This window comes from Myotis daubentonii, chromosome 17 (assembly GCF_963259705.1).
Source record: "Myotis daubentonii chromosome 17, mMyoDau2.1, whole genome shotgun sequence".
In the NCBI taxonomy this organism is placed as follows: domain Eukaryota; kingdom Metazoa; phylum Chordata; class Mammalia; order Chiroptera; family Vespertilionidae; genus Myotis; species Myotis daubentonii.
Genome location: NC_081856.1, coordinates 29,366,448 through 29,492,556, shown reverse-complemented (window position 1 = coordinate 29,492,556; position 126,109 = coordinate 29,366,448). Strand labels below are relative to the sequence as shown.

Sequence of the window (126,109 nt, the reverse complement as noted above, 5' to 3'; positions counted from 1 at the left end):
TGGATCAGCCAATCTGGAGAACTATCCTCTCCCTTGATGTTATCTGTTAACCGTCTCTGTTTCCATCATATAATTTCTCCCCTGTTGTAATGAGAGACCCCTCTGTTGGCTTCCTTCCTATTTTCTGTTGCTTCTGCCAGTCGGAACCTTCATGCGGTCTGGGACTCTTGTTACTCGCTGCCCAGGGTATACCTAGTAGGCTCTCAGAAGACATTTGTTGATTGTAAATTCCCAAGTGCTGGGAACATCTTTGCTTTAATCCTTTTTTCCCCCCCATCTTCATCATACAGCTTGCTAGTTTTCTATATTGACTATGAAGAGAATTGCCCCCAGGAACTTTGAAAAATCCTGATGCCCAAATCACCCTCAGGCAAGTTGTCTGTGGAGTGAGACTGAGGTATCAGTTTTTGTAAGCTTTCCAGGCAATTCTAAAAGCCAAGCTTAAGACCCCTGACCTAATCTGACACACAGGAGATGCAGGGATGAGTGCATGAATGAATGATTCAAGGCGGGAAGTCATTTAGCTCCTGCTTACCTTCCAATCCTTCTCTTTGTGGTCCTTCCACATGTGATCCATCATCCAGGCATGCAAACCCTAAACAAGCCAAGCAACTCTCATTTCTTCATATTTTACTCGCTCTACCAAAACCCCCGGACCCCATCTTGGCTACCTAAGGAGTCTCCTGTTGGACTGCCTAGTGAAATCTGGGTGTGGGCTTAATACCATCTCCTCTGCCAGATCTTTCCCGGGTCCCAAGGGCTCTCGGCCTCCTCTCTCCTTGCACATGTCCCTGTTAAGAGTACTCCTGCTGCCACCTGCTGCTGTGTCATGACCATTCCTGTCTGTTTGTACCCCCATGTGCTGCAGACTGCCAGGCCAGAGATGGCATTCTGCAGATGCTGTGGAATGAACTCACAGATTAATGGATGAATACATTGAATGAATTATTTTTATTGATTTCAGAGAGGAAGGGAGAAGGAGAGAGAAACATCAATGATGAGAGAAAATCATTGATTGGCTGCCTCCTGCATGCCCCCTACTGGGGATTGAGCCCTGACCAGGAATTGAACCAGTGACCTCTTGGTTCCTGGGTCTACACTCAACCACGGAGCCATATGGGTCAGGCGAATGAATTTTTTAAACTGACTTCCAGAGAAAGAGGGAGGGAGGGAGGGAGGGAGAGAGGGAGAGAGGGAGAGAGGGAGAGAGGGAGAGAGGGAGAGAGGGAGAGAGGGAGAGAGGGAGAGAGAGGGAGAGAGAGAGAGATCGATCAATGTGAGAGAAACACTGACTGGCCACCTCCTGTATATGCCCTAACCAGGGATAGGACCAGTAACCCCCTAGTGCACAGGACAACGCTCAACCGATTGAATCACACCACCAGGGCATACATTGAATAAATTTTTAAAGATATACTCTACAGCTTCTTTGTTTTGTTTGTTTGGTTGGTTGGTTTGGGATTTTTTTCTTTTAACAGCTTTATGGAGCTATAAATCACATAACATACAATTTCTCTATTTAAATTGTACAATTCAATAGTTTATATGATATTCACAGTTAATCATCACCACAATCAATTCTAGAACATTTTCATCACTCCAAAAAGAAATCCATTAACAGTCACTCCCCATGTCTCCCCAGGCTCCCAGCCTAGGTAACCACTAATCTACTTTCTGTCCCTATATATTTGCTTACTCTGAGCATTTAATATAAGTGGAATCATATAATAACTGTGTGTTTTGTGTGATTGGCATCTAGGTTCACTTTTGAAGACTCATTTGGCTATGAGCACCCGTTTCACACTGAGTCAGTGTGACAGAGCGTGGGCTCTAGCAGAGATCTTGGAGGACAAACCAAGGCAGTATTTCTTAGACAATATTTACACAGAAACCTGGTAAATTATCTAAATTCTTGAGCTAGGGGGAGGGGGATAGAAAAGCTTAGCTACACTTGCTACCACAGAATCAGGGGAGAGGAGATGGATTCCAGGATGGCTCAGCTCTGCCTCATTGCAGTAGGGCTGTTGGGGCAGGACCTCCTATGCCATAAGGAACCCCCACTGAGGGGAAACTAGCTGGGTCAGACTCCAGGTTTGCCACATATTAGCTGTAACTGGTTATTCCTGGCTTCCTCGTCTCTAAAAAGTGTATAAAAATAATTCCTGCCTTTCAAGCACCACATTTTCGCATTATTATAAAGATTAAATAAAGAGGGGATGTTCGTCAAATACGTAGTACAACACCTGGGTAAAAGCCTGGTAAATATTTATGCTGTTGTTAATGCTGAAGTTTGACCACAGCTGCTTATATATTATTATTCTAGGTAAAATGTAATATGGAAAGGGAGTTCCAGTGCTTTAAAAAAAATAAGACAAGCAGTTATAGAAAAATGTCACACACCATGCTGGTATCTACTGACAGAGGGTCATCTGTGTTCTGCTTGACAGTAATGGCGGTGGCAAGATTTAGCAGAAGCTGAAGAGCACTCATTAATGAGAAGTGTGGGGAGGATCTGGGTTAATATGATTCTTGGCATAAAAGCTGATGGAAAGCACCTAGTTTCCCACCCAGTGCTCATCACTGCCGCCCTAGCCGGTTTGGCTCAGAGAATAGAGCGTCGACCTGTGGACTGAAGGGTCCCAGGTTCAATTATGGTCAAGGGCACATGCCCAGATTGCAGGCTTGATCCCCAGTGGGGGAGGCATGCAGGAGGCAGACAATCGATGATTCTCTCATCGTTGATGTTTCTCTCTCTCCCTATCCCTTGCTCTCTGAAATCAATAAAAATATTCATATATTTTTAAAATGCTCATCAGTGTCACTAATAGGAAGAAAATGTTGGCTCTATGGACCTTGGGTCTCATCTGTTTGCCTGCACTTCTCTCCAGCAATTTCTTTCTTTTCCTTCTACTATTCTTATCTGGCAGACCTGCCTGGAGAATCCTCTGATAAGTCCACCTGTGGTGTCTCTTAAGCACATCTGAATTCAAAACTTGGGAAGACAATTCAATGATCAGACACACCATTGCTAGCAAGTGGCCACAGGAAATACCGATTTTGCTACCAACTGATCAGACAGTCATCCTGCCGGTTCTAGGGGAGCTGTTCTTGCATGGAAGCATGGAGTGTCTATTTTGAGTAATGGGGGGTAATTAGTGAGCCCGCATCTGATTTCCACTGCTTTGAAAGGACTTTCCTGCACATCCGGCAAAACCCGGTTTAGAGTTAGCTCAGCTTCCTCACTTCTGCAATCCCACAGTTCCCTGTATATTTCTGGGAGACAGTGTCCAGTTGTCACCTGAATATGTGACCAGCTCCTCTGCCAGACTGTGAACAAGTCAAACATAAGGGCCTCCTTCATTTACTTTTGTGTCTCCCAGTAATAGCCCTGGGCTAGCACACAATGCTCATTGCTCCAATTTTACAGACATATATTGAGAGCCTACTGTGTGCTTACACTTCAGAAGCATGGGATTTTTATGTCTGAAATGAATTTTTTTAAAATATATTTTATTGATTTTTTACAGAAAGGAAGTTAGAAAGATAGAGAGTTAGAAACATCAATGAGAGAGAAACATCGATGAGCTGCCTCCTGCACAACCCCTACTGGGGATGTGCCCGTAACCAAGGTACATGCCCTTGACTGGAATCGAACCTGGGACCTTTCAGTTCACAGGCCGACGCTCTATCCACTCAGCCAAACCAGTTAGAGCTGAAATGAATTTTGAGAGAGGAAATGAGGCCCAGAGAAGATTTATTATCAAGTTCCACAAGGCCTGAGAAGGGAAAATATTGGGGTTAGAATCCAACTCTCCTGACATCTTATTCCTTTATGGCAGGGGTTTTTCTTTTGGTTGAAAGAACAGATTTTTTTTAACATGGCTAGAAAACTAGAGAAACTGTGAACAAGTATTTTTTTCATTAATGGTTTTCCAGCTCAAGCTCTAGCCCTTGAAGGCTCCCTAAGTTGGTGACTGAAGATATAAATACAGACCAACCCAAATCTGCAATGTGGCTAATTCCACTGTTGTCTGACTGTCTGTACTAATTACATCCCCGTGCGCTGGCTCACATCTTGCCCACGCCAGGTCAAGCAAGGGCCTGTAAAAAATTAACTTGGTGCAATTGCACAACCATGGAAAGCTTGAGTTGCTTCTTGGGGGAATGAATGAGATTCTTCAATTGCCTTGTGAGAACATTTCCAGTGGGAGGGAAAACAGAACAAGTTGTCACAAACATGGATGTTCCCATCAGGCTCAGGTGAGGTTATGATACAAATAAAGGACCTATGGGACACTTATTTGGGCCAGGTTGGGGCACAAACAAAATCTTGTTCCATTTTTGTCCTTACTCCTTTGTTGAATATCTATTATTAAAAACCTTTTGGAGGTGATGGATATTTGTTACATTGATTGGTATATGCATGTGCCCACTTCATCAAATTAGATACATCAGATGTGTGTGACTTTTTAAAATCTTAATTATACCTCAATATGTGTGGGGGGTTTTTAAAAAAAAGAAATAGTTTCACTCAGCTGGTGTGGCTCAGTGGTTGAGTATCAACCCATGAACCAGGAGATCGAGGTTTGATTCCCCATCAGGGCACATACCAGGTTGCAGGCTCAATCCCCAGTAGGGGGAGTGCAGGACATAGCTGATCGATGTTTCTCTCTCATCATTAATGTTTCTATCTCTCTCTCCCTCTCCCTTCCTCTATATGAAATCAATGCAAATGTGTGTGTGTGTGTGTGTGTGTGTGTTTAAAAAAAAACACACAGTTTCCTCATTGAGTCAAAACTACAGTCCAGCAAGCCTCAGTGTTCTGTGTCTCTCACAAAGGCAGACTTTTGGTAAGAAAGAGCAAGACTATGATTCCTGCCTAGCTCCTTGAAGACTACTGCTGAGTTTCTCTTAATTCCTCATGATGGCACTAATGCCAACAAATGCCACAGGTCAGGCCAACATCATCTCTCATCTGGATCACTGAGAAAGTCACCCAACCATCCTTCTTGACTCCAATTTGAAGTCTTCTAACACATTTTCCATACTTCAACCACAGAGATTGTCCAAAAATACTAACCTGACCATCCACTTCATCTGCTTAATACCCTGCAGGGTTTCCCGACTGTCCAGAAGATAAAGCATTAACTCCTTCAAATAGTTTAGCATTAACCTGGTCAAGACAAAGGTCCACAGCTAAGGAGTTGCATGAGCTGGAACCCAGTCCATGTTCCACATGCCAAGCCATGAAAACCTAGTGTGGGTCCACTTCTGCCTCAGACCCCAAAAAGGCTACCGGTATATCCTGGAGGGCCTATCACTTCCTGCTGTAGGCTCATATCTAATCCCTCTACACCTGCTTCCATCCTAACCTAAGCACTACAATCCCACCGTATTGGCATCTCAAAATTCTCCCTCTGTCCTGCTTCCAATGCTTGACCCACGTTCTACTCCACTTGAACTTCTTTTCATTCCCCTCTTCCCCCCAGCATATCCAGGCTGTATACCCTTTCCACCCACTAGTAACTTAGTAGCCATGCAGGTTATCAGATCTACTGTTGAAGCATCCCAGTACTTGTGTCCAAGTCACCCTTATTTGACTTAATAATGGCCCCAAAGTGCAAGACGAGTGGTGCATTTGTTTAAATATGGTTGTAAAGGAGGAAGAAGAAATCAGGGATGATTCCAGGGTTTCTGGCATCAGCAACTGGATTGCTGATGGTGCCATCATCTGAGCTCAGGGCTATAAAGATAGTAAGTTCACTTTAAGACATGTCCAGTTTAAGTTAAAGACTTTAAGAAATAAAGGCAGAGACCATCTCTGTATGCCCAGTCTCTGGCATCCCTATAGTAGGTGCTCAAAATGTTTCTTGAACTGAACTGAATTCTATAGGTACATCCTACCTATAGAATTTTCAGTATCTAATTTCAACGGTGTCTTCTGTCAAATTCCATGCAAAGACCCATACAAGCTATACTGCTCTAGTATTAACATACGATTTATCCGTACGACAAGCTAAGAAATTTCAACCCCCTGGAAAGTATGACTAAGTAATTTTACTGCAATAATAATTTTCACTACGCGGTGGAAGGAGTCAGGAAAGGGGCTAGTTATTAGAGCAACCACAAATTGGTCCAGGGCAACACTTGGCTTTCAATTTCACTATAAATTTCAGAGGAGCCATAAAAGATTCAAGTGCAATCTGGTTCATTGATTAGAAACATTTGAAGGAACCCCAGGCAGGCACGTGTTTCACATTTCCTGCCCCAAAGTTTGCCAAGGATTAATCCTCCTCCTCCCTCTGTTATTCCAGAAAACAGAATCACTCCAGCTGGCCTTTGAAAGGACAGGACCTGGGTCAGGAGAACATCTGCAAATCCAGGACTTCCATAGCCGGAGAGTTAGCAAGTCAGTGCCATGCAGAGGAGGGTCTGCCACACCCAACTTTCCCCATCTTCCCCAACCCTCCATGCCCCCACCCTCAGCCCAGTCCATGTCCAACTCCACATCCCAAAAGAAGAGAGTTAGGGGATGAGCCTCTCAAGTGAGAACACTGTTGCTTCACTCAGAACCTCCCTCTCTCCCTCCCTTCCCAGAACACAGATTTCAGAATGGAATAGGCACAGGCTTTCGTGCCAGAAAGTCCCAAATTGGAAACCAAACTCCACCACTTACTTTGAGTAATTTATTTCACCTCTTGAAGCCTCAGATGTCTTCATTTACAAAACAGAAGATATAAACAAGAATAAGACCTACTTTGAAGGGTGAAGACCAGATGAGGTAATGTGTAGAAACACATACATGTGTGTGATGTTAGCAGACATGCATGGGCCCTTCTTGCCCCCTTCCTTCTGTAGGATGACCTGCCTGAGCTAGCGTGAAGCCCAAACCGTCACTGCACACAATCCTCACTCTCAGGAGTTCCAAGGGAATGGGTCTGATTCACCCACAACTGGAGACCTGATCAGGGTGCTCTGTGAAGGGCTCAGATAGAGTCACCTCACCCTCCTGTCACTGGGTAGGTGAGATCACAACAAATCTGGCCTCCCTCAGATTACAGTGCTACAAGAGCAGGGATGGAAGAGCTAATTCTGCCCGAACAGTCGTGTTAGATCTCATAGATGAGGCATCATTTGAACTGCCCTTAATGGATACATAACATTTTCTAGGAGGGAGTCAGGGATATTTCATGCAAAAGGGGTAAGTGAATAAAGACACTGAGGCCAGGATGTACTCAAGAAACAATAATTGGTTAGGCATGACTAAAGGAAAGGCAAATGAGAGAAACGCTGGGAGACGGCTGGCCAGGTCAACTGGGTTAGTCTCCCAAGAGTTTGCCATGCGAGGCAGAGCTCTGGATTTAATCCTATAAATTACAGGTTCATTAAAGCAATTTGAAAATTCCTCTTTTGTATTTTATTGTACAAATACTCCTAGGCTTATGATGAGGTCACATCTAATAAACCCACTGTAAGTTGAAAATATCCTAAGTTGAAAGTGCATTTAATATACCTAACCTACTTAAACTTGCTCAGAACACAATATCCAAAATATGTTGGCAACATGGTGCACTGTAGACAGTGGTGGTTTACCCTCAAGGCCTCGTGGCTGGCTGGGAGCTGGGGCTCTCCACCGCTACCCGGCATCATGATAGAGTATCAGCCTACAGCTAGCTTGGGAAAAGATCAAAAATCAAAATTTGAAGTACAGTTTCTACTGGAGTTTGTTTCCAATTGGGGACTTTCTAGTTTCTATTCCTTTTGCACCATCATAAAGTAAAAGAAAATTTTTAAGTTGGGGACCATCTGTATTCTGTTTTTAGTGTTTTCTATTGTTATTATGAAAACCACACACATAGTAAAAAAAATATTCAAACAGTACAAAAGGGTATAACAAAACCATGCATCCCTTTCCTTATCCTAGACCTAGACTACTGGGTCTACTCCTCAGTAGTAAACCTTTATCCCCTTTTCCTCCAGTAATTTTACATATGAATGTTCTTATAAATCTTCCTGTTATAGAATATTTATACACTCAATTGTAAGTGCTTCTTTCTTGCTTTACAATGCGTCTCAGAGACCTTTCCACTTCAGCAAATATAAAGTCACCTCAGTATTTTAAATAGTATATGGCATACCACACGTTAGATTGTTGCATCATCCTTTAAATTCTTAATTATTAGTTGATACATATTTAAATCATTCCCAATTGTTTATTATTACAAACAAGGCTTCATGCCATCCTTGGAGTCATATCTTTGCAAATATATGATAACATTCCTATAGAAAAAGAAAGACTAAAAGCGGAATTGCTGAATCAAAGGATATGTGCTTTTAAAATCCGAGAGCTATTTTCAACTTGTCCATTAAAAAAAAAGTGCCTATATACTCCCAGCACCAAAGCATGACTATATCTGTTTCCACATACCCATGACATTACTCTGTTATCAAACTAAGATCTTAGCCAATATAAGTTAACCTTTTAAAATTCCCTTGTCTTGACTTACATTCCTATAACTAAGTGAAGAAAAGTGACTATTAATAAACCATTTGTACTTCTTTCTCTGAGAACAGCTTTATTATTTTCCTCGCCAACTTTTCTATTAGTTTCGGTCTTTTCCTTGCTCATTTATAAGAGCTCTTTATATATTAAGAAAATAGGTGAGTCGACCACGATTCCATTTATGACTTCTGGGCCCTGGCCAGTTGTTAGAGATGTCTCTTCCACTCCAATGTTATTTTTAAATGAACCCATGCTTTCTCTCATACTTTCAAGACTTCCTATTTTATGTTTACATTTTCAATCAATAATGAGCTTATTTTGCTATAAGGTATCAGATGTGGATTTCATTTTATTATTCATTCTTTGTGTCTTTTAACAGGTCATTTGAACCCAATTTAAATCTATTAACATGACAGATGTGTTTTTAGTTCCCTTCTCTTAGTTATGTGAAGGGTTCCAGTTCCTGGCTCTTTCTTCAATTTCCTGTGACCTCAGCAGACTGTCTCACATTTGTGAGCTGCAAAGTTCTTAATAAGTAATAATAATAATAATAAATTAACTAACTAATTACTTAAGTATAACAAGAGAGTTGGATTCAACATCCTCTAAGGTCCTATTTAGCACAAATGCTCTGTGACTCTATGGCTAGAATAAGCCCTAAATAGAAAATTGGAGAATGTTGAATTCATTTGTGTTGATGACCACAAGAGAGATACACACGGGCTAACCTCAGGTTCTTCACCTATAAGATAAGGGAGTTGAAATAGATGCCTTATAATATCTCATAGAACTCAACTATTTTATGTATGCCTTATGCAAAATTATTCTTTCTTGATGGAAACAAATCAAGTTAATAACATTATTAGATTTTAAATCTATAGATTGTACTATTCAAAACAGCCCCAATCTAGCCCTAGCCATTTTGGTTCAGTGGATAGAGCGTTGGCCTGTGGACCAAAGAGTCCCAGGTTCCGTTCCAGTCAAGAGCATGTACCTTGGTTGCAGGCTTGTCCTCAGCCAGGCCCTAGTCAGGGCACCTGCAGGAGGCAACCAATCAATGTGTTTCTCTCACATCAATGTTTCTCTCTGTCTTTCCCTCTCGCTAAAAGATCAATGGAAAAATATCTTTGGGTGAAGGATTAACAAATAATAACAATAATAAATAAAAATGAAACTATAAAAAGGAAAAAAAAACAAAAACAGAATAGCCCCATTCTAGTGTTCCATGCATAGAATAAGGATAGTTAAAAGAAAAAAAGTTACCACCTTGTGGTAATAATAGTATTGGCTCAGAGATGGAATTTTGCATTAGCTTTCATTATTTCACATAGGCTCTTATCGGTCATGATTATGGTCATAAATGAAAATGTCCTCTATGGAAACAGAGGTATCTTTAAAAAGCTCAGAGTTTCTTGTTGATAAGTATAACCAACAATCTTAATATCATGTTATTTCCCTTGATGCCAAGTCAATTTTTTTTCTCTTATCCACATCTAAATAATTCATCTCTGTCCTTTGGAATAAAGTTGTTCAGCATCATCTATCCCCTCTTTTGACACCCTTGCAATCCTTCTTTATACTAAAACTCAGCTGATGCCAGCACAGTATCATGTTTTTTCCTTTTAGAGCTTGTACAACGTGTACACATTTCCAGAGGAAGACATTCTACGTCAACTCCAGGCTGTAACTAAGGACTTAATAAACTTAACAGTCAGGGGTGGTTAACAGAGATTAGTGCCAAAAATGGGAAAAGCACCGTCTTTATCAAACAATGAAATCCTGAGTGAATGGAAAATTGTAATGCTTTGCCTTTTTCAGGCTGATTTTCAATTTGCCAGCAGAACATATGCTTATTTACCTACCAAAGGTAAACTTTAATAAAAGAAACACCCCTAAGCCTCTCCCCTTCCTGAATTGAGGATGATGGGGTGAGGCCTCATGCTATGGGATGATTTGTGTCCCCTCAAAATTCATATGTTGAAGTTCCCTACTACCTCAAGATGTGACTATATTTAGAGATAGAGCCTTTAAAGAGGTAATTAAGCCTGGCTGGTGTTGCTCAGTGGTTGAGCATCGACCTATGAACCAGGAGGTCATGGTTTGATACCCGGTCAGGACACATGCCTACATTTTGGGCTCAATCCCCAGTGTGGGGAGTGTAGGAGGCAGCCAATCAATGATTCTCTCTCATTATTGATGTTTCTGTTTTTCTGTCCCTCTCCCTTCCTCTTAAATCAATTTTTAAAAATCCACCACATTTAAACAAAAAACATTTTCACGTAAAAGAAAGGTGGACGTCCAAGGCAATCATGAGCATTTCAGCAGGAGGAGAAGGCAGGCAACTGGGAGCTGAGCTCAATAGCTAGGGAGACACATGTGCATAAATCCTGCGGGTGCAGTCCCATCAAGTGGAACAGGTGAACACAGAGCCCACACCTGGTCTCTCAGTGGAGCCAGGCGCTGTGATCATTCCAAACAGTCTGGGCCCCAGGAACACTGCGGGAGCCACTGTGCCTGGCCCTTTGGCCTGTCTTTCTATCTGTCCAGGAATCTCAAATGTCCCTTTCTTAACTCTCTGTTCCTCAGGAGACTTAGCCCACCCAGAGGTTGTCTCCTATCCCATGTTCTACCCACTAAAGGTGAGACTCAAGCTTGATTTGTTTGGCGTCTGGTTATTGATTTCCTTTGTTGCTGTTTTCTATTTTGCATTTTCCCAATACAGAATAGCACCGATCACTGGAAAGCCATGGGGAGTGAAAAAGGCGATACCCTCAGTTCTCTGCAGGATTGCCCCCCAGCACTTGCCATGTGATGGGAAAGCTACCTAAGATGCCTCCTTCTGAACTGAAGATTTCTAACGTGTGCCATTGCTGATTAGGGCTGGACCATGTGATTCATTCCTTTTGCTCAAGACCATTAAGAGAGCAGAGGATGGCGATCTGTGTTTGGAGCATCTGCTGATTTCCAGACACTGAGCTAAGTTAAGTATTCAACACCCACTATGCAGTTTAAATCTCCTACCAGGCCTGCCCTCAGTAGAACATGTTACTACACCTATTTAACAGATGAAGAAAGAAAGGTTCCAGGGGTTTAAGTGACTTGCTGAAGTCACACACCTGGGATGCAGAGGACTGAAATGTGTCCTTCCAACTTCATCATCCATCTTACCATTACACACCATGCTGCCTCCCACCTTAAGCACATCAAAAATTTGTTCATTATACATGACTGATTTGCAAGTACCAAGTCCTGAAATGATGGAGTGGACACTCTATAAAAGCATGACTTCCCGGCTGGTGTGGGTCAGTGGTTGAGCATCGACCTATGAACCAGGAGGTCACGGTTCAATTCCTGGTCAGGTTACATGCCTGGATTGTGGCCCAGATCCCCAGTGGGGGGTGTACAGGAGGCAGCCAATCAATGATTCTCTCTCATTAATGTTTCTGTCTCTCTCTCCCTCTCCCTTCTTCTCTGAAATCAATAAAAAAAAACCATATTTTTTCAAAAAATAAAATAAAAGCATGACCCTTTAGGTACCAAAAGCCCACACTTTGTGGCTATATCAGGGGCCACATTTCCCCCTGAATTGTAAATATCGTTTAAACAAACCATACTGGAGCCAACAGATATTCATAAAGTGTTTGACACTCTAAAGGAGGGTATAATGCAACATAATACCCTCCTGAGCAACATGCTTAAAACTGCATTTACAAACATCATTCCCTATTCAACTAGAGACAGGATGGCTTTTTAATCCCAGGGCATTAGTTCAAATCTGTTCTAGATTTGAACTGACTGGAAATTGTTCCCTCCTGATAGCCGTTCAGTGGTCCATGATCATTCTCGCTAAATTGGTGCTCTCAGGAGGCAGAGCTGCTTGTGCACAGACTCCAAAAGCCACGGGCCTCCACCAAACCACATGGCAGGGAGCGGGGACCTGAGGAAAAGGTCAACCTCCTTTAAAAACATTCCCTAAAGGGACCCTATGCTTAAGGCAAAACAGATGCTCCTGAGAAACAACATCAGGCTAAAGGGAAGCATGTGCCCTGCCACAAACCATCCCTTCATTCAAATCATCTCCTTGCCCAGGTCTCCCGCTTTTCTCTTCTTCTTTATGTCTTAGAAGCAGTGTATACACACACACTGCCTGGTACTGGCACAAGAATAGGCATATAGATCAATGGAATAGAATAGAGAGCCCAGAAATCGGCCTGAACCAATATGCTCAATTAATATTTGACAAAGGAGGCAAGAACATACAATGGAGCCAAGATAGTCTCTTCAATAAATGGTGTTGGGAAAATTGGACAGATATATGCAAGAAAATGAAACTAGACCACCAACTCACACCATACACAAAAATAAACTCAAAATGGATAAAGGACTTAAATGTACGACAGGAAACCATAAAAATTCTAGAAGAATCCAAAGGCAACAAAATCTCAGACATATGCCGAAGCAATTTCTTCACTGATACAGCTCCTAGGGCACTTGAAACTAAAGAAAAAATGAACAAATGGGACTACATCAAAATAAAAAGCTTCTGCACAGCAAAAGAAACCATCAACAAAACAACGAGAAAACCCACTGTGTGGGAAAACATACTTGCCAATGTCATATCTGATAAGGGCCTAATCTCCAAAATTTATAGGGAACTCATACAACTTAACAAAAGGAAGATAAACAATCCAATCAAAAAATGGGCAAAGGACCTAAATAGATACCTTTCAAAAGAGGACATTCAGAAAGCCAAGAGACATATGAGAACATGCTCAAAGTCACTAATCATCCGAGAGATGCAAATCAAAACAACAATGAGCTACCATCTCACACCTGTCAGGCTGGCTATCATCAACAAATCAACAAACGACAAGTGCTGGAGAAGATGTGGAGAAAAAGGAACACTTGTGCACTGCTGGTGGGAATGCAGACTGGTGCAGCCACTATGGAAGACAGTATGGAGTTTTCTCAAAAAACTAAAAATGGAACTTCCATTTGACCCCGTGATCCCACTTCTAGGAATATATCCCAAGAAAACAGAAACACCAATCAGAAAGGTATATGCACCCCTATGTTCATAGCAGCACAATTCACCATAGCTAAGATCTGGAAACAGCCTAAGTGCCCATCAGTAGATGAATGGATTAGAAAACTGTGGTACATCTACACAATGGAATACTATGCTGCTGTAAAAAAAAGAAGGAATTCTTACCATTTGCAACAGCATGGATGGATCTGGAGAGCATTATGCTAAGTGAAATAAGCCAGTCAATGAAGGAAAAATACCACATGATCTCACTCATTCATGGATAATAGAGACCATTGTAGACTTTTGAAAAATAATAGATACAGAGGCAGAGCTGCCTCAAACAGATTGTCAAACTGCAGCGGGAAGGCCGGGGAGGGTTGGGGGGCAGGAGGTAGGGGGGTAAGAGATCAACTAAAGGACTTGTATGCATGCATATAAGCATAACCAATGGACATAAGACACTGGGGGATAGGGGAGGCTAGGGGACTGTCTAGGGCGGGGGGAAAAAATGGACACATATGTAATACCCTTTGTAATACTTTAAGCAATAAATTTAAAAAAATTTAAAAAAAAGAAGCGGTGTATACACACACACACACACACACACACACACACAGACCAGAAGCCCAGTGGAAGACATCCTCAGGATGATGGGGAGTTTTCCAGCTTTGCACCAAACTAGTTGTGAGTGACCCAATCCAATAGCAACACAAACACTAAACGCACTAAATGTTAAGCACTAAATGCACCAGGCCCTAGGGCAGCGGTTCTCAACCTGTGGGTCGCGACCCCTTTGGGGGTCGAATGACCCTTTCACAGGGGTCGCCTAAGACCATCGGAAAACACATATATAATTACATATTGTTTTTGTGATTAATCACTATGCTTTAATTATGTTCAATTTGTAACAATGAAAATACATCCTGCATATCAGATATTTACATTATGATTCATAATAGTAGCAAAATTACAGTTATGAAGTAGTAACGAAAATAATTTTATGGTTGGGGGTCACCACAACATGAGGAACTATGTTAAAGGGCCATGGCATTAGGAAGGTTGAGAACCACAGCCCTAGGGCAAGTACTTCCTGTGGATGGATGTGTACATAAAGACATGGAGGCTTACAGAGTTATATGTCCAAGATCATACATCTAGCAACGGTGGTCCTAGGACACAGGTCAGTCTGACCATTCATCTGACAAGCCAGACCACCTCCCTCATGCCTTCTGCGGTCCAAGCTGCCATCATCTCTCACCTGGATTATTGCAACCACCTCCTGGATGACCTGTCTCCTTCACCTTCATCCTCCACAGTCCATATATAGAGAGAGTGGACCTTTCAAATGTTAGACCAATTCATTTCTCCACTCAAAATCCTACAATGTCTTCTCATTTCACTCAGAATAAATTTCCAAGTCTTCTTCACAACCTGCAAGTTCCTACATACACTTCTTCATCCATTCTTTCCTCACTTATTCGGAAGCAATGGTTCTCAAAGTGTGGTCTCTGACATGCTTTCAGGAGTCTAAAGATCAAAATTAATTTTATTCTAATATTCTAATTATGCTAATGTTCTAATGTTTTCATGCCCATTTTCTCATGAGAGTACAGAGAATACTTTATTGATATAGTTTCTGACTCTACATTGCAACTACCCTTTAAAATACTCCCAGTTGGTGAGTTTTGATGTAATATCAAAGAATAACGACTGCAAATGTCTGAAAAGGCTATTAAAACACTCTTCCATTTTCAACCATGCATCTGAGTAAGGCCAGATTTTCTTCATATACTAAAACCAAAACATACTATAATGGATTGAATGCAGAAGCAGCTATGAGAATCCAGCCGACCTCTAGCAAGCCAGACATTGAAGAAATTTGTAAAAATGCAAAATAATGTTACCCTTCTCATTAAATTTGTTTTGTTTTGTTTTGGAAAATATAGTTATTTTTCATAAAAATATTATTTTTATTAATATGCAATGTGCTTATTATTATACTTTTTAATGAATCAATACATATTTTTAAAAATTTCAATTTATAACTTTTAATGTGACAGATATCGATAGAATCCTTATAACCAAGGCTCTTGGGGATCATCAATAATTTTTTTAGGAGTGCAAAGGGGCCCTGAGACCAAACAGTTTGAGAACCACTGCTTGCCTTCCCATGCCCAAAAGAGAGTTACTCTAAGGAATTGGCTCACGTGATTATGGAGGCTGAGAAGTCCAGGATCCACAGTGGGCAAGCCAGAGACTCAGGAAAGCTGATGGCGTCATTCCAGGCCAAGTCCACAGCTGAGAAAAAACCGAGGTTCCCACTAGAAGAAAACCAGGCAGAGAGAGAATTCTTTTCTTACTCAGGCTTTTGTTGGATTCAGGCCTTCAATGAATTGGATGGAGCCTGCCCACATTGGGGCAGGCAATCTGCTCTACTCAGTCTACTGATTCAAATGTGAATCCCCTCCAGAAACACCCTCACAGACACACACATAATGATTAACCAAACATCTGGGCATTCTGTGGCCCAGCCCAACTGACATAAAATGAACCATCACACCTTCCAGTCATTCACGTCCCTGCTCAAATATTTTATCAAAGAAGGTTTCCTCTATCACCCCATATAAAATCATACTAACAATCCCATATCTGTATCTCCTGAACCATGCATGCATTACCCTTTATAAATGATATATCTCTTCTTTTATTCTTCTTGTCCCACTAAAATGTAAGCTTTGACTATTGAACAGTTGAGTTCACTGTTGCAGTCCCAGTGCCTAGAACTGGCACATGGTAAGTCTCAATAAGTATTTGTTGACTAAATGAATAAATACATTCCACTATGTATATAGGCTCACAGACATAAGTAAGGTTTGAAGAAGCAAAGTTACTAGAAGAAAGCAGTGAATTTCCCAGAAGTGGACTGTGATGTGTATGTCAAAATGGTGCTTTTAGCAAGGTAGGTATTTATTTCTCTTTCTTTTTTTTTTTATTATTAGTTAAGGTATTACAAATGTGTCCTCATCCCCCCCATTAACCCTCAACCTCCCCCACACACACAAACTTATTTATTTCTCTTTCACAGAAAAGTTTGGAACTAGGCAGTCCAGGGAGGTATGGCAGCTCGACTTTACAAAGTCCTCAGGGACTCTCTGGTGTGGCCTTTGCTTCTTGGTCCAATATGGCAGGTACAAAGCCAGCCATCATCTCTTCACTTTCAAAAAAAGCGAGGAAAAAACTAAGAAGTGATGCAAAGGGTGCATACCAGCTTGTTTTAAAGAGAGATTTTCAGAAACTGTCACACAGCAATCCTACATGAATTCATTTACTGATTTAGTCAAATGGCCACATCTGGTTGCAAGTGAGCCTGAAATATATATATGCCTTTGTCCTTGGTGGACACATACATAGCTAAGATACTGGGGGTGGTTACTTAAAAGGAAAAAATAGAGAGGGACCACTGGCATTCTCTGCTGTAGGTAGCTATTGTTTTAGTCTGCCCTTTTCCTCTGGCAATGAAACCCAAGGCGGGTGGGGAAGTGGGAGGGGTGGGGAGGGTGGGGTTGGGTGGGAAAAGATCAACAGAAGAACTTGTATGCATATATGCATAACCCATGGACACAAACAATAGGGGTTGTGGAGGCCTGGAGGGGGGCAGGGGAAGGCTAGAAGGGGTCAATGGGAGAAAAGAAAGGGATATGTAATTCTTTCAACAATAAAGATGTTTTTTTAAAGATTAGGGGGGGGGGGGGGGAGACTCCTCCTCAACCTACACCATCACTTGTGGTGCTGGTGATGTGGTCTACACAGTACTTCCTCTACAAGATGTGGGATGTGACTTGGGCTGGGTAAATCATCATATTCTATGCTCTTGGCCTATTGCTTGGTCCAAAGATGAGCACACAGCCAAGCAAGTCCCAGAATGGGTAAGCATGGCCAGAGGAAACTTCCTTTGAGACTTACATATAAACGGTAGAAGAGAAAAGCTTCCTTACTAAGCTGAGAGTTAGTGCATCAGGGCTATGCTATCCATTTCTCTGCAGCTGCAGATAGTAAGTTCTACTTGCAATAGGAGCAAAGGAGGCCAACATACAAAGACAAGCAAACCCTGAGGGTGGAGCGGTGACATCACTGGAGTTCTCTAATGCAAGTCTGCCTGAAGCCTGATGTCTCAGTAAATTCTCTCTTTCGCTTACATTGGTTTTCATTGGATCTCTGTCCCTTGAATTTGAAATTCCTGAATAAAATGTGCATCATCAGCATGTTTTCTTTAAAAATTGTTCTCAAATGCTCTTTACTGTTTAGTAAAGATCAATTTAGGATGTAAAAAGCACACAAAGTTTGTATGCTTCTGCCTCAAACACACATTTTTGAAGTCTGTGTTGCCTCCTCCGAGAAGCTCTCCCTGACTGAGATCTCCTGCCATGCTCCCTGCCCACGTTGCCTGTGCGGTGCCCTCCTCCTCATCACAGAATGCCCAGGCTTCCATCTAATACAATACTCAATACACTGCATCGAAATTCCTTGTTTCTAGGACAACCTGTCACTTGAAATGACAATTTCCTTGAGGACAAGGGACTGTCCTCTCTTAATCACGCTTACATCTTCCTATCTCTGGGTGTATAGTAATGATTAAATTAAACCTCGTCTTGCAAATATATACACACAACTTTTTATCACCATCTCATGGTAGAGGGTCTAAATTACTCTTCCATTTTCTTTGGGATATATCACTCAAGTAAATGAAGTCCCCTTGGAAATGGAAACCATAAAACTAAAGTAATAAATGGAAGTACAACTACTGCTCAGCTGACTCAATTAGAATAAAATTCTCAAAAACAGTAAGTGCTGAAAGGTTTCTAAGAAAAAAAGCACCCCTAAATAGCAAACCAATGTCTTCAATTTTAAATCAGTTGCAACAAAGATCAAATCACTGGAATATGCTTTAGTAGATAAAGCTTGATTTATAATGATAAAATTTATATTGTATCAAAGGATTTTTTTTAAAAAAATTCTGGTTCATGTTTACATAAAAATGGTTTGTGGTTGCAAACTTCCAGCAGTCAACTTTCTCTCCTTGAGGTGAAAAGCAACGTCAGGTACAATAGCAGTCTAAGCCAGCAATGATTCCAAATGGCTGCATTTCGGCATCAAAAATAAGAGACCTGGGGAGGGACAGTAGCCCCTGGCCTTCTCAGCTTGCCTCTCCTGGTTGAAATCTTCAGCCGCTGAGTCAGCTGGGGAGAGGGGGGTCAGGGCCCGTTACTCTCAGACTGCCATGCGTGGGGCAGAGCCTCCACCCTATGAGGGGGCCGGATGGAGGAGAGAATACCCAAGCTCTAGGCTGCACTCGCTAGGGCCTTCCCCTCTGCCACTTAAAGTTGGAGGGGATTAGGAATGTTGTTGACCTGTTTTTTTAAAATATATTTTTATTGATTTCAGAGAGGAACGGAGAGGGAGAGAGAGAGATCGATCAATGATGAGAGAGAATCATTGATTAGCTGCCTCCTGCATTTTTCCAAAAATCACAAGGTAACTGGTAATGAACTCAGGCTCAAAGTCAGCCTTGTGGGGTCTGAATTCCAGTTCCACCGATAGCTAGCTGTGTAAATCAGGCAAATTATTTAACATCTCTGGCCCTCAGTTTCCTCATCTGGCGACTGGAGATAACTATGATATTTCCTGTAGCAGTCAGGAAGGTATAACAACTGCAAGTATATCTGACCCCGGTGGCTTTAAACTAAGGGTTTTTTCTTCTACATAATGGAAAGTCTCATAAATGTATCCACACATGTTGGTTTAGCATTTCAACAATGCCAGGGCTGGTATCTGTGATTCTTTCAGCATTTTCTTCAGGAGCACAAGATGGCTGCTGCAGTTCCAGATATCACATCAGTGTTTCGGGTAAAAAGACAACAGAAGAGGGTTATCAGCCACAGGGGTCCTCTTGATCAGGAAAGATGAGGCAGAACCCCAGAAGATTCCTGCCTATGTCCCCATAGTCAGAGCTCTGTCATATGTGGCCACTTGAGCTACAAGGAAGCTTGAAAATATGTAGGGGACACATTTTTGTCCACACAAAATTGAGATTTATAAGCAAGGGAGGGGAAAGTGAATGTTAGAGGGTGAGCACCTAAGCTGTCCTTACCACACTGGAAGAATTGAGAGAATCCGTGCTAAGCTCTTAACACAGTCTGGATGCCCACTGTTTTCTTGTTCACTGGAGAGATTAAACAGTTTACCCCAACTCACACCATTTCTATACAAGAGATGAGGTTCAGGGGCAGCCTTGGACTCTAACGCCCAAGCAGTAACAATGTAAAGGGTCTAGAGGACAACTGGGTAGATAAGGGGTCCCACTGGTCCCGAATCGCTTTTTGTATTCTATGTAAGATTCACACTTCCCCTTTCATAGACATGCTGAGGTACGCCTCAGCAGGACCCCTGCGGGGAGCAGTGGAAAAAGAAGTGAGAAGCAGCCAGCTCTTCTGTTCAGGCTTCGGATCACCTGGCAATCACCTAAGAGGCAGCACAAGGATATCTGTATTTAACAGAAGACTCCGTATTTCCTGGAAAAGTAGCTGTGAAACTCGACTGTTTGACTAAGCATGGAAACCAAATGATGGTCTCCTCAGATAATGGTTGGCTCTTCTCGGAATGGACAACAACCGCAGGAGAGTCAAAACCTGATGTGTGAAGGGACCCCTCAAAGAGAGACAGTCAATTGATGTTAGGAGCTTCTGCCAGGAAAACAGACATCTCTATTTTGCAGTTGAAAACCTTTACCATTGCTAATTAAAACCACAACACGTAAAGGATAATGTCTCCCCTCCCGCATGAAAGGACTTGGCTCCATATTTGCAAGGTGGAAGGAACATGTAAGATCTGGTGACCTCATACATAATAACTCTATGCATGTAATTACTGTGCACAGGGGGTCTGGGGAGCAGATTTTTAATCAATGCCAGGACCAGCCTGTAGTACATTAATGGAAAATGTAGAACACATGGTTCCAAGTCTGGTTGCTCAACCATAAAATGAGCAGAGGATTACCGCCTTGAGTTCCCCCCACAGGGTGAGAGAGCAGAAGACACATTCCATGAAGACACCAGCTATGCTGACAAAGGACTGATGGCAGTGCCTGCCAGACCTGGGGAATTCAAGACTTACCAACTTTGACCCTGCCAAGTAGGAACATTAAAATGACAGTCACAACAATAACCAACCAACCAACCAACCAACCAACCAACCACCTACCAATGTCATTATTTCAAAACAGGACTTTTGAACACCAAGCTACCATAGTAGCCATATATGTTCTCAAAGTAAAAGGAATGAGCTTTAAATGGAATGAGCTTTTTTAAACTCCTCTCCTTTATCCGAATTGTGTTTGTTTGCTATGCAGAGATTAACATTCAGGAGTCAGTGTCAATCCTAGCCTCGCTCTATCGGTCCTGGATAGACTTCTTGGACATTGGACCTCAAGGACAGGGGGCTCTTCTATAGCATTACAGGCAGGACCCAGGAGTTTCAGAATGTGGGCAACTACCAATCTCCACTAGAAATTTTTAGAGTGTATCTGTACATAATTGGAGCAGAGAAGTTGGCAAGCTGTCCCCACTCACCTCATGGCCTGCCTTAAAGTATCTCTTTAGATTCAAGTTGCTATTATTGCTATTCATGTATTCATTTTAAGTCTACTACTGGAACTTAAACACCTTGAAGGCAGGGGCCTTAAACTGTCCTTGGACTCTTGCACTAGGGATATCTCCTGTCTCAGTGAGAGCTTGAAGAGTGTGCAGTCTGTCAAAACTCTAAAAGCCAAGCCTAGTGGCTGATGAACATCACTGTGAGCTGGTCTGGGAAGGAGATGGGTCTATCCAAAGAGATCAGAAAAAATAGTGTACAGTCCATTGAAAATTTTCACCCTCATATATCTAACTTCATAATGTCTTATGCACATGCTCTGAGCATACATGGATGGTCTGAGACTGAAGTATACGTTCTTTTTAGAAAATGCAAATAAACCAATCAAGGCTGTCTATATTTAAAAGCTGAAATAAAGAGTTTATAACCTAGATTTTCTTCCACAAAGTGCAACCTTCTCTACGTATTTACTGTGTAGTGGTAACAGAATAATCACAGGAGTCTGGAAACTGGCAAGAAAACTTTGAGATAATCTTATCCAGTCTTCTCATTTTTCAAAGAAATAGCCCCAGTGAGGTTGGGTGATTGATTCACTAGACACCCGTGAAATTGGGACAGAGAACCCAGGTTTACTGATTCCCAGAACTGTGATCTCTCCACAATATTATTTATTCTGTGGCTGATAAAATCACCTTCTGCTTTTATATTCAATTCAATAAAAACAGAGCCTGTAAGTGCCAACAGTGACTTGCAATGACACTAGATGGTTAACGGAGAATAAGCATCATAAACAGGATAACAGGATGACCTCCACCCTCACTCAGTGACTCATAATCAAATGGGAAGGACTTCTCACACCCAAGCAACATGTTTTTGGGGTAAAAGTTTATCTTGAGGAATCATAAAAATTTTCTACCTTTTCAACCCACTCAATTTGCCGAGTCCTTTCCTCCTGTACTATACTTGGAATATCTAACATTACACAGAATATCTGGTACAGGCAGCTAGATATACCTGTTGAAAAAGCAAAGTGCTCTAGAGCCTGGTCCTTGATGTCTGAGAGTAGGAAAATGAAATACTATACTTTGTGCAATTCTCCTTTGTACAAACTCCTGCACATTAGTCTATACCAGCCGTGGGCAAACTACGGCCCACGGGCTGGATCCGGCCCGTTTGAAATGAATAAAACTAAAAAAAAAAAAAAAAAAAAACCGTACCCTTTTATGTAATGATATTTACTTAGAATTTATATTAGTTCACACAAACACTCCACCCATGCTTTTGTTCCGGCCCTCTGGTCCAGTTTAAGAACCCATTGTGGCCCTCGAGTCAAAAAGTTTGCCCACCCCTGGTCTATACGCTGGCATGCAAACGTGTAACTGTTACACCATCCAATTATGTCACTTAATGACAAGCTCACAGATAGAGGGCAGGCTAACAGTTGTTGGCAGGGGCTGGGGTAGCTGGGTGAGATGGGGAAGGGAGAGGGATTAAATAAAAAAGAAAAAACTCATGGACAGACAACAGCATGGTGATTGCGGGAGGTGAAGGGGGGTAGGATAAAAGGTGATGGACAGAGACTTGACTTGGGGTGCGAACACACAGTACAGTGTACAGATGATGTGTTGTAGAATTGTGCATCTGAAACCTGTATAATTCTGTTAACAGTGTCACCCCAATAAATTCAATAAAAAGGGAAGAAAAAAAGAATGTCACTTAAGTGAATGCACATCAGTATTACTCTAATCAATGTTCCAAGCAAAGGCCATCATAGTAAAACACTGAAGGACAACCACCTGATGAATCCCGTGAGCACTGTGAATGAGACATGAGAAAAGAGAAAGCACCAGTTCTCAGTGGTGTGACTTTGAGGACAGGGACTGCCTATCTTATTGACAATATTATCATAGTAATAATTTAGGCTACAACAATGATCAAAATATACTCATAGCTGAGAAGGATTACAATTCTATTAGCATATTTCCTTCTCAGCAAGTATGTCCTACACCCAGTTTTCCCTACTGTTAACATGTTACATTCTCACAGGACATGAACAGACCTAAGAAAACATTGGTCCATTAACTAAGCTCCAGCATGGATCTGGATTTCCCTAGTTTTTTCACTAATGTCCTTTTTCGGTTGCTGGATTAAATCCAGGAAAGCCCATGTTTCCTTCATCTCCTCTGGCCTGTGATGGTCCCTGTCATTCCTTAATTTTCATCAATTTAATAGTATTGAGGAATATTTTGCAGACTATCCCTCAGTTTGGGTCTGCCTGGTGTTTTTTCTCATCATTAGACTGGGTAGGCTGGGATTGTGGTTATTTATAACTACAGAGGTGCCCTTTGCATCTTGTCATATGGAGGAGGACATGATATTAACAGAACTTCTCACTGGTGATGTTTCCCATGGTCACTTGGTTAAGGCAGTGTCTGTCTTCCTTAACTGTGAAGTTACTATTTCCCCCTTCCCATACTCTCTTCTTTATAAGTCATTTAGTCCAGCCCACACTCAAAGGCAGGGATGCCAGAGGTCAAGAGCTTTGAGAGACAATTCTGCTTGGGCTGCAGCACACTTGATAGGGAGAAAGTTCACTTGTTTACAGTAAAAGTTGGAACAGTAGTGATGGGTTAGAACAGTGATGGCGAACCTATGACACATGTGTCAGAGGTGACACGCGAACTCATTTTTTTGGTTGATTTTTCTTTGTTAAATGGTATTTAAATATATAAAATAAATATCAAAAATATGTCTTTGTTTTACTATGGTTGCAAATATAAAAAAATTTCTATATGTGACACGGACCAGAGTTAAGGTTTTTCAAAATGCTGACACACCGAGCTCAAAAGGTTCGCCATCACTGGGTTAGCAGATGGGAAAACTAAGTTGCTTTCTAGCTATTTACCACACAAAGATTTCAATGTAAGAATGGTACTTCAATCAAAGGATCTTTTTACATTTACAAGACATGGGTAATAAATTCTCTCTTTAAGAATTGTCCAAAAGAAATAAGGAGAACAAGAAACAAAAATTGTAAACTTCAAATTCTAAGAAATTTGAAACTCAAACCCTCAGCACACATGGAAGGGTTGCCAAGTGCAGAGAGGAGAGGTGCAGGAAGATGTTGAGAGGAGATGCCATCCCTGCAGCTCCCCGGCACACTCAGCAAGAGAAGGAAGTCAGACAAAAGACGAAATTAGAAAATTAAATGTACAAAAATTAGGAAAGAGGTAATAAAATTACCATCGTTAGCAGATGTGATTATTTTCAAGTAAAACCCAAGAAATGCATTAACTATATTGTAAGCAATGAGAATTGAGTCATGTAGCTGTAATGGTTAATTTTAGATATCAGCTTGGCTGGTCAAGAGATGCCCAGATAACTGGTTAGACTTTATTTCTGGGTGTGTCTGTGGGGGTGTTCCAAGGAAGACATTAGCATTTGGACTGGTGAACTCAGTAAAACCAGATGGCCCTCCCCATGCCTGAATAGAAAAACATGGAGGAAGGCTAAATTCCCTCTGTACCTGACTGTAGGAGAGCTGGGACATCAATCTTCTGCCTCAGTCTTGGTTCTCAGACCTGCAGAACCAGACTGAAATCCATTCTGTGGGCTCTTGCCCTCAGGCCTTTGGATTACACCACTAGCTTTCCTGGGTCTCTAGCTTGTAGACAGCAGATTGTAGACCTTTTCAGCCATCATAATCATGTGAATCAATACTCTGTAACAAAGATGTGTGTTTCTGTTTCTCTGGGAACCCTCATTAATGGAGTAGCTAAGTACAAAATCAGCTTAAAGGAATATACATAATATTATAATGAAAAAAAACACCATTTACAGAATGCCAAACCAAAAAATAAATCACCTTATAATGTAACTAAAAAGAAATACTATATTGATAGTAACATCAACAACACATTAGCCATTGATTTAACACACAACCAATACCTACTACAAAAACAACTTCAAGAAGGTAGAAAAACTAATTCTAATATTTATATAAAAAAATAAACCCAGAAAAATGAAAAGTTATAGGGATGGGAAACTGATCAGTGAAAGTCAGGAACTGGGTGGTGAGAGAGTTGACTACATGGAGGGAATTCTGGAGTGGTGGTTGGATATACAAGTCCAAGTATTTGTCAAAACCCATAGAAATGTACAGCATAAGAAATGAGTATTACTGTATATAAATCAATAAGTCAACCAGAAAAAGAAAATAACCCACAAGAATAACCAAAAAAATTGACAAAGAGATTAGGGGAAGCTAACTCTACCGTATCTGGTAGTTACAGTAATCTAAATAGTGTGGCATTGGCAGTTGAGCACACAGATCCATGAAACCAGCTACAAAGTCCAGAAATGGACCCAACTATATTGGAAAATTTAGTACATAACATTAGAAATCTAGAGAAAAAAGATGTTGTTTTAAATACATAGTATTGGGTTATTGGGTAGCATTCTAGAAGGGGGGAAGAAAGTACTCTACCATCTGTCAAAATAAACTCCATACGAATTCCAGTTGAATAAAGGATATAAACCTAAAACATAAAACTTTTAAAATAGAAAAAATGGGAGAATTCTTTTATAATTATGCATTGAGGAAGACATTGTTAGCATACTGACACAAAATGTGGTAGTCATAAAAGATAAGCTGTACAAAAATAAAAAATTTCTCCAAGTATCATTTGCTTTAAAAATGTATATATCATATAGACTTACTCTGGAAAGATGTGTGTAATACCGGCAACAGTGACTGCCTCTGGGAAATGACAGTAGAGAGACTGACACCAGAACTTTGATTATGCATAATTACCTATTTCAAAAATATTGTTTGCTCCTAGTCATAAACATAACTGAAAGCTCACAATAAAAAAAAGTTGCTCATAAGAAACATACAATATGCTATTTAGAAATAACATAGTGCCCAATACAGTACTCAATACATAAGAGGTGCTTAAATTATGTAGGTAGCTATTATTTGTCACTGTCTTCCTACAATACAAATTATTTTGAAATTTATCATTACTATTTTCAAAGTTGGGAATTCCATATATGGTATCACTGCACACTGTAATATTCCATTTTTCCAAGAATAATTTCAATAGTCAACAAGTAATTAATTGGAATCTTTAAATCACTGCCATTTAGGTCCTTCGATGCCTGATCACATTCCCTTTTACTTAACACTCCTGGCCAACTTGTGCTGGTTTTCAATTCCTGAGCATGCCCTTGCTTTCTTCCATACTTTTGAAAATACTGTTTCTTCTGTTCAGAGAACTGTACCCCATCTCTGCCTACCAAAACCATTCTTCCTAAAAGGGCCAGTGCAAATTCCACCTATCCACGAAGCTCTACACAAACTTTGTGGGCAGGTATTCTATGTACACAGACAGAAAGGAAACAAAAGATATAAAAAGATACAAAGGCAGAATGATCCATTTAAAAAGTCATTTATTAAACAAGTTAAATACAAATAAAAGTATATTGAAACATCTAACTATTGGATCCCTTTGAAATATCTATTCTGGGAAGAAGTATCTTCCAAACTTCTTAAAGGAAAGGATAAAAATATAACCCACATTAAAAATTTTTAAACAATAAAGTACATGGTAAATTCAGAAATAAAAACAAAAACATACAAACTATTGAAGTATGAAACCAAAATGTTCATGTCTTTTAAATGCCTGTGTATACTCACATGAAGGCCAAACTGTCTATGTCCAAGTTAGTAAACAGTCTATCGATACCATTTTAACGTATCATAGCTTGTGTCACAGAGAAATAACTTTAGAATGTGTTGGGTGTGTAAATTGTTCACATTTAGCAAATATATTCTACGTATGGACATATTCACTTATACTTAATGAAAAAAGTAACATAATTTAAACATCTTGATTTAAGAACTGGATCTGATGGTTCTGTTAAATTCCAACATCATAATTGCCAAATGCATTATCAAAAGAGTTTTTAAATTTTTTTTTCTTTTTTTTTTTTTTTTCTTTGTAAAGCTGCTTCCATAAATTTCAGGACTTTTGGGCAAAAGAAAATACCATGTAGTCTTGTTTATAAGTACCGCGCGCTAACCGATTGCGCCACTGGAGCTCCTAGTCTTGTTTATAAATTCTGATGCTTAGGCTCTACGGTTAACACACACACAAAAAAACATGCAATAGAGAGACTCCTATAGAAAAGCTTCTGTTTTCTTCAGTAGTTCCAAACGGTGTTATGTAATCTGTCACTGGAAACAGTGGTTCCACCACAGGCTTGGCAGTAGCTTCTGTTTAAAACTTTGCTCGATAACATCCATCAAAGGCTTTCAAACATACTTTCTGGCAGCACGCATGGAGTCCGTGGTGTGAATGGGGACTGCCAGTGGGTACGAGGGCCTGTATGAAAAAGCGTTTGCTCTGTGTGTGTGTGTGTATGTGTGCACGCGTTAAGGAGGTAATGGGATGAAATGGTTTATTCAGAACATAAACACATTTTCCTTATCACATCCCAATTGTGTAAATAATAGAAATCAAATATTTAGAATTTAAATGGATTCTGAATTTCTCTGAGAGGCAATTTTTTTCCTTTTATCGTTCTTTACAGAGGCCAGAGCTTCAGTTATACCTCTTGCGGACAGAGGCAAAGGTCTCAGTCGGAGAGAGAAGGAGAGCGAATAGACCTGCCGCTGGCGGGGCTGGAGAAGGTGAAAGGCTCCTTGTCCTTCTCTTTGCTCTCATGCTTGTGCTTGTGCTTATGCTTATGTTTGTGCTTCTTCTTCTTCTTCTTGTGCTCATGGTGGTGGTGGTGATGGTGGTCACTGTGTTTGGAGGACGTCGATTCCTTAGAAAACACCGAGAGTGGGGCTGTTGCAACCGGATGCATACTCATCTCCAGAGGTGACTGCTCTTTACCTTCAAGATTAAAAACACCCAAATGAATTCCTGTTGGTAACAAGGAAAGTGAAACGAAAGTAAGAGGGAGTAGAGAAGAGAGGGATTCCTAAGTGTTTATTACTTTCATGGGAATAATTAGGAACAGAAGTATCCAAATAAGTACACACAAAAAGTTTTCAGCATCGTGGCCAGAAAGTTGAATATTTCAACTCCTGTAGTCTATACAAATTATGACATATAGCAATGTGTTATCAATCAATCTTCAAAAAAATTAATATTTACTATTTTAAAGTACTATGAAGAGACAATAATGATTACACTGTTATAGGTTAAGACCCACACTGGTCAATGAAAACATAGCTCCTTTAACTACAGCTGTGCCCTAAGCTATTGGAGGTGGGGGGTGGTAGTGCTGTGTCTATGACATCGGGAGAACCACTTATATACACCTACCACATTATACTAAGTTACTGACAGCAACATCCCCCAAAGCCCCAAATTTCTACAGTTCAGTAAGTTAATTTCTAGGAATGAATAGGCAAAGTGAACTCTTTAAGTATATTCAGCATCCTTAGCTTAAGAAACCCAGAAAAGGTAGGGAGTGTATAAAGAGGATGTGTCTACTTGAAGATAAGAGTCTTGTGATTAAAAACAAAACAAAACCTGAGAATCAGGAGACCTGTGCTCCAGAGCAGGCTCTGCTGTTAACCTTCAGCATGTTTATCCTTCTCTATCTCACCTAAAAAATGGATCAAATGTCTTTAAAACTTCTTTCCATTTCTACATTCTATCAGTCTAGGAATCAACAGTAGTTTTCAGACTCCAGTGTCCAAAAATTGCTTCCTCCAGGCCAGATACTCCTTGGGCCAAGCCCTAAGGAAAATTCTTTCTGTGTTATTCTAGGGTAATGTTACTGCTTACATGCAGCCAACTAAGAAAAAAGCCTAAGAATCATCTCAGATCCCCTCCCTTTGAGATCTAGTTGGTTGCCAAGTCTTGTTGATTCTCACAGTGTCTCTTAAATCTGCCCCCTAACCTTGTCTGCAAGTGTATTAATTCCGACCACCGCACCTCACCTGGATTACACAGTACTAGTCTAGCCTCCTATTACCTAGTTTCTTGGCCTACAGTGTCTTATACTCAGGTCCATACTTGACAAAGCTGCACAGCCATGGTTCTCAACCTGGGCACTGTTGCCCCAAGGGGTTATTTGGCAATGACTGGACACATTTTGGTTGTTACCACTGGGATGGGTTTGGGGGAGGAAGTGTGACTGGCATCCTGTGGGTAGAGGCTAAGGATCCTGTCAAACAGCATACAATGCACAGGACAGCCCCTACAACCAAGAAATCTCATGGCCCAAACGCCAGCGGTGATCAGGATGGGAGAACCGGCTACATAGAGATCTTCCTAAAAACAAAGCTGATCATAATTATCTGCTGAAAAGCTCAGTTCTAGCGACAGAATAAAAGGCAAAGCCCTGAACTCCAGTTAAACAGTTTCTGAAAAAATATTTGTTTATCCAAACTAAAAAACTAGGCTTTTCACTAAAATGGACCGAAATGCAGTCATTTCTTTTCTTTTTTAAAAGATAAGTTCTCAGCACTAACTCTGATTTCGGTCCCAATCCATTGTTTGTTGTTTTTTTTTTTTTTAAATAGGCATCACCACAGACATTTTCTAAAATCACTTTCAGCACTAAGTTTGTTTACAGTTTATAATGTGTCCTAAACTTCCCTTTCCAGCCTTATCGGCCGCTGTTCCTTTCTGTACACTCTAAGGTAGGCCTTCCACAACTCCATGTATTTGTAAATGTTCCTCCCTGGGCTTCGAACGGCTTTCCCTTATTTCTTGTTTAACTTGCACATTCATTTAACCAATATCAGGAATGAACCTGACAGACCAAGTCTTCTTGGAGCTGACAAATAGCAAAGAAGAAACGGAATAACCACACCTGAGTAGTAAAAAAACCAAACATACAGCAGGAGCAGAACAAGGGGCTTAAATTAGTTGGGGGTGGAAGTTAGAGGAAATCAGAGGCAAAATTCTCAACCGAGTAATGTTTAAGCTAACATACAGGAAGGGAAATGGAAAGAGAAAACATTTTAGGTTCTTTGATACTTTAAAATTCAGCTCAAATGTTATTGCTTTGGAAGCTTTCCCCAAAATGCCCCCCATCCTAATTAGTTCTTTTATATTCCCACAACATAACACAGATGAGAAGCTTAAGGCACAGAGAAATTAAATAATTTGCCCAAGGTTGTACTGGCAGATCTGAGCTACAAAACCAGAGCCTGACACTAGAGTCCGTGCTCTTAACCATTCTGCATGTTGCATAGTGCACATGTAGCACATCCTTTATCTTTGGTCTCTTTCGTTAGACTCATCACTTCTTGAGGACAGAGAGCCTGTCTTTTTAATTTTTGTATCCCAGTGTGTCCACAGTGTCTAGCAGCCACCTCCTCACCCCTGCTGAAGTTTACTAAACAAATGAATATAACAGAATTATATAACTGTTGTGTTTCTTTTTAAATAAAATGTCAGATGAACTTAGTCCGACTAAATGCAACTGAAGGTAACTAAATTTGAAGGCAGAGGGATAAAGCACAGAAACTGTGATAGATCCTCCAACTGGTGTTGACTACTGTACTTCCTTTGTGTCTGGCACTGTTCCAATTTTTAGAGCAAGTGAACAAGTCAGATAAAGTTCCTGATACCACAACATGACATTTTTTTATATTCATAAGTTTTTAGTAAAGCTAACACTAATTATATTGCAAAAGCTAAATAAAGAGATTACTTAAATATCGAAGTTTGGGGATCTATATCCTTTGTAATAATTGATATCCAGATATTCTTCAGAAAAAGAAAAAAATTTGAGAGATATCTGATTCACAGTATCAGCGAAATATGCCACTATATCAGTGATTTTCATCCGGTATGCTGCAGCATACTTGGTGTGCCACAAGAATTTTAAAAACATGCAATACCTGACTATTTATTTAGTCAGGGGCATGTTTTCCCTTATACTGTCAAATAAAAAAATGACAACAGCCAACACAACAATAGCCATCCAGTGTGAATGAATCAAAATTATACAGGTTTTTTCAGATCAGCAAAAAATAGAATATAATTTTTGGTGTGCTACAGAATTTTAGTTATTAGTTTATGTATGCCATGAAATGAAAGAGGTTGAAAATCGCTGCACTTTATGATTTTAATTTAGACTTTAAATGAATTACATGAATATGGTCACAATTCTATAAATGCAGTATAAGTAAGTAGTTGCATATCAAACGGAATACACAGTCAGGTGATGAGGAGTATAATAAGAAACATGAAAACCTCATGAGTAAATTCCTTTAGCACCTATCTCATTATTTAGTCAGTCTCTATTAACAGACTTTGCAGCTTTCCAATTGGCTGTCTGCAATACTGGGAGTCTGTGGTCTTTTCTGCACTGAGGGAAGTCTCATCATGTAATCCTAAACACTTGCCAAGTTACTTGGGTTGCAGAAAAACTAATAGTTATATTGGAAAATGCACTTTCCAGCAGAGGCAACTGCCCAATGGACAACTGAGTGTATGTGAGTGTACTCTTTTCCAAGGAATACTTATAACCACTTCAAAAGTACAGATTTCTTGTCTAAGGGCCTTATACTTTGCATTAAAAATATAATGATTAATTATAAATCTTAAATTTCTCTTGATTTGTATTAAGTCTTATTAGGAAGACAATGGAGTAGCTAGATCCAAGGATAAAGGTGTTGGGAACCAGGGCTCCTAAGTACAAATGGCTGATCGCAGGTCTGGGTAGATAATTCACAAGATGAATATGAAACACCTAGTACAACAGCAAGGAAGTTAAAGCCTTCTCAATGGACTCAACTTAAGAGGCTCTCACCGTCCAAAGATGGGACAATCTGAGTACTGATAATGGACCGGAACTGACTGATCCCCACACTGAAGGGGGCTAGACAGCCAATTCACTGTTTTGAAAATTAAGCAAATAAATAGAGAGAATCAAGCATTTATCTTATTCCTATATGACCTACACTACTGGGAAATAAGAGACGAGGGGGAATATAGCTTTATAAGAATAATCCAGTTTCTAAGTAACAATGGAAAGATCAATTAGAACATCACCATCTACAACCCTCAGAGTTAATGAATCTAAGCCTTGGACCTCATAAAAAAGTCAGACAGATACTGCATGCTTACAGATTGAAGAACACACCACCACCTATAAACCTGAATCCAGTTAAACTTCTAGATACAAATATAAATGTACAGGAAACACAGAGGACTCTAACATGTTAATTATACCAGAGGTACATACAATGAGCAAAATACAGACTTAAAAATACAGATTAAAAACCTGGTTTCTGGTCAACTGAAAATCTTAAATTTAAAAAGATGTAAAGGGCAATTCAGCCAATTGCAATGTGCAGACCTTATGTGAATGCAGTTTCAAACAAATTAACTGTTAAAAATAAAATAATGGCAGCTATGAATCAATTAAAATTTAAACAGTGACTAATTAATAATACAAAAACTCAATTTTTTAAAGTATAAGACTATTACTGTGACTATGGCTTTTTAAAATCCTTATCTTTTAGAGATACATACTAAATTATTTAAAATATGTGGGATTTGTTTCAAAATAACTCAAAAGGGTGGAAATGGGTAAGGGTATGGATTAAATAAGACTGACCATGAGCTGATCACTGTTGAAGCTGAGTAATGAATTCCTGGGGGTTCACTGTATTCATCTGACTACTTCAGTTTTCCGTACAAAGCGTTTTTTAAAAAGGAGAAGTTAAGGCAATTTGGCTTTATCCAAGAAAACATTACTCTTCGATTGAAATAGTTCATTTCCAGAAATTTATCCCACAAATGTGCAGACATATTCTAATATTTATCAGACTAGTATATGTAACAACAGCACATCTGATAAAACTAATGTTACTCTTATCACTACCATCAACATTTACATTTTTATTTAACCTTTAGCTCTTAAGTTTCATTTATTATAGACAACATATTTTTTGTTTACTTAATCTCTATCTTTCCTAATTTTTACCAGGGCTAATCCAACATGATAAGAAAATGCAATTTCCTTCCTATGTGGAATTGTATATATAACAGTCAGATTTGGGACACATATGAGATTACTTTCACACTAGTATAAGAAGGTCATCTATAGAATTCCCACTGAGAAAAATGCATACAGTACCACTCCTACCACACACATTTTCACACATTATTTCAGGCATTTATAAAATGGCTGGGAACTTGAAGCCCACCCAAAGCTGAGCACCACTCGTTTTTAAGTTAATGAATGCCCTTTTAGTGACCTGGAATATATGTCTCTATTGTAAAATAGCAGATGTATCAGAAAAAGGAGATTATCTATATCTATCTATCTATAAAATTTACATTATGGTTTTCTACTTCATGTTATACAGAAAGAACCAAACAGATGTTCAGTTTTGTTATTCTACCCAACATAACCTCTTTCTTAGAGACCAAATAAAATGCATTATGGGTAAGAGTTTGCTGCAGTCAATTTAACAAATGCAAAACAAACAGAAAACCTAATGTGGAAGCTTTTCAGCCCATCACAAAAGTGCTGGTAACAGACAGTGAATAACCTGCTAATTCTATTCAATTCATTCACATTAGATATATGTTTATATTTAACACAAAACCTGCAGTTTCTATTAGGAGAATTGTAAAGTCTGTTCTTTGGTTTCTTTAGATCACTGTAAAAAAATACAGAATTATGTCATTATAATTTAAGAAAAAGACCAAAGTCTGTTTTTCATATTAGAGTTTCAAAAGCTAGAACTGTAGGGCTCTCAGCTTTTTGATTTTTTTGTTTCAAAGGTTTCATGCATCAGAATAGTGCTTTGCTAACTTATGCCAGAAGGAATCACATAATACAGCAGCCCTAACTAGGAACTCTCTTCTTCTTCCCCACAGAAACCACTAGGGTTTCCCTTGGCTCCTGCTCCCGTCCCTCCTCTCTGCTTCCATCACAGCAATGCCTGCCCGCAGACCAGGCTGCAGTGGTGGGAGAGAGGGCCTGGTATGCATAACCAGTCACCATGGGAACCATAAACCTATTTTTACAAATCCCATTCCTGACCTTAGGAGAGAGGGAACAGTATAAAGTAACAAAGGTATTGAAAATACCCTTGCTGCTTCTCCTTTCTTACCCCAAATGGCTTAACCTCCCACTTATGTATCACCCCACCCCTAAAATATTCTTCTATCATATGCAAGGAAAGAAAATTGGGGAAAAGGTTAAACCATGACCTTTCCTCTAAACCAGCGGTTCTCAACCTGTGCGTTGCGACCCCTTTGGTGACCCTTTCACAGGGGTTGCCTAAGACCATCCTGCATATCAGATATTTACATGACGATTCATAACAGTAGCAACATTACAGTTATGAAGTAGCAACGAAAATCATTTTATGGTTGGGTCACAACATGAGGAACTGTATTTAAAGGGCCAGAAGGTTGAGAACCACTGCTCTAAACAGTTTCCAGTTCTTCTTTATCTGACCTAAACCCCCATTCTCTTTCCCACATAACATCTGCAACACATTGCAGTTCTCAATTACCATCTGGCTGGCTCTGAAGGACCTAAACAGGGGTCCCAAACTTAAAAGCCTTGGCCCTGAGGAGACAGCATAAATGAGCACAGACTTCCAGGTGCAAACAAATGGAATCGGTGTAATAGCACATCCCTGCCTGAAAGGGCCTCTCAGTTCTTCAAGAGAAGCTGGAAACCCAGATTTTTATGTGCAATCTCTTCATTTTCAGTCAACTACAAAAAAACCTTATAAGACTTCTGGAGATCAAATAAAAGTTGCCTCAGTTGAGTGAACTGAGTAAGGCCCCCAAACCCATTTGTGAACTTGAGGATCCCTAGAGACTTAAGAACACAGCTTCCCTTACCACTGTGTTCTATGCCTCCTTTTCTGAACCCCCACTCCCAATCCCAGGCCAAGATCAGAAAAGGAGATCCCTGGCTCCCGTGGGGGGCGGGGGTGGGGTGGGGTGGGGGGACTGTGCAGGAAGAGGGAAGTTCCTGTTTCACTGCCAGCTTTACTAGGTTAGGTTAAAGTTGTGCTTCTGACATTCCAAAAGGTGGAGCTGAAAGTGCCCCTTCTCTCAGAAACATTGTTACACACAGTGCTGAGGTTCCATATGTCTGTTCTTCAGGTATAAGTTAAAAGGGTTTTTGTTGGGTAGTTTGGGAAAGTTATGTATCAAATATAATAATGTATCTATAGGAAAACTGTATTTAGATCCCCAAATAAATACATGTAGAAATAAACCTTTGGAACACTATCATTTGTAAAATGATAAGACTTACTCATTGGTCATAGGGCACTGAACAGCATAAATGTTTGAAGAAATTACAAAGGCACATTAAAGACTATATTCAAAATTAAGTTTTATCGATCAGTCTATACGTAATATGCTGGTATACAAGAGATTTGAAACTAAGTTTTATAATTTTTTAAAATGCAGAAAATTTTTCATGTCTAGTAAAATTTTAGTAAGTATAATGATAATAAAGCAAACTTACATCAAAATAACAACAACAACAAATCCCCTAAAAAGCCAAGAGAATACAAAACTAGCAAGGGTCAAAAAATGTCAAAATTCCCTTGTGCTAAAGTCTCCAACTGGTTTCCTTCTGAAATATATTTTATGAACCTACCACAATGAATGCATAAAGCACACAAAGAGATATAAGCACCCAAGAGCCTGGGGTCACAATACCAAAATATTTTGAGGTGTTGCTTTTGTTTGAAGTCTCCCCTTAATCACAGTTGGTTTCCTACGCTCCTCAAATCAATAAACAGTAACTCTTCTGTTTATATCATAAAAGCAGAGTTTATATAAGCAAACCCATCCCTTGAAATTTTAAAGCCAGATTAATGACTTTTGGAAAAACTATTAATTAAAAGTGATTTTGCTTATGTATCTAGTTTTTCACTCTCTGTTCCTCCAAAACTCGAAGACCGAACTTTTTCAGCAGTTTTGACTGTTTACTCTTATTTGGATTATAATCTTCTCTTTGCAAGAAACAGAAGAACAGGGTAAGCAGAAGACAATGTAAAAGAGTACAATAGTTAATAAACATATCTGAACTAAATTACCTTTCATAAACTTAAGCCCAATTAGTATGAAATAATTTAAAAGTCAAAACATGTGAGTTCTCTAGGCATAGCATTAAGGGTTTCATTATTGAAGCAATTGTAAAACTTTCAGGGGCAAGGAGAGAGGAGAAGTAAGTGGTTGATTTGTGTATTTTATGAAAGTACAGAGGCTCAGATTTGATGATTTGTACTGAAGCTGGAATTTTCATATTATAATATTCTTAGAAAAAGCACTAAAAGAGCAAAATGTTAACTTTAAATGACATGAAATTATTTCCCTCCTTCCTTTCTACTTTTCTGATATTTCTGAGTCTTACAAAATAGTTGTACATTCATTTATGTTAGATACTATAAATTCAATGTGTTGCAAGAAAAGCAAGTCCTCCGATCTATATTTTTTATGTATTTTGAAGTTAATAGAGAACTTTTATGTTGTATACCTGAAACAAATGTAATATGTAATGCAAAAAAAGAAAAAAAGACACTTTATGAAATTTATAGATTTGTTCTTAAGCAAAAAAAAAAAACAATAATTTCACCTGTTCCCTTCCGTGCAAGTTCCATCCCCCACTGGGGCTTTGTGACAGGTGTGCCATCACCCCCTGGTGAATGCTGGGGCATTAAAGCCCGCGAGCTAGCTGGCCGATATTTAGAGAGCCCTAAAATGCCAAAGGAGAAGGAGAAGATGAATTAATTCCTTTGTTTCCCCAAAGAAAGAAAGAAAGAAAAAAGCATGGCAGGTTTTTATAAGCTAGCCTTTAAACCAAAAGCAATTTAACAGAAGACTCTAAAAATAAAAATAATACATTTTTGCCCTGCCGGTGTGGCTCAGTGGCTGAGCATTGACCCATGAACCAAGAAGTCAAGATTTGATTCCTGGTCAGGGCACATGCCTAGACTGCAGACTTGATCCCCAATCTAGAGCATGCAGGAGGCAGCCAATCAATGATTCTCTCTCATCACTGTGCTTCTATCTCTCTCTCCCTCTCCCTTCCTCTCTGAAATCAATAAAAATATATTAAAGATATATGTATATTTTTAAGTAAAAATAAATAAATAACAAATCTAGAAGTATAAGCATGCCAAATATTTTTAAAAAATGGAAAAAGAAGACTTTTTGTATTTATTCTTTTACTCATGTGTTAAATCTGATACAATCTAATATTTCATTTTATACTGGCTACTTTCAAGCTTTACAGTTGTTCACTTGAAGATAAAGCAACACACCCTAGAACAGTGGTACCTTGTGAACTCTCTCGATCGGCTCAGTAACTGCAATACACTAATCTTACCTGGAGTAGACGGCCTTTCAAGCATGTTCAAATGATGAGAAATGAACGCCTGGCTGTCATGAACAGTATCCATATCAATCTCCTCTTCGTCTTGAGAACTTGAAAACTAAAACACACACATGGAACAAAAGAGAAAAAGGGCCATTATATCACTGTATGTTTGGATCTTAGCTCTTAGGAAAAGTAGCAGAGAGGTCACAGGATATACCCCCAAATAATCTTAAAAGGAAAAGTAGGCTCTTTTTCTCAAAAAGTATAAGAGAGAGAAAAGACTATGTGGTCCAGCCTCCAAAAGGAGCTGAGTGGAAATTACTGGAAATTTAATAGCAACTAAAATCTATTCCTATGTTATGGGAGAGTAGTGAGCTGAGGTAGATCGTGCACACAGTTCCTCCCCAAACAGAGAAGTATGTGACAACAGAAATTAAATAATCGGTTGGAATGTTTTAGAGATGGACATTTGGGTTCTTTTATAATTCAGTCTGTACCATCTGTTCCTAAGGAAAAACCAAGTATTCATAAAGATTTATAAGAAGGTGAATATCCTACACTGTTAATACAGGTTTAACCTGTATTTCTTACTCTGATTTTGAGTTTGACTTTACTGCTATCCTCATTCTTCTCCAGTATTTGACCAGGTTCTAGTGGGGACCCCAGTGGTGTATCAGACTTCCGCTTCACTCCCTGCTGATGAGCTGATATATTACATGATGCTTCCTTGGCAAGATGATCAACTTCCTGCAGCAATATTTAAGATCAAAATTAGTTTCTGAAGACAAGTAGCTCATATTATAGCTGAAAACTAATAGCTATTGCAACCATGCAGATTAGAGCATGCCCAGTGCCTGTAAGTTATCAGCAATGGGCTTAAAATAAATTTCATCTTTTCTTGTCTGCTAGTTTTTTTGGGGAAGAAAGAAGTTATTTAAGTGAACTTTCAGAGTTTTCCCAACAGAAAATATCTTTTGGTGTCATTTTCTCCTCTTATCCTAAAGAGTCAAAGTATGAATGTGGATAAATTAACATATATGTGCAAGAATTATAAACATATTCATTTCCATAGATTTATAACTATTCAGATCTGAAAGAGCTCTTTAATGAGACTTAGCCCTATGTCTTACTTTTTCATAACCCAAACTCTAGGATATATTTTAAATTTACAATAAGTAAAATTGTATTTAAGAAAATCTCGGTTATAAGTAATTTGAAATGACTAGTTCTAACTGGCATAGACAGAATCTGAATGTTAAAGTGCCAAAACACCAGTAGGGAATTGCTAGGCAAGTAATCTGGTCTAAATATTGGTGAAAAATGAAGTTTGAAGTATTGGGAACATTTTGTCATCAATAAGAAAATCATTTCTGAAAAATGTCCTTTAAATTATAGTAAAATGGTTGATATGTATCCTAAAGGTCTTTCTAAAAAATTCTGGTAATTTTATAATACATAGCTAGAAATAAAACTTTGCAAAGGCAAGCATAATATATATAAAATTTTAAAATGTAATGCATAATCTCCTCCCAAATCAGATTACTCATTTCCGTGATCATTTATTATCTTTCTACTTATTTAATTCAAGAAGCTTTTCATTTGCCAAGCACTCATTATGTTTAGAACTATGCTAGGTATTACACAGAGTAGGGGAAAAAAGTCAGGGCCCCTTGTGTTCAGTGTTCCATTACCATATATGGACAAGAAGGTTAACATATAACAGGCTAAATATTCATGTCAATTTTCTACTACTCAACGAAGAAATTGTATGCTCAGTATAAACAATCATTATGTCATCATAAAGGAGTAAAGGGACTGGCAGCACTATGCAGCTGTCAGTAGCACTTTGTAAACTACACAGTGCTAAATGAATGCCAGCAGTTTCTCAAAAGGTACAAAAAAACTGTCTGAGGCTTTAAAACTTGCCAGTTCAAAAGAAACAATTCTCTTCTCTAGAGAGCTCAATATAATAAAATTACATCTGTAACACATGCAATTCTTACAGGGTTCTGAAATCCAACTAGCTGTGCGTGGCTACTTGGATTAATTGCAGTTTCTTGGTTGCCTGTGATGACCTCTGGAATTATGGTTGGATTCAAGACAGCTTTTTTCTCTTTTAGATTAAGAACCAACCCAAGCTCTGGCAAGGGTAAGCAGGAAGGTCTACTGAGGCCAAAAAGTGTGAAATACAAGTCCACAGCACCACACCGTAGCCTCCAGTCATGTGAAGTACCTAAAAAGTAAATAAAGAAAAATATACACATTTACCTGTACATTTTTATCTGTTCCAGAACTTATGCAGAGGGATGAAAGGATTATCATGCTTAAAAAGAACCATCCCTTGACCTAGGCCCCACTGGCAAACCCTCTACCCTAAAGATGCATCTTATCCTAACACGGATATTTATAAATTGTTACAGGAACAATCAATGTTTGTGAATGAACGAGTGAATGTTATAATTGGAAAAGTGTTTTTATCGTCACACCATTCTTCTTTACAAAATGAATTTTTAAAAAGTATTGTTTTCTGCCTTTAAATTTTCTTCCACATTCGTTCATTCTCTGTTCATCTTGTCTGATTTTCTTCTTTAATAATCTGTTAGAAAGACAGTGCTCCATGAGCCTTCATAAACCCTAGCATTTGAAACATTTTTAAAAAAATATATTTTATTGATTTTTTACAGAGAGGAAGGGAGAGAGAGAGTTAGAAACATCGATGAGAGAGAAACATCGATCAGCTGCCTCCTGCACATCTCCTACTAGGGATGTGCCCGCAACCAAGGTACATGCCCTTGACCGGAATCGAACCTGGGACCTTTCGGTCCGACACTCTACCCACTGAGCCAAACCGGTTTTGGCGAAACATATTCTCCTAACTCTCAAATTTATTATGTTCAGGTTTTAAATATAAGAAACCCTACAACTACTTGAAATAACATAATTCTAAAATTGGACTTATTGTAGAGGAGGAAAATATTTTGCTAAACACCTTTATATTAGTGTTGCTATACTAGGTGTTTGTTTTAAAAAAATAAATAATAGCAATAATAATAACAATGCTAAGCAAACCCCAGAGGTGGCTACAGACAGTACAACATGTATGGAGGAGAAGACTGCCTGTGTAGAAATTCAGCTTAAAGTAGCTGAGAGACTAGAGGCAAGTTCTTTCAATTCCTCCAAAATAGGGGTTTGATCTCAGATTGGCCCAAATCAATGACAGGCCAGATACCAGAGTTCTTTCTCACTTTCCTTTTTCCCCGCCCCGTAGAGCACTCCCGGTAGGTACTGCCATCAAATAGAACTGACTGACTAAGATAAAAATTGCACCTGGGGTTAGGTAATTTATATGGTTTCCAGGCCAAATTTAAAATGATCTAGAGAATTTAAAACAAGTGAGAAGAAGAAATATATAAATTCTTCCAGATAAGAAAATAAACCTTATAAATATTAAAATTAGAATGTGGTTTCAAAAGAGTAGCATAATATTTAAAAAGAAGAAACAAAAAAGAAAGAAGCATTTACAGCAAATTTTGGACAGCATAAATATTAAGCTTTGTGATTTTCAAGAACAAATATTAGAATAAGAAAATAAATTATAATCGACTATAGTGATTCTGATGAGATTTATTCTAGTAGATAAGTAAATATTATATTAACTAGGAGCCCATTGCATGGAGATTCGCACAATAGGCCTTCCCTCCCCTGGCTGCCGGCACAGGTTTTCCTCCAGCACCCGGGACCCAGGCCTTTGGTCCGACCGCAGCGGAGGCTTGGCTTCTCCCCTCCGGCCACAGCGAGAAGCCAAGCCTCTTCAGTCTTAAGTCTTCACTCCGGCCAGAGCCTTCAGTCTTCACTCCGCACCCATGTATGCAAATTAACTGGCATCTTTGTTGGGTTAATTTGCATAGTCACCCTGATGGGCTGGTGGGCGTAGCAGAGTGACACCAATTTGCATGTTTCTCTTTTATTAGTGTAGATTATATGCAAAGGTAATCCATACAAAAGGAATTATAATTTTATGGAGTTCATACTACACTACACTGTGCTGAGGACTCTGCATGCCACACTGCTGTCTGTGAAGGAGCTACCGTGAATCCCATCTGAGACACCTTCATTCTGCCATTGTGTTTAAAGGTAGCAGAAACATAGCATAGCACTGTTAGAAGCAAAAGAAAGGTAGGAGGATAAGGTTTTTATGCCCTAAAAACTATAAAAAAAAAACAAACCCAAAAAACACAGAAATGGGAAGAACAGTACAAAATGAAAGAATTTACACTGGAAATCCATTCCCTTCTCTGGAATATGCATATCTGGACACCTTACTAGCCTGGCATTGCTTCATTTTGTAGGCCTTCATTATTATTCTCCTCAAAGCATCAGAATCCTGGGCCTTTCACACAGAGGATGGAGGGGCTCAACCTCTAAGACAGTGGTTCTCAACCTTCCTAATGCCCGCAGCCCTTTAATACAGTTGTGGTGACCCCCAATTTCACTGTTACAAATTGAACATAATTAAAGCATAGTGATTAATCACAAAAACAATATGTAATTATATGTGTTTCCCGATGGTCTTAGGTGACCCCTGTGAAAGGGTCGTTTGACCCACAAAGGGGTCGCGACCCACAGGTTGAGAACTGCTGCTCTAAAAGAAGGGAGGGATCCTGACAGAGCAGCTAGCCCTATGTCTACATATTCGTGGGTGTAGCAAGAAAAGGAGTGCATCTTAGGCATTGTATCATTAGAAAAACAAGAATGGTTTAGGGTACATTTGTACTGGAAGAAAACCCTGAAGAACAATATCACCTTATTATTTATCTCTGCTGCCATCCTGACCATTTTGTTACAGATGTCATTGAAACCAGTTAAGCAACTGAATTATTTTAATTTAAAAAACTATTATTTTAATTTTTAAAAGCAAATGGAAATGTGTTTTCATAAGCCAGGATGTTCAGTTTTATGTTTTAAAGTCAGATTAAGGATAATTAGGCAGCTTAGTGAAGGCTGCTAAATTTCACTAAACCACTACACTAAAGCTTTTTACTTTTTTTTTTTTTTTTTTTTTTTTGAGGAAGGAAGAGAGATAGGCAGGAGCATCAATGAGAAAGAGAAACATCGATCGGCTGCCTCCGTCTCCTGCTGGGTATCAAGCCCACAACCTGGGAATGTGCCCTGATCGGGAATCGAACTAGTAGCCTCTTAGTTCATAGGTTGAAGCTCAACCACTGAGCCACATTGGCGAGGCTATGGTTTTTACTTTTTATTTCTATGTGGGCTTTTTGGTTTGGGTTTACCTTTAGTTTGGATGGAGGAATGAACATTATTGTTTTGTTTCTGAGGGAGTTCCAGATGGTGTGTTTTCCTTCAAATAATTGACTTATAAATATTAAAATTTAAGGCTACAAGAGAGCTAAAAAATGGAATAGTGGTGCTTCTGTTAAAATTACAAAAAAAAAAAAAAGAAAAAAGATAAAAAATCAGAACTGCCCTGTATTTCAAAACCATGGAATAAAATCTTAAAATGGTTGTCATTATAGTGGAATTTAAGTTGAACAGCATAGTGGGAAAAATCACTTCTGCTTAATTCCAGTTAGCTGTGTGATCTTGGGCAAGTCAATTGCCTGGGCCCTAAATGAGAGCAGTTAACTTATCTGGTCGTTAGATCCTCCAAGATCTAAAATGCTAGGATCCCAAATCAATCAATTCCACTAGACCTGTGGTCGGCAAACTGCAGCTCGCGAGCCACTTGCAGCTCTTTGGCCCCTTGAGTGTGGCTCTTCCTAAGCCTTAGGAGTACCCTGATTAAGTTAATAACAATGTACCTACCTATATAGTTTAAGTTTAAAAAATTTGGCTCTTAAAATAAATTTCAGTCGTTGTACTGTTGATATTTGGCTCTGTTGACTAATGAGTTTGCCGACCACTGCGCTAGACAGAGGCCTTGGAACAGCTGCCAATGTCTGTGACAGCATTTTGAAGACCCTCTCACCCCAATCACTGACATGGCAAGGAATGCTCATCTATAAATATAAAAGGCTAATATGCAAATTGTCCACTTGGGAGTTTGACCAGGAGAGCGGGAGTTCGATCGCTCGCTATGACATGCACTGACCACCAAGGGGCAGCGTGGAAAATAGCAGGCTACCTGCAGCGATGGCAGGGCACTGAGGGTGTGAGGGTGTGAGGGGAGGAGGAGGTGGGGAGGCCAGGCCTAGGGACCCTACCCTATATGAATTTCATGCACAGGCCTCTAGTATATTGATAAAACAGTCATCACTTTCTTAATGCATCCATTCTGTCTTCATTGGCAGTGAAACTTGGAGACCAACCCTGCTTACCTGGAATACAACAGCACTCAAGAAGAAAGGAGGAAACCCAGTATTGATGGTCTCTATTCAAATCAGAAAGAATATGAAGACAAACCACTAAGTAGTAAATCCAGTCCTAAAAAAGATCATCTCTTCATTTTCTGAAGTAATTGCTATTAAAGCTGATCAAGTCAAAAAGCTGCTGAGAAGAAAGTTCACATTGAAAGTCACTTTTTCAAGACATTTTTCAATAATGTCCTTATAGATAGAAGCTTGAAAATGTGTACGAAGTGGGACCAAAGGGCAGTTCTGTCCCATCTTTCTGTCCATCTTACACTAAGTAAAAAACAGCAAATTTCATTTTTATTTGTATGTGTATACATATGTAATTTCCTAAGAATAAAGGGAAAAGACTTATTTTCAACCCTTTGTAACCTTATGAAATAAAAACAACAATAATACTTTGCAGGTTAATATTTAAAGCTCCTTAAACATCTGAGACACTTTCACATAAATTAATATTTTTGTTTCTTCAATTACCCTTTGGGGCAAAGTGAGTAAATATATCCTTAGCAAACCTTATCACATCCACCATTGTGAAGGTAGATGTGTTAAGTAACCTACTTAAAAAAAAAAAAAGAAAAAAGTATTGAAAACCTGTTATAAAATGAAAATAATCCAGTCATAATTTTGTTTTTTTGAAAGCTACTATTTTCTTACCCGAATTCATAAGTTTCCAAAGTTGATCTACCAGGGCTTCATTGCATAAGGGAGACTCCATGTTCTTAGTAAATGGTGGGTTCTTAGTCAACATGTGTAGAATCTTATGTCTGGAGGGGAAAAAATAAAATTTTGCCTATCATTAAATTAAAAAATTTGAAAATTACCTGCAGTTCCTTCTTCCTATTTTATCATCTCCCTTCTTTAGATCTAGCTTTGTGCCTGAGTTTCATTTCAAAAGGTGTATATTACTATATACCTTTTATACTGTTTTTTGTTTTTCCCCCCGCTAAATTCTGGTGGGTTTTCTTTCTAAAATTGCCTTACTGTACAATGAGATCTTCTAAAACCTGACTCTGTGTATTCTTAGCCAATCATTCCCTGCCTGCTTCTAAAATGAATGTATTACTCTCCTTAGAAAAGTTTTAAGAAAAAACTGATCAGAAAATATAAAAATCTTAAAATGGGACAAAAAAAGATCACATCTAGGCCAAGAAGTCTACATTTGAGATAAATACAAATGAATATAAACTTTGTTAATATAGTTTCTTTGTCAAGCATGGAAATGTGCAGAAGCATTTCAAATATGGAGATTGCAAAACGTTTCCTCAAAATAAGCTGAGATTTAGAAGAGGCAGATTTATAATAACAAAGATCCATACAGATGGCAACAGTTATACTCTGCTATTAGGAGTTTTTACCTGAACATATGGAGTCTTCTGAAAAACACCATAAAAAGAGGATAGAGAAAGAAAAGAAGCAAGGAGGCTTTGACAGTAATTTAACATTTAGTGAAGGGATAAAAGCCAGGCCTATGACGAGGTCTGAGAAATTCAAACCTCAGAGTAATGGCATGCTTGGATATAATGGAGGAAAAAAGAAACTGAGGTTATATTTTTTATTGATGCTAGCAAAACTTTAAAAAAGGTGGTGAACCTGGGAAATTTTTATATTTAATTGTTGGTGGAAAGATATCAAATCAGATTAGTACTTGAGAAAGAGATGGAAGAAAAATGGACTAGTAGGTTGTAGTTAAGTCACTTAATCCCTTTCGGATTCAATTTTATGTCTGTAAAACCGAACTATGTGGACTCTCACTGTTAACATCCTTTTGTGCTTTGAAATTTTAAGACCATATGAAAGACTACTGAAAGGCTATGAGAACAAATAAAACTTTATGGTATTTATGCAGATCAGTGCATTCTTTAAAGCCATACCAAAGAATTGTAAAGGGTACTCTGGGGATAACTTTGAAATTATTACTAAAAGAGCAGTAATGATTAATATATGCATTACTTTTAACAATTAAACGTTTCTTTAAATACTCAAAAGGAGATAAAATTTAAGGAAAGACAATGAGAATCTTATGTTTAATTTTTGCAGAGATTAAATATCAAAACTCACCATATGTTTCAGACATCTGGAACAAACCAGAAGCAAATCCTAAGAAAGTCATGGGTTTATGTCATATTGACAGCAGCCAAAACATCTTATTATTTCCCTAGACAATTGAACAGTTTTTTGGTGGGCTAGTCAAATACCATTGTCAATCACTATCTATAGAAATGGAGTCAAACCAAAACCAAAAAAATATTCAAAAACTCCCATGAAAAAAAGCATAGGATGTACGTCCCTTGAATTGATACACTGTGATCATATGCATGCTTGATTCCAAAATGAGAAGATAATTCCATGTCATTTTTAAAAATAGCCTACTTAACCTAATGCAATATAACTAATAGATACTATGTTATTTGTCAATTATACCTCAATAGAGAAAGAAAAAAAGAAAAAGAAAAGATGGAACAAAGAAAACAAGACTTGAGTTCCTATTGAAAGTATAAAATGCAGAGAAATAAAAATAGAGATAGATGTCCCAACACACCAAAAAGTACACATAAAGTAATTGCTGTGTTAACGCTTACTGCCATTAAATATTTTTAAAGATGTGTTGAGTTTTTTAATTGATTTTAGAGAGAGGGGAAGGAAGAGGGGTAGGGAGATAGAAACATTGATGACAGAGAAACATTGATCACCTGCCTCCTGCAAGCCCTCTACTGGGGACCAAGCAACCCTGGCACATGCCCCGACCGGGAATCAAACTGGCAACCTCTTGGTTCATGGGTCGAAGCTCAACCACTGAGCCACCCTGGCTGGGCAACATGTTGAATTTTTTAAACTATGAGTAAACTATGGGTTAGATGATTTTAAGTAAAGCCTATTGGTGCTCTAAGTGAAACACATGAATTAAAAAGAAAACATGTCAAAAATAATCATGAAATATATCCTTAAAGAGATTTTCATCTCAGATTATAAATATTAGAGCTCTTGAAATTTGAATATTAACAGTTCTACAACAGTATTTCAAAAGCAATTATTTAGACTGTACAGCATATAATTCAGAAATATAAAAATTTCAAATATTACAGAATTCAAAACCTGCTTAAAATGGTTTTCAAAACACAATTCTAAGATCTCAGAAATATGAATCTTTTTTAAAAATATATTTTTATTTATTTCAGAGAGGAATGGAGAGGGAGAGAGAGATAGAAACATCAATGATGAGAATCATTGATCGGCTGCCTCCTGCACGCCCTCTACTGGGGATCAAACCAGCAACCCAGGCATGTGCCCTTGACTGGAATCAAACCCAGAACCTTTTAGTCCGCAGGCTGATACTCTATCCACAGAGCAAACCGGCTAGGGCAGAAATATGCATCTTAATGTTAGTTCTATTGATGTGTATTGAAAACAAATGAATATATGGTAAGTTTCATTTATTCTGTATTTATACTTTCTGTTCCTACTTGCTATCAGTAGGATATAAACTTTCAAATGCATGAGCTCTGCCAGATAAGAGATATAGGCAGGCCAAAACCGGTTTGGCTCAGTGGATAGAACGTCGGCCTGCAGACTGAAAGGTCCCAGGCTCAATTCCGGTCAAGGGCATGTACCAGGGTTGCTGGCACATCCCCAGTGGGAGATGTGCAGGAGGCAGCTGATCGATGTTTCTCTCTCATCGATGTTTCTAACTCTCTATCTCTCTCCCTTCCTCTCTGTAAAAAATCAATATATTAAAAAAAAGAGATATAGGCAGGTCTTTTGCATATCATCTTTTATATAAATATGTATTTTAGAATGAATGATTATAAGATTTTTGTCCATGTAACCTTTATCCTTATTATATAACAATCACAAGACAAATTATTTAAAATACAATTTAGATCACAAATGAAGAACTATAAAATATTAACAGCAAAACTTTGTATAAAGAAGATTTATGTAATAAGCATCATTTAAAACACTTAAATATAAGGTGACTTATGTGAATTCCTCATGCCCAGATACATTTCAGTGAGGTTAGAAGGCAGAGTTTGTTTGACTTTTTAGAAGAAAATAACTACCTGCCAACTGGTGTGTAAAGTTGAGCCACACAATTAATATCTAGCTCTATGTTCTTGTTTCCAGTTGGAATGGCTACAACCTAAGTGACTTTCCAGCTGCCAAAATTTATTTTATGAAATCATGTTAAAATGAATAAAAATTTTAAGTGTTTAATACGTGCAAAGAAAGACAAAAATGATAAAAAAAAAAATCCTATTTGATTAAACCATAAACATCCTACTTTGCAAAAGAAAACAGAAAAGAAGATTAGAAGGAAATACAAAAACACACATAATCACACCTACTTAAGAAAAATTAAGATTTTATATGAGATAGAAAAGAACAAATGGAATATACCAAAACGTTGCTCTTAATTATTTTTAAAGTAAGTTCAGCCAATCAGTAGAGGTTTCATAATTTTGGGTACATAAGAGATCCTCTAGATGCACTACAAAAGCTTTCCTTTAAGTTACAATAGAAATCATATGTAAAGTTACAGAAAATAAGTTTTATTTATTAACAACGTATTTTTAAACGTCTTCTCAAAGCCACATCAAATTAATAAATTTAGAAAGGGCGTGATAAAAGCCTAACATATTCCTATGTTTTCAAAAATAACAAAGACTTTTGCATGCATAATCTTCTGAAATTATTCAATTTACTTTAGGACTTTAAAAAATAATTATAGCACAAAAACTAACCTTACATAGGGTACAGGGTCATTCTGAATCATATTAAGGAGCCACTGCAGTTCTTCATAACTCCTGTCCACTGAAAATAAAAATAAAGAAATATATTTGTTGCAATTATAACCAATTAAACAAGTGACAGGCAAGGAGTTCACACTTAGTATTAGGACTCTTCCTTGGCTGGATTTAAATCAGAGTCAAAAGCTGCAGACAACTTCTTTACATTTTTTCCCCATGTAATAGACCACTTCGTAAATTTTATAAGTACTGTGCTCTATGTAGCCAAAACATAAAACAGGGCCAAGCGTATATTTTTCACTATAGCTCAAATCAATGGCAAATACAACATAAAGCAAATTAAAATTTATTGAGCCCTAAATTAGCCCTAAATTATAATTTAGTGAGCCCTAAACTCTAAATGGACAGAATGTACTTAAATAAAATCGTGTTTCTAGAAGCGTAAATCAAATTATAGAGAAGACTGATGCTCAATGGTATCTCAACTATATTATTTTTTTAAAATAGTGAACTGTTTTTGCCCAAGTGGTTTCTTTCATCTAAGACTAAAGAGCAGCCTTAACTTTTCAACATCACATAAAAAGTAACTACAAAAAAAAGTGCTGTAACTATATTAACCAATAAAATGACTCATTAGCTATTCCCATTCACCTTTCCAACAAGTTTTGCTATTATGACTTGAAAAGCTTTATTTTAATAATTTTATTTCTAATAGTTTCCATTTTCAAATGATCTTCAATTCATGGATCACATTTAGACACCTCTCAATAGCTCAGTTCAATTTCACTGACACCCTGTCACAGTATTCTATTACTTCTTGGATTATTTCTTTTCTGCCACCTGCTCCTTTCTTCATGACTTACCTTTCATTTCTTTATATTTCTCCTCTGTATTTCTGAAAATGTTTTGACTCTGTAGTTTTCTCTTAATTATTTTTGGCCTTATTTTCCCCCAACTTTATAAGCCTTGCTTAATCCCTGTACTGAAGCTCCTGATGATGTCTCTTGCTCTATTTTCAGATACAAATCTGAGATAGGAGCATGATGTCGCCTTGAATCCTTATATAGTTAAAAATTTACAAAAATCTCCTATTTCTTAAAATAACTCATAATTAAAAATATAAGAATGGTATACTGACTTCTTGGAAAGACCAAAGATATCTACTTATAATTTTATTCTTTTCCCTCACTTACTAATTCTTATAAGAATTCTACATTGACCACAAAATCAGTGAATTAAGAATTTAAAGTTAAAATTGTATTTTACATAATAAGAAAACCGCAATATCTACAACTGACTTTAAATAGTAAACATTTCTTTCTAAAATGATATGAACAAATATTTCTAAAGCATTACCTTTAGTATAATCAACAACTGCTTCCAGAGCTGCTATCCTAATGTCCACAAAGTGGCCATATTCTGCGTAGGATTTAAAAAGAGTTGGATCGCTCGGAACATGACCATTCTTCTGAAGCACTCGTATGGCTCTCAAACAACTAGGGAAATAGTATTTACAGTGAAATTCTTTTGTTAAAGTAGTCTGAATCAAATTTGTTTGCTAGGCATTAGAAATTTATCTATCTGTAACAGTGAACTAAAAAAATTGACCTGATTTGAATCCACCTTTAATTGCATAACATTAAGTTTTTGCAACAATCATAACAGTTTTAAACATCTAAATCCTATGAAAGGAAAATAAATTTTAAAGCTTATTTGTAAATCCAATTTCAGGTATTAATATACTTATTATTTTCACCATAAGTTTTAGTAGTTTTATAGTTTAATAAATAATAAATGTGAAAGGTTAAATTGTTCACAATATTTGAAACAGTGAATCAACTCTTTTTAGCAAACTCCTAAGGAAATAGAACTTTTTGATAATTATATACAAAAAAGTTGAAAAAAGCAAAAGGTCATCTTAAAAGAGTCTAATAGAAAAATGCTATTATATCCAATGAGATAAAATATTTTGCAGACATAAAAATAATGCTTTTGAAGAATTCCTGATGACATGAGAAAGTATTTGATATAAGCAGAATGCAAAAATTATATATACAATATATGTCCAGTAATTAAACATTTATATTGTTACAAGAGGAAAAACATTAGAAGGCTACTCTCCAAAACAGTATAGTAATAATTTATCTGTGGATGATAGAACCATAGGATTTTAATCTTCTCCTTTATCTTTACTGTATTTCCCAGTTTTCTATAATGAAAATAAATTTGCTTGTAATTATAAAACAAATAACTTTAAAGCATAAAGAAAATGTAAAGAATTATCATACCTCACAGTGATGGTGTGTCTATAACTTGGAAGAAGTTTTTCCATATTCAAAAACCTGGTGATTTCTTCAAGAATGAGTCGCACATCTGGATTTAAATTATCTAAAGTTCGAACTTCATTATTCACACTGACTGCAGGTGTAACAGAGTTGGCAAGGGCATCAATCATTTCTGCACGATAATAGTTATCTGAAAACTAAGCCAAAAAAATTATTATATAAAGATAAAATTCACGCTTCTATTAAAAAATTAATAAAATAAAATATTTACAACCTAAGACCATAATTTATCTAAAAACATAAATTGGTAAGTACTCAACTCTGTGTTTTGCACAGAGTCACACATAGAAAAAAAAAGTGAGATTCATAACTAGTAATATAGTAGTTAACACAATAAATACTTACTATATGAAAGGCACTCTTATAGTAACCTAGCCAGATTTCTCTAAAAGGAAAACCAAAGTCCATAAATCCTGCTGGTAATACAGAGCTTCAAATCAGCTCCTTAGTGCTTTCCTCTCACATATAAACATGTAACCAAAGATCACCAGATATTTCAGAAAAGTATCAACATAAAAAAGACCAGAACAAACAAAGGGGAAAACGCAACTTGAAGGAAATAGAGTATTCAAAGGGGAAAAACATGCAGGTGGAAAAAAATCCTAAACTATCATTAATATTGTCTGAGAAATAACCAAAGAGATGCCTCCCAATAGTAAAACATTTTAAAAAGAAATATGCAGAGAATCAGGATCAAAATTAAACTGAAATATTAAGTTTTTTTTAAAAACTAAAGTTTTTGAGCAGAAGTAAACTGAGAAAAAATAGGAAGGGAAGCATAAGGAAATTGGAGGGTTGGTGTAGAAGACATAGCACAGGAATAATAGGAGTTTCTAGCAAAAACAGAGAAAATGGAAGAGGAAACCATAAAAATCTAATTCCTAAACCCATATCGCAGTCAATTCTCAGAGAAACAATTTACTGAAAGGCAATCTGGGTGTGACTTGATTTAAACTCAGGAAATCAGATACTCTAGCCTGGGAATCTGAACATGGAGCAAGTGAGTTAATTCTACCACAAACTGCCAAGGACGGAAGAGGAATACCTACCCCCTTTTGACTTACATTGTGGAGGCAGAACCTCACATGGTTACACATGACAATAGAGTCCCTAAAGAGTCCTATGTTCAGATACTGAGCAGAAAAAAGAATATGGCACACAACAACAAATAAACAGAACCAAGTGTACACTATGGGAAAAGTTTTGTTTTCAAACCACTTACAGATTGTTTTCTTCAAGTATTTTTATATTCATTGTTACCTCTGGGAACTCCTTTGCCCACAAAGCCCATTTATTTAACCACTATTTCTGACTTAAGTGTTTAGATCACAGAATGAACCCACAAATTAAAAATGAGGAGGGGGGTGTAGGTAAAGCAGGAAAACCAAAAGACTTTAAATTTATCCCTCAGACCCAGGTGATCGGTGTTTCTCTCTCATCAATGTTTCTAACTCTCTATCCCTCTCCCTTCCTCTCTGTAAAAAATCAATACAATATATTTTAAAAAAATAATAAAAATAAATAAATTTATCCCTCAGACCACATACTAGAATCCTAATTGGACAAGCTAGATTATCTGGTAACAAGTAAGGTGAAATAACTTGAACCATCATGGCATCCAGTAGCTTTTTGATAAATAAATGAATAAACACACATGATGGTTTTTAAAAAATCAAATTATCAATGAACAAATTATCCCAAAAGGGAACTGTTTTCTAGTAAAATAAAAAAGGAGCAAAAATAAAGTTGGGTTGTCAGACTTTACCAAAACAAGTTTTAAATGGCTCTCCAAAATCTGAGGCACTGCTATCTCCACATTACAACAGGTATGAGGATCATTTAAAAACCAACTAATCTTGGTTTTCATCCACTGGTTATTGTAATAAATCATGTTTACATGCTTCTAATGCTAGAAATTTCAAGTACCAGGGAGTCAACAATGATTTCACAGTCTAAATATTTCTTTAAAAACAAAATATCACTGGATAGTTTTATAATAATCATTAAGATTTCTTACCTTATTTTTTCTGTTGTCATTGTACTTGATTAAGTCTAAAATAAACGTTAAGACTTCTTTGGGACAAAGGTTGTGAACATCTCTCAATAGAGCCATTGCAACTGGCATAGTCTACAAAAAATAATATTTTTAAGTATTATAACTCAATTCATTACTATAATTTATTGAATTCAGTGCATGTTAAAAAAGGGCTATTTTAGTGCAGACACAGGTTTCTGGATGGAGCCTAAACCCCCCGTAACTCCCAGCCCTTCCCACTAAGAACATGTGCCAAACATTCTAACAAAAGAGCTGAGCAGGAAACCAAGGGAGCTGAGTAACTGGATGCACTCTCTAGCCCATATGCCTCTGTCTTCATCTGTCAGAGGAAATATACGTCATGTAAATGATATACTCAGCTCTGGGTTTTACAGTCGGAAAGGTATGGGTTTTAACATTAGATAAACCATTGTTCAACTCCTACTCTACTGCCTACTAAGATGGGTTATTTTAGCGAGCTGCTTACTAAAAAGCCTCACAACCACACAACTATTTTCAGGATTAAATGAAATAGCGACTGAGGCATATAGTTCAATCATCAGTCTGAGAAGACATTGATTCTCCAATACCACCCCATCTCAGCTTAAGGAAAAAGGTAAATTATCTGAAATCCAGCCTAACATTCTCCTTCTCAAATTTTCACAGGCAACTTTTCTAAGAAGGTGGAAGCCTGGCTCACACAGTAAAAATAAATAAATCAATAATAAAATAAAATAACTGGATGCCACCGACTTCTCTGATCATACCACTATAGGCTTTCCCCAAACTGTCCTGAATCTGTTTTACTGACGAAATTCACTATAAATAATATATTATGACTTCCACTCTTAGCAGGTCTCTCAATGTTTCCAAGTAATCCTTTTACTTTTCCCTCTATCATATATAATGCTTAACATCTCCTTCAACAGCTATCATTTCACTTACTTTTTAAAAAACATTTTTTAAAGATATGTTTTTATTGATTTCAGAAACAGGCAGAGGGAGGGAGAGAGAGATAGAAACATCAATGATGAGAATCATTGATCAGCCTTCTCCTGCACATCCCCAACTAGGGATTGAGCCAGACACGGAATCGAACCGTGACTCCTTAATTCATGGTTGGCAATCAACCACTGAACCACACCAACCTGGCTCATTTCACTTACTTTTAATCTGCTTTCCACCTGCCTCAGAAAAGAGGGAGCTTCTTACCTTTTCTTAAATTAACCTCCCAACTGTGTCCCACACCTTAACACCTTCAGAATTCTCTCCATCTCTCTAATATTTACTGGCTCCCACTGAATATTTCATCCCTCTATCCAAAATAAACCAAACCCATAATGTCCTTTACTCAGGCCTGCTTTATCCTCAACATGTCTCCATTCTCATACTCTTCACCCCCAAACCAAGAAAGATCTTTCTATTGCAACTTCACTTTTCCTTCTAATCCAATCTAGTTCATCTAATCTCTGCCTTCATTATTAAATTACTCAAAAAATTTTACAAATGATTTCCAAATTGCCCAAATGTTGACCACTCTGCTATCCTCACATTCCCTCCCAAAACAGTGACTCCATCACATCCCCACTTTCTAAATTATCATTTATAAAAGACTTACTGTGTGATAAATATAATTTAAAACATTTTATATGCTTGATCTTAATTAATTCTAAAAAAGATAAATTTTACAATTGAGTAGACTGAGGCTTAGAGGGTCAAGGAACTTGTCCACAGGCAAACTGTCAGTGAGTAACAGGGCTGGGACTGACGCTAGTGTGGTGTGCTGCTTGTCTCTTACTCAGATATACTGTCCACATCCTAGGGCTTACCCATTCCTCCATCCTCAACGTAACCAGCCCCAAATTCAAACTATCCATTTCTATTTATTTTAGTATTAATGTGGATTTTGAGTTACTTTCCACCGCTCATAAAATCAATGAGCAATCACTTAATTAAAATTTTGGAAAAAAATTTAGAAACAAAAAGAACAAAGGCAAAACCTTTTAGAATAAAGTAAACACATCTATTATTTGAATGGTCTCCAAGTTAAACTGAGATATACAGATAGTGGCATAAAACAATCATAGGAAATTTGGAAAGTAAACTGTACCTTTTGTAGAAAATAACTTTGAAAGCTCATAAAGTTGTTTGTTTTCACAATGTTTGGACAAGTTTTACAACAAAACATTCTAGTAAAGAGTGACTTCATGGCTGGTGGTCCTGTCCATGTGCTCACCATTGAATTTGCAATCTGCAAATAATTAGAAAACAAAGTAATTTCCATCACCACAGCAAACATATTTTTAAATAAATAAAACAGCTTTCCCAAAGTTAGCAATGCAATTGGATTAGTTTTTAATAACTTCAATTCTTAGAAATTTAATACATTTTAGCCTTCCATTATCATTTCTAAGAAAATACACAAACTTACCCCCCAAATTCTTATGTACACACCAACCACTGATCCACACTGGCCAGGGCAGAATTCTATTTTTTTTAATATGCAGTATTCAATCTTGTTTTCTTTCTACTGTATGTAATCTCACCTTCGCAAGGCAGAAGCAAGCTGACATTCTTACTCGGTAGAAACACTGCTCTTGTTCTAGAATGTCAGTGAGGGCAAGCCGCGATGCTGGTGTGGGGAACTTTTCCAAGGCCAAGATGGACTCTTGCTGTGCAACCACATCCCTCTCGTAGCGGAGCTGGTACTGCCACATGAAATCCGCTTGCTCAAATTCTACTTTCCTCAGGACTGACATATCGGGGTCTATCCTTATCCACAGCAAAGGGGAATCGGCACTGAAAGAATACACAACTTTCCTTTTTATTTACTTTTTAATTTTACATATTCATAAAATAGAAACAAAGCATTTATTAATCAGATTCTCTTCTACATGCAGTATTCAAGTCTTCCTGGAGTTTAATGTATCCATTTTTTAAAAATCACATTGACAGCTTTCCCATTATGTTTAACTTCAACACAATATCTATACCAATCATGTTGAAAAGATCTCCAAGGATAGTAAGACAGTTAGCTGTCACAAAGAAATTCCACCTGAAATTATTAATTTGGGACTTTGATTTGTGATTAAATAATGTAAAAAGGGGAATAAGAACAAGTTTTTTCATTTCACTTCCTGTCGCCAAATAATTGACTATGGCTTTAAGGGCCACCCCTTACTAGAAATCAATCTGTGACTAAGAAATGAATTATTTTACTAAGTTATTTGTTTAACTAACTTTTAGTATTTTATTTTTTTAAAATGCTAGACTCATAATGACCTTTTTCAAACAGTAAGTTATAAAGTCATAGTTTGGAAATTCATCCAATACCACTGATTGCTTACTATAGCCAAGGCATGTGATATGGAAAAAATATAAAAACAGTATATAAACAGCAGTGATATTTGGCAACCAAGTTAGTAAATAACTGATGTTTTATAAAAAAATATGCAGGCACAATATGGATGGATAAAAAGTTTAAAATTTTAAAATAATGATATTTAAATTGTGTTTTGCAAGCACAGAGATCCTTAAAGTACCCTGAAGCCTTGTCCAAAGACATAGAATCAATACCACCTGAGAACTCATTAAGAATGTAAACACTCAGAACCCACTAACACAGCGCTCAGTCAGAAACTGCATTTCCAGAAGATCCCCAGAAGTGTTGACATGCATGTTATAGCTTGAGAAGCACTGGTCTCAAGGCCAGCAAGAGAGCAAGGAAGCTGAGGAAACCAAGAATGTGCCCACCTCACCACCACCCTGTATTTCCCCAGGCTAGATTTACTTTCCCCTCTTTCATTATTTTTTTAATTTTATTTTTAAAATTAAATTTATTGGGATAACATCCTATCTAATAAAAGACAAAAGGGGTAATTAACCGTACCTTGGCTATGCTTCCCATTGGCTAATCAGGGCGATATGCAAATTAACTGCCAACAAAGATGGCGGCCGGAAGCCACGCAGCTGAAGTGAACATGAGGCTTGCTTGCTCCAGTGATGGAGGAAGCCAAGATTCCCCGCCTGCCGCGGCCCGTCTCTGAGCCCGAAAGCAACAATGTTTCAATTATAGAAGCTAAACAAACCCCAGATACCTGCTTTCAGCCAGCCTCGGCCTCAGAGCTGGGAGCACCAGTGACGGCAACAATGTTTCAATTATAGAAAGTAAATAAATCCCAGAATAAAAAAGAAAAAGAAAAAAGGAGAGGCTGGGAGCTTCAGTCGCTGGCCAGCCTGAAAACGGCCCTCAGCCCCTCACCCAAACTGGCCAGGCACCCCAGTGGGGACCCCCACCCTAAAGGGGGTGTGACCAGCTGCAAACAACCATCAGCCCCTCACCCAGGCTGGCCAGGCACACCAGCGGGGACCCCAACCCTGATTCGGGACACCCTTCAGGGCAAACCAGCCGGCCCCCACCCGTGCACCAGGCCTCTATCCTATATAGTAAAAGGGTAATATGCAAACTGACCCTAACAGCAGAAAGACTGGGAATAACTGGTCACTATGACACACACTGACCACCAGGGGGAAGACGCTCAATGCAGGAGCTGCCTTCTGGTGGTCAGTGCACTCCCACATGGGGGAGCTCTGCTCAGCCACAAGCCAGGCTGATGGCTGCCAGTATAGCGGTGGTGGTGGGAGCCTCTCCCGCCTCCTCAGCAGCGCTAAGGATGTCCGACTGCAGCGTAGGCCTGCTCCCTGCTGCCAAGTGGACATCCCCCGAGGGTTGCCGGGCTGCCAGAGGGATGTCTGATTGTCATCCTAGGCCCACTCCCCCAGGGAGCAGGCCTAAACCAGCAGGTGGTCATCCCCCGAGGGGTCCCAGACTGCGAGAGGGCACAGGCCAGCCTGAGGGATCCCCCGACCCCCAAGTGCACAAATTTTTATGCACCGGGCCTCTAGTTGGTTAATAACATAAGTTTCACTACCTAGTCTAATCTCCTTCTTGACCCCCTTTACCCTCTTCATCCTTGTCCCCTCTAGTAATGACCATATTGATTGTGTCTATGAGTTTGTTTTGTTTGTTCACTTGTTACTTTTTGTTTTATATCTCATGAGTGAAATCATATGACTCTTGTCCTTTTTCACCTGATTTATTTCACTTAGCATGATACTCTCAAGATCCTTCCATATTGACACAAATGGCAATATTTCATCTTTTTTTATGGCTGAGAAGTATCCCACTGTATATGATTTTACCTAAGATTTGTTTTAGCATAAGGTTCCATTGCCTTTCAAAAGTTTTCAAAGCACTAGTTTCAGGACATTTATATACTTTAAAATATATATAACAAGACAAATGAGGATGCAGAAAACATATCCTTAAACTTAAGTAACTAACTTACTCCATTGCAGAAAGATCCATATCAACTTCCTCTCCATTCATCAGTGGAATTTTCTTCTTCTTATTCCTACATTTAAGAAAAATTAAGTTTGAAATTGTGACATTTCCAGTTCTGAGAAGAGATAAAGAGCAGCCAAAAATCAAGGATTTCATGGAACATTGAAAGATAGCCTAAGGAAGAAGGAATAGTAAATGTAATGGAATTTAATCCCAACAAAACTGATTTTGAAGCTGAAGGAATGAAGTAAATGAAATTGAGATGTCACTGTGATCAAAGTTTAATGAAAAGAAGAAATATAATTAAATGTCAACTTTAAACATATTCCCAAGAACTGGTAGCTACAGTTTTACGTAGAAAAGATAAGAAAGCTATCAATAAAGAAATCCTTTGCTTAAAATTTTTTTTAAAAAAAGAAAGAAAAGAAAATGCAGCACTGGCTGGTGTGGTTTAGTTGGTTGAGTGCCATCCCATGCACCGCAAGGTCAGTTGATTCCCCTTTAGGGCACATGCCCAGGTTGTGGGTTCAATCTCCAGTGGAGATGTGTATGGGAGGCAACTGATTGATGTCAAAGGTAGAGAGCATAAAAAGAAAGAGGGCTTGGCCGGTATGGCTCAATGATTGAGCATTGACCTGTGGACCAGGAGGTCATAATTCAATTCCCAGTCAGGGTACATGCCTGGGTTGTGGGCTCGATCCTCTGGCATGCAAGAGGCAGCAGATCAATGTTTTTCTCTCATCATTGATATTTCTCTCTCTCTCTCTCTCTCTCTCTCTCTCTCTCTCTCTCTCTCTCTCTCTCCCTCCCTCCCTCCCTCCCTCCCTCTCTGAAATAAAAAAAAAACAAACCACACATTTTTTTAAAAAGGGGGAAATTTCCATTTGAACTAAGAAAGAATTTTCAGAGAAAGAATAATTACAGATTCAAGGAAATGATTGGGGGAAATTCCTGAATCAAGTTCCCTGAAAGCTGTCAAAATCAACTGACACGCTCACGTCTGAGATGACCTAAATGTAGACATGAGTATAGACTTCTGTTCCTGGAATTTTGATATTATTACACATTACTACAGCAAAGCACAAAAGTATGCTCATCTTTCACTGTTCAGAGTACATGCTACTGGCCGAGTTTAAAAAAAATAAAGAAAAATACATTAAATAAAACATGAACTGTTGGACATCTCTAAGTAAACTGGTATTGTGCCTTTGAGACAGTAAGATTGTTCTGTAAGGGCATGGTGATGCAGGGACAGGGGAGAAAGCCACATGGTGTAGACGATGTAGGGGCTTTCATGACATATGTATTCAGCTCCTTCCCTTTTACCCAATGATCATTTCCCCAATATTTTCTCTAGATATTAATCCATTGAAACTAATACGAATAAAACTAAGCAATTTATCTTGAATTTTTCCTTGCTCCAAAAACTCAAACTTCTATTCCACCTCCTCCTGTCCCTACAAAAATAAGGATTCTCAAACCTAAATTGGAAAATTAATTATTTAATTCTAAGGTAAAAAAAATGTTGTCAAAAAGAAAAAGCAAATAAAGAATGTTTGGTAATACTAACTTGAAGTAAAATGGCGGGGCGGGGGGGGGGGGAGATACTAGATAACATGTTCTCTACCTAAAAAATATGTACACATTAGGATTTTTATTTTGGCATTTTAATCTGTGAAACTTACAATTTAATTATAAACTTCAACTTATAAGTATGATTCAATGCCTACCTTCTGCTTTTGGAATGGCAGGGTATATCATGTTTAAGGCTGTTTTCTTCAATTTGCAATGTATGATTGAAGGATCCATCTAACTCCTGCACTGTCACTTTAAGTGGTCCCTTTAAATTAAAGAAACATAATGTTCATAGATAGTGCTAGAAAAATACCAATATGTACTATTACATGTGTAGGTATATGTATCAAAATATAAAATAATACTATCCAATATGTGTATCTGAAGACCAAGAAAAGCAATTAGTGCCAGAGGGGAGAATCTGTATCCCCTGAAATCTCCATTATTTTAATCTGTCTTCCATTCAGCAACACTTGGTTTTTGATCAATTTCATTCTTTGTAAACAAAATCACATTATGAAACTTCGAATCAGATCCCCACTCAAAAGCCCTTCCGATATTGTAACTGGGGAGGAAGTAATACAAAGGTAATTTTAGAAAAAAAACTTACCACATATTTCTGAGTTCCAGGTGATGTATAATCTTGTTTTATTTCCAATTCCAAGACATTTCGTTTTCTATTAAATGCAAAACTTCCATAAAATTTTACCACACCACTCTGGTCTCTGAAGAATCGTAAAGGAATTTTTGCATACTAAAATGAATATGTACTAAACAAATTATTCACTGTGGTAATAATTTTCAAATGCATTACCACCAGTTCAAAGCTTGAGAGCATGATTCGTTGTAAAGCAGGTGGTAAAGTATTCAGAATTCTTGTGGAAAATGTTTCCCCAGATTTAAACAGAATTTCTGAAACATTAAGAAATTTGTGTTTTGAAAGAAGTAAAACCACTCTACTGGGTTGCTAATATAATCAATGAGAAAATGTAAAAACTAAAAAGTTCCAAGATACTACTCAAGTTGTGCCAACTTCTAACCATATCCATAAGTCACCAGAACATTGCATCTTACAAGTAACTGTACAGGCCTGTCTGAATTATTTTTTTTTTTTTGATTAAATCTTTATTGTTCAGATTATTACATTTGTTCCTTTTTTTTTCCCCCATAACTCCCCTCCTCCCAGTTCCTGCCCCACCCTCCGCCCTCACTCCCCACCCACTGTCCTCATCCATAGGTGCACGATTTTTGTCCAGTCTCTTCCCACATCTCCCACACCCCTTTCCCCCCCAAGAATAGTCAGTCCATTCCCTTTCTATGTCCCTGATTCTATTATAATCAACAGTTCATTCTGTTCATCAGATTATTTATTCACTTGATTCTTAGATTCACTTGTTGATAGATGCATATTTGTTGTTCATAATGTGTATCTTTACCTTTTTCTTCCTCTTCCTCTTCTTAAAGGATACCTTTCAGCATTTCATATAATCCTGCTTTGGTGGTGATGAACTCCTTTAGCTTTTCCTTATCTGTGAAGCTCTTTATCTGACCTTCAATTCTGAATGATAGCTTTGCTGGATAAAGTAATCTTGGTTGTAGGTTCTTGGTATTCATCACTTTGAATATTTCTTGCCACTCCCTTCTGGCCTGCAAAGTTTCTGTTGAGAAATCAGCTGACAGTCGTATGGGTATTCCCTTGTAGGTAACTGAGTTTCTTTCTCTTGCTGTTTTTAAGATTCTCTCTTTATCTTTTGCTCTTGGCATTTTAATGATGATGTGTCTTGGTGTGGTCCTCTTTGGATTCCTTTTGTTTGGGGTTCTCCGCGCTTCTTGGACCTGTAAGTCCATTTCTTTCACCAGGTGGGGGAAGTTTTCTGTCATTATTTCTTCAAATAGGTTTTCAATATCTTGCTCTCTCTCATCTTCTGGCACCCCTATAATTCTGATGTTGGTACGCTTGAAGCTGTCCCAGAGGCTCCTTACACTATCCTCGCATTTTTGGATTCTTTTTTCATTTTGCTTTTCCGGTTGGATGTTTTTTGCTTCCTCGCATTTCAAATCATTGACTTGATTCTTGCACTCCTCTGGTCTGCTGTCGGGCGTCTGTATAATATTCGTTATTTCAGTCCGTGTGTGCTTAATTTCTAGTTGGTTCCCCAATATAAGATCGAGGGTCTTATTAGTTTTCGTGTAGATCTCATTAAGTTTATCGGCAGCTTCTAAACAGTTCTTGAGAGACCTTAAAAGTGTGGTTCTGAACTCTATTTCTTCCATTGACAATTTTGTCCTGTTTCTTTGTCTCCGCATTTTGTTATGCTTCCTTGGTGCACCCCCTAGTGGTCTTTGTTCGCAGTCTTATAGATAAATCTTGATTGTTGTAGCTAATTCCAGGGAGGGTTTGACCTCCAGGCCAAGTGGCTATGAGAATCAGCTGTGTCAGCAGTGAGAGAACTTCTGTCCTCTAGGGAGGTGCTAATCTAGCCTTTGCCTGAGGCTATCTGGCAAATGCCTCTGTGCAGGGCTTGGGCGGGGAGGGTCGCACAGGATCAACAGGGTGGGCCGGAGAGAGCAGTTATGGCGGCTCTCAGTCCTGTCCCCAGGGGCTCTGCCTCTCTGAGTCCCAGCACCCGCTGCAAAGCTCAGAGAGAAAGCTGCACTCGCTCTGACCGAAGCCAGACAGTCCACTTCTCCCGTTTGAGCCTGGGTCCCTAAAGACTCGCCTGTATCTGGTGCTCAGAGTCTGCGACTCCCTCCCGATTGAAAACAACAACCGCGCCCTCCGCCGCCAGCCCGCTCCGCGCACTCCGCACCTCAGAATTTGACTTCAGCACTGCGCCTCCTCTGAGTGTCCGTGTGCGTTTCTCTTTCCTCCTAGTTGTAGGACTTCCACTCAGCCAGCGTTCCTGTGTTTCTGGGTGATGTCCGTTCCGTGTTTTAGTTTCACTTTTGAAGTAGTTGTTCAAAGCAGCAAACTCCGGCGTTAACCTATGCCGCCATCTTGGTTTCTCCCTGTCTGAATTATTTACCTCCCCTCCCATCAAGCCTGTTGCTGTACTCACACTAAAAACTACTTCAAAATATACCAAATTTTACAAATAGTACAGATGTGTGCATGAGAGAGAGAGAGAGAGAGGTATGATTTATAGTTCCTGGTTATTTTTACTATTCTTTAGAAATACAGTTTTTATCTCTCCTTTCATCCCCCAAATCTCTCCTCTTCCTCCCTCCCCTCACATATACAATCTTCTCCCCCTGCCCCCACCACCACTTGTTGAACTGCTATTTAAAAGGATACACCCACTGCTTTATTAAAGGCTGAATGTCTTTGCCAGAGACATTTGAGATGGATTTCAAAAACCCAAACGTGGAAACCAACATTTGACTCCACATATGGGACTGGAACTTCTGAGATGAAGCAGTACTAGCCAAACTTAGCAGTTTATTGAAAACCTGTAAGGATAAAAGTATCATTTAGTAACATAATATACATTGCTTTCAATTATCTACGAAACTACTTTGCAACAGAACTTTATTACAGTCAATTATAGAAGACAGCAATTTCACATCTTACTCTATACATTGTTCTAGTTAAAGACTATCAATAGAAGTTATGCAAAGAATTAAACAGCCAGAATAAAAACCATTTTTCTTTTAAATAAAATTGAATTTTAATGTCTTGGCCAACACTGAATATTGTTTTTAAGATTCATAATAATATATAATATCTATAACTTGTTATACTATGAGCTTTACATAGAAACTAAACATTACTTAAGAAGTTGAGAACACTCAATAGGTTTTATAGTACTCCAAAAAGCTAAATGGCTCTTGATGGACCACCTTTCATTTAATATCTGTGTTCTTTACTCTAAAGGCAAGCTGAAGAACAGAAGCATTAAAGAAACTTAATTTTAGGGCAAACTTTAAAAGTTTTTTTAAAAAGATTACTAAAAAGTTATTTTTTACTTACCTCTAAGAATGTTATTAATGAGGAAAAAATACATTTTTTTCCTCATTATAATACATCTGGTTTCTACTTCCTCAACTACTATCTATCTATGTAATAGAGGAATATGCAAATTAGCCTGGACACCGTAATATCACGACCGGACAGCAGGCACCTGAGGCTTTATGGCACCTGGCCAGGGTGAGGGACCTCAGGCTGTGCTCCTTGCCCGGCGGGGCTTGACGGTGGACCTCAGGCCGCACCCCCACCCCAGCACCAGGCCAGGAGACCTCAGGCCGTGGGGCTTATACAAAACCATATGTATAAATTGGTTTTACTTTCATCCTCACATTCTAATTTTATCTTAACAAAATCCTGCACTAAGTTTGAAGTATTGATACCCATTCTATATCTGAGGAAATAAACAAAAAGCATAGGTCTAAGTGGGCTAACAGCTAACAACTAATAGAACTCCACCTCATAAACCCAGATACCCTGACCCTATTTACAGAATAGTATTCATATTATACACATACAGATCTTTCTTTATAATTGGTCAATTCTTAACTTTGATACTTACTTGTAGCATAAATTCCATACTGATCCTATTTTCAATCAATCTCATTACAAGGTGAGCTTTACACTGGAACATAGTGTAGTACTCCCAAGACAGCGTATGTGGATGCTTTATTGAAAAGTATAGATGGGATGCCGGACTAAACAAATAAACAGATTTACTTAACATAACAATTTTAAATATTTAGTAAACAGCACATTTCATGGCCACATCAAGATAACAAACATAAAAATCCTTGGGAATACCTTAGTATGAGAGCAACAAAGACTAGGATACATACACTCACAAAAAAATTTTAAGCCTGGCCTGTGTGGCTCATGGTTGAGTGTCCACCTATGATCCATGAGCTAAGTGTTTGATTCCTGGTCAGGGCACATGCCCGGGTTATGGGCTCAATCCCATGCAGGAGGCAGCCGATCAATGATTCTCTCTCATCATTGATGTTTCTGTCTCTCTTTCCTTCTCCCTTCCTCTCTGAAATCAATAAAAAATATTTTTAAAAATTCAAGATGAACTGCATATCTAAAACAAAAACAATTATAAAAGTACAAAAATAAAAAAAAGGAAAACATTTATTTTCATAATTTAGGGGTGGAAAAAATCTTATATATATATATATATATATATATATATATATATATATATATATATATATATTTACTGATTTCAGAGAGAAGTGAGAGATAGAAACATCAATGACAGAAAATTATTGATCAGCTGCCTCCTGCACACCCCTCATGGGATCAAGCCTACAAACCAGTAAATGCCCTGACCAGGAATCGAACCATGACCTCCTGGTTCATAGGTTGATGCTCAACCACTGAGCCACGCCAGCCGGGTGGGAAAAATCTTCCAAAAGAAAAACATAAAATCCAGAGGACAGTAAGACCAGATTGACTAAGTAAAAATTTAAGAGATCAGGAGTAAATGCAAAGAAAGGTACAGTCTAGTAGAATTATTGAATACTATTTTGTAAATGTCATATATCTACACTAATAAAAGAGAAAAATGGTAATTGCCGTACGACGCTACCCTTTTCACTGGCTAATCAGGGCTATATGCAAATTAACTGCCAACTAAGATTGGCAGTTAACTGCCAACAAGATGGCGGTTAATTTGCATATGTAGGCACAATGCAGGGAGGCAAAAGGGAAAGCAGGAAGAAGCCCCCTGCCACTGACAGTGATCGGAAACCCAGGGGGGAGCTAAGAGCTGGGGGGCAGGGCAAAGGCGGCCCTGGGGCCACCTTTGCCCTGCCCCCCAGCCATGATCGGAGAATCAGGCGCCTTTGCCGCCCTGGCCAGTGATAGCAGGAAGTAGGGGTGGAGCCAGCGATGGGAGCTGGACACGGTCGAAGCTGGCAGTCCCAGGAGCTAGGGGTCCCTTGCCTGGGCCTAAAGCGAAGCCCACGATTGTGGGGCCGCTGCAGCTGCGGGTCCCCGCTGCCCGGGCCGGACGCCTCAGCCAGAGGCGTCAGGCCTGGGCAGGGGCGGAGCTTGCAACCGCGGGGAGCTGGGGGTCCCCTGCCTAGGCCTGACACCTCTGCCGGAGGCCTCAGGCCTGGTCAAGGGGCCGATCCGGTGATTGGTGATCGGAGGGTGATGAGGGTCAACTCCTCTGGCCGAGGCATCAGGCCTGGGTGGGGGGCGGAGCTAGGGATTGGGGGGATATGATGGTCCCCTTGCCCAGGCCTGAAGCCTGGGTCAGAGGCGTCAGGCTTCGGCGGGGGGTGGAGCAAGCGATCAGAGGGAGATGGGGGTCCCCTGCCCAGGCATGATTCCTGGGCCAGAGGCCTCAGGCCTGGGCGGGGGCCAGAGCCAGTGATCGGGGGGAGATGGAGGTCCCCTGTCCAAGCCTGACACCTCTGGCGGAGGCATCAGGCCTGGGCAAGGGGCCGATCAGGCGATCGGAGGGTGATGGGGGTCTATGCCTCTGGCCGAGGCATCAGGCCTGGGCAAGGGGCTGATCCTGCGATTGGAGGGTGATGGGGGTCAACGCCTGAGGGCTCCCAGTATGTGAGAGGGGGCAGGCTGGGCTGAGGGACACTCCCCCCCCCACACACACACACACAGTGCACGAATTTCGTGCACAGGGTCCCTAGTACATAAATAAAGGCAAAAAAATTAAAGGCTTCAAATATATTTGAAAGACAATATAGCAAATTTATAATCGTGGTTATATCTCCACGGAGAGGTTTTGTAGGAGTGAGGGGTGATAAAAAAACGGGGCGGGGGGGGTGGCTAAAAAGGATCTTTATGTTTTACTCCACATACTTTTACACTGTCCTGTTTTACATTTCTTAAAAGAGAATGTATTCATGTGCTGCTTTTATATGCACATTTTTAAAATTAAACATACAACAAGAACTAAATAAATGGGCAAAACCAAGGTATTTTCACACAATGGGAATGCTCTAATTATATACTGGGAAACAGCCATATGGCAGGCAGCCAAGAGAAGAAAGTGAAAGAATTAATGAGTGAATGTACACTATGTATGAAGATTTATCTCAAATAATTTCACAACCAACCTGGTTAAGATAGATTATGAATCATCACTGTCACTTTACACATTAAAACACACACACACACACACACACACTTTCTCTGCAACAATATGCAAAATTTTCTTAGATCACCAACAATGATAAAAAAAAAATCCAAGTTTGTCTTCAAAATTTCTATGCTTTTCCACTGACTTAATCTTGTCTCAGTGACCATAACAAAAAAGGGTTCCTGGTTATACAATTTCAAGTTTCTTAACTTTTGTTGTGTTTTCAGGCACTTGGGCAGTTTGGTTAATTCTATGGGCCCCATATAAGAAACGAGTTCAAAATGGACAAAATAAAATTTACAGAATTATAAAGAAAACCAATTATAGTGAAATGCTCAAAATATAAAAAAATTATGATATACCAATATGTGAGTGAGCTTATCAATGCATTAAATAATAAGATCTAGCAGTGGTCTACTCTAGTAATTTTGAGTTATAAGTGCAAAGAATATCTCAAATTAGCGGCTAACAATTATAATGTGACAGGAAAATATCTTGTAGGCAAAGTCACAGCATTGTCTATTGCCTACCTTCATAATTAAAGAAAATGTAAAATTTCACTTTATGGTTAGTGAAAAAATTTAAAAATTCCCATCCAATTCAATTCAAATAATTATTAGTGTTTCCATTATTTTAAAACTTCTGACACACAAGGATGGGAGAACCAAGATGGCGGCATAGGTTAACGCCGGAGTTTGCTGCTTTGAACAACTACTTCAAAAGTGAAACCAAAAAACGGAAGGGACATCACCCAGAACCACAGGAACGCTGGCTGAGTGGAAGTCCTACAACTAGGAGGAAAGAGAAACGCACACGGACACTCAGAGGAGGCGCAGTGCTGAAGTCAAATTCTGAGGTGCGGAGTGCGCGGAGCGGGCTGGCGGCGGAGGGCGCGGTTGTTGTTTACAATCGGGATGGAGTCGCAGACTCTGAGCACCAGATCCGGGCGAATCTTTAGGGACCCAGACTCAAACAGGAGAAGCGGGACTGTCTGGCTTCGGTCAGAGCGAGTGCAGCTTTCTCTCCCAGCTTTGCAGCGGGTGCTGGGACTCAGAGAGGCAGAGCCCCTGGGGACAGGACTGAGAGCCGCCATAACTGCTCTCTCCGGCCCACCCTGTTGATCCTGTGCGACCCGCCCCGCCCAAGCCCTGCACAGAGGCATTTGCCAGATAGCCTCAGGCAAAGGCTAGATTAGCACCTCCCTAGAGGACAGAAGTTCTCTCACTGCTGACACAGCTGATTCTCATAGCCACTTGGCCTGGAGGTCAAACCCTCCCTGGAATTAGCTTCAACAATCAAGATTTAACTATAAGACTGCGAACAAAGACCACTAGGGGGTGCACCAAGGAAGCATAACAAAATGCGGAGACAAAGAAACAGGACAAAATTGTCAATGGAAGAAATAGAGTTCAGAACCACACTTTTAAGGTCTCTCAAGAACTGTTTAGAAGCTGCCGATAAACTTAATGAGATCTACACGAAAACTAATAAGACCCTCGATCTTATATTGGGGAACCAACTAGAAATTAAGCACACACGGACTGAAATAACGAATATTATACAGACGCCCGACAGCAGACCAGAGGAGCGCAAGAATCAAGTCAATGATTTGAAATGCGAGGAAGCAAAAAACATCCAACCGGAAAAGCAAAATGAAAAAAGAATCCAAAAATGCGAGGATAGTGTAAGGAGCCTCTGGGACAGCTTCAAGCGTACCAACATCAGAATTATAGGGGTGCCAGAAGATGAGAGAGAGCAAGATATTGAAAACCTATTTGAAGAAATAATGACAGAAAACTTCCCCCACCTGGTGAAAGAAATGGACTTACAGGTCCAAGAAGCGCGGAGAACCCCAAACAAAAGGAATCCAAAGAGGACCACACCAAGACACATCATCATTAAAATGCCAAGAGCAAAAGATAAAGAGAGAATCTTAAAAACAGCAAGAGAAAGAAACTCAGTTACCTACAAGGGAATACCCATACGACTGTCAGCTGATTTCTCAACAGAAACTTTGCAGGCCAGAAGGGAGTGGCAAGAAATATTCAAAGTGATGAATACCAAGAACCTACAACCAAGATTACTTTATCCAGCAAAGCTATCATTCAGAATTGAAGGTCAGATAAAGAGCTTCACAGATAAGGAAAAGCTAAAGGAGTTCATCACCACCAAAGCAGGATTATATGAAATGCTGAAAGGTATCCTTTAAGAAGAGGAAGAGGAAGAAAAAGGTAAAGATACACATTATGAACAACAAATATGCATCTATCAACAAGTGAATCTAAGAATCAAGTGAATAAATAATCTGATGAACAGAATGAACTGTTGATTATAATAGAATCAGGGACATAGAAAGGGAATGGACTGACTATTCTTGGGGGGGAAAGGGGTGTGGGAGATGTGGGAAGAGACTGGACAAAAATCGTGCACCTATGGGATGAGGACAGTGGGTGGGGAGTGAGGGCGGAGGGTGGGTCGGGAACTGGGAGGAGGGGAGTTATGGGGGGGGGGAAAAAGAGGAACAAATGTAATAATCTGAACAATAAAGATTTAATTTAAAAAAAAAAAAAAGACTCCACACACAAGGATGGATGAAGAAACTGCAAGTACAAAAGTGAATTTATGTTTGTATTGTGGGGAGGGGGGGTGGGATGGATGGTGGTGGTCGCAGTCATGAGGAACAGAGTGTTGTGTTAATGCTGGCAATGTATAATAAAGAATTTGATTTCCATTTAAAAAAAAAAAAAAAAAAAACTTCTATGAAAACAGTGTGCTATAGCCCTAACTGGTTTGGCTCCGTGGATAGAGCGTCGGCCTGTGGACTGAGGGGTCCCAGGTTCGATTCCGGTCAAGGGCATGTACCTTGGTTGCGAGCACGTCCTCAGTGGGGAGTGTGCAGGAGGCAGCTGAATTGATGTTTCTCTCTCATCAATGTTTCTGACTTTCTATTCCCCTCCCTTCCTCTCTGTAAAAAATCAATAAAATATATTAAAAACAAAACAAAACAGTATGCTATAGTAGCAATAGTAAATTAACATGGAAAAAAAGAAAAGCATTACATTTTTAAGTCTGTTTTAAATGTTTAAATCCATTTGTAGCCATCATATGCAATAAAAATAGTAATGAAAAGAGTAATGTGGTTACCAGGGTTTGTGGCCTCAATATTATTACCTGTTAATATTACCCTTTGGTCTGTGTGGGCCTAAACACCCATACAAATGATCATCAAAGAGTGATCCCATAAAAGAAGTTTTATAATATCATATCTGAACAATAAACATACTTATCCTTCTCTTTTCCTCCACCAAATATGGGATGTAGTAAAACTCCACCAGTTTTCAGCTCATACGCCACGATTTTGTCCAGCTCCTAAAAAAAAAATATGAAAATTGGAGCCAGTGAAAATTTTTTTACATATAAATTTAAAATTGAACTGTGATTTCTCATTTTCTAGAATTAGAATGTAAATTTCCTAAATAAACTAAATAATTTGAAAAGTAATTTATGTTCTTATAAAAAAAGCAAATTATACCGCTGGCTAAAAGACAGCACCTAAAAGCCTTGTCTACTTTGTGACTTTAGAGCTGGCCAGTATCCTGGTAACTTTCCTAATGGCTCTTCCCAACCTTTCTAGCTGGTTTTCCAAGTTTACGTCTTCCTTCTCTGTATTTGGCTTTGATGGAGAATTTAGGAAAGTAAAAACAAATGGGGATAAAATGTCAGGAATCAACATTTTAAAATGCGTTGTCTTCTCTAATATGACATACATCAAAGTAAAAAAATAAAAGCTTAAGTGAAAAAAGGACAACGTAACTGTGCTAGCAATTCATAACTAGTTAAATAATATACAAGCAGAATAGAGAAGTGGTAAAAATCATAATGAAGTGGTTAAAAGCCAGGTCTAAATCCTGGCTCTACTACTTACTAGCTGTGTAACTTTGGCCAAATAACTTAACCTCTCTGTGCCTCAGTTTCCTCATCTATAAAATGGGGATAATAACAGAGTAGTTAGGAAGATTAAGATGGTTAACATTTATAAAATGCTTATAACAGTGCCCAAAACACGGTAAGTGCTGCATGTCAGTTCCCCTTCATTAGTTTCTGAAATGAAGAAAGGACTCTTCAGTTCTAGATGCAGGAATTCTTCTATAGTTCTAAATGTCTGAAATCTTTTACAATTACCTTTTGGCTTACTTAAGTTCTAGTTGGGGTGATGAAGATAGATAAAATGAGAAAAGGGGGGAAATGAAGGGCTCTATTTAATAAGGATATTAAAGGCTAATCTTCTTCCACCTTAGAAGAAATAAGCTAAGCATGATATGATTTAAATGTGTATTTACATGAATGGGCTAGGGGTCCTCAAACTTTTTAAACAGGGGGCCAGTTCACTATCCCTCAGACCGTTGGAGGGCCGGACTATAGTTTAAAAAAAACTATGAACAAATTCCTATGCACACTGCACATATCTTATTTTGAAGGAAAAAAAACAAAACGGGAACAAATACAATATTGTATTTGCATGTGGCCCACGGGCCGTAGTTTGAGGACCCCTGGGCTAGGCAAAATACTAGTACAGTTGATTTTTGTCTTTTGGGCCAAATCTTTAAATTACAGGAAAAAGACTAACAATGACAGGAGCATAAATGTACTGAAGGGCTAGCCAGCATATAATAAGCACTTACTATGTACAAGGCACCATGCATGTTACATGTATGATGTCTCATATTCCCCACCCATGGGGTAGATACTAATACTACTCTCCTTATACAGATGAGGCTTGGAAAGATTAACCAAAGTAACAAAGCTTGTAAATGTATGAGGCCAACTGCAAAGCAATCTGACTCCAGAACCTGGACTCTAAGTCTAAACAAATTTAGGAAGCAGAGAGATACATTAAAAATGACTACTATGAGAATTTGAAATATATCTGATAACTAACTTGATGTTTAAGGAGCTTAAATATTCTCTTCCTTAGGAAAAAAAGTTTTTAGAGGCCAACACTGATAATGGAAATGGGATAAAATAGACCATTAGTCTTTCCCATTATAGTCATTCTCAGTTTACTGGAAAAAAATTAGAGACTTTTGAATGACAATAAGTATTTTACAATTATTTTTCTAAAAATGGAAATGTGACTGGCCAGTGTGGCTCAATAGTTGAGCACTGACCCATGCACCAGGAGGTCGCCGATTCCTGGTCAGAGCACATGCCCAGCAGGGGATGTACAGGATGTTTCTCTCATTCATATTTCTTTATCAGTTTCCAACTCCCTTTCTTTTTCTCTAAAATCAATAAAAATAAAATAAAATAAAAAATAAAGGACATGCAACTTTGAAATCATGAAAACATGTCTTACTGACTTCTAAGTGGACAATGGATCTAGGTATTTTTACCTCTTTAATCCAATGGCGGTATTCATTAACTCCAAAAGTTTTTTTCATCCAAAGTCCATAAATATAGCCTGAAATTCCCTTCAGTACCCATTCATCAGACCTAAGCAAAAAGTAAAAATATGAACTTTTAATCATAGAAATTCTTCAGATAAAACTGAAGATTACAGGTATAGTGTATACTTCTCTGCCTTCTTAAAGAAAATGAAAGTTATTAATAAATTATTTGGTTTTTTCCACTTCCAGCTGAGTTCTACTTGACCATTCCTTGTGTCTTTTCACATCTGGCTTCACCTTTAACTGCAGGACTGCTGCAGTCTTAGTTCAAGTACAATGTGCCTATGTGTGTTCTCTGGCAGTGCTGCTTCCCTCTCGCCCAACTCTGTCCACACAGTCAGCCTCTAAAATAACAGCCGCATTCAGTTATTAGCAACCCATGCATAATTATCGATGGGATTCCAAGACCTGAAGTTTAATTACTTAATTTTTTAGTTTCTCAAGAGGAAAGCCAATTGATATCATTCATTCATTTATTCATTCATTCATTTGTTCATTCAAACATTTGGTTTACCATGTTGCAGGCTCTATTCTTTAGTGAAACTATGTAATTTCAGAAAGTCAAGAGGCTTTACCCTCTGCCCTCTCTTCTCCAACAAGGGGGGAAAAATAATATTTATAGCACAGAATGGTCACTTATGAATTACAATCTTAAGGGAGTTTCCTGTGTTTCTTCAAATGCATCTTAAATTAATCAAAAAGAAAATAAAAACTGGTGTCTCTTACATCATTCAAATAAATTAGCACAGAGCTAGGCACCAGCAGGAAAATTCCTGCATCACTATCACTATTGTAGAAGACCGTTATTTTGCCTTAAAAATTATCTTGAACATTACCAATTGCACTGAGTACTGACATTAGAATTCTAACTATAGTTTGCTGTACATTCAATTCCCTTTATCTATTCATTCAGTTTAAGAAATTGTTGCTATCAAAATTCTTGCCTTATTCTTATCGCAAATTGCAAAACTAATTATATTGAATTCATGACCAAAAATTTAGGATGAAATTTACATTCATTCTTTTTCTTTAAATATATATATATATATAGAGAGAGAGAGAGAGAGAGAGAGAGAGAGAGAGAGAGAGAGAATACTGTCTTTTAACTACTGCAGTTAGCACAAAGGTGAGTTTACATTGCAAGAAAAGAAAATAAAAACAAAATTTCTTGATTCTTCTGCTCAGTATTGTAAACTTTGATATTACTCACCAAGACATTCTGGATATGAAACATCCAAAAAACTGCTGGGCCAAGGACTGTGCTAAACACCTTCTAGTCAAAGGTGTCTCATCAATAATCATGGCACTGTGTAACAGATTTGTGCTGGAATTTTAAAAAGACAGCTATTTATAACCAGGAAAAAAACAATTATTGAGTCAAAATAAGAGAATCCCACATCTAATCTAATAAAAGAGAAACATGCAAATTGACTGCACCTCCACTATGCCCAAGCCACGCCCACCAGCCAATCAGAGCAACTATATGCAAATTAACCCAATCAAGATGGCGGCTGGCAGCCATGGAGCTGGAGCAAGCAGGAGGCTTGGTTGCCTCGGTGATGAAGGAAACCAAGCTTCCTGCCTGCCCTGGCCAGCTGTGGCCTCCGCTCAAGGAAACAAAGTTTCAATTATCTATAATAATAAAAGCATAATATGCTAATTAAACAGGACATCCTTCCGGACGTCCTTCTGGGATGAAGCCGGGGCTGCAGCTGCTGGATTGAGGCAGCTGCCGCGGCTGTGAGGGAGGGATCTAGGCAGCCTCCCTCACCCCGCCCCTGTGGCAGCAATGGAGGGATCCAGGCAGCTGCCTATGGCTGAGATGGAGTGATTCAAGCAACCGCCCACAGCTGCAAGGGAGGATCGAGGCAGTCGCCTCACCGAGGGAGGTATTGAGGCAGCCATGGCTGCGAAGGCCTACTCTTGCACAAATTTCATGCATCGGGCCTCTAGTAGAAGATAAATAAATCCCAGATACCTGCTTCCAGCCAGCCTCCACTGGGAGCTTGGGTGGATGGAGGCCGTGGCCAGCCTGCACACAGCCATCAGCCCCTCACCCAGGCTGGCCAGGCACCCCAGCAAGACCCCCCTCCCTGAAGGGGGTGTGGCCAGCCTGAAAATGGCTCTCAGCCCCTTACCCAGGCTGGCCAGGCACCCCAGCAGGACCCCCACCCTGATCCGGGACACTCTTCAGGGCAAACCAGCCGGCCCCCACCCATGCACCAGGTCTCTATACTATATAGTAAAAGGGTAATATGCAAATGGACCCTAACAGCAGAACGACTGGGAATGACTGGTCACTATGACACATACTGACCACCAGGGGGAAGACGCTCAATGCAGGAGCTGCCCCCTGGTGGTCAGTGTGCTCCCACAGGGGAGCTCTGTTCAGCCACAAGCCAGGCTGACAGCTGCCAGTACAGCGGCGGTGGTGGGATCCTCTCCCGCCTCCTCAGCAGCGCTAAGGATGTCCGACTGCAGCTTAGGCCTGCTCCCCGCTGGCAAGTGGACATCCCCCGAGGGCTCCCAGGCAGGTTGTCATCCCCCGAGGGGTCCCAGACTGCAAGAGGGCACAGGCTGGGCTGAAGGACCACCCCCCCACCCCCCCGCGAGCGCACAAATTTTTGTGTACCGAGCCTCTACTTTAAAATAATAGAATTGAAGTTAGGCAAAAAAGAGAAAAATCAGAATATTTTCCCAAAGAGCTTTCGCATCTTTTCGAAATATAGCTGAAATCCATAATCTTGATATGTTTTGCTTAAAGCAAAGACTATAATGTTTCCCACTGAGTTCCATGAAAAGCATATATACCTTTTGCAGGGGTAAAGGGAAGGGAAGCATATGTTAATAAAAAAAAACTAATCCTCCTATGAAGGCCTCTTGTTTTCCAAGTAATAACTGTTAATTTTTTGTGCTCTATTATTTACTTTCATATACACTGACCCATAGGAACCTTCTAACAACCCTCTGGAAAATGCAAGGGCAGTATTATTATCCCCTTTTTGTTTTTTATTTTATTTTTAATATTTTTATTGATTTCAGAGGGAGAGAGAGGTAGAAACATCAATGATGAGAGAGAATCACTGATTGGCTGCTTCCTGCATGCCCCCTACTGGAGACTGAGCCTGCAACCCAGGCATGTGCCCTTGACCAGAATCGAAACCAGGACCCTTTAGTCTGCAGGCCAACACTCTATCCACTGAGCCAAACCAGCTAGGGCAGTGGTCGGCAAACTACGGCTCGTGAGCCATATGCAGTTCTTTGGCTCCTTGAGTGTGACCACGAAGTTTCAATCGCACTGTATGTGCGCACCCACACGTGGTATTTTGTGGAAGAGCCACACTCAAGGGGCCGCAATTTGCCGACCACTGAGCTAGGGCAAACCCCTTTATAGAGATGAGAAAATTTAGGTCCAGATAGGGTAAAATGATTGACCTTGACACACAAAACTTCTAAATTTAAAACTTTTCAAAGAATGAAACAGAGAAGGGAGAGAGGTAAAGAGAATACAAAAGGAAAGAAAATAAAGTTCTCTTTTCCTTTTTTCTTACAAAATAATTTCTGAAAATATAAATGAATTTTGAATAGTGCTAAGAAAAATCTCTCACTAGTTATTCACAAAATAACTTAAATGATTTTTAACTGCATAAGCAGAAAAGACTTTCAAAAAATAAGTAAAATATTCCCTCTTCTGTAATAATTTCAAGATTATGTGCCTATAGAATAAAACAAAATATTTAAAGCCAGAAAAAAAATCTGCCATTTTCAAGAATTAAACATCTATAAGTGCATTGAAGTTAAATGAGAAATTTAGGACACTTTTATTTCCTTCTTTGCCTTTCCTTCATCTTAAATTTTTGTCAAATAATTATATATTTAATGATTTACTTTTTTCTCTTAAAGAATTACTTTTTTCTCTTAAAGGCATTTGCATTTTGTTTCATAATCATGTTCCAAAAAATGATTTAAACGTTAACTGTTCTTTTTTTTTTTTGACATTAACTATTCTTTACTGGCTTAATTATTTACCAATGGTAGTAAATAGGCATTAACTATTCTTTAATAGTTAATGGTTGTTCCTTTTGTACCCGCTTCCATTTTTGGTTTCTTCCTTTAGACTCATCTCAATTGACTGATGGACCTTTGGGGGCATTGTTTGTCAGGCTGATTATGTGAGTTCTTACATGTCGAGAAGGTCTTTCTCTTAACCCATCTATACTAATAAAAGGGTTATATGCTAATTAGACCGGACATCTTCCAGACCTCCATCCGGACAGAGCCACAGTGGCAGGGGCCGAGGCAGAGGTGGTTAGGGGTGACCAGGCTGACAGGGGAGGGCAGTTAGGGGTGACCAGGCTGGCAGGGGAGGGAAGTTAGGGGCAACCAGACCGGCAGGGGAGGGCGGTTAGGGGCAACCAGGCCAGCAGGCATAAGTGGTTAAGGGTGACCAGGCCGGCAGGCAGAGGTGGTTAAGAGCAACCAGGCAGGTAAGGGAGCAGTTAGGGGCGATCAGGCCAACAGAGGAGCAGTTAGGGGCATCAGGTCAGGCAGGCAGAGTGGTTAGGGGCGATCAGGCAGGCAGGCAGGTGAGTGGTTAGGAACCAGCGGTCTGGGATTGCGAGAGGGGTCCCAGATTAGAGAGGGTGCAGGCCGGGCTGAGGGACCACCCCCCACCCCCAATGCACGAATTTCGTGCACCGGGCCTCTAGTATATGAATAGTATGGTAACTATGTACAGAATTCTTTGTAAGTATTGCTCCTAAAAATTCAATAGGCATTGCTTCATTGTAGAATTTAGTTACATAAATAAAGTTTGGGAAAAGTCCACTTTTTTCTTTGTGTGTAACTTGTTTCCTTCCTATTTAAATACTGAAATGTTTTTCCTTTATCCTTGAAACTTGAGATTTCATAAAGATGTACAGTCCCTTTATATTCATTTTATCCCTTAAATCTGATGGCTTGCAGTTTCCTTCATGTCAGAGAAATGTTCTTCTATTATTTCTTTGATTTTAAAAGTAGTAGATTACCGAAAATAATTAAACAAAATCTTTAACTAGAATCTTTAAAAAAAAATTTCGTTCGGTTTTATTGAGATAGAACTGACATACAGCACTGTATAAGTTTAAAGTGTATAGCATAATGACTTGATTTACATAATTCCAAAATGATTATCACAATAACTTTAGTTAAAATTTATTACCTGGTAGATAGGGTTACAAGAAAAAAAAAAGAGAGAGAGAAAAATGTTATTTTCCTTGTGATAAGAACTTTTAATATTTACTACCTTCACAACTTTCAAGTACACATTACATCCTCAATACTTACTTATCTTATAACAGAAAGTTTATACCTTTTAACCACCTTTATCCAATGCCCCCAGTTTCCACCCCACCACTGATAACCACAAGTCTGATGTCTTTTTCCATAAGTTTTATTTTGGTATAGATTCCACATCTAAGTGAAATTATACAGCCTTTGTCTTTCTCTGGCTTAACTAGAAACTTTAAATGAGTACATAAAATGCTCATTAGTGGTTGACTCATAATGGGCTCAGTAAATATATGTAGAGTGAGTAATGAATGAATGAATCTCTTTGCTCCTTCTCTTTCTGTGCTCATCTTCTTCCTGTTAAACAAATGTTGTATCACTTATATTCTCTGTCTCATGTTTTCCCTCATCTCTTTAGCCTTTTCCTCTGATATCTAATAGAAATTTTCAAGCTAGTTTTCGAATATCATTTGGTTTTATGCTATTCATGGCTTATACTTTCTACATTTTTAATAGTGATTTTTCATATAAAAGGAATTTTTATAATTGAAATTTCATACATTCTTTTCTCATACATGCAATAAAAATTGTAGAAACTGCCCAGCTCCCAGCTCAGTGGTTGAGCATTGACCTATGAACCAGGAGGTCAGGGTTCGATCCCTGATCAGGGCACATGCCCGGGTTGCGGGCTTGATCCCCAGTGTGGGGCGTGTAGGAGGCAACTGATCAATGATACTCTCTCATCATTGAGGTTTCTATCTCTCTATTCCTTTCCTTTCCTCTTTGAAATCAATAAATATATATTTTTGCCCTAGCCAGCTTGGCTCAGTGGATATAGCGTCAACCTGAGGACTGAAGGGTCTCGGGTTTGATTCCGGTCAAGGGTATATGCCTGGGTTTGCAAGCTTGATCCCCATAGGGGGAGTGCAGGAGGCAGCCAATCAATGATTCTCTCTCATCATTGATGTTTCTCTCTCTCTCTCCCTCTCCCTTCCTCTCTGAAATCAAGAAAAATATATTTAAAAATAAATAAATAATTATTTTTAACAATTGTAGAAACTAAAAAAATATATGTAAAACATTATTATCAGTTAATTCTGGATGAAAACAGTATGAGTCTTTTGGGTTATTCTAAAAGTTTTCTTTATGCTTTTTTATGTTCTTTAATTTTTTTTTTAATATATTTTATTGATTTTTTTACAGAGAGGAAGGGAGAGGGATAGAGAGTCAGAAACATCGAGGAGAGAGAAACATCGATCAGCTGCCTCCTGCACATCTCCTACTGGGGATGTGCCCGCAACCCAGGTACATGCCCTTGACCGGAATCGAACCCAGGACCCTTCAGTCCGCAGGCCGGCGCTCTATCCACTGAGCCAAACCGGTCTCGGCTATGTTCTTTAATTTTAAAAACACTAGATTTTCTACAAAGCCAATCATGTCTAAATTAAAGAAAAAATACAGAACACATCTTAAAATTGATCATATAATAAATAACTATTTCAAATTTAAAGAAATACCAACCTAAAAATGCTCATAGAAGCATAAGCAGCCACTTCAACATAAGCCTCATCGATGAATACAGTCTTAAAGCAGGAGTATGGGTATCGACATGTAAGAATTTCTTCATAAAATTCAAAAACTTCATGAAGATATGATGTGGTATGTTTAAGCAATGGAAGAAGTTGGGGTAAACAAAAATGAGTGACCTGAAAATAAAAGAAAGAATATCCTAAATAAGTTAATTTTATATTTTAAATTTCCTAAATATCTCAATTATAGATAAACTAGAGGCCTGGTGCACAAATTCGTGCACAGAGTGCGGGGGGGGGGGGGCGGGGGGGGGGACGACGACTGTGGGAGGTTGGCCAGCTGGGGGAAAGGGACTGCGGGAGGTTGGCTGCTGGCCCCAAGGAGGGAGCTGGCCCTTGGCCCCCCTGGGAAAGGGGCCGCGTCCGTCGTCACCCACCCCTGCTTCCCTGTCCCAGCCTGCCTGAAGACCCCAACGGGTTGGGAGAGGAGGCAATGGTTGCCAGGCGTGGAAGGAACAGATGCTAGACACTGATGTCACCATCGGTGCCCTGCCACCGTGTGGTTCCCTGCCTCCCCCTCGCCTTCTTCCCTTGCAACTGTGCCACCGTGGCAAGCAGGCAGCCCCCGGGGAAGAAAGAGGACAGAGGACAGGAGCAAGACAAACCCTTGTGTCGAGGGCTGACTTTCAATAGATTGCAGCGAGGGAGCTGCTCTGCTATGTATGAAACCCTGACCCAGAAGTACGTCTCTACGAATGGTTTAGCACCAGGGGCCGATGGGGGCTGGCCAGCCAGGGGGAGGGGCTGTGGGAGGTTGGCTATGGGAGCGCACTGACCACCAGGGGGCAGCTCCTGTGCTGAGCGTCTGCCCCCTGGTGGTCAGTGCATGTCACAGCGACTGGTCGACCAGTTGTTTTGGTCGTTCAGTTGTAACAGTCACTTAGGCTTTTATATATATATATAGATGTTCATACAGGTCCTTTTTTCTTTTTTACAAATTCATGGTACTGAAAGAAAATGCTTGTGTGAAATTAGAGATTACTTTTACTATATGTATAAAATATTTATTGTACTTAAAAATCAAATTCATGATGGATTATAAGTATCTAAAATGCTTAGAACGAATGAAAATAAAACTTTGTTTTTAAATTAAGTAAAAAATTCTCCTGCATACAAAACAAAAAAGATGTGCATTTCAAAGACTTACAGATCTACCAGTAATTCAGAAATACCTAACCCAGTGAACACTGGACATGTCATAGTATTATCTTAATAATTAATAGTCAATGCTAATCATACTATCTTTACTGCACATAGAATGTCCTCCTCGACTATCTCAACTACATATTGAAAGCTGCAGGGAGCTTATTGCTTGCTAGGAAATAAGAAATGCCTGCAATAGAAATTCTGATTTCCTTATTAGGCTACATCACACCTTGGACATGACACACAAATATCACATTCCATCTTGTCTCAATTTATGATTCTGTGCCAAATGAATGGCATTAACAGTGACAGAGATCACCCTTGATAGAATGAGCTGGCAATGTTTCAGGCAGGAGACTGAATATAAGCTAATCTTTTTGAATTGGACAAAAGTCTGATAGGTAAGGAGAGGAAAAGAGGACATTCCAGGTAGTGTCAGAAATAGGGTATGATTAGGAAAATCTAAGTAAACTATCTATATTGAATATAACAAACACAAATAGGAATGTATTAGAAAAAAGCTAAAAATGAATATTAAGGTCAAATTTTAGAAGATCTTGAAAGCCATGCTAACAAGTTCTGATTATTGCAGGAATGTGGAGGTAAAGAAAGTTTCAATGTGTGATAAAAATTATTCTTCTGATAGCATTATAAAAAAATAGAGTAGAGACTACCATAATAATGAGGGATGAATATCCATATATTATTAATGGACAGGGCCCAAATTGCATCCTGATCAACATTCCTATTGGTACACAAACAAAAAAAATACTACTCACCAAAAAAAGAATTCACTTTCAGACAAATCTACATGATAGCAAATCTACTGATATTGAGGCAAAAATTAAAACTATTTGAGCCCAGCTGGTATGGCTCAGTGGTTGAGCATCAACCCTTGAACCAGAAGGTCAGGGTTCGATTCCTAGTAGGGGGCATGTAGGAGGCAGCCGATCAATGATTCTCTCTCATCATTGATGTTTCTCTCCCCTTTTCCCTTCCTCTCTCTGAAATCAATAACACACACACACACACACACACACACACACACACACTATTTGAGATAAAAAGACTAAGACGTGAGCTCTAAGTATTTGAGAAAAATACCTTGTCATTTTCCTTTCTCTCATCCAATGGCTCAGCGTGAGAAAAAATTCTTCCAAAATACAAAGTAGGTACTAATCAAATGTTGATTTTAAAGTTGATCATTTACCAACGATAATAAAATTCATTGCCAATCTAATCAGCAAATACGCTTTTCAGAGACATTGTCAAGACAGTTTTTAAAAGTAAAACTATTACCAAAATATTTTGAATATTTTCCATGAGTGATTTCAAAAATCCTGTGAATTTCAGAAAAGCAAACAAGAGCAGAGCGAGGAGCTAACAGTCTAATTCTAATTGCCCCCATTTTTGCTCACATAACTCAAAGAAATGCTATTGAGATATACATGGTCACAGTATAAGCCTTAAATTAAAAATAATAATAACTAAAATTAAAAACATAAAGAACTAATAGATTTTGGATTTTGGTAAATAATAGATTCATTCAAATGTTACTTTAAAAGTGTACTGTAGCCAGCCGAAACCGGTTTGGCTCAGTGGATAGAGCGTCAGCCTGCGGTCTGAAAGGTCCCAGGTTCGATTCCGGTCAAGGGCATGTACCTGGGTTGCGGGCACATCCCCAGTGGGAGATGTGCAGGAGGCAGCTGATGGATGTTTCTCTCTCATCGATGTTTCTAACTCTCTATCTCTCTCCCTTCCTCTCTGTAAAAAATCAATAAAATATTAAAAAAAAAAAAAGTGTACTGTAGCCAGAGGATCAATAGCCAGTGAATTACTTTCTAACTACAAGCAGTCTCATGCCTGGGGAGACCTAAAAGCACTATTTGGCCTTTCAATTGACAAATGATCTGTTACACTGGAAGAAGCCTTCATGAGTTTGTTGAGCAGAATTCTAACCCTGTCTCATCCTTTTCTCTTTTCCTCTGTATACTGAAGTGAGAACCAAATCTTGCTCTTTAATTTTGAATTGCAATTTTTCAGGTCCAGAGATGTTTATAACATTCATAAACATATGCCAAACAAAAAGATGACATTATTAATGTGCATAATTAGTTACCAAAATTAGCCTATATACTCTAATCAATATATAATTGAAGCTCTTTTGAATGTGAAGACCTCTGTTGGAAAAAATCTGAAATTTTATTATGACAATATTTTGAAAGGAATTCACATCATTAAATATATATCAGACAAGTAAACCTTTTCTCTAGAATGATATTCTTGACAGTTAAAAGAAGAGTTAAGAAAAACTTAATATTTCATTTATATCCTTCTTTTTCTCAAGAGTGAAAGGGCAAAAGGGGAGAAAGGAGCAAGAAGCCATACCTCATGCATATATGGATCTACAAGTATTTCAAAAGGTCCAATGGCCAAGGCGATATTTGACGCAGCTGTTGGAATGGTAAGCATGTAATGGAAGGTCTTCTTCCTCATATCATGGGTATACACTGTCTCCACCAAATCACCATTGGAAACAGCCACCATCGCAGCATCTACTGTAAATTCTAATTTCCATGTACATAATTCAGAGTATGAGTCAACACATGGGAACCAAAATCTAGAAAAAAGATCAACAATATAAGAAATATGTTGAAAGTGTAACCAAAATTGCTTTACCCATGTATAAATTACTTTTACAATTCATAGAATAACTACAATAAGAAACTTTAGCTATTTGAATACTGAAGTGTTTTTTTTTACTGTGTAATGTGGAAGAATTTTATTAAAGACAGAAACTTGTCTCCAAATATTATCTGCCAATATTAAGTAAATGTATCTTGTGGTACCTTCAGTTTAAACCCTAATAAGAGGTAAGCAATTCTCCGTTTGCAATTTTAAAAATGAAAATAAATTTCGTTTGTATATTCATATGTTAGTTTTGATGTAGCACTCATTTCCAGAAACTAAAAATACTGATAATAAATTTTTAAAAATACAATTAATATTCAGAATCTATTTCATAAGTTAGAAAATCGCTTTTTTGGAGTATGTGATACATTGTATAAATTCAAACAGGGCTGGTAAAGCCATACATAAATTTCTAGTTGACTTTCTATCAATTCAGGTCAGGTTTTATTATGTGCCAGGGTCTATAAGTAGCACTGAAACACAAAGAAATATAAGATATCATCCCTGGTTTGGAGGAGTTAATAATCTCAGAAGAAAATGCATACCATAAAGTAGTATTTCAACAACATGTAGTGAACTACAGAACTACAATTACAATTACACACAATCAAACTAAATCTCACTATCATAGTGTTCAACAAAAAAAGCCAGATATAAAGAACATAATGCATATGCTTCCATGTATACCAAGTTCAAAAACAGGTGTAATTAATCGGGGTATTTTAGAAATCAGAACAGTGATTACCCTTCGGCAGGAGAATTTCAGGTAGGGAAGCAGTGAATGGAAATGGGTGGGAAAGAGACTCTGAGATGCTGGTAATGTTCTTTTTCTTGATGTGAGTGTGGATTACATAGGTTTGTTCACCTGGGCAAATTTATTGAACTTTTTATATACAACTTGTGTAATTTTTTGTTTACTTCAATATATAGTTAAAAAATAAAAGACCTGCCAAAACTGTTTTGGCTCAGTGGATAGAGCGTCGGACTGCGGACTAAAGGGTTCCAGGTTCGATTCCGGTCAAGGGCATGTGCCTGGGTTGCGGGGACATCCCCAGTAGGAGATGTGCGGGAGGCAGCTGATTGATGTTTCTCTCTCATTGATGTTTCTAGCTCTCTGTCTCTCTCCCTTCCTCTCTGTAAAAGATCAATAAAATATATTTTAAAAAAAATAAAAAATAAAAATAAAAGACCTGAGATTATTTTAGAACAATATACTTACAAATGAGAGAGAAGACATATTGAGGAGGAATGACTAATAGAACAAGAAAGAGGTAGAAGAGATTGGGGGAATCAAGCTGGTACTTCTCATTTTATACTAAAAACATGTATTGTATTTACATTGAAAATGAAATTAACTAAAATATATAAGAATGAGTAATCTACCTTGTGGAATTCTGATACCCACAAGAGAAAACATGAGCACCTCTCTCTGCCATACTTCCCTCTACACTGGGTACCACAAAATGAAGACCTCCTTTTGGCTGATCCAAAGAAAAATTGATGTGTATCTTTAGGACCTTTAATTCTGCAACAAATAAATACACACATGCATTGATACATAAATATGTAAATTAGTGGTCTATGTAATAAGAGCAAACTTACACTGAACATAAAAAGGCTCATGAAAAACCACACTCCTTAACCAAGTTCAGGTTTCACCATCTCTCCACCTAGGTTAATTCCATAGCCTGCCTTCACAGGTGTCCTTGGCTCCATTCAATTCTAGTCACTGCTGTGTTCTTGGAAATGTAGCTTTGGCTATGCCATGTCCTCATGTCAACATTCCTGGAAATGCTACACTGCCTAAAGAAAAAACTTCACAACTCCCACATCGGACGCTTAAGTCCTCCTCTTCTAGATCCAATTGAAGACATACTTTTCAGGTTAAATATATGGTGATGGAAGATTTGACTCTGGGTGCTGGGCATACAATGCAACATACAGATGATATATCATAGAATTGTACACTTGAAACCTATGTAATTTTATTAACTAAGGTCAGCCTAATAAATTTAATAAAAGTTAAAATACATAGAAACCCCCCGCAAAAATTTAAAAAAAATACAAAAAGCAGGCCAAAAAAAAAAAAAAAGGTTTGTTCTATTATTACATTTCCCCACAGATAGTTAACCATAGTTGACTTTGGGAGTAGATGAAGAAATGAAGGGTAGGGTACATGGGAAAGCTTACCCAAGAATTTACATTATGCATTATTTATTATGTGTTTTTTTTTGTCTCACTTGATTTCCACAGAATGTGTTGCTTTCATATTAAGTTTAAAAGTTGTTTCTTTTAATTTCCCCAAAACATTATAACCATATGCACTATCCCCAATCTCTGAAAATACAATGATGACTTTCCATGTCTGTACCCTAAATTAAGCAAAACTCCCCCCTCAAAATAATCCCCCCCCACAAAAAAATTAGCAATATGCAAAATCAAAACAAAATGTGTTTTACTTCCGTATCATGTTTAATTTTTATAAGGCCAAATAAAGGTAGGCAAAAAGTTTTATATAATAATTATAATGGCTATAAATATATTCAAGAAAATAAAAATTTAGAAATAAAACTATGCTCAAAAGTATGCAGAGTGGGTGTTATAAACCCTATGTTCTAGCCTTGACTCTACTATTAATAATGACCTTCAGCAGGTCACTTACTCTCTTTCAACTTCAGATGACTCTTCTGTAAAAGGAAGGAATGATGATTTTTTAGGATTCTTCCTGCTATAAAATGCTAAAACCCTAAACTGATTTGATATTGTGTGGAATTTCAAATCTCGACAAACTGTTCCAGTCATCTGATTTTTTTTTCTAACTTTCACTTTAAAAACAACAGTGAAATTAGTTGATTTCTGTCACACCCCTTCATTGCTATTTTCCTGTTAGCCTGTGATCCGTAAGGGAAAAAAAAGATTCCAACTGGCGATTACTTAAATTTATAATTTTGACATTGTTTTCATGTCAAGGTTCTAGTCACTGAACCTAACGTGATTGTACTGCACAGTCAATAACATCTTGGTATTTTACCATCAACGTGTTTCCATAACTCTGATGGAACCTTAATGCAAAGTTCTCCATTTCCTGCATCAGGATCCACAGCACTCACCGCAGCTGCATAAGCATTGGAAAAATAATTGAGATTTCTCCTGGGGGTAAAAAAAAAAAAAAAAGAAAGGAATTTTAACAATACGCCATATAGTTCACCAAGCATTTTTTTAAATATTTGATAGCATTTGTTTGTAAGCATTATATAGTCTTACATAATTCATAAGAACGCTTTTTAGCCATGTAACTATTACTCTACTCACCAAGAAAAAAAACTACTGAACTACAAATTCAGTGACACATATAGTCCACTCACCAATGCTATATGATTATGATTATCACATTATCCAATAATTTTGGAATGCCAAAGCCAATACACTTTCCTGATATAAATGTAGAGAATACCAGTATATGTAGACTTTAAGAAATAATTATTCTTTATCAATCTGGTAAAAATTTGAATAGATTAAACAGGCCTTATAATCTGACAGGTATTAAAGTGATTAAAACATGAGGGAGCCCAGCTGGTTTGGGTCAGTGGATAGAGCATTGGCATGGGGACTGAAGGGTCCTGGTTCAATTCTGGTCAAGGGCACAATATTTTTTTAAAAATCAAACCACCTGATGGTCTTGATACACAAAACATATGAGGATAGAAATCAACTCCTCAAAATATAATACTGCTCCTCATCACTCCCCAGTGGATGACAATGTAAGCTTAATGAGTAAGGAGAACTCTGGGCTGGTTCACTGTTATATCCCCTATATGCCAGGGGTACTTGATAAGTTTATTTGTCCAACAGTTACTTGATTTTACCTCCCATTGGATGAAAACAATACACAGAAGTCTTGTGGAAATATGAAAACATTGTTCTCATCTGATTTTCTAATTTTATTCCATAAAAAAAACTTACATGTACACATATTACACTTCCTCCCTGAAATCACTTAAAGGAATATGGAAGAAATGGAAAAAAGACAGACAATGAATGGCAAGAGCAAGAAAACAAGATGAAAGAGCAACACCATGAGCCATATTCTCCCTGTCACCTTTATGTGTCTCACCTGCTATTAGATGAATGCACAAGGTAAAGTTAGTGGCATTTTCACTAGTTTGGTAAATTTTTAATCTACAAAATGATTACAAGGAAAAGCCATTAAAGAAAACATTCAGTTATACATTCTTAACTTGACAGAGGCCATTCTTCCCCCATCTTCACTTCTCTACTAACTAGGAAAGATGTAGTATTAACTATGCTTTCAACAAGTACATAACTTAAAGCTCTGGAATTAAACAGACTGCTCAATAATTTTAATAATTTCTATTAGATAAATATATAAAATAAAAGATGTAAAAACTCCAGGATCACAACAAAAACTCGGTTCTCACATACTACCCATTCTTAGAATTATCAGACAGTAAAAGTAACCTTCTTCTTTGGTATGCAACTCTATAAATGTTTTTTTTAAATGTTTGTTTTTTTAAAAATATATTTTATTGATTTTTTACAGAGAGGAAAGGAGAGAGAAACATCGATGAGAGAGAAACATCGATCAGCTGCCTCCTGCACATCTCCTACTAGGGATGTGCCCGCAACCAAGGTACATACCCTTGACCGGAATCGAACCTGGGACCTTTCAGTCTGCAGGCCGACGCTCTATCCACTGAGCCAAACTGGTTTTGGCAAAATATGTTTTTATTGATTTTAGAAAGAGAGATAGAAACATTAATGCATCAACACTGATCGGCTACCTCCTGCACCCCCGCAACCTGGGCATGTGCCCTGACCAGGAATCGAACTGTGGACCTCTTGATGCATAGGACTACGTTCAACCAACTGAGCTACACTGGCCGGGCTACAACTCTATACATTTTAACACATGAGTAACTATCACCACAATCAGGACAGAGAACAGCTTCATCATCCCAAAAGGTCATTCTTGTGCTATGCCTGGTGTAAAAAAAATGGAACAACAGCCCAGCCAGCATGGCTCAGTGATTAAGGGTTGACCTATGAACCAGGTGGTCAGGGTTCGATTCCTGGTCAGGGCACATGCCCGGGTTGTGGGCTTGATCCCCAGTGTGGGCTGTGCAGGAGGTAGCCGATCAATGATTCTCTCTTATCAGTGATGTTTCTCTCTCTCTCCCTCTCCCTTCCTCTCTGAAATCAATACAAATATTTATAAATTTTTTTTAAGTTTTTTTTTTTTTTTTTTTTTTTTTTTAATGAAACAACAGAATGTAACCTCTTAGGCTGGCTTGTCCCACTCATTATGTTTCTGAAATTCAAGAAAAGTGTTACATGTATCTCCACTGTTGCTTTTTACATTGAATAGTATTCCACTGCATAGATTGTGCCACAGATTCTTTATTCATTCACCCACTGAAAGGCATCTGGGTTGTTTCCAGCTTGTGGCTATCACAAATAAAGCTTTTATTAACAAAAGAGTATCAGTTTCTTTGTGACTTTAATTTTCATTTCAGGAGTACAAATACCCAGGAGTGGGGCTCCAGAGTGATATGGTAAATATACGTTAAGTTTATAAGAATCTGCCGAACTGTGTTCCTCTGTGTTCCTATCAGCAGAATATGAAACTGCCAGTTGCTCCTCATCTTTGCCAGCACTTACTTAATGTAACATCTAATTTTAAAGACTACTTAATACATCTATAGATTACAATTTATTTTCAATAAGATTTCAAAAATAAGAAATTTGAAAGACAGTTAAAGAACTTGTAATTTCCCCATTATCTGTGAAATGCAAAATTAAAAAATAATTGTTACACAAAATGCCAAATTTAAATATCACATATTAGGCTGCTCAGTTTCTTTATGGGAAATTATTCTCTTAATGTCCTCATTTCTTCAGAAAAGGTAAAGTGATCCAAATAAAATGGTGAGTCATTAAAAATGAAATCTAATAGGAAGTCAGTTATAAGAAATACTTTTCTCATGTTTTGGATTTCAGTGTTTGCTTTCATAATAAGAATCAAATGTTTTCTTTCATAATAACCTCATAAAAGCCAAAAACTACAAGGAAGATTATAATAAATGTTTTTAATTTTCAGAATAATGACTACAAAATATTAATGTGCTCTTGCCCTATAACCAGCCCACCCCACCCCACCAACTCCCAGTCCTCGTCAAGGAAATAAAGTGAAAGATGAGTAATGCTGTAGGGGATACTGAAAAACTGGAAAATTAAGGTGATGGAATCCTATATAATAAAGAGCTAATATGCTAATTAGATCGAACAGCAGAATGACCATCCAGACGACCTTCCGGACAATCTTCTGGACGAAGCCAGGGCTGTGAGGGCCCAGGCAGCCGGGGCTGCAAGAGTGGAGCCCCTTGCATGAATTTCGTGCATTAGGCTTCTAGTCTATTATAATCACTCACATTATATTAAAATAACCTGTTAATTCTTTGTCAAATAAAGAACGTGTGCTTCTTAAAACTATAGGTGCAGTCCTGGCCGGTTTGCTCAGAGGTTAGAGCATTGGCCCACAGACCAAAGAGTCTCAGGTTCGATTCCTGGTCAAGGGCATGTACCTGGGTTGCATGCAGGCTCAATCCCCAGGCCTGGTTGGGGTTTGTGTGGGAAGCAACCAATCAATGTGTCTCTCTCACATCCTTGTTTCTCTCTCTCTCTCTCTTTCTCTCTCTCTCTCTCCCCCTCCCCTCCTTCTCTTTTACTCTCTCTAAAAACCAATGGAAAAAATATCCTCAGGTGAGGATTAGTAACATAAACTATAGGTGCAGATTTTGCAAGCCTTAAGATTCAATTATTTTTCTCTTTTTTAAAAATATTTCATGGAAGCACAATTTACATCAGAAAAGTATATATACTCTAAGTATATAGTTTGATGAACTTTCACAAAACCAAAGCCAGTATACAGAACAAGAACAGAACTTTGCCAGCCTCTAGAAGCCGTCTTGTGCCCTCTGATAATCACTAGCCAAGCCCCACTTCCCACCGCCAAGGAAAACTCATTATTATGACATCTAATGTGCTAGATTAACAGCTTAATATACATTCTCTTGTATCTGACTTCTTTTACTTGACGTTAAGTTTGAGAGATCCATCCATATTATTACATTTAGTTATTGGTCATTCGTTCTTATTACCGTTTAGAATTCCAATAGTGTGAGAATACACCAGAATCTACTATTCTACCATTGATGCATCTTTAAGTAATTTCCAGTGTTGACTATTATAAATGTTGCTGTGAATGTTGCTGTGTGAATTTGTTGGTGAACACATGAACATGCTTCTACTGGGTGTATGCCTAGGAGTGAGACTGTCAATCATACAGTATGCATATATTCAAACTCAATTTACTTTTCTACTAGCAGTGTTTGAGAGTTTTAATTACTCTACATCTGTGTCAACATCAAATTTTTTCCTTGCCTTTAGTTTTGACAGTTTACATACAGGGGGAAAAAATGCCAGCCAACAGAAATTGATTGTTGAAACTTTGAAAAGTTGAGACTTTTCAGGCAAAATAAAAAAGGTCTTCTCAAAGTGGCAATGCCTATCTAGGAAAGGAAAAGAAACACAGATGAAGGAAAGAAGTCAGCTACTGTAGGCTACCTATCTATAGAAACAGGTTATCTGACACAAAGTCTACATTTATTTTATTCTAAGAAGAAATACAGAAAAAGCAGGAAAAAAAAGAAAGAAAAGAAAAAGAACACACCAAAGAGTCCTACCACTTATGGAGGCAAACTATAATCTATCTATAATACATAAGGTTCAAACACAAAATATATTTGAAGAAACTTCAAGTGTTGCAATTATTTTATTTTTCTAGCAGACAATAAGCTGGGGGAGGAGGGGGCGAGAAAAAGAGAGAAAAGCCTTAAAGATGTTACATAAGCCATTGGGTTTTTAGTTGCTAACTACTTATGGGTAAGTTAACATTCAGTTGGTTAAAATAGGCAGAAATGCCTTTTAGTCTCTATGTTTCCCTTTCTTACAATCCTCCTATAGTTCAAAGGTGCTGAATCTCAACCAAGGTAAGTAAGCACATTCTTTCCATTAAAAATATGAGGGCCTGGCATCTCAACTTTAGAACAAATAAGAAAATGTGACGAAGTAGTATATTACTTCTTTGAATGTTAGGACATTCTTGTATGTATTAAAGATCACATTTACCACCAATAATTTTAAATATAATTTTCAATTTCAAAACTGTCATACATTTTTTTTGTTTCAACTATAGTGGAAATTTTATTGGCTTATTGAAAAAAGTAAGTGATTTCAGAAACAGGAAAGATAACAGAAGTATCTAAGGATATGCTAATTACCTTAACTATCTGCCTTTCCCAAAGTCCCCTTCAAAAATGTCACCCATGGGAATATTTTTCATATCTAATTGCAAAAAAAAAAAAAAAAAAAGCAGCAATATTTCTTCTGGATAACTGGTATGTTTCTGTCTTGTATCTTATGAATCTTACAAGTAATAAATAATAGTGTTTACAAGTCATAGTGCTTCCCTCTCTGGGATGATAATCAGAAATATCAAAACCAAATCTAGCTTTCCTTGAGGAATTGTGCAGTAACTTAATAATGTACACATACCATCCTATATTTTTTTATCCTACAACCAAATAAAAAAAAAAAGTCTACAGGCTAATTTCATTAGGAACTTAAAAAAAACTATTGTCTAATAAAATTCTAAAAGGAATCTGAAATCTTTTATGAACAGTCAGAGAACAGACATCAGCAAAAATAATTAATGTCATCTTTCTTAAAAGGTATTCAAGCCCTAGCCAGTTTTGCTCAGTGGATAGAGCGTCGGCCTGCGGCCTGAAGGGTCCCAGGTTTGATTCCGGCCAAGGGCACATGCCTGGGTTGCAGGCTCGATCCCCAGTAGGGGGTGTGCAGGAGGCAGCTGATCAATGATTCTCTCTCATTATTGTTTGTATCTTTCCCTCTTCCTTCCTCTCTGAAATCAATAAGGAAATATATATGTATTTTTTTAACAAGGTACTCAAGCTCTGGCTGGTATGGTTCAGTTGGTTGGAGCCATCATTCCATGCACTGAAGGATCATGGGTTGATTCCTGGTCAGGGCACATATCCAGATTGATGTTTCTCTCACATCGACGTTTCTGTTTCTCTCTCCCTCTCTCTAAAAAACATATCCTCAGGTGAGGATTTTTAAAAAAGCAATCACGATTCTAGAGCTAGGGAGCATTTGAGATCTTGTTTCCCAGGATACAGTTAGTTTGGCTCAAATAAACTCTTATAAAAATTTTTATAAAAAATTCTAGAGCTAGGCAGAAAAACAGATGTAGTAAGCAAAGATTTATTAAGTGACCATGACTGAGCTCTGGCTCTTGCTGAAAAGAAAATTTTAGGTATATTCTATCTTCCCCAAATTCCTAACCTTGGAAAAGATTCTCCTTCATGACTTCCTTCTCTTTACTTACAACACTAAAATTCATGAGGCACCTTCCCTATCACTAGGGGAAATTTTTAAGGGATATCAACAGCTCACAATAACCATAGCAAAGTAAAGCGTGCTCCCTCAACATATTTGGAGTCATTGTTCTTGTCATTGTAATGCCACAGGTTATCTTCTTTGAGACCTGACTGGCAGATGGAGAGGCTTCTTAACCCTGTCATCAAATTCAGAGTTCTAGGCTCGACAGGGTAGCACTTTGGCCTCTGGCAAGGCAATGGTCATCCACTTGCCCTGTTACAGCTGCCTTTTCCATTCATTAGTTTCCATATATAGTTACTACTCCAAAGGCAGATGGCTTTTTTCTGGGGAAAAGAGGATGAAGATGATTTTGTAGTAAGTCCTTTTATGTCAGTTCTACAAGTATGGCTGTAAAAGCAATGTAATTTCAACAACCGATCACCGTTATGAAATGGGAAGGCACAGGAGCAATTCAGAGATTCCCTGAATTTTCCCAGTACCATTTTCTCTTCTCTTCTCTGAGTTAGAAAGATTCTAAACCAGTGATTACTTGGATCATAAGTATCTAGAGATAAACTTCCTTTCTCAACCCTCCCAATCCCTTTAGATCAGTGGTTCCGAACATGGGGCACACGCCCGAATTTGATTTTTAAGGGGGGCAATTCAAGAATGAGTTATTAACAGTGAATGAATTTTTAGCTTTTCTTGTGGTTCTAGGGGCCTCATATACAGTATACAAATATATATTGTGACATATTTATGCATTTCAGTTCTCTATTATATGTTCTGAAACTTTACTTGCAATTTTTTCATATCACTTCACATTATTTTTTAAAAACAATTTCTTAGTGATTTCTTCCTCAGTACCTCAACTGTCCTTTCATTTTTTTCTTTTTCTTTTTCATGGAAGCCATGTTCTTTGGAAGCTAATTTAGACCAAGTTAATGGCCTTTTAGGCTTCCTCCACGTGAATAGTTTACTTTTTTTTTTTTAATATATATTTTATTGATTTTTTACAGAGAAGAAGGGAGAGGGATAGAGAGTTAGAAACATCGATGAGAGAGAAACATCTATCAGCTGCCTCCTGCACGCCCCCCATTGGGGATGTGCCCGCAACCAGGGTACATGCCCTTGACTGGAATCGAACCCGGGACCCTTGAGTCCGCAGGCCGACGCTCTATGCACTGAGCCAAACCGGTTCGGCAATAGTTTACTTTTTGAATAATAAGAATTGTATGTCACAGGGGAAGCCATCAGGATTTTAGAGATGCTTAGGCGGGGCATGGCCAAAAAAGGTTGGGAATCACTGCTTTAGATGGTGATCCTCAAGCTTTAATTTGTATCAGAATCACCTGATAGGCTATAAAAACACAAACTGCAGGACCCCCACCCTTAGTTTTCAGTCAGTAGTTCTGGGGTAATGCTTGGGAATTTGCATTTCTAACAAATTCCCAGGTGATGTTGATGCTGCTTGTCTGGGAATCATAACTTTGAGAAACTGCTGCCTTAATGCACTTATTACACATCTAGATGAGTACTTAACAGTTTATAATAATAAAAAAAAAGATTTTATAGTTTGGAACATTCTACCCCAAAACACTGAGAATCACAGAAATGATATAAGCCAACACTATCAAAGCTTTGAAAACAAAAGTGCCAGTATTTAAATCAGTACAAATCTTACTGGAACACAATCAAGTAAAATGCTAAGAAGAGCCTTAACAATGATAATCCTATAATTCAAATGCAAAAAAAACTAATCTGTTCCAAAATACTTACTCAACATTACTTATGATCACAACTGGAAATTGTACTCATGCCAAACAACTAGAAAATAATCATTCAAACTACAGCAGACTAAGTGGAATGTTAACCGACCATAAAAATAATAAAAAATGAAGCCTATCATATTAAACATGGAAAAGTGAAAACAAAATATTTAAATGAAAAAAGCAGAACATAAAAAATTGATCACAACATGTTTACTGATAAAAATCACAAGTAGCTTCAAGACATGCAATATTTATTTAAGATAAAGAATGAGATATTTCAGACACAGTATTTTATATGATATTCTAAAGTAGTTAAAATACTTTATAGAATATTTTAAAGTAGTCTCTGGTCTATAGATTGATGACCATCTAACTTATTAAAAATTACATTTAATATTTATGAAGTAAATATTTTTTAAAACATCAAAAGAAAAAAAATGGCTAAGAAAACTTATTTAAAGTTCTCCAATAGTACTTCTTTAAAACTGTAGACTGAAGAAGGAAAACTTAATAATTTACTATGTTGGGCAGAGCTAGTAAAAATTTTTAACATATTTTATTGATTTTTTACAGAAAGGAAGGGACAGAGATAGAGAGTTAGAAACACTGATGAGAGAGAAACATTGATCAGCTGCCTCCTGCACATCTCCTACTGGGGATGTGCCCGCAACCCAGGTACATGCCCTTGACCGGAATCGAACCTGGGACCTTTCAGTCCGCAGGCCGACGCTCTATCCACTGAGCCAAACCGGTTTCGGCAAATTTTTTAAACTGAATGTGCAGAGTGGTAAAAGCAACAGAAATTATAATTAGAAAAAAAGCAAACAAGCCTAGGAACCAAAGTCTAATAATAATCTTGGAAAACTAAACTGAAAAAATTAATCAAATCATGTGAAAAAAAGGACTGTTAGAAAGAGCAACTTTTATAGTGTATAACTTACTGTTTTGATTCATTGTGACAAACTTCCAATGTCGGATCATTATAAATAAAAGCAGCTTCTAAATCATTGATCCTTACTCGGTATATTCTACACTGCTTGCTGTTCAACTTGATTCTATTCAAGTTTGCAACTGTGGGAAATATAGTCAGTTCCACAAATCCCTGTAAAGATAAATAATAATAATTTCATTATAATTAAGATTGGTATGTTTTAGAACATATTTCTCTGATTTCACACAGTACACTCCATAATCCCAAATAGCTATATATAGTACATACAAGTGCTCTCCAACTATCTTCATTTCAAACATGTCCTAGTGCAGTGATGGCGAACCTATGACACGTGTGTCAGAGGTGACATGTGAACTCATTTTTTTGGTTGATTTTTCTTTGTTAAATGGCATTTAAATATATAAAATAAATATCAAAAATATAAGTCTCTGTTTTACTATGGTTGCAAAGATAAAAAAATTTCTATATGTGACACGGCACCAGAGTTAAGTTAGGGTTTTTCAAAATGCTAACACGCCGAGTTCAAAAGGTTCGCCATCACTGTCCTAGTGACTGAGTGGAAATAAATTATGTATGCTTTATCATCCTGGTGGTTCACATTCACTACCAGTGAATATTAAACCATCTGCTAGGAAAAAGTAAAAGGACTCACTACTCTCAAATGTAATAATTTCTAATCAGACTGGAACCCAAACAGAGAGGAAGGAAAAAAGAATGACAGAGCAGAAAGAAAATCAAAACCATGTCAGTGAGTGAAAAAACCTTCCCCCCCCGCCTCCCCAAATAGGATAAAAAAAAAAAACTACATCAATGAAGCTAACAAGTATGAGTCACTACTAATGAGAGATAAATCAGAAATGTGAAGAGGCAAGAGCTACAGGGATACTCAGAAAAGTAGGGGAAATCTGTTGCTGCCTCTTAGAGCAGCAGATACTTCAAGATGCTGGAGACCCAGAGACCATACACATGTAATTCTACCATGTTAGCTGTGTGGTGAGCAATCTATCTGAAAAATGTACCTAAGACATGAGAGACAGCTAAATACACTGACTGACCACCACCCTCTTGTGTTCAAATGGGAAAGACAGACCAATGAAACATGGAATATCTGTCCAGTAAGTTAGATATCTTAGGGTTGAACACTGATGTTCTCAAACACAAAATATGGGAGGGCATATAACAGTAACATTTCAGGGGCTGCAAAGTGAAGAGAAAAATCTCAGAGGCTGCAACAGGAATAGCTAAGATGAAATGTAGGCAATAAACATAGAAGGCTAGATTATAACAATTATAATGGCTACTGTTTAATGAGCACCACTATACACCAGATATTATACTACTTTTCTATGTTTTAATTCCAATAACAACTTTAAAAGATAAGGACTATGTTATACATTTACAGATAACAGTTTAGAAATTATATTAACAAATGGAAAATTAAGATTCAAATCCACTTCTAAATGATTCCAACTGATTTCCATCCATTATGCCATGTCTCAGTGTAAAGCTTTTAAAATACATGCAAGAATTTTTAGATAACATCCAACCCAACTGCTCAAAAACCTAGAGATCCAGTAGCTTTTTCCCCTCCCTCCAAAATAAGAGAAAAGCCATACATCCTTAACTAAACCATCTGGACAGACCTATGAGAAAGCCAATGAGAGCAGAAAGAGCAAATGCAAAAATAGTGTTGATGAAGTCTCTGTGTTTAAAGGTGTAAACTGTGAGCAACTGTAGGAAAGAAGACTCAAATTCCCTTAATTAGCACATCGGCAATGCACTTACCAATCTACACAAATCAGTTTGGATCAGTTGAAAGACAGCAAGCAGAACCAAGATAATGTCAAAAGTAAACCAGAAAAGATTATGGAAAGTGCTGTCAACAGCTAGCTATATGGGTGAGACATAAGAACAAGATTTGGTTAACAGTAAACTAAACCAGGGGTCCTCAAACTACGGCCCGCGGGCCACATGCAAATACAAATATTGTATCTGTTCCCGTTTTGTTTTTTTACTTCAAAGTAAGATATGTGCAGTGTGCATAGGAATTTGTTCATAGTTTTTTTTTAAACTATAGTCCGGCCCTCCAACGGTCTGAGGGACAGTGAACTGGCCCCCTGTTTAAAAAGTTTGAGGACCCCTGAACTAAACTAAGGTTAACAGTAATAAAATAGTGAATGATGTGTATTTCGTGAAGGTAAGGAAAGCCCAGTCTCCTTGAATCATCAGGTCTCTGACACCAACTAGAGCCCTAACCTGTACCTGCCTGCAATGCTCAGTCCCATTGATTGGCATCCTCAGCAGCTGGTGTAACTGCTCCCAGGTCATCTAACATCTCACTCACTCTCATCTCTTCCTTGCTCCTTGCTCTCTCCCCACCTCAGAGCTGCCCATCCTCCTAGAGCCTCTACCCTACTTTAAGTAACCTCCCCTGTTGTCATTCAATTTTTTCAAAAAATCTCCTCTACCTTCTAGCCTTACATGAAATGTCTCTTGAATCCCCCTTGACAAGAAGCTACTTTTTCTTTCATTCACTATAAATTAGAGGAGGGGAAAACAGGACACCTAGTTTCCACTGCTACTCCTGGACAATTTACAGATTTTAGAGCATGTAGTAAATGAGCAAGGGTAGTATAGTGTCGCTGTCAAATTAAATGTACATGTTCTGGAGACAGACTGCCTGCATTCAAATCCCAGCTCCACTACTAATCTTGGGCTAAGTTACTCTAGCTCTCTGTGTCTCAGTTTCCTCATCTGTAAAACAAGAATAATGACACTATCTTTTAGTGTTATGACAATGGAGCAATTTAATACATAAAAAGCACTTAAAATCATAGCTGGCATCTAATGTATGCCTAATAAATGTTTTTATTATTCTTTTTTTACTTCTTTTCCTTTGTGTTTATGCCATACAAGTTATATTATCCTCCCAAATTCCCCAACATTCACTGCAGGTTCAGACTCTCCCTTTCTAACCCATCTCTGCCATCACTCTAAGTTACCTGATTGAAGGTATATCTGATCCATTGAGTAACAGCTTCAAAATTCCTTTACTTCAATTCCTATGATCTTCACATCCCTTAAGGGACAACAATCAAGATCACACTCTTGAAGACACCTCATCGCTGCTCAGAATGCCTACAATTTCTATCCTTTGCCCTTAATACTTCTCTCCTAGTCTTCCTGTTCAACCACATTAAACTCTCCTGCTCCTCAATCTCCTCCAGTTTCTCACTACAATCCTTTTAGAGCTACTTTCTTCTCCATTCTCCCAAGATCCTTAACTTCAACCCCTCTTCCACCACCCATCAATTATCTTCCCGCTCTGTTACATGTACCTATCATTCCCTCCTGCTTAAGAATTCTTCTACTAGTGGTGATTCTCCATAGTATCTTCAGAAATCCTACTCTAGCCGAACCGGTTTGGCTCAGTGGTTAGAGCGTCGGCCTGCGGACTCAGGGGTCCCAGGTTCGATTCCCGTCAAGGGCATGTACCTTGATTGCGGGCACATCCCCACTGGGGGGGGGGGGGGGGGCGCGTGCAGGAGGCAGCTGATCGATCTCTCTCATTGATGTTTCTGGCTCTCTATCCCTCTCCCTTCTTCTCTGTAAAAAAATCAATAAAATATTAAAAAAAAAAAAAAAAAAGAAATCCTGCTCTATTAATTACCCTCTCCTACAACTGCAATCTCCCCTCGATATAGAATTTCCCCCCCTGCCTACAAAAATGTTAAAATGTCATATATCTTGCTTTTAAAATCTTGAAATCTATGTCAAGCTCAAATGAATTAATTTTTGCCCTTTTCCTAGAGTTATTATATCTTGTTTCTGAACTGACACTAATACCTGGATTCCCAGACCATACTCTATTAGTCAGACTAGAAGTCTTTGCAGGTCAAGTATTAAAGTCATGGCTCAAGTCTATCTCAGAGTAGGACTAATGCTTATTTTCTCAGTCCCAGAACATACAGTACATACTTCAGTACTCAGCAAATCCTCATATTCATTCTCTGACCAAGGAATGAAGATTACAATAGGACTAAAAACACCACTGGACCACTTGTTTCACTTCCCTAAGATAGTAAATCAAAGCAACTAAACATGCCTGGGGAACTGCAGAGATTAGTGACCAGACATTTGAAAGATGCCTACTACGTCTTCATTTAACTCAATTATTTGGCCAGTACAAGTCAAGTAGGTTTTGGAGAATGATAATGAAGTATCACAAACTTGCCAACCATGTTTGCAGATGGAGAATTTTTACTGCAGGAAATCAGCACAGCTGATTTGGTAACTAGTGGAGCAGCTAATTATCAAACAAATGCTCCCTCACCCCCAATTCTTAAAAAAAAAATCAGAGGCAAATTGCCTCCAAGATAAAAGAAGCCCTTCACTGTCACCTAGCAATTAATGTCAACTCTCCTTCTCAGTCAAGCATACTCCAAAAGTCCCTTAATTGCCAGATAGCCCATGGAGAGCTACACTGCTTTTTAACAACATTATGCTAACTGGACCTGGTGAGAAAGGAATAACAAATTCTCTAAATGCCTTAATAAAAAAATACAGATGGCAGAGGGTAAGAGTTAAATCACGTGAAAGTTCAGGGACTTGTCACATCAATGAAGCTTCTAAGGTTCCAGTGGTCTGAGGCATATAAAAATAGACCTAAAGTGAAGAGAAGTTGCTTCATTTTGCACTGCCCACTAAACGGGGAAAAAAAGAGGCATGAAACTTGGTGGGTTTCTTCAGATTCTGGGCATACTGCTTACTAGATAACCAATTAAGACTTACAGAGGGGTCCAAGGTAAGAAAGGGTTCAAGCAGGCTGTGGTTCAAGCTGCCCTGCCGCCTGGGCCTTATGACTCAGCATATCCAATGGTATTGGAAATATCCATACCAGATAGACATCTAGCTTCCAATAGAATGATGGTGCACATTCCAGGGAGTATGGGCATGACCTCTTCTGCCAACAACTATTTTCCATTTGCAAAGCAACTACTGGTTTACTACTAGACCCTGCAGCAGAGATTGAACACGTGACCTTGGGACTCCGAAAGACTATATTACCTGAAATGACTGTCGTGAACTGAGTACAGTAAGAAGCTCTGAAGAATAAAACTGGACATGTGCGGCAGCTTTCCACTTTTAAACGGAAACAACACATCTGGACTAGGCCAAGCAGATTTATAAAGCACAAACAAACAGCATGAACATGTGACTCAGAATCCAATGGAACTTGCTCCCACTGCTTCTCCACCTTCCCCTCATTCCACACCTATAGCCTCATAGAGTTCCCCATGTTCAAGCAGAATAGGACAAAGCACAAATCTGAATTATAAATAATTCTAGCACCACTGAAGTGTGACCCTGAAAGACAATGCAAGAAAATCCCACAGTGGAAAGAGCATTGGGAAAAAAAAAAATCTGGTTGTACATTCTTTGTAGCAGCAGAGATGACCTCAAGTACATGTCTACACTGATCCACAGGCAGTTAGATACTCATGGGTTGGCTGGCTGGTCGGGGACTTGAAAAGCACAAGATTAAAACACTGAAAATTAGAAAATGGTGTGAGAAGTTAAGTATAAGAATACATTTCTTAGGCTAGGGATAATAAGAAAATATTCATGTTGTTATCACATAAATGACCATCAGAGGGCACCCACTGCAGAAGGAGCCCTCAAAAATCAACTGGCAAGATCATCTATCCAGTAGATGTCACACACACTTTCCCTGCCCACCTTGCTCAATATACACAGCGGTCATGGTGGCAAAAATGGAGGCTGTGCATGGGTCTAATGACATGGTCTTCCTCCCACCAAGGCACTGCTGAGTGCCACCTCCCAGTAGCAGAAGATGACATTAAGCTTCTAATATGGGACTTTCCCAGAAAGGACCAGTCACTTGGTAGAAAAATAACATTAGAGAGTATGTATCATACATGGGGGACAGCGATTTGTCCTTACAAGAACAGACACGTATTCTAGATTTTCCTTCCCTAACTACAATATACAATTGACCCTTAAACAACTCAGGGGTTAGGGGCATCAACCATCCACAGTCAAAAATCCATGTATCACTTAAGTCAGCCATCTGCATCTGCAGATTTCCAGCTGCAGATGAAAAATACAGTTGACCCCTGAACAACATGCCAGTCCACTTATACACAGAAACCCACATGAGTGGACCCACACAGTTTAAACCTGTGTTTCAATAACCCGTACATATTTCCAATCAAGTGTATAGGGAAGTGTGGCAATGGACTCTTTAAACACACAAAATGTATTGGTTTTGTGCTATGCCCTACCATTCAGAAGCAGCTGGCATGATCAATTACTAAAGGCTCAGTTATAGCAACAATTGAAAGGCCTCCAACAGGATGCTAGTGGACAATATACAGGGTCACTTCTCCACAGCTCAAACAGAGCTGGGAACCAAGGGGTAAAGTGAGAGTGACTATTTTCACTATTGCACCAAAAAGGCCACTGAAAGGGTTTTTACTTCCTGCCCTTGTGACCTTAGGTTCAATGTGTTCAGAGGTCCTAGTGGTCAAGGGAGAAATGCAACCACCAGGGCACACAGTCATGGTTCCCATTAAACTGGAAGCTGAGACTGTCCCTTGACCACTTCAGGCTCCTTATACCACTGAACCAAGAGGCAGAGAAAGAGGTCACTGTACTGGCTGGAATGACTAATCCCAATGATCAAACAGGAATTGAGGTTCTGCTATACCAGTGATGGCGAACCTATGACACGCGTGTCAGAGGTGACACACGAACTCATTTTTTTGGCTGATTTTTCTTCGTTAAATGGCATTTAAATATATAAAATAAATATCAAAAATATAAGTCTTTGTTTTACTATGGTGGCAAATATCAAAAAATTTCTATATGTGACACGGCACCAGAGTTAAGTTAGGGTTTTTCAAAACGCTGACACGCCGAGCTCAAAAGGTTCGCCATCACTGTGCTATACAATAGGACAAAAATTACATGTGGAATCCAGGGCATTCACCAGGTTGCGTCTAAGCTCTCACTTGGCCATCCTAGTCAATGGAAAACTACAACAGCTCAAACACAGAACAAGCAAGGATGCAGATCTTATAGGAATGAACGTCTAGATCAGACCAAAAGAAATGCTAGCAAAAGGAAAGGGGGAAATGGAATGGGTGGAGGAATAAGGAAACTGTGTATATCAACTTTCGCCTTGACACCAATGAGAGAAAGCAAGACTGTAGCAATTCAGTTCTACATTCTTTTACCCAGTTTTCTTTCCACTACCTAGATTAGTACAGGAACCTCTTAACTAGACTCCCTAATTCTTGTATCTTCTCTGCCCAATTCATACAACACAACACATCTAAAGTATCCTTCCATAAGGTATAAGGTAAATAATCATATGCAAGGAACATTGAAAAAGAAATTCCTTAAATGAGGAAATTGGACCTAATGAATCTTTAAGGATTCTTCTAAATCCAAGATTCTATGATTCTTAGTAAAATATGACATTTTAAAATCTATACAGCTCACCTCAAGTAAGTTGGAGAGGAAAGTTCATGCCATACCTCAAAGAAAACCAACTCTCACTACATTTTTGGTCTATTTAATACAGGTTCCCCTGAGAGAGTAAATTAAGTTCCTGGGTTGTCAAGGACTTTCCTAGAATGGAAACGTATTCAAAATCTATACATCTAAATGGGGGCGGGGGGGTGGGGGGGGCACTAGATTTCAAACACCTTATCTAAAATTTCATTAGCCACTGATGTCACATAAACCAGGTCAGCCAAGAAACAAAAAACAAAACTGGGCCCTGGCTGGTTTTGCTCAGTGGGTAGAGCATTGGACTGGGGACTAGAAGGTCCCGGGTTTGATTCCGTCAAGGGCACATGCTCAATCCCCCAGTAGGGGGCGTGCAGGAGGCAGCCGATCAATGATACTCTCATCGATGTTTCTATCTCTCTCTCCCTCTCTGAAATCAATAAAATGTATTTAAAAAAAAACAAACCCAAAAACTGGCCTCTTAGTAGCCAAGTTAAGCCAGTGTGTGCTCTGGTGGATTTGTTACTGCTTACAATTGTTGACAATGTACTTACCACAACAGATTTTCTCTGGAAGTTTATGTTGTTGATGCAGACGACCTGATGGGTTGTATATTAAAAAAAAAAATACAAAAATATTTCTATTATTAAAATGAAGCATAATTCTATCTAAGTATAAGCAAAGGCTATGTCCTAAGCAGCTCAAAAATCACTTTATCTTTCATTTTAAAATACTACAAATTTGGGTAACTTGCTTTTCAATTTAGCAACAGCCATGAAAATAAACTTCTTCGGACAAATACAGTTTTGCATTTTAAGAAAAGAAGGTTTATTAACCTGCAGGGGGCATTAAATCTGTTGAATTGCACTGTCGGGCAAAGCGTTTCGCCCTACAAATGGCATTTCCGTCGCGGAGAGTGGGTTCTCGTTTCCCACTAGGTTTCCCAAGCCCAGGTCAGTTTCACGCAAAACCCAAAACAGAACGGATGAGAGCCAAACCCCGAAGAGGAAAGGGCGATGGAAAAAATACTTATAATTTATACGGCCTTGGGCTTTCAAAGCCCTTGTCCCCTTTCTTCCTGTTCATTCTGGCGGGCTCCAAGCCGGTGGGCGGCATGAAGCGATCCCGCGGAGCTGGGCTGCCCGGCTTCCCCGAGGGCGGCGGGCATCACCCGGCGCCGGCCCCGCCGCTCCCGCTCCCCGCAGTCACGCCCCCGGCCGGGCTCCCCGGCGCCCACGGCCAGCCCCGCCGCCTCCGCCTCCGCCTCCAACTCGCTCCCCAACGTAGGATCCCTTCAGCCGCCCTCGCCAAACTCGGGTCATGGAGATGCTGCTCTCAGCCACCGCTCAACACCACCGCCACTCGACATCCTGCCTGTCACCTGTGACCTCCGACGTCAGCGGAAATGCGACGGCGCCGGAAGTGTTGGTGAGTCTCGGGCGGGGCTTGCGCGATACTGGCGGGTTCCGTATTTGCCATTCAGTGTCTATGTAGTGAATGAGAGCTGCTCAAGTTTAGGAAAGCGAACGCAAATAGCTGTAGTGTGAGTTGAGAAGAGCAGGAAGGAAAAGAAGGGGCATTTAAATGTTAGCGGAGCGAAGGTCTGGCGCATGCGCATTGAGAAGTGGGGGGGGGGGCAGGTTTGAGATGAGCCCGGGGACTAGGAACTGGGGAGTCACTGACACCAGAAGGGCTGTGCCTCTGGTTTGCTGTGTGAACAGACACCATCAACTCACTGGGCCCCTGGAGATTAAGTTGTTACAAAATATGTAATTCGACCCGCGATGCTCTGACTCAAATTCCAGAGCACTGCTGACTCCGTATTTTAAAAAATAGAACAAAAGATCCACACAGATGCAGAAAAATGTGTTGAAAGACAGGCAAGATGCTGTTGAAGCATCGCATCTATATTTCATGTGCATGAGAATAAAAACTTTGTAAATTTAAACAACAGTTAAATGTTGATTGTGAAATACCCATTAATATTATTTTTAACCTTGGACCAAACTTAACTTTGGCCTATCCCCTCCAACTGTCCCCATGGTAAGTTCATTAGTTAGGATGAATTTGAAATTTGGTCTAAACAAAAGCAAATTAGGAAAGTAAAGCTATAAAAAAAAGCTTATCAAGCATTCCAAAACCAACTAGATACTGTAGTTTTCTAGTGAGTATTGCCTGTGTCCGTTTCTCCGTTACAGGATTGTTGGCAGAGGTGAGAAGACACTGGGTGTTAGACCAATGGGGTCAGACCAGACCTGGGTTCAGCAACCTCCAGACTTGAGTTCTGGCTAGGAAAGAATTCAGTCAAGACTCAAACTATAAGAGCATTTATTTAGAACATCACAGAGGTAGGAGTAACTTGTAAAAGAAATGGACTTGGGAAACAGTTATAGAGGCAAACGATGGGCCCTTGGAGCTTAGAAGTGCGGAAGGTAAAGGTGAGGCACCTGAGGGGAGGGGGAAAGGGAAGACGCCCATCTCCAGGAGGGGAGAGGGAGCTGGGTCCTCTGTCCTGAGGACTTTAAGGGTGGAGATTTTAGCGGAGGCCCCAAGGGAAGATCTCAATAGAATATTCAGCAGTTTCCCAGGTGTGTCCTTTCTGGGTAGGGGTCTCCACTGATTGGTCTAAGCCAGGGCAGGGGGTCATTATTCAATGCAACTGGGCCTGAGGTAGCCTCTATTGTCTAGTTTTGCTGCTTTTCTGGGCCTGGAGTTGAAATACAACTGAGGCCTAGATGTTATCTCTAGGGAGGAAAGGTCAGGGGGTCTCAACTACATGACCAGCGATATGCTAGGGGAGGAAAGATCACCCTTGGGACAAGTTCCTACCCTATAACTGTCCATTGCTAGGAACCTGGGTGATCTTCTGTCCTTGGCCTATCATCCTTGCTCTGCTCATATCTGTCTACCTGCCTACCACAGGATTATAAACTGCAGTATTATTATCCTTCACATCGAATTGAGGATCAAATCCATTTCATCCCATTTCAGCCAGACAAATGGAGGAGCAATTATCAAGTCAATTTCATCAATGAAAATGAGTAATGTAGATAACTGATAGCATGTAGTGACTTCCTGTTTTGGTGGGAGGTTGAAACTAGATGGGAACCCACTTGCTTGAGAAGTGGCATTTAAGTGCATAAATAATTCTCTTGGCTATTTAGTTCTCCAAAAAAATTTAAATTTATTAATGATTACAATGTCAAATCCTAATGAAAGAAATACAATATTAAATATTTAAAAAGAAAATATTTTCAATAAATAAAACCAAATGAACTATAGAGATATACTAAACATAAGAAATAACACTTTCTTATTTATACTGTGTACCTAATACAAACATAACTTGAAAGACGGAATAGCCTATTACATTTAAGAAAAAAGAAGAGCAGTAGTTTCAAAATGCTTAAGATGAAAAGAAAAATGCCTCGTAGTACAAGGTTTTTAAAAGTCTGAAATACAAATGCATAAAAGCATATTTTTCCTATAATAACCAGCAACTTTATAAAGGAACTTTAGTTGCAAAGAAAAGACTGTTGTTCTTTTAAGAAATGGGTCTTCTTGAGTTATAAACTTTAACACCATTTTGCATCGAAGATCGAGAATATTTAGTGAGTAATGCACCTATGGTTTGCTTCTCTCCACACAAATCTCTGTAGGAACAATAAATAAATAAATAAATAAATAAATAAATAAATAGCATAAATATTTTAGGGGACATAATATTCACAGTACTATTTATTTATATCTTTCTCTCCTAAATCTCATAGGGTATGTGTGTGTAGGAGAGACAGGGTAGGGACCAGTTACTAAGCCTTAATTGACCAGGTGCATTGAATGTATTATCTTCAAACTTCACAAGAAGAGTATGAGTAATGTATTATTTAACCCCATACTAGATATGAGGAAACCGAGGCTCAGGAAGTAAAGGACAATCCACATTTTGCAGCCAGCTCTCTATGACTTCAAAGTTTTTGTTTTCCATTTTATCACACAACCTCCAAAGTAGAAATACAAGCAAGCAATGTGATACAGGGGGGTCTAGACTCAGAGAACCTGGATACTAGGCTACCTGTGTGAGCTTGTCAAGGTTACCTGCCCTCCCTGAACTTTAGCTTCCTCTTCTGTACCCCAAAAAAGAGAATATTAGGACGGACACATAATGAGGAAAGGGAAGAATAGGAAGAGAGCAAGAGTTAGATCACGTAGGGCCTTGAAAACCATGGAAAGAAGTAGTGATTTAATTCTAAGCATTATGGGAAGCCACTAAGAGAATTTTAATTAGTGGAAAAGCATAATCCATCTAAGTTTTAAATAATGGAGGCAATGAGTGATGATTATGGAAAGTAGGTGGTGAGTTCATGGAGCATTCATTATACTATATATTCACAAAAAGAGGGAGAAGGTAAGGGGGCAAAATAGAAGTAGGGAGACCAATTCAGAGTCACGTACAAGATGACCCATCAGGATTTGCTCATAGTGTGAACCAAGGGGTGAGAGAAGAAAAAGACAAAGTTGATTCCTAGACTTTTTGCTTGAGTAACTGGGACTAATGGTAGTGCTATTAACTGAGATGAGGAAGATGGGATTAGGACAAGGAGGTATCAACAGTTCTGTTATGAGCATGTTAGGTTTGAAATTCCTATTAGATATTCAAGTGGAAATGTTAATTAGGCAGCTTGATGTAAGTACCACTTGCCAGGCCCCATTGTGTATTTCTCTCCAGGAAATTTTAGCTGCCCGGGTGAAGGCACAGAGCAAGCAGAAAGTTGGGTTTAATCTTTGTATATTTTTGCCTGGGAGATATGAGAAGACAGAGAGAGGGGACCAAAGGAATGGAGGGTATAGAGTAATAGTTGGAGAAATTGACCAGAGAATCCAATCTGGGTAAAAAGAGAGGACCTAAGAGGTGAGACACAGCAAAGAGGGGGAAGTGTTAGTGGCTTCTGGGCTAACTTGTTCTTCTGCAATCTGGCTTCTACAAGATGTTAAAGCAAGGCAGCAGGAAAGGTAACAGGTGTCACTCAGAGATGGGTATATAGTCTGACTGTACCTCTAAGAGCCGCAATTTTGCAGGGAGGAGGGCAGAAAAGTGATTTTAGAAGAAGAAGTGAGTGCCCAGCTGGTGTGGCTCAGTGGTTGAACATCAACCTATGAACCAGGAGGTCAGGGTTCAATTCCCGTTCAGGGCACATGCCCAGGTTGTGGACTCCACGGTAGCGGGCATGCAGGAGGCAGCCAATCAATGATTCTCTTTCATCATTGATGTTTCTATCTCTCTCTCCCTTTCCCTTCTTCTCTGAAATCAATAAAAATATATTAATATATATGTGTGTGTGTGTGTGTGTGTGTGTGTATATATATATATATATATATATATATATATATATATATACACTAGAGGCCCGGTGCACAAAAATTTGTGCACTCGGGGAGGGAGGGGGGGGTCCCTCAGCCCGGCCTGTGCCCTCTCCCAGTCTGGGACCCCTCGGGAGATAACGACCTGCTGGCTTAGACCTGCTGCTGGGTGGCAGAGGGCAGGCCCAATCCCTAGGTGCAGCCCCTGGTCGGGCTCAGAGCAGGGCCATTTGGGGAGTTGGGGCACCGCCCCATGTCATGCACAGAGCAGGGAGGATCAGGAGGTTGCGATGCCACCCTCAGTCACGCTCAGGGTAGGGCCGATTGGGGGGTTGGGGCACCGCCCCCTGTCACACTCAAGGCAGGGTCGATGGGGAGGTTGCGGCGCAACTCCCTGTCACGCACAGAGCAGGGCCAATCAGGGGGTTGGGGCGCTGGCCCCTGTCACTCACAGAGCAGAGCCCATCAGAGGGGTTGGGGCGCCGCCACTCTCACACTCAGGGCAGGGCCGAAGGGGAGGTTATGGCTCTACCCCGTCACACACAGAGCAGGACCCATTGGGGGGGCGGGGGGGGAGGGGGTTGGGGCACCACACCCTGTCACACACAGAGCAGGGCCGATCAGGGGGTTGGGGCACTGCACCCTGTCACACACAGAGCCGCAGAGTGATCAGGGGGTTGGGGAGCTCCCCCCTATCAGGCACAGAGCAGGGCCGATCAGGGGGTTGGGGCGCCTTCCCCTGTCCCGAACAGAGCAGGGCGGATAGGGAGGTTGTGGCCCCGCCCCCTGTCGCACACAGAGCCGCAGGGCGATCAGGGGGTTCAGGGGGTTTGGGCACTGCCCCCTGTCACACTGATGCCGGTGCCGGGAGGCCTCGCGGCTCCGCTGATCCCCGTGCACTGGGTGTGTGTGTGGGGGGGAGTGTCCCTCATCCCAGCCTGCCCCCTCTCACATACTGGGAGCCCTCAGGCGTTGACCCCCATCACCCTCCAATAGCAGGATCGGCCCCTTGCCCAGGCCTGATGCCTCTGGCCTAGGCGTCCGGCCCGGGCAGCGGGGACCTGCAGCTGCAGCGGCCCCATGATCGTGGGCTTCGCTTTAGGCCCAGGCAAGGGACCCCTAGCTCCTGGGACTGCCAGCTTCGACCGTGCCCAGCTCCCATCACTGGCTCCATCCCTACTTCCTGCTATCACCGGCCAGGGCGGAAAAGGCACCTGATTCTCAGATCATGGCTGGGGGGCAGGGCAAAGGCGGCCCCAGGGCCGCCTTTGCCCTGCCCCCCAGCTCTTAGCTCCCCCCTGGGTTTCCGATCACTGTCAGTGGCAGGGGGCTTCTTCCTGCTTTCCCTTTGGCCTCCCTGCATTGTGCCTACATATGCAAATTAACCGCCATCTTGTTGGCAGTTAACTGCCATCTCAGTTGGCAGTTAATTTGCATATAGCCCTGATTAGCCAATGAAAAGGGTAGCTCGTACGCCAATTACCATTTTTCTCTTTTATTAGTGTTGATGTGTGTATATATATATATATATATATATATATATATATATATATATATATGAATTAGGAAGAAAGATAACACATACCCTACCTTCAGGATCAGTGGTTATGAGGATAATATAGAAGACAGCCTCCACTTGAGAAAATTTCAAAGGAAGCAGTGTCCTTGGGAAATACTCAAAAATAAAAGTGTTCTAATAAAAATCCAAAACACTATGCCACTCTTTATTAAAAGAACAGCCCTCAAAATTGATATTTAATTTAATAAAGTACTTACTGAATATATGGAGCAATATCTTCTTCTGTCCATTTCTCCCTTAGAGAGAATAGACTATTAAAACGTTCCTGATTATCTTCAGGTAAATCATCTACTTTTAGCAAAAATATGATTTCTGGTCTTGACTGTCTATCCACCAAGGCCAAACCCTATTAAGAAATGAGAAAAAGAGTAAAGCAATGGTCTAATGTTTAAATACAGCTTATTCTTTTATGTTTAGGTTTAGCTTAGCCCAGGGCATTTAAAATGTCAGCTACATGAAACACAAGCTACTGAAACCTAATAATTTTTTTTCATAGAAATGCTTCTTTAAAAAAAAAAAGAAAGAAAAAAGAAATGCTTCTTTAAATTTTGACTTCTTTGACTTCTCCTTTTTCCTCTGTAACCTGGCTTCTACCACACCAATTTATAAAGACAGCTCTAGTTCAAGGTTATCAGTAACCAGTCATTGCCACTGGGCCCTTGGATTCATCACATTAGCTGTTTTCTTTGTTAATGTTGATTATTCCTTCCTCTTTGAATCTTTATCTCTGACATCACCATCTCATTATTTCCCTCCTAGCTTGATGTCACAGTTCCTTGGGCCTCTATCCTGCCCCTCTACTCATCTCACTGTCAGTTCTGTATTACCTCAACTAAACCATGATTTCGACGACCGATTACTTGCTAATACCTGTAAGATTTATCTGCAATTCAAATGTCTCTTCGACTGAGCACCTGATCCGTATATACAAACCTATATATGAACGTACAGTATCTGTCACCTAAACCTGCTCTAGTCTCACTGTCCTAGGAAGCCAAGAAACCGAGACATCACCTTAGATTCCATTATTCGAACCCCACACCTAAGTGGTCACTATCCTATAGGTTTTAAGCCCTCAACATTTCTCTATCCATTCTGTCTCACTTATTTCTTTAGCTAGTACTGTCTTAGGAATATTTAAGTGTTGAGAGCCTGGATAGTCTCCTTTTCATCATCTAGCCAACCTTCATCCATCCATCCATCCATCCATCCATCTATCCATCCATCCATCCATCCATCCATCCATCCATCCATCCATCCATCTATCCATCCATCCATCCATCCATCCATCCATCCATCCATCCATCCATCCATCCATCTATCCATCCATCCATCCATCCATCCATCCATCCATCCATCCATCCATCCATCCATCCATCTATCCATCCATCCTCATTACCGTCATAGTGTTCTTTCCAAAAGGCAAAACTCATCAGGTTACTGTCCTTGCTACTACACTGAATGGGCCCAAATACTTTCTAGATAGTTTAGCACGTTGATGGCACCTCAGGATCTAGCACAGTGCCTAAGACTTAAAAGGACTTCTGCAAATATTGAGCAAACCCTTTCTCTTATTTGACAAATACTTATTGAGTATACACTACATGCCAAGCAGGATGCTAAATACTGGCAAGCAACAATGAACAAAATTCTATCAAAGTGGAGGTGGGCAGCCACATAATTAACACTTTTAAAGCAAAGTGATAAGTGCCATGAAGGAAAAATACAGGGTGTTATGGAAGAGTAAAAGAGAGGCATTTTTTTTTAGAGTGAAGGAAGGCCTCTTTGATGAAGTTACTCAAAGATGAGTAGGAGGTAGCCAGATGATATTAGGGAGATCATTCTGGAACGAAAAGCCTTGAGTGAAAGCCCTAAGCTAGAAGCCAGCTTGATGATCTTGAAAATTTGAAAGAACACTGGGTATGTATTGAGTAGGACAGAAATTATGAAATGGAGATTATGGAGGGCCTTGTAGGCCAAAATATGAATTCTGGATTTTATATCTCAAGTGCATTGGGCAACTATTAAAGTGATTTAAGCAAGACATTCATCTAATCTGACTGGCATTTTTTAAAGATCATTCCAGTAGCACCACAGAGAATAGACTGGAGCAGGGCAAAATTAAAAGTTTGGAAGGCCTGGTTAGGGATATTACTGTTATTTATAGCCAAATGAATATGATAGTTTGAGCTAAAATGGTGCTGGTGGAAATTGAGAAAGACCAATGGAGTGGAAATCAGGATTAACTATATATGGGCCTGTGGGATTTCATTGAGGTGATAATATTCTAAAACTAGATTGTGGTGATGGCTGTGTAACTCACTAAATTTGCTAAAAACCCCTTTTAAAGAGACAAATTTTGTGATATGTAAATTATAGTTCGATAAAGTTTTGGGTTTGGGTTTTTTTTTAGAGGATTTTGTGATAGATTGAGAGTATAGTATACACTTAACGGGTAGCTAGGAAAATAAATTGGTTCCAGATTCAGTTCCAACATAAATTTCGTTTCACCTAGTAACTAATGATGATCTGTTGTCATGGTAGCCATCATCATCGCTAGCTCACCTTAAGCTGCTCAAGCCTGGTTATCATTCCTTCAGGGACGCTCTGCTGCCACACTTCCTGAAACTCGGCGAGGTTGAACTTCACTGCATTCTGAAGTAGCATTTGTGCGGTTGCTCTACAGATTTTATCAGCGCTCAAGTCAAAATATATTTCACCTGGGGAAAATAAAGAACTAAACTTCACCTAAAGAAAAGGCTTCCAATGCTTTCATATTATCTTCACCATGTGATACACTCCTATTGTTTCTTTTTCCTCCATGAAATCCCCAGAAGGAATTCTACACAACTCACCTCCCATGACCCATGGAGTCCTTATTTGGGACAGAAACACACCTCAGGAAAGCATACCAAGTTTAACGTACAAGATTTTATACCCATTAAAATACTTTCCAAACTTACCTTCCTCCGTATATCTTCTTCCATAACACTTAAGACAGTGTTCAATCATTTCTCTGAAAAATTTAAAGCACTCATTTGAAAAGTTATCACATTTTTATACATTATATTTTCTATACCACTGTTAACTAGAAACTAAGATATACACATTTGTGATTTCAAATAGTAAGTGATTTTAGCCGCCAAGTAAAACTTTACATTAGGAACTAATATATACTAGGAAGCTACTATGTGCCAGATCCCATGCTATTTTTACATGAATTATATGAGCACACTTCTATTATAAAATAGTTAAGCATAATTATTTATTTGTATTTTTAATGCAAAAATAACATAATGCACATTTATTCACCCCAGTAAACAAAATTCCAAGCCCTTCTTGGTTGTATAATTTTTAAATTTCTATAAACTATCAAAATATAAGTAGTCTATGCCCTGGGTTTAGTTCCACCCTGGAAAATAATTTCCTTCGCTTTAAGGAAATCTGGTGTGACAGGGATTAAAATACTTACTCTGGCTCTAATGGTCCAAGTTCCTGAAGGCATATATTCAAAGGAACTTTAGTAAAAGACCATGATTCAGAATCCACAAGCTGAGTTACATGATTGAGAAGTTTCATCTCATAATCAAATTCAAGAATCCTCCAATAACCTACAAATTCAAAGTTATATTTCTCAAAGAACATATTAAGCAAATTAATTGGCTAATAAACTGATAAAGTAGCAGCATGCTCTTGCCCACCACAAAAAAAAAAAAAAAAGACACTAAAAGTCTTTACTTTCAAAAAAAAAGTCTTCACTTTCCTAATAAACAATACTTCGTTTTATGCTTTTCTCCCATTACAAATTGTGGTTTTTAAAGAGTAGTTCAAATATGACTAACACTGATTTTTTTTTCAAGTGCTTTAATATTAAAATCAATATCTCACAATAATCTTGTTGTTCTAAATGGACGTGGCTGGTACAGTCATTTCATTAGAATGTCATACTAATGAGGTGAAGGCCATGGGTTCGCTCTCCCACACCGCAACCTCCGCTAGGGGCACTGCCATGGTCATCACTCTCACCTCAGCTAGCCTGCAAGGGGGTTCTCACGCTCAAAAGGAAGTCTAGCTCATTCCAGAGACAACAGACTCAGAGGTACGATGTGGACCAGTGGCAAAATGAAGGCTGGGCATTAAGATACCTTCCCCTAGTCCCATGAAAAATGAAAAGCCATTTTATAATCGAAGGCACTACCATCACCATTGGAGAAACAAATCAAGTACACATCCACCACTTCCAAAGGAGAATGTTGCTATTCTTATTCTGAAACATAAAGGCAACATTAAAAATGGAGTTGTGATGTAACACTGAGAAAGAAAGCATTTCCTATGCTTAGGACCAAGTGAGCTAAGTGTTTCTAGTTCTCAAGTCATGCACAGTTGCTTTACTCAGCAGAATTTGCCACACATTCAAGTTAAGGTTTCACAAAAGTTAATCCTGCTTGAAAGATTGTGAGCAAATTGAATAGTGAATCTATCAACCCGTGCCGATTTCCTCCTCCTTCACACATGGGTGCTGAGTTAAGCTGCTTCTCTGGGCTAGCTTAAAAGGGCTGACAAATGCACATAAACGCCTACTCTTACTGCAGGCCCAGACGCTGGGGAAAAAACTCCAACTGCAGACCGGAAACCAGTCAAAACACTTAAAGAAGATACTACTGGGCTTCTTCCTCAACCCCTGAGACCAACACACACTATTCTATCTTTTACATAGGTTTACTATAAAACCATTATATTCAAAAGCATGTTACATGTTACCACAAGAAGAAACACAGTCTTATCTTCCAAGCAATTTGGAAATACAATGAGGTTATTAAATTAATTCCGAACCAGGAATTCAAGTTCAAGTTCATCTGGGTTCTATGCCTTATCACTAACTCAATAGGTAGCCCTGGACAAGTCAGTTTCCCTTAAAAATAGGCCTTAGTTTCTTCACCTAAGAAACTAAGAAAAACAATGAAGGGATTAGACTACCTGATACCTAAGACCTTTCTCGAGCTAACATGGTTCTCCTACTACCTCTTCATCCAAAGCAAAAGGTTAAAGTACTGGTCATGGACTGACCTCTTCATGTAAAGAAAATCACATGTATTCTCTACCCATTCCCCAAAATACAAATATCATCATCTGTGAGCCTCCAAAAAGAATAAACAAAATATAATAGGGTGAAGATGTCCAAAAACTTGTCTCTTTTTCTCTTATATGATGCTCAATTCCATCATCATTATTAATAACAATGACAAGTAAAGCTACCTCCAATCTCACAGGCATTTAGAACTTGTAATTGGGCCATTATTTCTTCCTCACTTGCCTGAATTTGGTCAAGCAAATCTTCAGTTGTATACTGAAACAAGAGAAAACGAACAAACAACATTTTAAGACCTTTGAATAATATTTTTTAAGATTCTTGAATTTGGGAGAATACATAAAGTAGATTAAGGCAATATTTAAACACTAGCTCAATTCTTTTGTTAATGTGTAATGATTACTACACAAAATCAGTAGATATCTTTTAAAATATATATTTTTTTATTGATTTTTTACAGAGAGGAAGGGAGAGGGATAGAGAGTTAGAAACATCGATGAGAGAGAAACATCGATCAGCTGCCTCCTGCACACCCCCTACTGGGGATGTGCCCACAACCAAGGTACATGCCCTTGACTGGAATTGAACCTGGGACCCTTCAGTCCTAAGGTCAAAGCTCTATCCACTGAGTCAAACCAGTCAGGGCATCAGTAGATATCTTAGAAGAAAGCATAAGTGATGTTGGATTTAATAATGGTTTCTTAGATAGGACACCAAAACACAAGCAACAAAAGGAAAAATAGATAAATTGGACTTCATCAAAATGAAAAATTTTTATACTCTGTTCTTCAAAACATCATCAACACAAAAGGACAACTATTGCATGATTCCACTTAACATGGGATAGTTAGAGTAGTCAAATTCATAGAGACAGTAAGTAAAATGTTGGTCACTAGAGGCTGGGTGGCAGGGGAATCTAGGGATTTAGTGTATAATAGGTACAGAATTTCAGCTTGGGGAAAATAAAAAATTTCTGTAGATGGATGGTGGTGATGGTCACAAAATAAGGTTGAATATACTTAATGCCACAGAACTATCCACATAAGATTAAAATGGTAAATGTTATGTTATGTATATTTACAATTCTTAAAAAAATCAAGAAAGTGAAAAAACAACCCACAGAATAGGGGAAAATATTTACATATCATCTATCTGGTAGGAACTTGTATTTAGACTGTATAATGAACTCTCCTACAATTTAGTAACAAAAGGACAAATAACCCGATTAAAAATTGGACAAAGCAGTTCCTAAATAGACATTCTCCAAAAATATATAGTCAATAAGCACATGAAAAAAATGCTCAAAATCATTAGTCATTAGGGGAATGCACATCAAAACCACAATGATACCATTTCAAACCCACTAGATGGATATTAAAAAGACAGAAAAAAACAAGTTTTGTCAAAGATCTGAAGGAATTGGAACCCTCATATGATGGGAATGTAAAATGGTGCAGCCACTGTCTGGCAGTTCTTCGAAAGATTATGCAGAATAAGCACATGACCCGTTAATTCTACTCTTAGATATATACCCAAGAGAAATGAAAACGTAGTGGCTCAGTTGGTTGAGCATTCTCCTGTGCATCTGAAGGTTGCCAGTTTGATTTCCATTCAAGGCACATACCTAGGTTTCGGGTTCCATCCCCAGTCAGGGAGCCTAGGGAAGTCAACCGATTCATGTCTCTCTGTTTGCCGCCCGCCTCCTCCCCCCCACCCCACTTCCTCTAAGCATGGCCCTGATGGATTATTTAAAAAAAAAATGTTTAGAAAATTTAAGTGCAACAGAAACTTGTATATGAGTGCCCATAGCACAGCAGTGTAGTTCATCTCAATTAAAAATGCCCATCAACTGATGAATGGATGGATGAAATGTGGATATAGCCATAAAGTAGGGTAATATTCAGCAATAAAAAGGAATTAACTACTGATACATGCTATAATATGAATGAAACTTGAAAACATCATGCTAAGTCAAACAAGAAGCCAGTCAGAGAAGGCCACAAATGATATGATTCCATTCATGTGAGATGTCCAGAAGAGGCAAATCAATAGAAATAAAGTAGATTAGTGGTTGCCTAGGGCTGAGGTGGAAGAGGGAAATTGGGAAAAATAGAATTGGAAGGTAATAGCTGAAGGGTACAGGGTTTCTTTTGAGGCTGATGAAAATGTTCTAAATTTCATCAGGGTGCTGATTGCACACCACTGTAAATATACTAAAAAACATTGAATTATATATACACTTTAAAAATAAGTGAATTGTTTGGTATATAGTTATCCTATCTAATAAAAGAGAAACATGGTAATTAGCGTACAACCGCTACCCTTCCCATTGGCTAATCAGGGCGATATGCAAATTAACTGCCAGCCAAGATGGCGGCAGGCAGCCAGGCAGCTTGAAACTAACATGAGGCTTGCTTGCTTCAGTGACGGAGGACTCCAACGTTCCCCGCCTGCCTTGCCGGCCTCTGAGCCTGCAGTTTAAAAAACATTGTAACAAATATAGAAGCTAAACAAAACCCCAGAAACCTGCTTTCAGCGAGCCCAGAGCCCGGAATCTCAGAGCTGGAGTTGATACATTGTTTCGATTATAGAACCTAAACAAACCAGATACCTCCTTTCAGCAGCTGAGGCCTCAGAGCTGGAGCCAGAGCTAAAGCTAGCCCAGAATAAAAAAAAAAAAAAAAGAAAGAAAGAAAGAAAGGAGCAGTTGGGAGCTTCAGTCCCAGCCTGAAAACAGCCCTCAGCCCCTCACCCAGACTGGCCAGGCACCCCAGTGGGGACCCCCAACCTGAAGGGTGTGTGACCAGCTGCAAACAGCCATCATCCCCTCATCCAGGCTGGCCAGGCACCCCAGTGGGGACCCCCACCCTGATCCAGGACACCCTTCAGGGCAAACCAGCCAGCCCCCACCCATGCACCAGGCCTCTATTCTATATAGTAAAAGGGTAATATGCCTCCCGGCACCGGGATCAGCGTGACAGGGGGCAGCGCCCAAACCCCCTGATCGCCCTGCGGCTCTGTGTGTGACAGCGGGCGGGGCCACAACCTCCCTATCTGCCCTGCTCTGTTTGTGACAGGGGAAGGAGCCCCAACCCCCTGATCAGCCCTGCTCTGTGCCTGATAGGGGGGAGCCCCCCAACCCCCTGATCGCCCTGCTCTGTGTGTGACAGGGTGCGGCGCCCCAACCCTCCCCCCCCCACGGGCCCTGCTCTGTGTGTGATGGGGTAGAGCCATAACCTCCCCATTGGCCCTGCCCTGAGTGTGACAGTGGCAGCGCCCCAACCCCCTGATCGGCCCTGCTCTGTGGGTGATAGAGGGCGGTGCCCCAACCCCCTGATCCGCCCTGCCCTGAGTGTGACAGGGGGCAGTACCCCAACTCCCCTATCGGCCCTACTCTGTGAGTGACAGGGGGGAGCTCCTCAACCCTCTGATTGGCCCTGCTCTGTGTGTGACAAGGTACGGAGCCCCAACCCCCCTGATGGGCCCTTCTCTGTGCGTGACAGGGGGCAGTGCCCCAACCCCCCTGATGGGCCCTGCTCTGTGCATGACAGGGGGTGGCGCCGCAACCTCCCCATCGACCCTGCCTTGAGTGTGACAGGGGGCGGTGCCCCAACCCCCCAATCGGCCCTATCCTGAGTGTGACTGAGGGTGGCATCGCAACCTCCCAATCTGCCCTGCTCTGTGCATGACAGGGGGCGGCGCCCCAACTCCCCAATGGGCCCTGCTCTGATCCCGACCAGGGGCTGCACCTAGGGATTGGGCCTGCCCTCTGCCACCCGAGAGCAGGCCTAAGCCAGCAGGTCGTTATTTCCCGAGGGGTCCCAGACTGCGAGAGGGCACAGGCTGGGCTGAGGGCCCCCCCGAGTGCACAAATTTTTGTGCACCGGGCCTCTAGTATCTAAATAAAGGTGTAAACCCCCCCCCCCCAAAAAAAAAATCAATGGAGAAAAAGAGAACTTCTAATACAAATATGGTCTTCAGAATACCAGTAGAGTTCTATAATTTTGAATTACATTAAAAACTCTTAAAAACATTTTTACTTGGTTTATATTTTTCCATATTTCCAAGAATTAGTCAATTTTGACATTAGAGTAAGAATACTTTTCATAATGTATTCCAATACTTATCATAATGTCTTTTCTAAAGAGCCCCTAATTATAACTTTCAATTAAATAAAAATTAATCTAACTTGTAAAAAACTATTTTTGAATAGTTAGGAACATGAACTTTCAGCCAGGTAAATGTCACCATATGTAGAATTTGCTTTAAAATACTCCAGAAAAAGGAAAACGAGGTAGGAGGAAGCAGGGGATAGAAAAAAGCAAGACTGACAAAATATTGTTAAATGTTCAACTGAGTGATGAATACACGGTACTCTTTCTGCTTCTGGATAGGTCTGAAATTTTCATAATATAAAGTTTAAAATGTAAAAATGTCACCAGTAAGTGCCTGTAATTATAGTTCTATTTTTTTAATTCCAAATAAAAAGCGAAAATAATAGTCTTACTTTTGAGCAATTGGAATCCTTTTCTTTTTGACTGTCAGGTCCTTCATAGGTATTTGCCATTAAAAGTCTCTTTAGCTTCTTTAATTTAGGTCTACATCTTCTTAGTTCCCAATAATTATTAGAAAAACCAAAGATCTAAAAATTATAAATACATTATCACTTTTTAGGGTTCATTCTAAAAAGAAAAATCTCAATTTCAACCCACCCATCTGCCCTCAACAAGAAGCAAAGGGAAATGGTTGTTCTGGTTTCTGTTGGGAAGGCACCAATCCAGCACCTCAAACAAGTGGATAGGCATCTTCAGGAATCTTTTCAAACCCCATTTCAGAAGCTACTGCCAACACAGTGAGAACCAATAATTGAGCTCCATATCTGACGTGTACTTTGGAAACCAGAGTATGCCCAGAGAAGAATAACCAGAAAGGTGACAATTTTACAAACAAAATAGAAACAACTGAAAATGAATACTTTTAGACTGCACAACAGAAAATAAACAAGAGACATTGCACAGTCTTCAAATAATGACGAAATGTTAAAGGGAAGAGGGAACCTTTGTTCTGTGTTACTCATGATGTCAAAATTAAGCAGATGGTAAGGGAGAAACACTTCAATTCAAGAACGCTGTACTCTTTAGAATTGCAGCTAGCTCCTTATTGGACTGGTGAACCAGTGAGAGACCTACCACTCAAGGAAATCCAGTTGATAGAGGCTCAATGATGCATAAAGAACTGTTATTCCTCTCTGTATCGCCAGAACCTGCCTGGCATCTAACACTTAGTAGGGGCCCAGTAAGTGCTTCACATGAGAGGAGAAAAGGCTGAAGTGGATCATCTCCAGGTGCCTTCCAATTCTGAAATGGAAGGTCAGGGGATGCTTCTGATCTCGAATTAGTTCAAAGTATGAATCCCAAGACAAGGCCCAGAGCCTGATGTTTGCTGCTGAATTTAAGGCCTTCAAAAGAGGGGCGTAAGGACTAAAACAGAAAGACTGATGTCATCCCTAGCCCACAAACTGGCAAACAAAGACAACTTCACAAGACAACAAAAACAATGCTGAGAGCTCTCAAATATCATTAGAGAACTTTTCAGAGTTCCTGTGGTTATACATTCCATATCTAAAGTTTTTAATTAAAGGCAAGATTAGACATGTGTTGTCATTCTCATACTTATATAATCAGGAGACAAACTACAGTACCTCGGTGTGAATAATGTTACAGTGGGTTTCTTCCATCTTCAGCTGTTCTGGAGTTTTACAACCAGGAATTAAAAGCAACATATTGGAAGTATCTGCTATCTTCAAGTCATAGGTTTTGTCTTTACTGCACAGCACAGCCTGTTCATCTTTATCACCACGAATCACCATACTACAGGAAAATGGAAAAAGAAAATACATGATTTATTGATATGCCAATGGACATCTTCATTATAAACTATGCCCCAAATCCTCTAGGCCAGTGGTCGGCAAACTGCGGCTCTTTGGCCCCTTGAGTGTGGCTCTTCCACAAAATACCACATGCGGGCGCGCACGTACAGTGTGATTGAAACTTCGTGGCCCATGCGCAGAAGTCGGTATTTTGTGGAAGAGCCACACTTAAGGGGCCAAAGAGCCGCATGTGGCTCGCGAGCCACAGTTTTCCGACCACTGCTCTAGGCTGACAGAATTCAAAATTTGTCATGATGCTCTCATAGGCCTCACACAATGATGGGCTCCACAGAGCAAGCACTGGGCCAATTGAGAGCCAACAGGGCAGCAGGTGGCCTCACTAGGGAAAAATAACATGGGCAAGAAAAAGCCAAAGAGGCCAAATGTTGCCCTAGCTGGTTTGACTCAGTGGCTAGAGCAGCAGCCTGTGGACTGAAGGGTCCCGTGTTTGATTCCAGTCAAGGGCACATGTCTAGGTTGTGGGCTCAATCCCGAGTAGGAGGCGTGCAGGAGGCAGCCGATCAATGATTCTTTCTCATCATTGATGTTTCTATCTCTCTCCCTCTCCCTTCCTCTCTGAAATCAATAAAAATATATTTTTAAAAAGGAGGCCAAAATATATATATAAAAAATAAAAAATAAATAAAATTTTTTTTTAAAAAAGGAGGCCAAATGTCTCCATATGGCATCATTGTGCAAACTAAGGGAAGAGCAAAAGACAAAGCATCCAGAAGCTTCAGTCAAGATGTTACAATTTTCTTTTTTTTTTCTTTTTATATATTTTATTGATTTTTTACAGAGAGGAAGGGAGAGAGATAGAGAGTTAGAAACATCAATGAGAGAGAAACATTGATCAGCTGCCTCCTGCACATCTCCTACTGGGGATATGCCTGCAACCCAGGTACATGACCTTGACCGGAATCGAACCTGAGACCTTTCAGTCCGCAAGCCAATGCTCTATCCACTGAGCCAAACCGGTTTTGGCAAGATGTTACAATTTTCTAAAACATGCGCAAGCAGTACTCCTCAAACTTATGTAGGAGTATCTTTGGGAATCCTGCTAAAAAGCAGATGGGGATTCAATAGGTCTGGGATGGGACCTAGAACTCTGCATTTGTAACAAGCTCCCAGATGATGTCCACGCTGCTGGTCCCGGATCCCATCTAAGAGTGGTCCTTCTTGTTTTGTTCCAAACAATCAAAGGGGCACATCTTGGCCTAACCATCAGCTATGTCACAAAGAAATTGGGACCCTGTGAAAAGAAGGCTACAATGCTGAATTCAAAATATGAAGATATGTTTACAAACTGGTCTAAATAAAGTCTCTGATAAAGGGTCACAGGTGGGAAAAAGCAGCAGGAAGGGAGAGGGAAAGGATAAAAGTGAGGAGGAGGAAAAAGAAAGACCAAACACAAAGATGCTGAAATGGCAACAAGAGCATTGGTTCTAGCAGGGTTCCTCGTCTGTAAAGCATTTAACCCTCCTGCATACAATCCACTTCTTTTAAAGAATTTAAAAACCTGAAATAGAAGCCTGTATAAATATTTTTAAACTAAGCCTCTGTTTAAGTGAAAAGAATAAAAGGTTTCTATAGCCTCCTGGTGCTAATAACATTTAATACTCCCAAGTACCTATTCTGTTTATTTCTACACTAGAGGCCCAGTGCACAAATTCGTGCATGGGTGGGGTCCGGTCAGTGGATCAGTGGATCGGCCTGCAGACCAAAGGGTCCCTGATCGGGGTGTTGGGGGCCGGGTTGGCCATGGAGGGGGAGGGGGATTGGGGCCTGGATCAGGCTGGTTGGCTGCCGCAGTGCGTGTCATAGCCACCAGTCCTTCTGGTCATTCTGGTCAGTCATTCACCGTTCCGGTCACTGGGCTTTTATATATATGGATTGCACTAGCCCTGCTTTGTAATATTTTGTTTAGAACTATCCCCCCCCCCCCCACTCACATGCACACACAAATTTTAAAATCCACATTTCCAGGTTTCTGTTTTTCTGGGTTTTGCCAGGTAGGTTAATTATAACTGGGCAAAGAGAAGGTCCTCACATCTGAAGTCCTTTCTCAAATCCCTGCCAACTCAGTGGGGATGAAAACCCATGAGTGAAGTTCTCCATCAGGTCCCTTAAAGAAACTTAGTGGCCAGCATCTGGAGACTGTCCATCTATAATAATCTATAATAATAAAAGTGTAATATGCTAATTAGACCAGACAGCTGAACAACCTTCCGGACATCCCTCCTGGACGAAGCGGGGGCTGCGAGGGCCGAGCCCCTTGCATGAATTTCATGCATCAGGCCTCTAGTTTAACCATAATATTGCTTGATGGGTGAAGGACAGCTAAAGGATTCAATTTAAAGGAACCTACAACAGAACAAACTAATATAATAAAATACAGGTATTGGAGGAACCTATAATACAGAAGAGATTCAAGCCACAGCTTGTAATCCTAACTTGCAGGAGTTGGGACTGCACAAAATTGAGAGATAAAGAAAGAAAAAAGGGATTTAAAAAAAAAAAAAAAAAAAACTAAAGAAAAAGGCCCTAGCTGATTGGCTCAGTGGATCGGCCTGCAGACCAAAGAGTCCCGGGTTCGATTCTGGTCAAGGGCATTTAAGTTGGTTGCAGGCTCCTCCCTGGCCCTGATCAGGGCTGATGAAGGAGGCAATATCTTTGTGTCTCTTTCACATTAATATTTCTCTCTGTCTTTCCCTCTCTCTTCCACTCTTTCTAAAAATCAATGGAAAAAATATCCTTGGGTGAGGATTAAAAAGAAAAAAGAAAAAAACTAAAGGAAAAGAATAATTCTCTAGACTTCTCCTTTAAAAAAAATGTATTGATTTCAGAGCGGAAGGGAAAGGGAGAGAGAGATAGAAACATCAGTGATGAGAGAATCATTGATCGGCTGCCTTCTGCACGCCTCCTACTGGGAATCGAGCCTGCAACCCAGGCATGTGCCCTGCCTGACCTGACCTCCTGGTTCATGGTCGATGCTCAACCACTGAGCGACACCAGCCCGGCCGTTTGTTTTTTAATCCGTGGTCTTGCAGCAAATGGGTAGCTGGCCTACATTTAGAAATGGCTTCAGACCCTCACTGAGTGACCTCAAGCAAGACTGGGGTTTTTTGAGGGACCTCCTACATTACCAAGTCTGTAAAATGGCTTTAGATGTATTCCCTACAGTCCCACCTATTGTCTGAATAAAATATATATATAAGTAGAAGGGAAGAAGAACTCTATAGACATTAGCTATTACCATTAGATTTCAAGGTAGAATGTCCAAAGGTTCTCTGCAGTCCCTGGCATCACTGTTAATATTGTCAAAACCTCACTTAGGTTCTACATGTTTCCTGGGCTGTTTCCGCTGACACAGGCCTGCAAGACCAGCTGGAGCAGTCCTATGGGTCACACCATCCAGCTCACTGCACGGCCTAGCAGTGGCGTGGAACCCTAGGGAAAAGACAGCGAGCTGGGGATCCCGCCACCAATCTGCTGTGAGCCCCCCCTTCCCCCCCCCCCCCCCCTGCAAATAAATGCACCTCCCTGGCCAAGATCCCCATCAGAGAAAATCAGAAGGAGGCGCGGCGCCCGGCTCACCTGCACCCCGCCTCCAGCTGCTGGCACAGCACGGGCTCCAGCTCCAGGAGGCAGAAGTCGCCGGCGGCGGCCGCGCTGGCCCCCGGGCCGAAGCCCAGGCACTGCACGGCGGGCAGCAGCTCCGCGGGGTTCAGCTTGGCGATCTGCAGCGTCGCGTCCACCTCGTCGCGGGTCCTCCTCATGGCTGCGCGGGTTGGGGGGCCGCAAGCTTAGAAACTAGAACTAAATCTCCCGAGCTGCCGCGACTCGGAAATTTACACGGAACCCAGCTGTTTCTAAAGCGCGCCAAAGCGGCTGGGGGCGTGTTTCCGGGCGGAGCGCGCTGCGGCCGCATCCCCGGGGCGGTCCCAAAGCCGCTGCGTGCGCGAGCCCGGCTGCCGCCTGGTCTCCGCTGGGCGAGCCCGCGATGTTGCAAAGAAACACTTTCGTTTTTCGGGGTCACCTCGGTGGCAGCTTTGGCGGCAGAGCTGCGACCCCGCGGCGTGCCACGCGGAACCCTTACCCACCCCTCCAGGTGCCCCCTCTTATTTACCGACAATACTCCGTTTCCTAGCCTGCAAAATAGTCTCATCTTCTGCTAGTGGTGGGCCTTGAAATAGCACTTTGCACGCATAATTTCATGAACCACAATCCTGTAAAGTGGGCCCTCGGTCATCCCGTTTTGCAAATGAGGGAGCAAGCTCCTTGCCTGTGGTTGTACAGCAAAGAGGTGGCAAAGTCTGCTTCCAGCCCAGGCTATGGCTCTAAAACCATCCTGCTGGGTTTGGTGCAAACACTGTGGACCGGGAGCTAGGCCCTGGTAGAATTTATTTGGATCTGGGGACCTTCATATCATATCTAGGAGACACCATCCATTGGTTGAGTACCTAGCCTGTGCTGGATGGCAAGTTGGGACCGGTGTCAAGAGGAAACCAACATTTCTGGGGGTCATAAGGCCCTGCATTCTCCTGCAGTAGACAGGCAAACTCACCCCTGTAAGATGTGTAAACCTCCCACCATGTGTTCTCTAAGGCAAGATCTTACAGTAACCTGAATACAAACTTTTAAGAGAATAGCTCATCATCCTATATAATAAAAGGCTAATAAGCAAATAGATCGAATGGCTGAATGACTGGTTGCTATGGCGCACACTGACCACCAGGGAGCAGATCTGGGCTCATGGCTGGCAAGCACAGGGGCAGCAGTGCTAAGGACCCCTCAGGGAATGTCTGCCTGCCGGCTTAGGCCTGTCCCCTAAGCCGGCAGGCAGACATCCCCCCCCCAAGTGGTCCTGGACTGCGAGAGGGTGCAGGCGAGCTGAGGGACCCCCCCCTTCCAGTGCACAAATGTCGTGCACCAGGCCTCTAGTATGCATATAAGTTCCCCGATTAATCTCTCCTCCACATCCCCAAACCCCCACAGCACCCACATCCCCACCTTCCCTCTGAAATTCCTGTCTGTTCCATGGTTCTATGTCTCTGTATCTATTTTGTTCATCCATTTATTTTGTTCATTAGTTTCCACATATGAGTGAGATGTGATACTTATCTTTCTCTGACTGGCTTATTTCACTTAGCACAATATTCTCCAGGTCCATCCATGCTGTTGCAAATAGTAAGAGTTCCTTCTTTTTTTACTGCCACATAGTATTCCATTGTGTAAATGTACCACAGCTTTTTT

The 126,109-nt window shown here is 39.5% G+C and overlaps 2 protein-coding genes across 12 annotated transcripts; both read right to left on the bottom strand.

Annotated features, from left to right (window-relative positions):
- Positions 1-26,613: 26,613 nt before the first annotated feature.
- Positions 26,614-104,275, bottom strand: TAF2 (TATA-box binding protein associated factor 2). 9 transcript variants are annotated; one of them, XM_059671829.1, is made up of 27 exons: positions 103,932-104,275; positions 103,453-103,507; positions 95,352-95,512; positions 86,190-86,308; positions 84,542-84,683; positions 82,856-83,087; positions 79,254-79,438; positions 73,675-73,788; positions 72,411-72,510; positions 70,301-70,386; positions 64,468-64,603; positions 63,237-63,391; positions 60,552-60,666; positions 60,097-60,206; positions 58,371-58,436; positions 55,569-55,821; positions 55,133-55,273; positions 53,005-53,115; positions 50,931-51,124; positions 49,999-50,138; positions 48,637-48,706; positions 44,552-44,661; positions 39,530-39,759; positions 38,118-38,273; positions 37,536-37,641; positions 36,783-36,902; positions 26,614-28,111 (listed from the first exon to the last, which is right to left on the bottom strand). In XM_059671829.1, the coding sequence occupies exons 1-27, from the start codon at positions 104,012-104,014 to the stop codon at positions 27,819-27,821; spliced, it is 3,783 nt and encodes a 1,260-aa protein (XP_059527812.1). In that variant the 5' UTR covers positions 104,015-104,275; the 3' UTR covers positions 26,614-27,818. The 9 variants fall into 9 exon arrangements, with proteins under 9 accessions (XP_059527812.1, XP_059527813.1, XP_059527815.1 ...); XM_059671830.1 differs by having other exon boundaries at positions 26,614-28,081; XM_059671832.1 differs by lacking the exon at positions 38,118-38,273.
- A 1,028-nt stretch (positions 104,276-105,303) lies between these two features.
- DSCC1 (DNA replication and sister chromatid cohesion 1) lies at positions 105,304-124,755 on the bottom strand. Of its 3 annotated transcripts, none has more exons than XM_059671841.1 (9): positions 124,110-124,247; positions 120,626-120,794; positions 119,432-119,566; positions 115,092-115,182; positions 113,308-113,446; positions 112,799-112,851; positions 112,401-112,555; positions 110,033-110,181; positions 105,307-106,551 (listed from the first exon to the last, which is right to left on the bottom strand). In XM_059671841.1, the coding sequence occupies exons 2-9, from the start codon at positions 120,791-120,793 to the stop codon at positions 106,443-106,445; spliced, it is 999 nt and encodes a 332-aa protein (XP_059527824.1). In that variant the 5' UTR covers position 120,794; positions 124,110-124,247; the 3' UTR covers positions 105,307-106,442. The 3 variants fall into 3 exon arrangements, with proteins under 3 accessions (XP_059527823.1, XP_059527824.1, XP_059527822.1); XM_059671839.1 differs by lacking the exon at positions 124,110-124,247 and adding an exon at positions 124,451-124,753 and having other exon boundaries at positions 105,308-106,551; XM_059671840.1 differs by lacking the exons at positions 119,432-119,566; positions 124,110-124,247 and adding an exon at positions 124,451-124,755 and having other exon boundaries at positions 105,304-106,551.
- Positions 124,756-126,109: the final 1,354 nt, after the last annotated feature.

Coding starts and splice junctions, on each gene's coding strand:
- TAF2 (XM_059671829.1), bottom strand. CDS start 104,014: ATGCCGCCCACCGGCTTGGAGCCCGCCAGAATGAACAGGAAGAAAGGG. Junction 60,207..60,551: donor CTGGAACTCAGAAATATGTG/GTAAGTTTTTTT, acceptor TTTAATTTAAAG/GGACCACTTAAAGTGACAGT. Junction 53,116..55,132: donor AAAGTTATTTTCTACAAAAG/GTACAGTTTACT, acceptor TATTTTTTGTAG/ACTATGCCAGTTGCAATGGC.
- DSCC1 (XM_059671839.1), bottom strand. CDS start 124,632: ATGAGGAGGACCCGCGACGAGGTGGACGCGACGCTGCAGATCGCCAAG. Junction 115,183..119,431: donor AGGATTCCAATTGCTCAAAA/GTAAGACTATTA, acceptor CTCTTGTTTCAG/TATACAACTGAAGATTTGCT. Junction 110,182..112,400: donor CCAGGCTTGAGCAGCTTAAG/GTGAGCTAGCGA, acceptor ATTTCTTAATAG/GGTTTGGCCTTGGTGGATAG.